We start from the raw sequence: 143,282 nt of genomic DNA, 5'->3' as shown, positions 1-143,282 counted from the left end.
CAAGATTGGGCAACTAGTTCAAAAGTTACAGCCCTTTGAATTTTCTTTCGAAAATTGGTTTCTAGTCCATAACTTTTGATTGAGAAGTCTGATCGAAAAAGTACGAATTGTTTTGGATTCTACGCACCAAAATTAATAAGAAAAAGCGTTTTCCCGAGAAATTTTGGTGCAGTCGATTTTTGGTAAAAAAGGAAGGTTATACACTGCCTTTTTTGAGGCCCGCAAAAAAAGTTGTCCCAGATCGACCCGGAAAAAAATTTTCTTATAGAATGTGGCCTGTAGAATCCACAATTTCAAACAGTTCCAAGATTGGGCTACTAGTTCAATAGTTACAGCCCTTTGAATTTTCTTTCGAAATTGGTTTCTAGTCTATAACATTTGATTGAGAAGTCTGATCGAAAAAGTACGAATTGTTTTGGATTCTGCGCACCAAGAATGTGGCCTGTAGAATCCACAATTTCAAACAGTTCCAAGATTGGGCTACTAGTTCAATAGTTACAGCCCTTTGAATTTTCTTTCGAAATTGGTTTCTAGTCTATAACATTTGATTGAGAAGTCTGATCGAAAAAGTACGAATTGTTTTGGATTCTGCGCACCAAAATTAGTAAGAAAAAGTGTTTTCCCGAGAACTTTTGGTGCAGTCGATTTTTGGAAAAAAAGGAAGGTTGAACTGTAGAATCCACAATTTCAAACAGTTCCAAGATTGGGCTACTAGTTCAAAAGTTACAGCCCTTTGAATTTTCTTTCGAAATTGGTTTGTTGCCCATAACTTTTTTCTATTAATTTGGCATCGTAGAATCCAAAACGTCTCGTATTTTTTCGCTTGTTGTAGTTATAGTTATAGGCTAACTTTTGATCTATTAGCCCAATCTTCAAACTGTATGAAGATTCGACAGGCCAAAAGCTATAAAATGTATTTTCCCGGTCGATTTCCGACAATTCATTTTCTACTACTTTTATTTAAATAAGTGTTTCTGGAAATTTGGCTGGGTCTTTGCGCAAAATACGGAAGTTTCTGTGTAAGAAACGAATTGTGGTTCTTCCAATACATTTGCGTGTTTTGCATAGGGGGCCGTAGTGGGATTTTTGTCATCACACTAGTGGAAATTCGATTTGTGAATTCTACCGACTGCGCGAATTAAGTTGTTCGATTATGGAAAACGATTTTTAAAAAACACCCTTTCAATTGTTCTGAGAACGTTAGGTATATTGGCAATACGAACTGGAACGCAACTAATTACAATAGTAGAAGTAGGTACATATCTATATAGGAAATTACTTATCGAAGGAATTTGCTGATGTCGAGTGAAGGGCCACCATAACTTCCGCACAATGATTTTAACTCAGTTGTGACAAGTGGAAAGTTACCTTTAAATGGCGAATACATGAAGTTAGTCTAAATGGTTCAGCGACCTTATTTCGAACAAATTGGAAGAGGACCTCTACGATGTAGCCGTAGCCAATTATGGTTTTCATCAGAAAAATTTGAGTTAAAATTTGGGTAGCTCTATTATTAATCAATTACCTTAATGTAGAAAATAACATTTTCAATATTCCAATTACTGTGGTGAAAATAATATCTATTTATTTATCAAGTGTCACTAGTCAAATACGAGATTTTATCCAAAACCGCTCTATGAACAAGCTATTAGTATTAAAAGCTGATATGTTTTCGGAAATATGGGTCCTGACTGTTAATGTGACAATTATAAATTCATTACCTACATGAAACAAATCGAAAGCTCATTATCCATTTTCCACTAAAATTATTTAACGGTTTTGGATAAAAAGTTAGTTTAGTGTCCATTTGCATTAGTTTGGTAAAAATAAAATTTTAATTTTTAATCCAAGTAACTTTGGCACTGTGCATCGGTACATACATAGATACATTTCGCCTATGGCGAAACTGGAAAATCTTGTGATATAGTGGTGTATTTTTTTACTTGCCCCAATTACCTCATTTCCCCGAACTTTGAACGTTAATATAACTTTTAAACTTCAATTCATTTTTTCCTCCCCCGTGCTCGTCTCGTTCCATAAAGCCGTAGGCAATAAAACGTGTACGTTTTTGCTTTCAACTTCGGTTTTGATATCACTCTATTGGAAAATAAAGTACGTCATTCAAAAGCCGAACTTTTCGTATTTATAAAATCGTCAACAAACAGCCGAATACAAAGCTAAAAGGAAATTTCACGAACGTAACTTTTGTAAATTTGGACATTTGCATTCTTAGTAGATTTGTAGGAAATTGAAAAATATTCTGCGGTTTTAAAAGCAAACCTTTCCGCGCATCTTGGACGAATTCTTGACAGAATTTCATTTTGTTCGCCTAGGGGTACAATAAGGCTCTCACGTTACAGTAGGGTGCAATGGGGATCACGGTGATGGTCCAATCGATCTCACCACCGACCGCGAGATTCGGGTCGCTCTTTACACAGTTTTGTTTAATTTAAGCGTAATCAATCACAATTAGATTCAATGATCTGCACTTTTATAAAATGACAAATGGCCCCCATTAACATTAAGCTTCTCGCATTTTTCAGTTAACTCTACACTTCGCGCACAAAATCAGTCAACCGTAAAAGTCCTTAAGTCCCCCCTTTATTTAAAATATTAAGAATTAATGGGCGCGTACCCAATTTCAACCTCAACCAAAAGTAATCACTTAAATACGAGCAATTAAAAATTATAATCAACTCGGTATTAATCATAATTACGTTTCCAAGGGTGTTTTCGCTAATTATTCGCTTTACATTTTTCATTCAATTGTGCAATATTAACCTTTCAGGCTTAAATATTAATCTTGATTTGTAGATCGCAAAAAAAGCTCATTTAATGTCAATCGTTATAAGTTAATTTTAATTAGTCCTCCTCTGTTAGTTAGTCTCTGAATGTACCTTTGTATTTTGTTTGTAATATTTTTTTTTCCAATGACGACCGTAAGTGTACCCACACGGATAACGGTATAATAAATATAAATATTAATTAATATTAATATTAATATTAATATTAGTAACGTGTACCACAACAGGCATTTATTTCTAAATTGTCCAATGGAGTCATTCATATCCAAAACTGCATTTACCTACTGAATTCCTGGTTGATTAAACGTTCATGGTGTTTTCCATGTAACTTTGTGTTATTACCGATTTACACTTGAAAACTGTATGGTTCTAGACTTGTTAAAAGTCCCAAAAAATAGTACATTTATTGTCATACAGAGTGGCCCAACGAGAAGTATACAGAGGGCTTTTAGGGTATTAAATTTAGAAATTTCGAAAAATCCTCGAACACCTCAATTTTCTATTCGAGGGGGATAACTTTTGGAATACAAATCACGAACCCAAGTCTTCACCCCTTACGTAGGGAGCTTAACCCCTAAAATTTTAAATGGAATCCTAAGAGAAATGGCACATTATTTGAAAACCAATTTAATGGTGATTACTAATCTGCTTTGCTTTTTAAATTCTATTGATTTGTTTCGGAGAACTGACAGGTTCACTTAAGTTTAACAAACAAATTAAAGCGTCAAAATAAAATTTTAATACAAGGTGACAGATCGCATTTGTTTTGGTTTTTTTAGAAAAAACCATTTCAAATGCGAATTATCTCCGAAACGAATCAATAGAATTTAAAAAGCAAAGCAGATTAGTAATCACGATTAAATTGGCTTTCAAATAATGTGCCATTTGCCATAGGATTCCATTTAACATTTTAGGGGTTAAGCTCCCTACGTAGAGAGGTGAAGACTTGGGTTCGTGATTTGTATTCCAAAAGTTGTCCCCCTCGAATACAAAATTGACGTGTTCGAGGATTTTTCAAAATTTCTAAATTTAATACCCTAAAAGCCCTCTGTATACTTCTTGTTGGGCCACTCTGTATATGAGTAGAATTTATTTTACGCTTCAAATTTAAAGTTCCATAACCGGAAAATGCTGAAAACCCTATAACTTAGTACTAGTTAAAGTTTCCTTGACTTGACGGATACAGGCCGAAGAAGAATAAAACTACAAATAAATTCGTACCACCCTACCTTATGTTTCCTCGATGTTGCCTCTCTCTATATCTAGGTGTAAAGCAGCGCACCCCTGCTCAGTGGAGACGGGGTGGTTCCATGTAGGCCGGGATTTTATCTGCTACAACTGCGCACGTAGCCTAGTACTCCATACGAAATTGAAAACTCTAATAAATATTTAATATCAAACTACAAAATGTTAGATGTTACAAAACTATGGGTATTCGCACAGCTTGAACTGCTGCAGCCACGAACTTATAAATTAAGATGCACTGCTAATGCTGAATTGACAAATGACACATGGGGGCAGCCATGATGTGCATTAACCTCACGCTTTCTAAATAAATTACAGTGACACATGTCATTTTCCAAGGCTGCAATAGTCTCAAAACTTGAGCACTAGGAAAATTCCCCTAGAAAATAACTAAAATGTGCACATCATGGCCGCGCCCATGCTAGGGTCATTTCTACCTTTATGCAACTGTTTGATCAGCAGTCCATCTTAATTTATAAGTTCGTGACTGCAGCAGACACAACACAAATGTATAAATAGATCGTAAACTCGACACGATAACAAAGAAAAGTTAATTCGATGATATCTTTCATTAATAGTTCTCCAGAACGGTGGTAATGACTTCTTTCTACGAATGCAGATACATGCAAATCCAGAACCCAGTGATTAAAATCTTCATCAGGTACGGTATAACAAAATAAATCCCTTCCGAAGAATTCTTCCGGAACAAGAACCGCTAAAAATAAACCTCACATGTAACATCGAAACAACCAAACACAGATTATGAATAATCCTTACCGCCAGCCGAATAATCCCCTATCTATTTCCTGCAAACCAACCAAATGAATGTTCCGATTTTTAACCAATTTAACATTACGCAACAACTTTTAAGTGCCAACCAGATTACAAAATCGCAAATTTCTAAAAGAAGGTCTCGAATTCACGAAGACAGGAAATCAATTATCATACTACGAGCACAAAAACCCACTACACTTTAAGCTTGTATCCAACCGCTACAAGGACACAATGCCAAAATAATTTTTTTGCTTACTATTCAATATCGTTCCATGTCTGCCAATAATTGGAATGCTACTGAAAATTATTAAACTTTATTAAAGATATACTAAGAAGGTAAACTAGCTTGTCACAATGCCACTACTAGATGGAATAACATATTCAAATAGATAATTATTTTTACAACGCGTTTTTCAGAACATTTACTTGCGACTTTGATTTTGTTTGTAGATATATGTTTAAGTTGAGGTCGGATTGAAAAGCAGACGTTGACCCGAATCCCCCCTTACGGTTTAAAACTGTAGTAGTTCACATTATGCATTTATTTTCTTTTCTTTTCTTTACATTATTTTCAATGTTTTATAATTCTCTTTAATTGCTTTTTTTTACACTGTTAGAGTAATGGCAATTGTCTCATTTGTTATTTGACTACTGCAGTTATTAAATAAAGGCATATTATTACCTATTATATTATTAAAACTATTACCTACATTTAGATTAATAATAGATTTCTTCAACTTTAATTCAATATTACACTTTGCTTCTAGAAAGCAGCACATTCTTTTTAAAAAAATCATAATAGTCACCTGGGGAAACGTATAGCTATTTAATTATTTTTTTCAGTTGCATTTGGGATTTTTCTCCGGTAAGCATTGTGGTAGGTTTCTACTGTAGTGAGACATTGATTATTATACCACTCCCATTCTCCCAAATTCTGACCTCCTATACTGTGGAAATTTAATATTTAAGCGAACTGTAGACAATAATATGAAGTAATCATTCCGTTGATTGACAGACAACTTGGTTTCTACTGACCACATGACAAAAGACAGTTACTAAAAATTAATACACATTATAAAAATAACAGTAGGCGCACATTGTATAATTTTTCATTTAATAGTTTGCACTAAATTCTAACATTTAAATCGTGTTTTAAACGGCGATTCTGATGCAGGTATAATAAATAATATAAAACAGCACCAAATTATTGTAAAGTAGAAATATACAGCACTGCGAACAGAAATACATCAAACTATTTCACGCTTGGATTTTTAACATTAACAGCTAATGACAGTTCGACAGTCTAGTTGGCACCAGAAACTACCAAAACAAAATTTCTTCAAAAGTAGACAATACACTTATTGTGGTGGGCCTACTAAGCATGCCCTAACCTAACGGCACCACCCCTACACCTACTCGGAGGCGCGAAACCGCCCGCAAGAGCATCACCGACCCAGATTTTATTGCCTTTGTATACCATTTTATGTTCCCCGGTTACCAAACCTGGAAACCCAGGAGTCGGTGACTGTGAGGCCAGATGTGACGGGATTTACTCACTTCTTTTTCGTTGACTGAGACCATTGATTTTCGATCTACTTACGAGCGAGTGCATAAATGGCAGTACTCGGTACCGATTGGCCACGGAAACGTGGACTGCTATGAAGGCACGGTTTTGATCGAGTCGCGGGCGGTCATCGTTAACGCCAAGCTAGCAAGGTTTCCTTGCTGGCCGTTAACAGGCGCGTTTGGCGTCTACGCCTCAGTAACTTCAGTTGTGTGCATCATGTCGAAGAAACTCATAGCGTATTTGTTCCTGGAAGAGGAGGAAGGCGAGGAAATTATTTGTTATTTAAAAGGAAGAAAACGTTCCAGACCCCATAATCTGTTCAGAAAAAAAGCCTACCGAAGGTTTCTTCAAAACACAACCGACGAAAAGAAATTCAAGGATTTTCTCGACTGAACAGTAAGCATGTTTCATTTCGCGCTGGACCTGGCGGCGGATAATTTAAAGAAAACGTCAAAAAATGCAGTTAAATGCTCGATAACTCCGAAAGAAAAGTTGGCTACAAGTATGTCATTTTGCGTGTTAGGATATGATTAAAGGGTTATATTTTCTAGTTTCAAAAACGGCTTGATAAACTCAATCCACTTTAAAATGAGTACACCACCTGCACTTAAAAACCTGCTGGAATATGTCTACAAAACGCTCCCAACTACACTCACCATTTGTAAATTACACCAACGCCTCTAGTGTTAATCTGAATCACGTATAGATGCGTATAGTGGTTCGTGCAGCAGTGGCGCCCCATCCGGGCAGTATTTAAACCGCGGCTATAATTACCAAACTGACGATTGAATTGAAGTATTAAAACACAACATAATTTCTTTGTATACTGCAATTGTCACGTGTGTTAATAAGTTTGGCAAGCATGTACTGCATGCCCATAAGCACCAGACTTCATCTGGAGGTGCAAACGCACTGTAGTGGTTTTTTCACTTATTCACTTCCTAATCAATTATCGCATTATCACCTCCAATAATTGATTAATTTGGTGAATTTCTTGTTCGTCAAATTGTCCTACTGAATTAGAGGTTTGTATTTAAATCGAGTAAATTTGTGTTGTCGAAATTCAAATTTGTTTCCTTTAGCAATTTGACGCGAAAAATCAGATCAGATTTTCATTATCTAAAGCTAAACAACCCAAATTTACTTGGTAAAATACAAATTTCTTGTGCAATGAGCGATAAAATTACGATGTTAGTCAATATAGGAGGAGCAATACAAGGAATTAATGAATCCTTTCAGCTAAGTTAATATTACTTACTAGCCCCTTGCTTAATTAGCCAACTTATGTAATTTACAAGTAATTGACAGCCGAACGCATACTTTTAACTAATCAAATCGAGTCCAATGCATAATTTCGACAACGTCAAATTTAATTAAGTCTGTTTTCGGACCATGCATTTGCGCACCCATTTCGAGAAATAACAAATAAACTTCGACCAAAGAAATCCCTTTTGCTTCGGGTGGTTTTCACTCGTGTTCAATGGTTTTTTGGAAAAAAAGCGAGAAATTAACGTCCGAAAAAATAGTAACTTCCGCTATGGTAAAACTTTGGAATTTTTAGACTGAATCCCTCCAAAACACATTCCAGGCTACCCCTATCCTATTTAGTGTTAATTAACCACATCTTTTTTTACATGACGTTTATTAATTAAGTTCACCATCTTTTCCGAAGGAACTTTATTGGAAGTCTCCCGAAATGAGCTTTGGGCCGTACTCATGCCTTGACTTTTGTTGACTTGCATCTTTTTTTAAAGGGTACGATAAACTGTTGGCTTGCGTAGTTTTTTAATCAGTTTTTCAACAACTAAACCCCACCAAGATAAGATTACTTATTTATCTACGGCTCTCCAGAGCCTAAGACTTCCTAAAGCTATTAAAAAACAAAACTCTATTGAATTAAAATAGTAGAATAAAGGCGATTGTTAATTTCCACCACGCCTTACATGTTCTACTTATCGTGCAAATTATCGGAAAAATTTAATCCTCTAATTTTGATACCCTGCAGACTTCTTACTTTACCTAATTCTACGAAAAAATTGAAATTCAAATTTAAAGCTACCGTTATACGCTAAATTTGCACCGTAACGTTAATGCTCGCGCTTACTATTCAATGCCAGTTTAAAATGCGACGAAACCTGCGGTGGCACCCATAATATTTTCATGTGAAAACATTGCTCAACAGGGGAACCAAATTGTGAGAAGCTGACCTTCTCCTGAGGTAGCCGCAAGTTTTCATTGTCCTCCTATGATATAGTGAAAAACATGTCAGCTGTTATTAACGATCAATGTTTCTCCTCGAATATATTAAATAATAGAATCTGCTGTTTCAGGTATAATTTACTAAATTGACGGGATGTACCCAACCGAAACATCGTTGGTGACGTGATATTGAAAAATAATGAGGCAATAATGAGATACTCCCCGAGCATGCTTCTCATTCACGATTTATACACTATGTTTAAATGAACAAGGCAAAAAAGCACTGAATTTGTAATAAAACATCTCATGAACTTGAATTAATATATCCGATTTACATAAATATTTAATGTTTCATCATATTCACAAGACATAGTGTGTAATTTGTTGGTTTGAATGAATAAGTTTAATTAGACCTAGTAGCACGATTATTATATTACCATTAATTTTTTCCCTCGTCGATTTTACAATAAAATAGTTTCAATAATGACTTTGCCTTTATTTTTAGTCTCCTTCCGATTAAAAAGCTGCTTTACCTTGTAGGTATCATTATGAATTCCTGGGTTAAAAAGAGTTGGGCAAATTATTTACTGATGTAAACCAAGACATAATTGACATACCGCTAAATAATTATTCGTTTTGTTCGAAACAAATATTTAATTGCCACCTTTTTTCTCAAAATGGTAGTAGTGTTGAATATAAAAAACAATCTCGTTTACCGTACGAGTTAGTTGTATCTAAATATACGTCATAATGTTACAGATGTACCACTTTAGTGTCAAGTTTAAATTAGTTCCCTCGTAATTGTAAAAGTTGGTAAGTAGATGTAATTTGGTTGGTTAAGTTAGCCGGATACTTTTGTAGTTGATATCGTCTCGCCATTGATCTCACTTTCAACAACCATCAACCCACGTGAGTAGTAAAATTAATCACTCATCCTGCTTTCATCAATTCGACAAATGGGCAAATCCATTCCGATAGAAAAGCGAAATGCTTCCGGGTAATAATATCAAACTGGCAACAAATCCCCCCCTATTCCATTTATATCCAGTACACATACAGAGTTTATAATTTTCCATTGATTTTTCTGATTGCTTACGTAAGGTCTGCCTGTTATTGCAAATACGGTTTATGCATACGTCGGTGAAATGAAAATCTGATTACGGTTTTAAAGATAAGTATCCCTACCTACCTACATATAAAGCTTCTTTTAAAAAAAAAACGGGCAGGGCTCAGTTAAGGCGATTAGAATTTTATTGCTTTTATTTTCCTCTCCACGACTAAACAATTTTCTTGACATTAAAATTAATTTTGAATAATACCAGTTTTATTGAATGCAGTTCGAGCAATAAAGCAATATTGGTCTAACTAAACGACACCTGCGACGTTTGGATGTTCCGCTTTATTGCGCATAAAATATTTTATTGCGTAAATGCAGCCATTATGGCTTTTCGAGTAAACTAGAATGAATAATAAATAACTTAAGTGTATCAGAATAACTGATACACAACCGTTGAATACGAGTTGGAAATTACGGTAGGTAGTAATATGCCATAAACAAAAATCATTTCTAAAATTTATAGGTTCCATTCGGGCGGCGGCCATCTTTTTCGCCTAGCGAAAAGTATCGGAGAGGTGTTTTACGATTTTGTACAGAGCGCGATTTGCAGTTAAACAAACGCAATTATCGCGAAAGTTTAAAAGTAACAAAATTTTTACAGTCTTCTAAAGAGTGCACGTTCACTATTCCGTTCGAGCTTCGAATTGATATCTAGCAATTTCTAATATAATGACGAAACTTTCAAGAGCACTCATGTTTACAAAGTAGCTTACTAGATTCCCATAATTACCGAAGTTGCTCGCGAGATCAATTTTTATCGCCAATGTTACTTTACCTTAGATAGAGACGATTCGCAACTTTTTCGGCACGATATGCAAAGTAGGTTTCAGATTGGATCACTGTAACGCAGATTATTGGAATTGTGCTATAGTCGTCATTATTTCAATTTTTAACATTTTTTAGAACAAATGCCGTTGAGTGGCCATTTACTCTGCACTTGAATAAGCTTTGTAAACATCGAAAACTAATGAATTATTATTATTTTCGTATGAACAACATAATGCACCAGGTTTTGTGAGTTTAAAGTTTTTTCCTCCCATATGAATTGCTCTAAATCAATCTGGGGCTCTTGTAGTTGTCATTTGATTGGGTGTATAATTAAAGAAAATGTTAATGCTGCTAAAAAGGTTAAAATGGAAGTCCAAGATTTCTTTGGCCGTGCATTGCAAAGTGCTAATACTGCTAATAATGAAAAAACAATGGATACTAATTACATACAATTTCCCTGTATGATGGGTAGTTCTTCGGAGATCTAACATTTTTGGCGACCGTGACAGGACCGAGGTGATGTGATATCTAAATACTAAACATTAGTGGTTAATACAGATAACAAATATGAATTACCCATCAACTCGTGATAAAGGAAGGTTCAACGACCAATATGGTTGTATCTATGGTTGTAAGCACAATGAAAATGCACTACGGAGGTCCCCAGTGCCGAAATGATATAGTCCCCTTCCGTCGACACCTCCACGAGATCTGGTGATACGCTTCCGTTGACGAGGTGTCACAAGACCTGGCGATCGATACAATTTGATAATACAGTCTCTATTCAGATTGTATTATATCTAGAAAGAAGAAATCTCTGTCTATAAAATAACAAATAGGAAAACTTAATTCCGGTAAATTGTTTCAATATAATAAACATGAATTTGATTCATACGTTTACCGTGTCTTAAATGTGTTCTATCACCCCGATCGCACAGTTCAAATTGCCGGGACGACCAAAGTCGAGATGTACATTATTGCCGAGATTGCCCATTGCCGGGATAATTGGAGCCGGGAAGTAAATCGGTGCCGGGATGGCCGCATTAAACAACCCATGACGATTTCCCACCAGGCGCACTAGACGCCTAGGGATTAATACAGTGCCATGTAAGAATTGTGAACAGTTTTACCATTTAATAATTGCAAACGATAATGTTATAATGTGTCATTTCCATTTTCTTGTTTTATTGTTAAGCGTTTCATGTTCTTAAATTGTTGTTTATGGTGTTTGTGTAGTTTAGCTTGATAATTAATCAAAATATACGATACCGAACAATCATGCCATGAAAAAGGAGTAGTTCGATTCAAATCCAAAGCTTTAAATAGAAAATAACAATGGACACACATAGGAGAAATTGTCATATTAGAGTCAAGGGGCCAACTAGCTCAGGGTTAAACAAGAAAATACACGCTTGAGATCTGTCACAGCGGTAGTCCGTTCTGGGCATTTAATCTTCGTTCTTCGTTGCGCTTACCAATGGTTGAGCGCCACTCAATTTCTAATTTAACTCTTCCCGTATGAAGTTGAGAAGTAACGAGGGTAATAATGAAAGTAAAAATCAATGTAGGTACCAAAAGAAATACTAACCTATTCAAACAAATGGCAAAAATAAAAATTCTCTCCACAATGGGATAGCGTAACACGAATATTCAAAATACTCCCTCAAATACTCAAAATTATAACTTACGTTACACAAATATCTTAGTAACTTCAATGTACAGGGTGGCCAACTAAGAATGCGAGGTACTGTATATGAGAATCTATTCATCGTAGAGGCTTGCTGTAAAAAAATTTATTACTAAAACGGCCACGAGAAAAACCTGGAACATATTTTTAAGTTTCTGAAATGATCGCTAGGGGGCGTAACTGCAATCTGGAATCTAAAAAAGTGATGTTTCTGTGAATTCCGCTATATTAACCTAACCCGGTCTTTGAAGTCGACGATAATCTGAACAATTTTTGTTTGACAATTTTTCCTGTATCTCTAAAAATGAAGTGGTGGGGGGTATTCAAAGGTTTCCGTAAAGAACACCTTGTATCTTCGAAACGGCTGAGCCGATTTAAACAAACTCGGGTTAGTTCAAAAGAGCTATTCTTCAGCTACAAATATTATACTATTTGAAGTTTTGTTAGTTTCACATATCACCGCTTGAGGGCTTTTTTCGACATTCCGACATAAATGGTTAATTTTCTCAAAAAAATTAAATGTATTGGTTCGATTTTTTTTTCATGAAAAAGTAGCTAAATGGTGCCTAAACAAACTCAAGCCATCCCACACGAGACACGAGATGAATCTTAGGACGCTGAAAGGGGGGGAATCGAGTATGAAAAACTTTTGACTTTGAACAAGTTGTGAATAATCCACGAGTAAAATGTTACTCGCAGTAAATAATAGACCTTCCACTTACATCTTAAATGATCCAAATGATTCTACAATGTCGACAATGAAACCAAAGCGTTGCTATCTTTTAGCGAAGAATATTGGCACTAAACTTCTTCTCTTTCACTCACTTTCATAACTCACTAAGCCCTTAACTATAGGACCAACCCGCTTTTAAAAATAACAAGTTCTAGCGCCAATTGTTTTCATATAAACCGCAATGATTTTAATTTTATACTGTACAGTTAACGTGACCGTGGTCAGAAAGCGAATGAATCCCTTTCATTCTCGCACATTCGTCACTTAATAAGTCATATAGTGTTGCGATATCATTCCGAATTTTTTGCTTCCCACGCTAAAATAATCTTACGTACCTACTTTAATACATGCACTGCTAACGAAATTTAATCTTTAAATTACCCTGTCAAATTCAAATTCATGTACCTTTACTCCCATATAAATTAAATAATTCGAGTAAAGAGGAGAAAGAGAGAGAAATTGCAAACCTAAGCTATTTTAATTTAATTTAGAATAGCTTCAATAGTTTTGAAAATGTCGCAAAAAACATCTTTAATCGATTTTAATAACAACGTTCCCCTTCATCGTTTGAACGCAATATGGTTTTAGCCGACTTTGATGACCTTCGTCAAAGAAGCACAAGATTAGAAGAAGGGATGGGCCAAGAGCCATAGCGAATCTTAGGCACTGTGCTTAGAATTCGGGGGTGGACAATTTGAACACATCTTGTGATGTTACATTCGTTAAATATCATTTATTCCTACGTATTTTGTTCTAATTTTAATTAAAATTTTCTTGCGAAAGTAAGGTTTCATTCCGTTCAGTTAAGAATAGAACCAAACAACTAGTTTCATGTCAATGCCGGCTACCAAATAGATGGATCAAACTGTTAAACTTTTATTCAGAACAAAAGAACGTTTTGTTTTTCCAAAGCATTCTTCACAAAAAATGAAAAACTAAGTAGGAAAAATATTGATACTGACCAGTGACCACCATGTGTGACACCTCGTTGGAATGACAAAAAACGACCTAATCTCAAAATGTCAAATTCAAAAAGGGCGTCCATAAGAAAAATTAAAATTGCTGTGTTTCTCCCTCAAATAAAAAACTGCCTGAATAATGTTTTGGATAAAAATGTCTAGTACTACATATTAGTTATAAAAAAAGTAAAAACGAAAATCAGAAATTTTTGTTTTTCTGCGATATTTTGAAAACTACTAAAGATATTTAAATTTTTTTCAGATTATAATTATTCAGCACGAAAATTAGCAACTTTGCCCTCATTTAACCAACTTTCTATCTCTTTAGGTAAGCGAGATCCTCATAGCGCCACTCGAAAAATCAGAAGAACCATTGTGATAGTGTCAAAATTACACATGTTAAATCTTTATGCGGACCACGCGGTTATCTTCTCAGTGTGATGTCAATCGAAAAGTCCTTAAGGACTATTGGGTGCCAAATATGCTTACCATACATACAAATTAAACCAAGGTTATGGCATACCATGGAGACTGGAAGAAAAGAGGTCTGGGGGTATTTGTGTTCAAAATTTGGTACGCCACTGGATATGATTTAGTGGGAACATTAATAATTCAAATGCGAGGGCGAAGGCTTGCAAGTGGATGCGCGTTATGGGTTTTTCTCAAGCAAGAGAGAGTAGGACGCGGGAGTTTTTTTTAGTCGAGAAATAAGGTAGCTTATTGGTGTGTGTGTGAGATCGTTCCGGACTCGATGAAAAGACAGATAGTACAAAATTAAATGTAGAACCCCTTTTCTTCTATAGCATTTTGCCACATATCTAACAGTAACCGAGATATCCGCTGTGAAAGCTAAAATCAAATAGACTGTATGTACTATGTATTCGTTCGTTGGCTGACGCTTATTACAAGCTAAAACGGAAAAGTGATATCGTTATAATGAAATTAGAAAAACCTAAGCCATTATAGAAACACATTTCGCGCGTTATGAATAATCAAGTAGTTAAATGAAGCAGTAGAGTAATTTAATTACCTGACGTGAAGTACTGTTCCATTTCCATTATCTCGTTTAACATTCAACTGGATATGCATTACTAATTTATTACCGCCGTCAATTGTGCAAACGTCTTCCAAAACAGTGATTTTACTCGAGAAAAAAACTCGACTCGAAAATGGAAATCTCTCCCGTCAACTTTTTATTGGTGTTCACCATCGATATGTGTGTGTATCCATTCCATTTCTCACATGTGCACATATCATGAAGCTCTAAGGTCGTAACTTTGCATTCCGGATCAAAAGCACTTACTCCAAACGAAAACAAGAATTTCCTTTCTGGGTCCACGACCGGGGTCATTTCTGTCTAATGCTCGACGTTAATACACAAATAAAACGAAACCTAATTACGGACTCGCCTGCAGTTTTCTCGCGATATAAAATTTTCATCGCGAACATGGAAATACTTTCAGCGTTCCATTTTCCATCATTTGACAGTTGAAATACAGCCGTCACGGGAAATAGATTATTAAACTCGTAATTGAAACAGTTTTTCAATATCCCATTTCCAGTCGTAGTGCCCGAAAACGGAAAAATCGATCGCAGATTAATTTTCCAAAATAGACTCCGATTCTAATTAGTTTAGTCTCCCAATTTAAGCTCAATTGTGAACATATCGACGTACTTGTTACGTTAATCGGGACGAATTTCCAAAGATGCAAGGGTGGGTGAGACCGCTCAAAAACGTACCTACATTAATTAAGCCGGTAATTGGCAAAGGCATTTTCCTATACTCGCACGACTTGGCTATTCACCATGTTAACCGATTTTTGCGTATGCGAATCGAAAATCATAATGAGAGAGGCGCGTTTGATGTTTAACTTTAGAAGTTTGTGCAGATAATCAAGCTAATTGTGTTTGTTTGTGGCCATTGCTGCTTCTAAAATTGAAATTTCAATTTGAGGGGCTGATACGTGTACGCTAACATTATTCGCTGGATTGTAATTCGGATTTAATTAATACAGTTTTTCATTTTGTCATTCTTTTATACATATTCCACAAGCCATTCCATCATTAGGCGCCCTCCCCATTTCAATTCAACGTACAGTGTTGCAAGTCCTGCAGCTGTGTACTGTTTGGAACAAAAATCTAGCACTTCCAAACGACGAGGAAACAATTCCCCAGTCTTCCTTAAGTAAAAACAGCGTTCTTTGATCTTGACATGATTGATCAATATGAATGCAATAGGCATCATAATGACTATTATGTAATTGTACAAGAGTCTGTAGTGACGGGGTATAACCGGGATCGATTTTGTTAGAATTTTAAAAGAATAAATTGATCAACTGTAATGCAAGGGGCGTGCACTTATTCCTGCGTTATTTATTTTCTATGAGGTCTTGTTTCTTAATAGGTTTCGGAAATTTTTTGGGTCGAGACGTCTGGAGTTTATATCATATTTCCCCTCTTTAATTAACGCAATTTAGTTACATCAAATGCAGCAAGAGATAATTTTTTGGATCATAAGAAGTAAGAATCATAATAAAATTGCCAAAAACATTATTAATTTCGGAGGGAGCTCCAATAAGATTTCTTCTTACCGATTACTACACTTAATAAAAAAAAGGAGGCAGTTAATTAACACAAACTAGAGGGGATTAGTCCAAGAAAAATATTAAGGAATTTACCATATAGCAATCAATCAATTGATATATGCCTTCTCACTGTCCGCTTATATAAAATAGGTCCAGTAGATTTTATGAGGAATGTAGATTGATATGAAGAATGCGAGGGTAACATTGTAACGACTTAGTTACATTTACAGTGGTTAGAAACCCCTCTTGGAGAGAATCAATGTTATTCTCTACGGCACTGGTAAAACTTTTACTGTAATAATTTTTTTGTAATGAAATAATTAATACCTTGTGGAAGATTGGTTCCTTATCTCCAGTTATAATCTGAAAATTTGAACTTTGAAATAAATACTTATATAAATTGACTTATTTGAATACATTGCTTATTCGCACTGAATTTTCAATTAAAAATAAATATAAACGTCATAAAAACGCCTCGTGTTATTGGTTTTGTTCAAAAGGAGACAATGAATCCGTCGAAAATGGTAGCACAATCTTTGGTTGCGAGGCTAACGATTCATATACTGCGGTTATACGGCTTTCGGTTTCGAGCACTTTAATTAACAATCCGCGATCTCATAAATGGCGTACACAACTCACAAAATTCACATTGAAAGCGAATAATTTCGTTTTACGCGATCTACATTTCCACACTTACATTAAGGAGGCTTGTTTCGAAGGCCTGGCGATCGAAAAATGCAAGGTTTGACTAAGAGTGTCTTTCTCCCACCCGATTTTTACTTAAGTACTCGTCGAATCCCAACTACGAAACGACCCCAACGCAACCGAAGCGTTCGCTCTACTTTTTACACATGCGAAGGTATAGCAGAAACGCCATCCCTCTTTCCCCTTACGGTTTTTAGAACCGGCAACACTGTGACGTTTCGACCCTTATCTGCTTGAATCTCTTGAATCTGCTTGAACTTTATTTTCTTAAATATTAGTTCTGTTCTCTTTCATTACGAAGCGGTAGACGTATAAAATTTTCTTTAATTAAATAAACTTTAAAGCCTAAAGCGACCACCCGTTACAATATCTAAATTATATATTTTTTGAATGCCCAAAAAATCAAAAGTTCACTTACACATTGCTGTCAGATTTAGTAAAGATTAATTGACATCTGCCTACTAAAATACTGAAACTGCTAATTAAAAAAGACCTTTTCACGCTATTAATATCGTTCCTCAAGGAAACTTTAAATAGGTACGTGATTGTGGAAAATTTTTGATCGCTTATAGGACTTAGTCCCTTGTGTTTTTATCCTACTTTACTCACAGAGTTCTATTATTTTTCGTACGTTCATCCTGGGTCTTATGTCCGGTTTAATTCGCGGAATTAATTTAATTCGCAGGGTCGATTAGTTTAGTGTCAATTAAATTGCGATGGTGATATCTTGGATTTTATTTCCCCGGGGCCAATCAAGTGTCGGACACGTGGCTCACGTTCAGTGGTGTCTTCCTAAAAATTATAGTGTGTGTTAAAATCACAGGGACTGAGAATGCAGAAAATGTAAAACCGGGGTGTCTGGGAAATATCAAATACGCCCCAGCCACATAAACCACCCCACTGCACGAAAACCTTATGATAGTTGTAAGAAAAGGAACGTGGGATCTTCGTTTTGCTGGGTGGTATTCCATATCCACCAGACCCCCCTCCCACTCGGCTTCTTCGTTTCTCACCTTATCCTCCTCTACTCTTTCTTCTGCGTCCATGTTTCGGACCTTTCCACATCCTTCTTTCACACCCTTAACTATTTCCTCTTTCTCAGATCTCCATTCTTCTGGCCGTACCTCTCACTTTCTTCTTCAGCTGTCACCTCCAATTTACATTTCAGCTTCCCCGTCGGGTCTTATTGACCGTTTCATTTCCCACCCCCTTTACTACCTTTTATCCCACGATTTACCTTCTTCTCCCAATTTCCATTTTTTTTCACCTTGCTCCTTCCCTACGCTCACATTTTTCACTTTTATGCTTCCATATTCCCCTTTATTTCTTACACTTTTCCCTTTTTTCTATTACTCTTCCCTTTCACCAACCCCATCGCTACTTTTTCTATATCTTCCACGCCTTATACCACTTTACCTTCGGTTTGTATTACTCATCTTACCCTTTCTTTAAGTCAGTGAGTAACTTTCTTCTAGACCTATCTTTTTCACCCCCTTAAACAATTCACCTCTTGTTAGAAAATTAGGAGCTATCAAATTCAGAAACATACTCCTTTCCCAGGAGCACAGATTTTTGGGATTCCTACATTAATTGGGAATAACATCACAGAAGTTAATTAAATGGTTACCGTTGTGTTCTGTCCTCCTGTTCGCTTGCTTGCTTGCATTAGGAGGGGGGGGGGGTCTATAGGTATCCATGTACTTAAACGAAAGATATTACAGGTTTACTTTTGAGGTTCAAGCAATTCGTACGAAATAATTCGATACCATGGAATACCGAACGATCTTCGAGATTTTCACGCATCCATCATTTTTACACTACACCTTAAGGGGTTGATTAGATCAGCAAAGCTTTCAAAAATTTTTTGAATAGGCATTCGTTTTACTCTTATTCACGGTGCCTACATACATTTCACTTAAATAACCTAACAAATAAAAAAATTCGATTGCGCATGCGCAAAACGAAATTTTTGTTCGGCATTACTTCTCCTTTTGCTCGAGGTGCCTACATACAAAATTCCATTGAAATATCTTAACAAATAAAAAAATTGGATTGTGCAAATACAATAGTTGTTTTTGTATCTGCATAGTTGCTTGAGGTTTAATGAATATTTACTGACACAGAAAACCGGGCATTTATATGTGCTTTGTAAGAAGAAGAATGATAAAAGATACCCTTTTTCGGAGGTTCCGGCAGGTTTTGGGGTGTTTTTTGGCCCGTTAGTCTACGTAATTGAAAAACAATAGCGACCTTTCTTATACCCTTAAGAACATGTGTACCAATTTTCAAAGCGATCGGACGTTTCTAAACAAAGTTATCGTGTACACGGACAGACGGATAGACAGGCGGATCATACAGCCTTCTAAAAATTGATAATTTTTTTTCCAAAAAACTGAAATTCGAAGATTTGGGCAACTTTTGAACCCAAATATCGATGAAAATACTCATTTTGCCGAGACAAATCATAGGGACAGATGTAGCAAAAAATAGCTTTAATTTAAGAGCAGAACGACGTCTGTAGGCTTACTCACAAATCTTAAAAATCCAAAAATTGGAACACTTTTTAGTTCTCACAATAAATTGAGGGTAGTTAATTATTAAACAATTATTTATGTATGTTATTATTCATATTTCTTGATATTTATTAAGCATATTTACCTAGGTATTACAAGTAAGTGAATTTTGGTTTGAGTAATTCATTTGAACGCTTCTTGGGCCTATTTGATTCTATTTTACTTGGGGCCGTTTTAAATTTGGCACTATAAACGTCATCGTCTCTGATGAGTAGGATTGATGATCCCTATTGTCTCATTACATCCTTTTCAAAGACTAATGCCTTCAACCGACCCCTCTCACATTTTACCAAATACATTCCATCTCATTAAAATAAACAATTAGGCTTTTAGAGAACTAAATAGAGAAAATTTGTGTTTCCTTTTTTTTTGAGTGCGTAAACTATGTGGCCTACAGGCGTCGTTATTGTAGCGATTCTTTACGGATAGGAAACGGGATTGGCTGGATAGTCAGGGAAGTCTCCCAGTGAAACAATCCTGAGCAAATGCAAACCCGTACAGGGTACAGGGTAGGTACGCTAAAGAAACGCTACAATTTTGATACTTCTTTTAAATTATGTTTATTGTATGAAATTTACCATCTTTCGTCACCCTCATTTCCTCTCAACGCCAACCTCTGCTTTCCTAAAGGTTTTGTGATATCTAATAAAACATTAATTACGTCATGATATTTCATTTTCCTCTTCTACCATAGCATTCCGTTTTTCTTCATTAACAAGCTCCTAGCGAGTCCATGACTTTGGACTTTCTGTCCGTTCGTCCGTCTGTAAATAACTTCCGAACGGTTTCGAATTTTACAATTCTGTTTTCAGTATTTTGTTTATCATCACCCAAGGAACAACTGATTAAATGTTAAGTGACCCAGGAGCTCGTTTGCTATATTTGTTACAAGTTCATTAACGAACGACAAAAAGCGGGTTTATGATTTTGTACGTTTGTCTGTTTTTAGCAATAGGTAGACAACTGTTAATCGAATAATTGATTAAATTTTGATCAAAATTTGTCAACTGGGAGTGACTTTGTGGCTCGTTGGTAGGTACAGTTTATTTTTAGTACAGTGGTGTATTGTATCCAGCAACAGCAGAAGAAAAACATAAAGATAGGTACCTCATTAGATTCTGTATTCATTTTCAGTCTTTTATTGGCACTGGCAGCACTAAAAGGGTCCTTTGGAGCACCTACAGTTTTAATCCTGACATATATTGTTCATCGTGGACTTTTCGTTCATGCAATTGCTTGTAATCATGATTTAAAATGCCCCCACACACTGTACACTGCACCTTGTATCGCTTTCCAACATGTGGTTTCATTTCCAAATAATGATAAGCTACAAACAAGCAAAAGATCGAGATTGGGTCACTATGAAAAGTAATGACTTCACTACTTATGTCTATGTGGTGGCATTGTTTGTTTAATCGTTCATTTATTACTCAATGAGATGCAGGTATGCATTTAGTGCGAAATGAAATAGTTCTGAATAAGAGCAATTAAATATGAATGGTCTACTCACGGGTCTACTGCCTGATTTATGAAAATAAACTTCTTTGTTTGGTTGTAAAAATGTGCTTAATATGGTAGGCGAAAAATTTAAATAGGCTTACTTCAGATTACTTCTCTTGCAATTAGATACAAATTTACCAACTCAGTTCCATATTATGCCAACTACCACAAAAGTGAGGGGCCTATCGGTTCGTCCCTGGGCGCCAGACAAGCACGAAATCCTGCCAAAATGAAACTAAAAATAAAACAAAAAAACAATTCAGTATCTTAGTAATATCAATACTATAGCACCAAATTATAAAACAATAATCCGAACAGTAACGTAATTAGCTTTGGAATATAATCGATAAATGCAATAGAAAATCTTTACCAAGTAATCAATACGGACAATAGGTTCATTATCGGAGTACCCGCTACAATAAAATGAAATTAAACATATGCTGGTACGATTCACCTAGCTTACACCAACAATTGGGTTCCCATATGAATAGAGAACATGTGATATAAACCACCCTATAGCAATGAATATTGTAAACAACGGCAACATGAAAAAAATACGCTTACCCTATGTTAAAGTTTAAAAAACCCATTCACGTGAATACGTTTATATAATTAATTTCGGAAATTTTAACTTTACCCACCGTATAAAATGTAAATGTAAACACATTGGCACGGTACGACACAAGTGACTTGACGCATATATCGATCGATATCAGGCTCAATTGTGAATCTAGACCACCATGGGACACACAGAGACACATAAAAATTTCATCAAAATCCGTCCAGCTGTTTAGGAGTTCAGTCACAAACACCCGTACATATGAATGTTATATGTAAAGATAAGTAATTCAGGGTCATGTTATAGGAAAAATGTGTTATATTTGAGTCATCTTGAGTGCTGGGGCACTCGAGTTACAGCGCCCATGGCACATTTTTTAATTCGGCGCTAGTTATAAGTAATGTTTTTGAATGGAAATTGCAATAAAAGAAGTGACTTCATTTTGTTTTTTTTTTCTTTATAAGATGTGCATGCCTGTAAGAAAAAAAACTTAGACGCTACCAACTTATACGATCCGGAAGAAAGTTAATAGTTTGGGATCGAGCAAGAAAAAAAAGAGTTCGGTTTAGGCCACACTATGAGGTTAGTTTTACGCGCCAAAAAAAGAAGCAAAACAAAACAAATTCACAAGCTACTTAAAAGTTCCGCAAGAATATAAAAGTTGGGTAGGATTTGAAGATGGAGAACGCCGGGTGGGATTCGAACTTGCCACTGTATTATCAGACTATAAGTTGCAGGAAGTTAGTTACAATCCCCGGTAGAGTTATTTAGCACGAGTTTCGGGATTATGAAACCTTACTGCATTGCCAACTGTCACGAAAAACCAAGCAAACTTGGGGCATAGACATTATAAAAACCATAAATTACCCACGTCAAGTATAGCCGTCTCGTTCCATCCCCCTGCTTTGAAACTTTCATCATAAATATTTGTTAGGTTATTTGTGTTATGAATTACAGAAGTTAAGTTTCGAACTTGACTAATCCATTATTAAAATATTCCATCTTAAGGGCAGGTGACATCGCTAATTTCTCGCGTTTGACTCCATTGTTGTTTATGCATTTGATATCCGGTTGGGAGTGCGCGCGGAATTTTAATAACGAAGCGCGTTTTTTGTAAATTCGATCGGGAATTTAAAGGGCGCGGATTTCAGTTGGTTATTTATTTAGAGGCGATCGCCAGAATCTGTAAATAATTCATCGGTTTGACCAGAGTAAAAAAAAGCGAAAATGCTGAAATAAATAGCTATCTCTGCAATTCGCGACAAGAGGAGGGGCCTACACTTGATTTACCATTTGCAATTCAACCCCAAATAAACTACAAGTGAACGCTATTTGATTTCAATGATTTATTAAGCCCCGAAACAACGCTACCCATAATTTATTCAAAGAGTGTCCTAAATTCGACCACATGTACATGCAGACTACCGACAGGAGTGTTTACGTTAATTACATACGCGACGCTATCACGCGTTTCGAAAATAAAATGCGATTTTTTCCATCCCCGTGACCCATCAATCCTGCTTCTCCCGCTTTAAATGTGACACGCGAAGATTTAGGTCGGAAAATCCTCACAGATCGAGAAATGCTGAATGGACAATGATATGCAATCTGACCATTCAACTTTCGGAATTCGAAATAAGCCGCCGCCGTCGTCGCCGAAAACAAAAATATTTTATCACGCACCCCGTTATTTATATGCATTAGTTATAAGAGCGGGGCCTTTAACACCCGTTTTGACAGTACAATTTCGAAAGGGCTCCAGGCCCTCTCTTGTATCTCCCATTAAAAGAGAGGGAAAAAAGAGGCTGTTAAGTACGAGATCCACATTTGGCGTCGACCGACATATGCGAGGGTGCAATTTGTTTTAATTGCAGACCGACACGGCAGCGCGATGCGGTGGCAGATTTTCGCATTAAACCGGGATTAAAATGCTCCACATCTCCCTTCGAAACCCGTTTCATTTTTAACAGCCCTGTAAACGGAAACGCGAAACACATTTGATTTATTTATCGCTTTACATACGCCGCAAATATGAAAAAGGCTAAACAGTAGGCGCACGTGCCAAATAATTAATAGTTACAAGTTTCGTTTTGGGATTTTAATTGTGCACGTGCGTGTTCATGTCTGGATTAATTTGAAAATTGGCGACACGACACGAGGAATTTTAACGTGAAAAATAGTTTTAACGTGGCCCACCATTCAACCCAAGGTTGAGCGCCACTCAATTTTTAGCTTACCTCTCCCCGTATGAAATTGAGAAGGGATCAAAAAGAGTACAAACTAATTTAAGTACCAAAACTGTCAAACAAATATTCAATCCAAAATAAACTCCCCCAATGGGATATCGTAAACAAATATTCAAAGTACTCCAAAAATGATAACTTCAGTTACACATAAATTTTATAATTGAAATCTCCCCGTTTTATTAACCCCCAATCAAGAATGATCGATTGAATTGACTACTGAATTTTAACACAACACTTTCCACAAATAAATTTACGTTCCGAACATAAACGCTTAAATATATGGCCAAATACAAGTAAAACATAAGAAAGGCAACGCTTACCTTTATTTAAAAGGAGATGTCATCCAGAGAAGTGAGCTCAGTTCCCGAATTTCCAAAAAAAAAATTTAAAAAAAAACCTAAAAAAAATCAAATGTAACCCTCGTTCTTGATTGCCTTAAATGTACATACCTCTTTAAATAAGAGAGCTAATTATCGATGAATGCAACAGTTCTCGATGGAAAATTACCAGCAGCAACCTAAATGAGATATACGTCAAGCAGATTAAATGCAAATGGCGTACTTACAATGAAGGAGAACAACGCAACTATATCCTCCTACTGGAGAGAAGGGGTGAAATTCCATTCTCGAATTGGTGCGAAATCCCCCAATTAACCGAATTTAATCGCCAAGTATTAATACATATGGGTGGCGGCCATTAAAATTCCATGCGTTTCCCTGTTTGATTAAAAATCAAGTGCACTCTGCCACAGCTGACGAACGAAAGAGGCAAATGAATTTTAACCATCGATAACGAGAAATCGCCGTCCCGGCGCCGTAGAATTTTGCGCTGGAAGTTGCGTGTTTGAAAGTTCCACGGTTAAAGCTGTTACAAGGATCATTCAACAAGTAAATATACTGGGAGCAATAATAATAATTCAAATGACGGAAATAAACGTTTCATGTACAGGGTGAGTCAACGATTGCGCGGTGTAACTTAATGCTTTGAAGATAAGATGTTTCGATAGAGTGCTTTTGTATTATGATATGGTTGAATATTCTCTACATTTTAAAAATATTTGGAATTATACAGGGTGCGTCCACCAAGTAGGGCGCCCAAATGGTACATTTTTTAAAATAGAACCTTCTGTGTGCATTTTGCATGCATTTTTGAATTCTACGTGTAATTGTATGTCTTGTTCCTTGTTGTTCTTAACTTTCAACGTATTCACCAACGACTGTGGGAAAATGGAAGTTTTAAAAAGTGGATAATGGGCGGCCTATGGTAGTTGCAAATCCTGAACTAGAAGAAGCTGTCCTCAACGAAATTGAACAAAATCCGACCACAAATACCAGAAAAATGTCTCACAACTTAAACATACCTCACTCGACGGTGTGAAGAATTTTGAAAAGACAACTTTTGTATCTCTACCATATCCAAAAACCTTATTGCCAATAGATTTTCCGCCAAGATAGGCTTTTTGGATGCACGACAAAATAGCTCAAAATCCTCAGTCTTGAGCCGAAGTTCTGTTTACCGATGAAGCATCTTTCTTGGGAGATGTGTAGTGTACTTATCCCCCAGGTTCTATGCTAACTTCACACTATAAGAACACGGAAATAAAGTCAACCCGGCAACGTTTAAAAATGACCACGCGAATGAAGATTCCCTCCAAAATAAAACAAGATCCCGCTTATATTTGAAAAGTGGCACGTGATAAAACATCTAAGGCAGGGTCCCCTTACGTTAGTTGTAAACAACACTTTGACCTGAAGCACAGTAGGGAAGGAACGTAAAATAAAACCCTGAAATTGTGAAAAGTTTATTTAATAAAGATCGTTATTATTAAGATTGTGAAAGCCCGCGGAAATTTAGTTGATGTACATTAATGTAAGCAAAGCAAGCAAAGCCAAAAGGTGTCGTACTCTCGCAAAAGTAACTGCCAAGGGTAAAAAGAGTACGACGTAGGAAATCCTCGCAGTTTGATTAATACAGTCCAAAAGTTAGTTAACAAAATAATTTGTAAAAGTTTAAGCAGTAGTTAACAAATATAGTAAATGCATATACACAATGTTGGTTACACTCAAGGATAAAAACAAATTTTTGGGAACAATGGGGCAGGCAAGCAAGTACCTAAATTCTGAGAGATGGTGAAGAGTATAGGATGTGACTCTTCTTTGGTGCAATAAAGCCCTTTTGTTAAAAGCAAGATGGAAAATTACATGCAGTCCCATGTGACCGTCTCTTCACGGCGAAAATGTTAGTTTACAAAAAAAAAGTCCGTACGCATACACACCTTAATACTGATCAAAACTGATATGCTTATTACTTCTCGGATAAGACCAAGTAATCAACACATAAACACAAATTAAGCAAATATTACATCAAAAACGTAAATGATTACAAACAAAAGGATAGCGGTATCAAACATGTAATTCTGCATTGAGGTTAAACCAAGTAAATTTCAAAAACAAAGATTGAAACACACACAAAATACAAAATGCGGCATACAAAACACAAATACGGTATAAAGATATAAAAGATGCTAAAGTATAGTAATCTACTAGACCGTTTTATTTTCTACCCTTTCGGTATAGAAACACTTGGCGCTTGGGGTCCTCTGCAAAAAAAATTACATCAGAAAGTAAAAAAATTTTTGAAAAAACACAAGAGAAACATTGTTTTGAATTTTAAAAACAAAGATTTAGTTTAGCTGTTCAGCAGGGAAATGCGGCTTGTATTTTAGGCACTTTACCGCAACAGACAGCATTTAATGAAATTGTTTATATTTTAAGTAAGTATACGGTAATTTTTTAAAAATGTTTTCTAACAATTTTATTTGTAATATTTTAATGTTGTAACCTTTTGTTAAATTCATAAATATAATATTTTGATATTAAAAAAAAAATATAAAGAAATGCAAAAATTACTTATCAAATAATATAAAATAATTATTATTTAATTATTATTAAATAACACAAAATAACAACAAACATTTATGGAGTGATGCGTTCTCGCCCGCCATTCAAGACAACATGCCCAACGTAACCAACGTTCGTGCTCTCCAGATGGCGCAAATCGCTTTCCTCTCCTAAAAATTGCGTGGTTGCCAACTCTAAAAAATGTGTGCATCGTCGTAAGTTGTATATACGGGGTGGAGCCTCTCAGATGGTACTTTCAATTTTCGCAATACCCACATATGGGCTGAAAAATCCACATGAAATTACAGAAGGCCATCATCAGCAACAATTTTCTTTAAATGTTTGGGCTGGCATCGTCGGTGATCATTTGATAGGCTCACATTTCTAGAAGAAGTACTGCCGGAACTGCTGGAAGAGGTACCGCTTCAAGTAAGACAAAACATGTACTTTAATAATAATAATAATTGTCATTTATTGAAGGATAACACTGTACATACTAATAAACAGAATTCATTACTATTGAATAGAAAATAAAAACGTCAGTCACCTTCAATAGGGCGAATTTCAGGTTTATGAATAGGAAGTTTCATAATCTGCTCTTCCACTTAACCCTAATACTTAATAATTTTTAATGAAAGAAAGAATACGTCCTGAGTACAAAATTGAAATTATATTAGTTGATTTAATATGAATTAGTTGATTTTTTGATTGATTAGTGGCGTGCCATTTGCAATAAATGGCAATAATAGTTCATAGATGAAGAATAGAGGAAGTTAATTTATAAAAAAAGAGAAAAATATAAACATAAATAAAAAAAAAAAAACAAAAAAAAGAAAGAAGAAGAAGTTGTATTGTATGTTCTAACGTTTAAATAAATTGTGTTTAATTAGTAAAAAAATGTTTCAAAAAGTTGGCCATTTTTCCAACATAAAAGTTGATTTTTACCGAAAACGGTCAACTTCAGAGCTTATGACAAAGAAATCATTTTTTATGGCGGTTCAAGTGGGCGTCTTAAAACCGTACTTTTTCCAGTGGTGTCGAAGTTGGGGAGAAACACCCACTACCCCTTCAAAATCTTCACCTACTATGGCTTTAAAAATTTTTTTCGTACAAAACATAGTTTGTTATGAGTAGAAAATGCTTACAAAAATTGTTTTCTGTACGATAAACGGTGCCGGAGATATTCGCAAAAAACGGATTCTCTTTTCAATTTCAACCCCCTGTATCTAAAAAATTTTGCATTTTAGAGGGTAGGTAGAAACTATTTTTCTAATTTTTGGACGAGCTATCGCTACATTTAATAATGACTTTTTGACAATATACTCATGAAAATTTGAAAGCTTTATGATAGCACTAAGTCAGCGTTTCACTCATAATCGTAAGGGACTATTATATTCGCAATACACAAGCGAATTGTGTGCTTGAAATAAAAAAAGGCAATTCAAATTTAGTACTGTTTTAAAAGCTGACGATACTTCGTGTATCACAGGTAGAATACTCAAAACGGAAGAAAGCTATTGAACTGAATTTCTAATGGAACGTACAACTGTTCATTGGAATATAAGGGCGAATCGGAAAAACAGGAAGGGAATAATACTAATATAAATAAGTCTAGTTGCTCCAACGAAAATTTATTAGACTCTCTCCCTCGTGTTTTCTATCAGTATTTAAATTAGTTCCAGCTTACGGGTTTAGAAATTTACGTAAATACGTAACCAATACATCGGCTCTACCTTTAAAAGGTTTCGAAAATTTATTATGGTTACGTTTTAAGTTTCCACATTAAGTTTATTTATTAGGCTTGGTGTAGAGAGAGCTTTTGTATATAATTTGATCGTTGTATACATTTTGGAGGTGAAGCTCCTTTGAAAGCTCAAGTGTGCAGTCACGTTTGCACTCGTAAAATGCACTCTCCCGCAGGTCTTACTTTAAAGTAGATATACATCAAGCCACAAGCTTTTCGCCTTTCTTTTTGCAACATAACGAAAAGAAACTTTTGTTAAACTCAATAAAGCTCTAAGCTTAGTCATCAGAGACAGGATGGGAAGGAAAGCTTTTTATTTTTATATCTGCCACCCTGTGAAAGTAGGTACACTTAAGTAGGTAGTTAGCGACGGATTATACACTGTTCCTTGTTATACGGTCTGGTTACTTTTTGAGAGACACTTCCGAAGTGGCGCTGCGTCAATTCCCTATTTTTATCGAAAGCGAACGCCACAGCGCTCATAAAACCGTCAATTAGAATTGGCACTGGAAAAAGCAACTGCACAAGCAAATAAAAACAATTTACGTTTCCGCCATCCACCCACCTTACGGCGAAACATTTGTTTTCGGCTTTTAGGTGGCGGTAATAAACAGAAGAGCATTCTTTTATCTGTAGTAATTCAAGGAGATAAAAATAAATTTAACAACACTAAAGTCAAAAATAAGGAAGTAAAATTGCCCATAAAAGGAAATTTCTTGCACTATCGTCAAGGACATTTAATCGTCCTTTACTACTTTAATCTAAAGTAAAACTGATTTACATTTAAGTGTATTTAAATTCTCGTTCTCCCAAAGCGATTTGCAGGAATTTCACGTAAAAGTTTGATGTTGAGGAATTCCGTTTAGGGGAAAACACGACGGTTACAGGCGGCATTATCCCATAATCGAACTCGATTCTCCAAATGAAGTCGACTCGTAAAAAAAAACGTTTGCCAATTTAATTTCATGTAAAATTCTAAAATGTAAACCGAAAATGTGAAATATTATACTGTCAATAACGTTTCGCTGATTGAATCCTATCGGTTTTCTGCGTATACGCATACCTGAAAATTGAAATGTTTTTAAAATTGGATCGCTATGATGTAAATCGGCGTTTCTTTCGCATCTCAACTGAAGCTGACAGGGAGATTGTCGAAGCAATAATTTTGAGAATATCTCGAGGATATTTTTGGTAAGGTACCAATGTCATAATGCGTTCCGGCACAGAATTTCCTTTCACTCTAGATCGAAACTACTTTATTTTGTACCTACTATCACGATTTTAGACAAGCATCCGAAACGAAGGCGTAGCAGGACTAATCACGCGCAAGGTTAGGAAACCGACGAAAACAACATGAATCTAGAATCGTTAAACGAATCTCAAACAAAGGTAGTAACTACAATTGAATCATATCGAAAACCAGTAAATAAACAAACGCTTTATCGAGGAGTCATCGAAAATTAAAAAAACTTACCACTGAACTTCGGATCGCAACCATGTGGGCTCAAAAGGGCGCGTTCGCATAATCTGTAACAGATATCAACATAAACACCGGTAGACATGAGGGGTAGTGAATAGCGCGGCACTTAAAATATTGCGAAAGCAATTCTAACGTATGACACGTATAACGGGAGGGTAGAGTTTCTAAGCTTTGTTGAACTTATCAAGGGTCGAGCGCCACTAATTTTCTAAGTTAACTCTCCCCGCGTGAAATTGAGAAGGTACGGGGTTATTACAAAGAGTACAAATCAATTTAAGAACTCAAATAAATGCTGGTTTATTGGCATTAAATGGCAAAATAAAAATGGTCCCCACAATGGGATAATGTAATACACAAATATCCACATGTTCAAAATTATGAGATACGTTACACAAAAATTTTAATAACTTGATTTTACAATTGAAAGATACCAGTTTAACAATGCTCCAATCAAGAATAAGCATTGATTACTTGAAACATAAAAAGGCAACGCTTACCTTAATGTAAGTTGGACGTCACCCAGAGAAGTGTACTCAGTTCCCGGATTCATAAACCTGCAAGCAAAAGAAAACTTTCAAGCCGCAGAGCTCGGAATGCAATTGAACAATGTCTCGGCCTCAAGGGTCTCGTCTTACTTGTAGTGAGCTTCTATCACAAGCACGATCATGATTGGGCCAACGGATTTAGAAGGAAGTGGAGCGCAGCCAGTAGCATACGCGAGTCTGATTCGATCATCACTAAACAGACATCTCAAGATAATAAATAGATAGATACTGACGTTAACAAAATTACCCCGTGATGTAATCTCAGCAAATGGCGGCTCCTTAGCAGATGCTAATTCTGTCAAAAATGGTTACTCAGATACTTATGTAAAACGTATCCGAAATTATACTTAAAATTGAATTGGAACTGTTCCTTAAACTGGTACCATAAATTAAAATAGACTTGAACTTGAAAATAGAATTTGAAATTAAACTTGAATCCAAAATTGAAATTGAAACGAGAAATTAAATCCCTAAAAGGAAATCAAAGGTAACCCTCTTCGTTGATAATGCCCATACCTCTAATTATAGATGAATGTACAATGTGTAAATGCAAATGGCGTACTTACATAGAAGAAGCAAAAAAACGCAAAGATATTCTGCTACTATTGGATTTAGGGCGAATCCGTTCATACAATGATGGGGAATCCTCAATTAAATTAATTTAATCGCCAAAAATTAATAACATATGGGTGGCGGCCATTAAAATCCCATGCGTTTTCAAAACTAACGCCTTAACTAACGTGCACTCGGTCACAGCTTGCAATCGAAAGAGGAAAATGAATGTTGACCATCACCGATAACGACTAATCGCAGCGCTGCAAAAAGTTCGCGCTAAAATTGCGTATTTAAAATTCCAAGGTTAAGACTGTTACGAGGATCATTCAAGAAGTAAATATTGCCTGCTTTGTAGTGAAGAAAATAAACCGTTACACACCAAGGAAAATCGGATACTAAGCCATAATTAATCCTAAATAAGATTCAATAATTCAACTTAAATTAATTAGATTTTGTCTTGACCATGGATTGCCCGTACAATCCGTAATTTAATTATGTACAAAAACATGAACCTGACGTTAACTTCAAGAAAACTACTTTACGATGCACAAATGACTAACTTTCTATACAGTCAATGCAATGCAGTCAATTCAAAATGTAAACAAGGTAATATGAACAAATCCTTGAAATAAAACAAGGACAGTAGAAAAGTAATGGCGTACCAAAGCAACAATTTAAGAAGGGGTAGAATTAGAAATACTACGAAAAACATCTGCCCGACTTCCATCGGCAAAACTAAGAACTATTGTAATAAGAACCTGCAGGATATGGCCTTTATCCCTCCTGTTTATATGCCCCAAATATCTTAGCTGCCTCACCTTCAGTCTCCTGATGATCGTCTTTCCCTCTATGGTCTTTGGTCTTTGTTCTCCAATGCCCCAAATCTCGCCCCCAATCTCTCAAGGTGCCTCATCTTCTGTCCCTTGGCGATCGTCTTTCTTTCTGCCTTATCTGCTTTCTTGTGAGGTTGATGTTCCATGTCCATTATGTATCCTTAGTGCCTTCCTTTCGCTCTCCTCAATGTTTGTCTGTTGCTCTTTGTTAGCGCTGAGGTGTTCAGGGAAGTGGTTATTGCTTCATGCTTCACTTGATCTGCCTTTTATGAAACCTGCGTGGTATCCTGGTGTCTTGGATGTATGGCCATTGGCCATCCAGGCACTGTCTGCTACCATTCTTTGGAGACCAAGTTCCTGATCCATAACTCCTGCATTAATTAATGTAGATCCTTTATTTCCATTTTAATGCGTATTGTACCAATTCGGTCCGGACCTTACCCTGCCCTGGCATTTTCTCCTTTTGCAGTCTTCCTCCATCATTTCATCTATCGTGGGGGGTGGCAGGAGTGGCCAGTAATCGTTCTCCTCTATTAGCTAAACCTGTGCTTCTTGTTGCTCCTTGAGGAGTTTCTCCCATGTGTCATTTGTACATATTTTTCAGTTCCCCCTTGTTTCCTCTTGCTGTAATTTTTTCATGTGCTTATACATTTTTTGCGCATTGCTCTCCATGGGGCTAAGCTTGGCGATATTCTCTGCAAACACGGCGATTTCCTTGATATCATGTTGTTCGAAGGCTCTATTTTTCTCCTCTCTGGCCTCCCTCAGCTATTTCTTTGCTTCAGGTTGTGTGGGATTGCTCTGCTGTGGTTATCCATCGCTTGGGTCCTGTTCGGTAACATGGGCGGTCTATGCCCTCCCCCACGTGTGTTTCCTGCTGCTTCCTTGATCTTTTCGGCGATCCTGTTCCAAGATGGTCTTCCTTTCCCCTTGTTGTTCCTGACCTCGTCTTGCTCCTTTATATACAACCAGAACTGGGCAGTATTCGATTTTGTAAATACTTTTTAGTATTCAAATCCTTTAAAGTATTCAAATACTTTTATGGAAGCAGTATTTGTTTTTGTAACTAAAATACTTTCACAAATATTTAGTATTCCAACCCTTCGCATAGTATTTGAATACTTAACCTTCCTTTTTTTTTTACCAAAAATCGACTACTCCAAAATTTCTCGGGAAAACACTTTTTCTTATTAATTTTGGTGCGTAGAATCCAAAACAATTCGTACTTTTTCGATCAGACTTCTCAATCAAAAGTTATAGACTAGAAACCAATTTCGAAAGAAAATTCAAAGGGCTGTAACTTTTGAACTAGTAGCCCAATCTTGGAACTGTTTGAAATTATGGATTCTACAGGCCACATTCTATAAGAAAATTTTTTTCCGGGTCGATCTGAGACAATTTTTTTTTCGGGCCTCAAAAAAAGGCAGTGTATAACCTTCCTTTTTTACCAAAAATCGACTGCACCAAAATTTCTCGGGAAAACACTTTTTCTTATTAATTTTGGTGCGTAGAATCCAAAACAATTCGTACTTTTTCGATCAGACTTCTCAATCAAAAGTTATAGACTAGAAACCAATTTCGAAAGAAAATTCAAAGGGCTGTAACTTTTGAACTAGTAGCCCAATCTTGGAACTGTTTGAAATTATGGATTCTACAGGTCACATTCTATAAGAAAATTTTTTTCCGGGTCGATCTGAGACAATTTTTTTTCGGGCCTCAAAAAAAGGCAGTGTATAACCTTCCTTTTTTACCAAAAATCGACTACACCAAAATTTCTCGGGAAAACACTTTTTCTTATTAATTTTGGTGCGTAGAATCCAAAACAATTCGTACTTTTTAGATCAGACTTCTCAATCAAAAGATATCGACTAGAAACCAATTTCGAAAGAAAATTCAAAGGGCTGTATCTTTCGAACTAGTAGCCCAATCTTGGAACTGTTTGAAATTATGGATTCTACAGGCCACATTCTATAAGAAAATTTTTTTTCGGGTCGATCTGAGACCATTTTTTTTTCGGACTCAAAAAAAGGCAGTGTATAACCTTCCTTTTTTTCCAAAAATCGACTGCACCAAAATTTCTCGGGAAAACACTTTTTCTTATTAATTTTGGTGCGTAGAATCCAAAACAATTCGTACTTTTTCGATCAGACTTCTCAATCAAAAGTTATAGACTAGAAACCAATTTCGAAAGAAAATTCAAAGGGCTGTAACTTTTGAACTAGTAGCCCAATCTTCAAACAGTTTGAAATTATGGACTCTCGATCGATCTCGATCTCAGACAATTTTTTTTCCGGCCTCAAAAAAAGGCAGTACTTTTAAGTTATTCAAATATTTGAGAACAATTTAGAAATGTTTAGGGAAAGTTTCCATTGTCACAAAATCAAATATAAAAATCCGATACATCTGAATACCGAACTCGATAGTCTACGTAACTTAAAAACAATAGGGACCTTTCTTATATCCTTAAGACCTAAGTTATCATGCACACGGACAAACGGATGGTCAAAAATGGATCTGTTGAAAGTATTCGAATACATTCTAAAGTATTTGAATAATTATTTTTTTAAGTATTTGAATACTTTTCAATGTATCTGTCTGTATCTAGTATTCGCTTGTGCTGGACGTAAAAGTATTTAGTATTCAAATACCTTTGATTTGTGTAAAGTATTTACTATTTAGTATTCAAATACTTTTTGAAAGTATTCTGCCCAGCTCTGTATACAACTCCATTTTCATCTTCCCTTTCACAAGTTTCACATCCCACCTTCCAGTTCTTTGTTCCCTGTCCTTTCCTTCTTTTTCGTCGCCCTCCCCCCTTATGATCCCACTGTTCGGACGCATACTCCTACTGTGTTCGTGAGGCTTATTTTCTTTGATTTGGTCCTCACTATGTGGTCGATCTGTGATTTAAAGTTTCCCCTCCTCCATGTTGTCAGCACCATTTTGGATTTGGTGAATGTGTTTTCCACCCTAAGTCTATGTTGTTCTTATCCTGGGTTCCTTTCCTTCCCTTCCATCTAGTCTACCTAGTGGCGCTTTGAAATCACCTAATATGATGCCCGGGTATCTTCCGCTCCTTTGCTCTTTGAGTTCCGCCTATCCTCTTTTGTCCGAGGGAATGCCTCGGTGTTTCCCGATTACGATTGCTGTCCCTCTGCTGGTTCTCTCCTTCTTCCCTCCTCCTATCCACCAGTCGTAGTTCCCGGTCGCGGCCATCCCACTTGCTAGTTTGGTTTCCTGTAGGCTGACTACATTTATTCCCTGTTTTCTTAATTCGTCGTCAATTATATCCCTTTCCTTTTGGTCGTATGCCTCTTGTACGTTCCACGTGGCTAACCTCACGCTGTTCCCTCCTTTTGTTATCCTGGTTATTCCCGCTCCTCCTCGGCGGGGCACTCCCTCCTGGATACCACAGTCAGACTATATTCGTACGGCAGCTCCTATCGCTTCCTCGTATTTCTCCAGCACCCTTGTTTTCCGGAGTTTCTCCTCTTTTTCTACCTCCCTATCATGTTTACCGCTCTTACCAGGCTGTCGTAGTGGTTCCGGACACTGTTACTCCTTAGTCTTTATGCTATGTAGTAGAGGTCACTACTACATCGTCGTCCCCGTTATAGCTCGCGGTTCTATGATATGTTTCTCGATTATTTAGAGACTATTTTGCAGTTTGTAAAACCCTTAAATTCTAATAAACTTTAGAACAAGCATTCTCAACGTTTTTAACGTTAATTGTCTCAGTTTTGAATAGTTACAAATGTATGTCAGTATTCGAATTTTCAATTAGTACAATTAATCTCGATTGAAGTGCTGTATTGACCAAATTAATAAATTGGGGGAAGAAATCAAATATGATTCAAGACATTTACATTAATTAACTTTTAACGTTTTATTTTCGCAATACGTTCGTAAAGCAGTATAAGTTGCGTCTCTCTCATTAAGGGAAAGTTGTCTCGAGGTGAATGAATGAATTAACATCAAATTTAATAAGACTTAAGTTGTCTGGAAACTCAGTTAAAATCCTTTTTTTAGGCGAGTATTATTGTGAAAGTCGAGCGCCCCTTAGAAGCTTCCCGTATTTTTAAACTTTTATCGGATTTCCTATCGGAAGCTGAAAACATTTAAGTGTGATTAAAGTACAGCCGAACTTCCCCACTTTACGTTGTTGTACAGGTGGACCGATCTTCGCTTTATGTACGCACGAATTCCAAACGCAAGGATCCAGATTTGCGTGGCCCGACTAAGTTTTACAAAGTCTTATGTACTTCTCATCAAGCAACTCGCATAAATTTCAAAACTAACTTCAGATTGTTGAGCTTCAATTAAAATTTTCCGCCGGAGTTGCTTCGTTCCCTGATTTAATTGAGTCCGACGTAAGAAAAGGCACTATATACGTTCGCGCTAAGTCTATTTTAATTGCGAAAGATTGTTTATTTCGTTATTATATTCATGGAATTAATCCGGTCATTGTTGCACCTGAAAATGCACCACCATTTGTTAGGTAAATATGGCCTTAGTCTTTGTGACGTGAGTTAAGATGGCACTACTATTTCTAAAAACCCGATGAATAAACGGTCATCGGGTGGTAAAAACTAGACAAATAATTAATAAGTAAACGAACGGACGTATCTTAATTTTAAACATAAATCTTACCTTTAATGTTATCGCCGACAACTTGTTATTGGGGTGGTGAAGAAAATGCTGCCAAAATTGAAAAAATTACATAAAAAGAGAACTAAGCGCTCAACAGACGTATGATATACGTTTACACGCTAGTTCTAACCTATGTAAAGAGAAAATTGCGCCCAGATGTCGCCGAGCCCCGTTCCTACAGAATTGTTAATTATGCGGCCCGATAGGTGAAAGTACACTCCTCATCTTTCTACAAGCGATCGTCCACGGGGTCTCATTTGCTGCCAGCAAGCTAGCCAGCCGGCCAAAATGAGACTAAAAGCTACCTTTTTACAAAGAAATTTGCAAAAAATGCGTTAAAAACAGATAATTACAAAAAAAGTTAAATCACTGTTTGCTGCTAAACAATGGCCTAGACTAGACCGTTCTAAAACTGTCGTCTAACTTTTGCGATAATAAAATCACTCTCTTTGGTTGATTTACATTTTTCAGTTGTTCCATATTTTGACACCTACGTGTAAAATAAATTTTATATTTTAAATATCTCCGAGGGAAAAAGTCCTTACGTGAAAGATCGAGAAACCTACCCCTACCAGGTCAGTTAATTATATAATTTTTTCTATTCGCTTTCAAAAAAAACAGAAATTCTGGCATACCTCTCATGACAGTTGTCATCACCCTGTATGTTATGTTTTTGATTATCATACTGACACGTCATTTTCAACTTCAGAAGGTACAGCTTTCACAAATAATTGCGAATTTATTATCAAGAGTGATTCACTTTCCATAAATAAACATTCAATCACATGTCTTAACATTGTTAGCTGGCAACATAGTTAAGTATGCCGGTCCGATAATCATTTTGAAATTAACAATTTTGTGGTTTTCCCTGTATTTCTTACACAGCGAAAATTTAGATTTTACCGTATTAAGTTTTAAAGTTTAAAAAGAGCACATGCCCAAAAATAAGTTCCTTTTGGAATTTTACATACTGTTTCATGTACAGGGTGTCCCATTTTCGACACTTTTATAGGCGTCATGGGCTGTTTTTGGGTCAAACTTGCAATGGTAAAATCAAAATTTGCAGATTTTTGCTTCAGAGATACGGAGATAAATCAGACAATTTTCAATTTCAGAATGACTCTATATATTCTTAGTAAAAACAGAACCAAAAAAATGTTTCTTGAAAATTATTGATAAATAATCTGCTGTTTTCAAAATAAATAATTATACAGTATCGGGTCAAAGAGTTATTGGATCTAACTTCATTTTATTTGTGTATTTCTATCTACAAAGAGCTTATTAAATCCTTTTCTTTAAAAATATAACACTGAAAAAATTCAATATCGCCTCAAAAAGGTTCAAAAAAGATTTCTTAAAAATTCAAAAACTCGTTTGTCAAAAAAAAGGGCGATAGTTCGTTGAAAACAGTTCCTTTTGTTGAAACCTTTGGTTTAGTTAAGTTTTACTTGCCATTAAAGGCATGAGCAACCAATTGGTTGTCGCATGTAAAAGTTTAGGACCATTCCCGTAAAAGTAGTTCAACACAACCGTGCTAGTACCGTTATCAAGTTGGTGTTATAGAACAAGAGTTGCATTGGACTGTGTCTCCGCTACAACCGTCGTCGGTGTTGCGAGACGCAAAAGTTTTAAAAGAGGGCCAGTGTAGCAAAATAAAAAAAAAAATAAAAATAAAATTGCGTTTCAGGACAGTTCTAATTTCAACGCCGAAGTAATAAATAGTTCCCACTTCGATGCGCTTGTGGTATGTAATAAACTGTGATAAAGAATAATGAATTACTGTTACAAATTAATACATAAGACTGTTATTTATTTATTTATTTATTATTATTATCCCTCTCTTGTTTTGGGCCCTCAACAGGCATGCGCCCAATTACAGAGTGACCCGCATAATGCTGTTTAGAGGTGCCTCTGCAGAAGGTCTGAAGTTGGTCTATACTACTCCGGTATTTACCTTACGAATTAGGAAAACTGCAGGAAAACCTAATAATAATTATTAGATAATTGTAATTAAATAAAACCACGGATTTATACGGATGGAATTATAATTGTTTCGTTTTAAATAAATATTTTTTTTAAATCTTTAGTATTAATTTAAACCTTAATTAAAGGAACACTTTAAATATTTGTCACAAAATTAAAAAAATTAGATTTTGTTTAAAACAAAATATGCAATTTCAATCTCGATTTCAATCTACTTTACTAATAGTATGAATTCGAGCTAGATGGGAATCCCTTTTGCGCCACACCACCCCCCAAACGCTCATGCGAGCTCTGTACTGTACAAAACTGGAACCTTGTGTGAGCCTAGATGAGCTAGCAATTTATATTACAGAATATACAGAATTTTATTAAAACTGTGCGGAATATTACTTGTCTCATATCATATGGTTCTTGACACGGTCGCCATTTTGTTTTTTGTAATGGCAACATAGGTCTTACAACACATTGTTGGAAAGCTACTTTTACGTTCATTACGAATATGCAATAGGAAAAATACGGTTATGCAAAACTAACTAATTTATTAGAGCGAAATTGTGAATAATACAACAAGAATTGTTATCTTTTTTTGAGTTCCGCTACATTTCTATCAATTTTAGTTTATTACAAATTGTATTACATCCTCTTTCTAGAATTTTTAATCTACAAAACGGTTTTCAAATTATTTGCATAATTACGTTTCAACTCAACCGTATTCGTAGTAGTTATTTAATAATTTTTGCGTAACCGTATGATCCTATTGCATATTGAAGGTAAAATGGCGGCCGTGTCAAAAAACCATACGGAACAAACATTTTCTTTTCATGCTAGAATATACACAAACACATCTTATTTAGGTCCTAAAAGTTTCAAACCGATATCTCCAACCGTTTTCACACCATATTTATTAGCCACTCTGTATATGTATTTATTCGGAAAGTTATAGATTTCGGTTTAAAAATAAATCAAAATTTGTTGTCCAAAATTAAATAATGTTTATTAGAAGCTAAGCAAATCGCACTGTTGTAATTAATTCGTTAATCTTATTAAATAAGTTCCGCAGTCAATCAAACGCTACAAGAGCTTATAGAGTGGCCGGTAAATTAATCGGAAAAAGTTTTTCCACATGTGCGAGACCGCCGCCCGCATTTTCTTCGAAGGTTTCCGCGTTTAACTTCGAAACTGTTACTAATCAAACTTTTCGGCGGGGAGACAGTACGAGAGACTTTTAGAAAGCGGAACGTGAAAACTAAAAAGTATCCAAAGACGCTCGGGGAGCAATGTAAGAGGAAGAACTAATTTGTACGGACGTCAGCGCAATTCTGTTTTTCCGTCGTCAGTTACAACTTTTAAAAGCACATCGATGTAATCTTTTTACTTGATTAATGCGATCGCAGTTTTAGATATTGTGCTCTTGTTCGATTTTATAAATTAGTTTTCCCCCTTACATGACAGTTGAGGAAAATGTATTTCTCCTGGAGGAAAATTCCGATCCATCCAATGTAGCTGGGAATTTGTGACACTTTAAATCAGTTATCGTATTGTGATGCTTTTCTAAACTTATATAACTCTCAGGATTTTCTTTTCAGCTTTGATCCGCCGCAAAGTGCGGGTTCGACCATTTTCGGCCGTCAATTATAAAATTGACAAATGCGCGGCTCGTACACCTCACGTGCTCTGGGTTCATCCAATATATTTAATGCGATCCCGATATTACTTCGACCTGCCATGATCTTGTTAAAAATTGAGGAAGCATTCAATGCATGTATCGTAAATAAGACAGCCACTTGAGCTTTCCTCTTCCTTTTCTTCGTAGCGAAGTCGATAAGGGCCATAACGGCAAATGATATGAAAAACTATAAAATTGATGCGCAGAGTGGTGAGTATAGGGATGGCAATTTTTTATATCTTTTTTAAATTGAATTTGTGTTTCGACCCTTAGGAGCCCCTCACTTATTTCATCCCGATACTTCGACATGTGCTCTAATTCTCTTTCGGAAATTTATTGCAGAAATTCGAGAGGGGCAAATTTGACCCTTGCGGCTCTTATGCCTTCGAATTTGGCCTATATTTACGTATGACTTCAAACTTGTGTACCGTCATTCCTATTCTGGATTACTACTTTCATTTCATTTAGGTATTTGAAGAAACGCAATAGTTTCACGATCGTTGTCTATTTAGATGCAACTAACTTGTACGGCTCGGCTGTGATTTTCCACAAAATTTTTACCTGTGCGCCTATTTTATGGAAAGTTGCTCCATACTGATTCCTAAATTAAATTAAATTAAATTCTTGGTTAATTAAAAAAATTGTATCTAGAACGCGTAGCAGTAATTACGTTCAATCTTTGTCACTAACTAATAATTAAGCTGTAATTTTACCAAAGCATGTCAACGTTAAAGTTCATTATGAAGCTTTACTTTCGAACAATGCTAATAAAGTGAAGTCGAAATTGAAACTAATTTAAGTTTCCGCGCAAACTTCAGGAGGCTCTTTGTCGGGAATGTGAATTTTTACAGTTGCTCGAATCACGAAACATTAACCCAATATTTACTTACAATAAAAGCGGTACAACCACTCGAGAAAGATTAGAGGAAGAATTCTTTAACCTTTTTATAGCCATTTGGGAGAGTCTTTGATCAAAATATGGTATTTATATTGTAGAGTAACGATCGTTTCGCTTGGAGAAGCTTAGTATAACGATTCCGTTCGTATATATCGTACGGTTTAGGGTATTAGGGACATCGTAGTGAACTGGACGAATAATTCTGAAATTCTCCTTGAGGGCCTTTTTGATTGAGTCTTCGGTATTGATTCGGTCGCGTAAAGGCAGTTAGTCGTGAAAAGGAGGTCGGTGCACATTTAACTAGGAAAATTACCAGTTATTTGCGAATAACAATGCAATTATTTCGCCAAAGGACGGCGAACATTTTTTACCCCCGCGAATAACATAAAGGGAAGTTTATTAAACTCGTATTACCATTTTCATGATGTAAACTCACTGCATACGTCGCTGCTCGATGATTAATATGCTAAAGTTTTACAACAACTGCCCCAAGTTTTTCGATGTAGCGTGTTATGTAGTTACAGTAGAGAATTTAAACATTCATTTATCATGATAATCGCATGCCGCATTGTATGTCTTGCCAATATTTCTCGCTATAGTTTCAAAATCATCTCCACTGTTTCTATTTTCACCGCACGAAAAAAACGTTGCAGTCGAATAACTACCGACAATTCCACATTTAGCTGTGTTAAAAGACCGCTTTCATGAAGTTCGCAAGGTTGTAAAACAGTTTTACCTCGCAATTAAATTCATGACCGAATCATACGAAAAGTGTCATCTAAATATACCGACCGTGCAGCACGCTTTCATTTCATATCTCCGTTTATGTAGTGTTATGAGGAACGGGTTTTAATTTTCAATTTACGGAAACTTACCCTGAACCTTCAATTGAAGGTCTAGTTTTAAACACACCAGCGAAAAGCTGATTGTTTACGACACTTGTTTAAAAGTGTAGTAAGACGTCAATAGTATATTAAGCTACAAGGGTGGTAAGTGAAGTTTTTAGGTCGAGGGCAACGTCTCGGTCTTCCAATTTCTCCAGACCTATAGAAGAACTTACCACCCGATGCGGGCGCTTATAGCATTATTTGCACTTTGGAGGACAATTAATCGCTAGGTATGCCAGAGAAAATAATCTCAAAGCACATTAATTTAAAATGGAATTTTTTGTATCAAGCAATTCATGCGGTAAAGTTGCTAAGAGGCGCGACGGTTGCTAAGGAAAAATGTCAACAAAACAATTTAATTTCTACCGAATTTTTCTCTTAAAGGTAGGAAAAGATTTCTTGTAGAGGATGCATTCATACGATCATATTGTCATTCTTATATAACTGTTGGTAGAATTGGCGCTGCGTTTCCTCAAACCCACAGCATAAACGGTCAACTAGCTCAGGATTAAATAAGAAATTACAAGTTTGAGATCTGTTACGGCGGTAGTTTTTTCTGAGCAATTGATCTTCGTCATTCGTTGCATTTACCAATGGTTGAACGCCACTTAATTTCTAACTGAATTCTCCCCGTATCAAATTGAGAAGATACGAGGGTAAATACTGGTTTATTCAAACAAATGGCAAAAATAAAAATTCCCTCCACAAATACTCAAAATTATAACTTACGTTACACAAAAATCTTAGTAACTTCAATGTAAACTGTGAAATTCCTCAGTTTAACAAATAACCCCCAATCAAAAATGATCGATTAAATTGGTTATTGAATCTTAAAACAAGTTTCCACAAATAAATTTATATGTCGGGCCAAGTACAAGTAAAACATATAAGGCAACTCTTACCTTGCATGAAGTTATACGTCGAGCTCAGTTCTCGGCAAGGGCGTCTGCACTCATAGGTATTGGTGAATTTAGCCCAATGTTACACACTCGTACGTCAACGGAAGTGTAGGTAGTGTCTCCGAAGCTTAAGCCGGTCCTTACAGTTGAATTAAATTTGAGTTTGAACTAAAATTAAAAACTAAAAGTCGAGCCGGAACTTGAACCCTAAAAGAAATCAAAGGTAACCCTCTGCGTTAATGTCATAAGATTTACATACCTCTTAAATATGAGGGTTAAGTATACATAGATGAAATAGCGGTATTTACAATCGTCGACGGAGTTGCCCCAGTCTGCGTCTATATAGCCCTTGATATCGCCGTCCTCTTTGTTATATGAGAGACCGTAATTCGGAGTTCTCTTCAGTGGCCTTTTCGCTGCTGGCCAGTGTGTTATCGAGACGTGTTCCCACAGCTAAGTACAATCAATGCTCCCATTGGTTGTCTATATGTTTAAGGGTTAAGGGTTCCTGTATAACCGCTCTGAGAAAGTTGAATTCATTTGCTGCTGGATTTCAATCTCTAGGCTGATAAAATGACAGCGGTAAAACTAGACACGTTCCATCGAGTTTGGGTGGGCAGCCCCCTGTAGACTAAACAAAGAGGCGGAGATAACAAAGTACAAAAAGTGCTGAGAGATAGAGGAGCAGGGCCACAAGTGCAGAAAAGTTGTGCACAGGGAGCCAAAATGAGAAAAGATGTTACATGTGTGACACAGAAAGCCACTCTCCTTGGAAGATGCGGTTTTATAAAATAACCTACGGCGAGAAGTTTACAGTTACGTACTTACAAGAAATGGCTCCTTTCCTAGATTTCTCTGAAACCTGATTTCAAACTTTGAATTTGTGGAGTGTGATTGCTTGCAAAATTAAACGCCAAACGACCATACAGTTTTGTATATATTGTACCATTTACCTTATAAATAGTCATGATGGATCAATGAAACTTTTCCTATAAATCGAATTGTCCATATGTTCATAAACGATAAAAGTACTTGCAAAATAAACGGCTTCAAATTTTCCTATCCGATATCCTAAGAAATCACAGATCCAAATTTGTTCTTTAACCACAACAACTTTAATCAACCACAAATTATGACTATGCCTCCTATAAATATCTAACTCATGCTTTGACATAATAAATAAATGGTCAGCACTATACCTCGTAAATAGAATCATGGGTAATGTATTTTCGACTACGGGCACCACAGATTTAATCCCCTTTTGTTCACTAACCGCCACACTAACTGAATCCTCTCACAGCGAAAATACTCAGCGCGTTTAAGTAATCTGTCCTTGACCGAAAACGACCACAATTTATGCGGCGGGAACATGCGTATTTCACGGTGAAGTTTTCTAACGTAGTCTTCTAACACAATAATTCCGTTTTTGGTGACACAGTTACCTAATCCCCTTCTTGACATTCAACTTTATGCTAGTAGAACTAGCGTACACTATTTTATCTGGAACACTGAACATATCTTCAAATAAAAATTTTTTTAAAAAGCTTTTTATGGTATCCAAAGTTATAAAAGGTTTTCTACCAATCTACGTACTTTGAATTTGTGGTTAGTGACGTACTTCTGATGATCAAAGGGGGCATATTTTTTTTAAATAGCAACCACTTTTTTTTATTATATATCTTAAAGAGTATGAATATAGCAGTAGAAAAAAAAACTAATTATATTACATAAACAAATTTAAGAGAAAAATTCAAATTAAGGAAAATAGTTTGTTAACTAATTTTCCTTAATTTAGGTTTTTCTCTTAAATTTGATTATGTAAAATTAGTTTTTGACGCTGATGTTTCAAAAAAAAGTGTACTCTAATGAAAACTAGTGGCTGCCATTAAAAGGAATAAGCCCTTCGTGACCATACAAAAGTATGCCACTGACCACAAATTTAAAGTACGCAGGAAATAGTTCATAAAGGAATCAAAGACCCTCATGGAAGAAGGGAAATTTGGTCTGAGAGGGTGGGAGTACACTGGTATTAGTCGGAATCGATGATACTGGGATTAGGTTGGGGTCCAATAGAAGATGTGTTGAGTACTGATCAATGTCTGAAAAAGGCGTATTTGTATGCGGACGAACGACCAATTACGAAGAGACTTATGCTGACAATAGCTCGATCCCATTGGATTCACTTCGCCGACGACTTTAAGGCCAAAGTTGATACTGCAGAGAACATGGAATGCACCAGTAGATGCTGTGACTGAAACTGATTTTCGCAGCTGGATGCAGGATCTTCCATTTTTGTTGTCTATAAGAATCTCGAGATTTTTCTTCGAGGTCTCCGAAAGGGTCAAGTTTTCTTATGATTGTGGGCTACCACAATTGAAGCAGATATCGAACCCAAGGTTTGAATTGTTAGCTGCTACCATTAGAGAAGAAAGATTGAATTTGGACCGTCGATTGTTGTCTCCGGAGTGGGGATGCTGAACTGCACCAAGAAAAAGAAGTTTTCCAAGAATCTACTACTCGGAGAACTCGTGCTCTACCAACAAGAGACGTTTCGACTGGCCGTTGGCACGCATTTTGGAGCTTCTTCTTGGAGCTGATAGACAGGTCCGTTTGGTGCGAGTACAGGCGGCAAAGGGGCCGTCACTGCGTCCTATTCAGAGAACGTTTCCTTTTGGAGATGGAGAAGGCTGGAGAGGTGCAAACGGAGCAGGGTACGGATAGAGAGTGAAAATACCAGAGAAGGTAGTGAAAGTGCGGGAAAGGCCAATAGCATTAGTTAAGCTTTACAAGATGGCGCTGAAAGATTTACAATGCAACGTTTCGTTTCGGAGAAATCGTCATCACCTATATTATAACAGCCCGTAGAAAAAGGACATACCTACTGTATTAGTAGCATTTTTAACACATACATCGATAAAAGAAAGTTGGAAGCTGTTAGTTTCAACAGAATGGTGCACCCGCGCACGACGATTCAGTCGTACGATAATACCTATATTTTGGCGGGGTTATTTTGTGTGCAGATTGTTTTGTTCGGGCTATTTTGACCGGACTGTAATGACATGGTACCGTTTTGTACATTTTTTCTAGATTTGAAGTGTGTTATGTCTTCATTGAGTATTAATTTGTGAACTGAAACGTTCCTCAGGTGGGTGGATGTCAGGTAATTAAGAGATTTTTAATGTTAATTGCGATAGCAGTCTCTGGAGAGTTTTTTTAGGGTTGCAGATTATTTTTTCGATTATGTGTCAATAGTGCAATAATAAAAGTACACTTTCAAGTTTGATTTAGCGACAATAAATTCCTTAGTGACTTGGTTCAAGACGGGTAGTCTTTTACGTGATCACAATAATTACCACTACACGGTGCTAAAATGACCTCATGCCGAATTCGCAGTTGTAATCAAATAGCACTAATAGTCCTTATAGGGCGTTGATGATTAAAGTAAGCCACTTTGCAGAATTGTATGTTGGACCAAAACAGACATATTTAGATGGGGAGGCATCCGCCCCCCTCTGACAGAGGATGATGAGCCATCCCTAAAGGTAATTTTTTTTAGTTTTCGGCATTTTACAGGAAAACTAAACCCTATCAAAAATCATAAAATTCTCTAAAAATTTAATTATACCTATTCATAGACCGCTTTGTTACGACTTAAAGCAACGACTTGAAACAGATGACCATTGGCCCAAACAGAAATTTTAGATACCCCCTATCAGAGGAGGGGGTGAGAAACTCTTAAACTGCGTTTTTTTTTGTTTTTTACTATTTTACAGGAAAACTACTCCATTTAGAAAAAAAGGCCAGGTTACTGTTTTGTAGAGTAAAAAATTCCCCATCAACTTTTGTTCTCTATCCCTACTATAACGGCTTAAACATAACCTCAAAGTCAACTAATCAGCTTAAATTTGACAACCAATTATATTTACAAAACACTAACAAATTAAAGTAAAAGTGAGAGTCTGTACATTACTCATGTTTCTTCATCAAAATTAATATGTTCATCTTCATTTTTCAAAATGTTTTTATTGCAATCGTTTGTTGGTGTTTGTTAGTTACATTTTACATTTTCACGTTTGTTGGTTTCGTTGTTTAATTACTCAAAAAAGCCGACCTGCGTACTTCAGATGAGCTTACGTTAGTAGCTCTAACTTTGGCTACAAGGGTCCTGGATTCGAATCCCAGGTAAGACATGAGTGTTTGTGATTGTATAGTGGGTTGAGTGGAAAGAGTAGCAAATTGCTAACACTCCGCCCACTGTAAAATAAAGGCAATTAAAAAAAATTCAAAATTTGGGCGTATAGTTAACCCCCCACTTTTGGGGTTTTCGGAATATTTTTATTGCAATCGTTTGTTGGTAGTTTGATGGTGTTTTTAGTTACATTTTGACGTTTGTTGGTTGACCGTTATTTAATTATTCAAAATTCAAAAATTTGGGCGTATAGTTAACCCCCCACTTTTTGAATTTTCAGAATATTTTTAATTTAATCGTTTGTTGGTCGTTTGTTGGTGTTTGTTAGTTACATTTTCACGTTTGTAGGTTGACCGTTATTTAATTATTCAAATTTCAAAATTTGGGCGTATGGTTAGCCCCCCCCCTTTTTTAATTATCAGAATAGTTTGATTTCAATTGTTTGTTGGTCGTTTGTTGGTGTTTGGTAGTTAAATTTTCACGTTTGTAAGTTGACCGTTATTTAATTATTCAAATTTCAAAATTTGGGCGTATGGTTAGCCCCCCCCCCCTTTTTTTTAATTATCAGAATAGTTTGATTTCAATTGTTTGTTGGTCGTTTGATGATGTGTTACATTTTGACGTTTGTTGGTTGACCGTTATTTAATTATTCAAAATTCAAAAATTTGGGCGTATAGTTAGCCCCCCACTTTTTGAATTCTCAGAATATTTTGATTTCAATTATTTGTTGGTCGTTTGTTGGTGTTTGTTAGTTACATTTTCACGTTTGTAGGTTGACCGTTATTTAATTATTCAAATTTCATAATTTGAGCGGATAGTTAGCCCCCCACTTTTTGAATTTTTCAGAATATTTTTATTGCAATTTTTTGTTGGTCGTTTGTTGGCGTTTGTTAGTTACATTTTCACGTTTGTAGGTTGACCGTTATTTAATTATTCAAATTTCATAATTTGAGCGGATAGTTAGCCCCCCACTTTTTGAATTTTTCAGAATATTTTTATTGCAATTTTTTGTTGGTCGTTTGTTGGCGTTTGTTAGTTACATTTTCACGTTTGTAGGTTGACCGTTATTTAATTATTCAAATTTCATAATTTGAGCGGATAGTTAGCCCCCCACTTTTTGAATTTTTCAGCAATTTTTTGTTGGTCGTTTGTTGGCGTTTGTTAGTTACATTTTCACGTTTGTAGGTTGACCGTTATTTAATTATTCAAATTTCATAATTTGAGCGGATAGTTAGCCCCCCACTTTTTGAATTTTTCAGAATATTTTTATTGCAATTTTTTGTTGGTCGTTTGTTGGCGTTTGTTAGTTATATTTTCACGTTTGTTGTTTGAACGTTATTTAATTATTAAAAAATTTGGTGTCCACGTCGATGTAACGTTTACGTTTTAACTTTAACTTTAACTAGGACTTTAACTAATGGAATTTTATGCTCTATAGAAAAGGTAACCACAGCTTTTTTGATAAAGGGTGTAGTTTACTTGTTAAATGCAGAAAACGAAAAAAATTTACATTTAGGGATGGCTCCCCATCTAAAAATGTTTGTATTGGTCCAATATAGGTGCAATTGAGCAAAATGGCTTGCTTCAATCATCAAACGCCCTATAATCGCATTTTTCGACTTGTAGGGCTAGGACTATAATTAAGATAACTCAATATGACCTAAATTCTCGACATATAGTCTCCGACCTCGAATCCATTAATAAAACTATTTTCTACAATCCTATAGAATTTCTATGATATAGGCAAACTTAGAAATCTCAAAATCCCTAGCTTCACAATGAAATTTCGAAAAAATATAAAGCTACCTACCGTTACAATGTACAGCGTGTTTCAAAATGAATAGAGGGGTTTCAACATGTTATAATATTTGATAGATGAAACTTACAGCCACAAGTGATATATCAAATGAAAGAGAAACTCAAACAGTTTTTGTTTGTTGGCATCAGTGCGTATGTTTCCGCTAGAAAGCGCTAATAGCAAAGATGGCGACTAAAGAACAGAAAGCGTTTTGTGTTTTACAGTTTGCAAAGACGGAATCTGTTGTTACTGTGCAACGTGCGTTCCGGATTAAGTTCGGTTGTGCTCCTCCAGGTGATAACAACATTCGTAGATGGTATCATCAGTTTCAAGACACTGGCTGCCTTTGTAAAGGCAAGAGTACGGGACGACCACGAACTAGTGAAGAGAGCGTTGAGCAAGTGCGTAATTCGTTGACGCGTAGCCCTATGAAATCCGTTCGGATGGCTAGTCGTGAATTAGCAATTCCTGTGACGACTGTTTGGAGAGTTTTACGGCGACGCTTACAGCTACGTCCTTATCGTTTGCAGTTGTTACAGGCTCTGAAGCCTACCGACCATCTTTTACGTGCCAACTTCACTAACGACATGTTGTTGCATGACAATGAAGATTTTCTGGATCTTGTCGTCTTCAGTGATGAATCGACCTTTCACCTTAGTGGTCGAGTTAACACCCATAATGTTAGGATTTGGGACTCAGAAAATCACCACATGATGGTACAAGTGCAACGAGACTCTCCTAAATTGAATGTTTTTTGTGCCATATCCCGGCAGAAAATTTATGGTCCTTTCTTTTTTGGTGAAGCAACTATCACTGGTACTTCTTATCTGGATACGTTACAGCAATGGCTCTTCCCTCAACTGACACATGATGAACCAGAAAACTTCATCTTTCAGCAAGATGGTGCGCCGCCTCACTGGCATAATGAGGTACGCGATTGGCTTAACCTAACTGTACCCTACCACTGGATTGGCCGTAACGGGCCTAATGACAGGGCTTGTTTCGCATGGCCTCCACGGTCACCCGACCTAACCCCGTGTGATTTTTATCTTTGGGGGTTTATTAAGGACCGTGTGTATGTGCCTCCACTGCCAGCCGACCTTCCCGATTTAAGAAACAGGATTGAAACAGCTGTTGCAGCAATTACTAATGAGACACTCATCAAAGTTTGGGAAGAACTAGCATACCGTCTTGACGTATGCCAAGTGACGAATGGTGCTCACATTGAACACTTGTAGGCTATTTTGTAAAACTGTTTGAGTTTCTCTTTCATTTGATATAACAATTGTGGCTGTAAGTTTGATGTATTAAATATTATAACATGTTAAAACCCCTCTATTCATTTTGAAACACGCTGTATATCAGATTCAAGAGTTCCTCAGGAGATTTTAAAAGTTAAAGGATCCACAAAGAAATTCTTCAATAGATTTTTCAAAACGTTGCGATTTTTAGAGATTATTTAAGAGTGTCCTTTAAAGAATCGTTCAAAGGGGTCTTAATGTAAATCGTGATCTATAGAACAAAAATTAGGTTTAATTTAACCATAGAGTCGTAATTTAAAATTTGCACCTAGATTTGCACTATTTTCTTTTTAAATTTACGGCAAGTAAGAATATTTGGGCCTAAATTGCAAGCCATCAATCCGAAAAACTTATTGAACTGGAACTAACTCGAAATTAAGCTAGATGATAGGGTAAATGTGCTATACAAAAATAGGCAAATGACACCTAGGCTTCTTTTAGTTGAATCGTATGTTGGATAATGATACATTCACGTTACAAGATGTCATAGTAAGCACAAAGTAACTTGATCAGAAAAATACTGTAAGGGATAGCTAAACTTGCTTAAAATCCCACGAAGGAACCACCTTTGATCTACCTAAATTGGGTAGAAATTTCGATGGGTTAAGATATTGGCTTGTTTGATATTCAAAGTAGTTATACACATCATTTACTCATCCAATTTGTCCAATCCCAAACTCTTAAAGGGTTTGTATTATTAATGCCACGTCAATTTCGGACACGCGATACTTACTCAACGATACCATTTCCCTTCTGCCACATTTTTCATTCTTAATAAGTAAAGGCGGACGATATTCAATATTTCTTCGCCGGCCACTGAAAAAGTAAAGAGCAACAATTTAAAATGTAACGTAAAAGCGATTGAAGTTAAAAATTAACCGTAAACGAAGCAAATTTCGGGTTTACACCATGTCGTTTCTTACGTGACGTAGAACTAACTAAATTAATTACTAGGGTATTCGATACGTGCGTTATTCGATAATCAAGATTAAAAATTATTCGACGTTTTACTCCAATTGACGTTGCGCTCGCGAGGTTTGTCTTTACAAGCTTAATGAAATAAAACGGAGAATCTCTCGAGACGTAACTAATTTCAAAACTACCCCCCCAAAAATTATGAACACAACCCCCAAATGAGATTCGTCCGCAATTTGGAGAGCTTCGAATTATTACAGTAGTTAATTGTTTGATCCTTGCCTGTGGGATTTCTAGAAAATGTTTGCGGCTGTTAAAATTGTAATTTCGAACTAAATATTTATGAGTTGATATGTTCGACTGTTGAAGTAAAATGCTATAAACACAAACGTACATAGAACGTCCGTGCAACGTACAGAGTAAACTGAATGTACATAAGCATATTGTTGTAAGTGTGCTTTAGTTTTCTGAATATCTTGCTGCGGCAATTCATGGGGAAAAAGCCTTCTAGATCTATTTTACGTTAGGAATATCAAATAAAGAACCGAAAGTTATATGATCGCAAATCAGGAATTCTACCCCGACGCTCCATAATGCAAACGTACAAAAAAGTTCTTCGGAAAAGTTAAGAACTGAAATAGTACGTTTGGCAAGTTCAACGTTATATCGTTAGTTATATAATTCTATGGACTCTACGCTTCAGTAACCGCGCCGACTTCCCTACATTTAAACCATAATATTGAACTTTGCGGGGCCGAAGAGCGCGAGGAAAGATTAGTTTAAAACTTCCCTTAAATGAATTCATCACGAACGACAAACTAAACCCAACCACCACCGGGCGAGGTAGAAGCGCAAATATTTATTTACCCCCGTTGATAAATTACTCTCGATTAGATATTTCGTCAAATAAAGATCTTCATAAACGTATGGCACTTTTCACCCTTCCTAATGGATTTCCTTTAGCTTACATTTGCCTGTCGCACAAATGTATGCAAATTTCGACTAATACACCACGCCTGAATTTGCCGAGCCGTGATAACCTCAAACTATTCATATAAGATTGCGTCATCTGTTTCTAAATTGTTATATTAGCAATTACATTCGCAAATAGCGTTTTATAATATGGTGCACCTACAAAATTAACATGCAAATTGCGAGGTTTAACGCGAAGACAAACACCTTCCCCTTGTCGTATATCAACGGCCAAAGGCAATAAATAGTTAGACGGCATGAACGATTATAATCTTTTTTGAGACCTTAAAACGCCTAATGCACCTGATCATAGTTATTATGTACATAAAAATCAGGAAAATGACACATTACTGGCGAGGAAATATTGAAGTACGAGGCCTCTTTAATTTCCGAGTCAAGTAATGCCATCTTACTGACGAGTTTTGTATTAAATTTTACCCGAAATCGTATTTTAATATACAACATTTCAATCGATTTGATTAATGTCAATCTGTCAGTGATGACAGGAGTCATTATAGACATTTAGCAATGTCACAGGTGCGGCCGGTGACAAGCGGCAGGAAACGTAGTCTGCTCTACAGTAATTGTATTAAATTACCTTTACACTATCATACTTCTCATGTGATTTGTCATATGAAAAGTAACAAGCATTTAGATTTGTGTTTACACTATACTATTTTTGGTATTATGGCTGTCATAAGACAAATCATAAGGAAATAATATGGAAATAATACGTAAATCGTGGAATAGGGATGTTTCTATTTCTGCATGACAAATGACATGACTTATTTTAAATATCCAAGTGATCCCACCCTTTTATGATTACTTTTCGCATTTTGCTGTTGTATTTATCTGAAAAAGCTGAATACTTGAGTAAACCAGTAAACTATTGATTATATCATTGATTATAGGTGTGTATAATCAATGATTATAGGTATATTAGTTACTAATGAAAGAATAAATTACATAAACAATAAATCGAGCAATAAATATTTACGAGTATATTGGTATTTGGTTGTCTGGTTGTAGTGGTGTTTTCAGACACACATTGTCAAATAGCGTCTTGATTGGTAATTAACCCTTCAAATGTTTGGGGTAATCTTTCAAATAAGGGTACACTCATCCTTAATGTCGACCAAGGGGACGACTCTGTTTGCTTTGTTAATGAAAAACATAACGGAGAAATTATTTTTAAAATAATTGTTAAACTTTTTTCGTTAAAAATGTACTATGATTTTTGAGGCACTTTAGAAGTTCACCTATTTGTGCTTTACAGGTGATTTTTTTGAGTTCTAAGTTAGCCTGAAGGTACTTTTTTGTTGAATACTTATTGTGATAATTAGCGATTTATTTTAATACAGAAGTTAACCGCACAAAGTTGCTTATTTGCCAATTTATTTAAAATTTTGCGGGATCCCGCAAATACCGGGATCCCGCGGGAATAACATCTAACGATCCTGCAAATACCGGGATTGAGATTTTGCTGGGGGATTGCATTCCCTAGCTGTAACTTTTGAACTAGTAGCCCAATCTTGGAACTGTTTGAAGTTATGGATTCTACAGGCCACGTTCTATAAGAAAATTTTTTTCCCAGGACGATCTGAGACAATTTTTTTTTCGGGGCAAAAAAAAGGCAGTGTATAACCTTTCTTTTTTCCAAAAATCGACTGCACCAAAATTTCTCGGGAAAACACTTTTTCTTATTAATTTTGGTGCGTAGAATCCAAAACAATTCGTACTTTTTCGATCAGACTTCTCAATCAAAAGTTATAAACTAGAAACCAATTTCGAAAGAAAATTCAAAGGGCTGTAACTTTTGAACTAGTAGCCCAATCTTGGAACTGTTTGAAATTATGGATTCTACAGGCCTCGTTCTATAAGAAAATTTTTTTCCCAGGACGATCTGAGACAATTTTTTTTCGGGGCAAAAAAAGGCAGTGTATAACCTTCCTTTTTTCCAAAAATCGACTGCACCAAAATTTCTCGGGAAAACACTTTTTCTTATTAATTTTGGTGCGTAGAATCCAAAACAATTCGTACTTTTTCGATCAGACTTCTCAATAGAAAGTTATAGACTAGAAACCAATTTCGAAAGAAAATTCAAAGGGCTGTAACTTTTGAACTAGTAGCCCAATCTTGGAACTGTTTGAGGTTATGGATTCTACAGGCCACGTTCTATAAGAAAATTTTTTTCCCAGGACGATCTGAGACAATTTTTTTTTCGGAGCAAAAAAAAGGCTTCCTTTTTTTCCGAAAACTGACTGCACGAAAATTTCTCGGGAAATCACTTTTTCTTATTAATTTTGGTGCGTAGATTCCAAAACAATTCGTACTTTTTCGATAAGACTTCTCAATAAAAAAGTTATAGACTAGAAACCAATTTTGAAAGAAAATTCAAAGGGCTGTAACTTTTGAACTAGTAGCCCAATCTTGGAACTTGGAACATTTTAATTTAGAGGAGTTATATAGGTTTCGTAACTTCTTGTATTAAAGTCATATGAAAAACCTGTCAAGTGTAAAGTAAAACATTAAAACTCATACGAAAAATATGTTGGTAGTAAATATCATATAACATATCATATAAAAAAATCATGTGAGATATATTATAGTGTAAAGGTACCTTTAGGATAGTGGCGACAACACGAACTTATAAATTAAAATGGACTGCTAATGCTGAATTCTTAATTTATATTTATAACTTCGTGGGCGACAACTTATCATGATCCGCCATATTGGAGCTAAAAAATTGATTGTAGGATCAATATACCTTGTCTTGTCAAATTGTGACTGTAGAATAATAAATGTCAGTTTCATTTAAAGATTCTCCTTCAAAACTAACGGCGCAGAAATGATCGTTTAAAACTTTGCAGGACAACTTATGCCTCCCAAATGCAAAAAGATATATGGAAAACGGTATAATAAGTGTAAAATATGGTGCAATATTCAAAATGTAATTATTAAATTGTGTTACACATTTCAGTGTGTTCTGTCACTCTTGTCCCTCGTCACGCGTTTCTCCTTCCGGGATAAAAGGTATCACGTTAGTCCCAGGCATAAGTACTAAAAAGGGGTCTAGCCCCTAATAACTGCTCGAGGCCTGGAAATCATTTTATCCCCTTTAAGAGGTCCTGAATAACGGGTATAGGAGTTTGCGACGGTTTCTAGGTTGTGTGTCAGATTTGAGATCCTAAAAAACCCAAAATTGTTGCACTTTTTTGAAAATTTCGCTTATAACTCGAAAAGTACTTATCCTACAGAAAATTTTGCTCTCCTCGTTTCTAAAGAGCATTAAATTATGCGTCGCATGCGCGATTTTTACAAACTTAGTTCAAAAGTTGACAACCCTCAACTTCTAACGTCTGTAGGTCGAAAAGGACCGCACCAATTGAAAAATACCATAGGGCCAAACTTGTAGATACTGTAATTGTGAATCAGATGCTTTTTGAAATTTGCAATTCGCTCACTCCAGTGCTGAGATATGAATTTTAAACCCAAAAAGTCCTTAGAGCCAAATTTCCGCTAAGGCAGTCCAACGCAGGAAACTCTCGTCTGAACTCAAAACTTCTCACTTTCTTGCACTTTCTTTCAAGTAGCAGTAAATTTAATCAACTCGTACAACAATTTGAAATCATCATATCAAGCTCTGATTATGAGGTAACCATTAATCATTAATGATTTACCAGACGCCCACAGAAAAATAGAACAGGAAAGTGAAAATAAAAGTTGCTCATTATAATTATGAGGGAATTGTGGCAGCCGTCTTCTTATTTTGGCTAGTACCTCGTCTCAGTAGATCAAGAAGGATCACAGAACAAGGGGTTAAAACGATTTCCAGCTCCCGAGCAATTTTTAGGGGCTAGACCACTAATTTGCCTGGACTATAAATGGAAGACACCACACGTTGATTTAGTCCGCGGAGTTTATATAAAACTGGAGCCGGAAAACGTAAACTAAAGCAAATACAAGGAGCAAAGTGTAAACTAGTAACGTTAAGCCGTGATGCGTGAACTGTCAAGACAGTATAATTAATAATTATAATACCGCGTCGTTTGGGAGGTTTCCTATTGGCCAGTTTAGAATTTAGCTCCAATATGGCGACCGGAGCCAACGACCAATCAAAAACGAGATACCATGTTGTCGCCACTGTTCTAAATTAAGTCAGTGTAGTCTGCTCTGCCTCTTGTCATGGAAACTAAAATTTCTTGACGGAAAGTAGGCATGAACATGAAGGTTTCAGGACGATTTTGGGTAAAAATTAGTTTTTGCACGATCAGGAGTTTTTGACATCTTGCAAGACATGACAGGAGGGTTGAAAGTTCGATCTAGGGTGTGTCGCCGTCGCCATTTCACCGTCGGCCATTTCGCCATCAATCCACATACTTATAAAAATAAGGACATTGTTGTTGTTGTTTGATATTGACAAGGTTTTCTACTATACAGGCCGATTCAAATTCGAGGGCCACCATGGGGATCTCGCGAACTGTAAGAGATAGGTAGGTAGTTTAAGTTTGACAAAGTTGCGTATTTTGATGTTTAACAAAATGCAGTTTTGAAACTAAAAAAATTCCGACTACTTTCGGAGATATCCGGAAAAAAATGAAATTTTGCAAAATCGATTTTATTTTTTAGTACTTTTAAATTTTAAGTTTGACGTTTGGTTTCCAGTCAACCATCATCAACTTTGTTTCTTCTTATGGAAGTATTTTTACTTTTTGTGTCATTTGACAGAGAAATTGCTCTAATTTCAAAAAAGTAAACAAAACTATCTTTTAATTGCTAAAAACGCAAGAAAGTACGTACGTACACTACCCAAGACAAAGTTTTCTAGGTAAAAAAGAAGATATTTTAACAACATTAAAAAAAGTGATGTTTACATTTTTGAAATCAGAAAAAATTCTCTTATCAAATAAAATCTAAAGTAAAACATTACTCCCATAAGAAAAAACAAAGTTGATGATGGTTAACCGGAGACGAAACGTCGGATTTAAAATTTAAAACTAGCATCTTGTAGAGGAAAAAAAGTGGCCATAATAATGTGTTATTGATGTTGAAAAATGTTGAATATATTTACCTTTGGTTTCTATCACGATCCATTAACGAATGGAAGACCTCAGATTTGTGGTGAAATTCAGTTTTTTTATATTGGTGCATTTTATTGCACTTTATTTTATTTCGGTACTTTATACATTTCTTCCCAAAAACGCATCGTTTTAGAGCTAGGTGAGCAAAACTCACTATTTAGATTGACCCTTTCCACTAGCTAATTACCTGTTCGCTTTTAACGTACAAGTGGATGTTGTAAGGAATTAAGTTTCTTTCAAGAACCATTGAAAGGTGCTTACACTTCGACAGTTCCACTGTACCTACAACAGAAAAGAAGTGAAATTTCGTGAGCGAAGATAATGCCCAATTCAGATGTACGTGGGCTCTCCTGCAACACCAATGTTGTGTAGGTTGTAGTTGACCGACCAGTGACCCGTACGGATACAGGTGATCTTACTAATATGGCTTAGAAGCTTAGAAGGCCCAGATTTGCCATGTTCTCAAAAGGTAATAAAGCCCTGCACTGTGTAAGTCCCTCCATGTTACCACAGAAGGTCCTCCGTGACCTTCCAGTATGGTTCTTATAACGGGAGATCAAAAATGAGTTGCTGTCGAGTCGCCTTTGGAAGTTCAAGTTAAATACGATTTCCCACGTAAACAAAAACTCCAAAGGTGACTCGAAAGCGACTCATTTTTGATCGCATAGTACCTGCGCTAAGCGATCTTGAGATCTTCCCAGTCAACATGAAGCTTAGTTCGCATGGCCCTATTAAAGAGACAAACCTTTTCAAGGTCTGAGTTCCACGAAGGTGTTCTCGCTTACTAATGCGACCGCTTCTTCCATCTGCCCTGCTTTCCGAGAGTGCAAAGGTGACCCATCCAATGACGGTTTTGCCGCATAGAAAGTCCCAGTCAGTGGATCCGGAAATTCCGAAACCTACAGGACCCGCAGCGGAACGCCAGATATAGTTGGAAAAGCTCAGTCCTCTATCATCTTTCAGCCGAAGCCTTAGAGCTACGAGATCCCTGAAACAGAAATCAGATAAGACTGGATTCGTCGATCGACATAAATTCAAGTCCTAGAATTCAGTTGACTCTCCACGTGTCCCAGATCTCATACGCGTCCCCTGTAAAACCTGTAACGAAGCAAAATTGCATTCTTACAATACAGAAGATCTATTCCTGATGCTGCGCGGTTTAGAGAGCGCAAAAGTTATTAAGCTGGGCATTATCTACTATTATCGTCGACAGGTTGGAGTCAACAATTTCCGGAACTCATTATGAGGTCAACGCGCTATAGAATTTAAATACGTAGACAGAAAATGATTGCTAAAGTTGAAATCACAGATTTAAATATTACATATGTGTTAAAATGTAAACTACGACTTCCACATAAATCTCAATTTACTAAAATTTTGACTTATACTACGACCACCCTGTATACTCCCCTCTATCAAACATAAATAATAATACGCCCGTCTAGCGAATCTGTAAAATCTCAACAAATAAAAATTCGAAAAAAATAATTCCAAATTAATAAGCTACCCTTACACCGATGAAAGATGAGAGAATCGTCATAAGTAAATTTTACATTGAACTTTTTTACATAGATTTTTGTAATCCATTGATCTGCAATAATACGAATGTGGGTGAGAGGATAATTTTGTCATAAGAATATAATAGTTTTCATAGCAAAAATGGGTTGCAAGCTACAAAAGCACTTGGGAATCGACAGGCTATATCCTGCCACCATCATATAAAACTACAAAATTGAAATGTTACCGAAAAAGGAAACAAATAAAAATAGTATAGGATTACCGAAGATCGACACGGCGTTCCTTGCCGCATCGGTACAGAAGCAAATAAGCAGATTGCAATTTTATCACGTTACCGCCGTAATAATTCAAAGTTTTCGAAATGGAAAAGTTAAAGTTAATTTGAGACGAAGGAAAGTTTTTCGTTATTATACATTTGTCAGCTACGTTGTTAAGGTGAGGTAAAAGAAACGGAAAAACCTAGAAAGTAGTAAGCTGAGAACTCGACCCAAACGTAACATTTTGCGTTATCTAATCAAGCGGTGAAGAGAAGTTGAGTACTTTACTTTTTACCACTCCATTGAGGGAAAAACGCTGTTGAATCTCATTTGTCTTAAGCACGCAATTCTTAACTTCATTTCTCCTTTGTAACTGTAAATTAAATTTATTCCACGTAATTAGATCGAAAGGAACCCGTACTAACTTTACTAATTATAATGTCCGTAAGCAAAACGCATTATCAACACTCGAAATAGACGCGAAAAACATGGACCTTTTTGTCTTGGGGCACTAAAGTTCGTGGTATACTCGTAGATAGTAGTAACGCAATTACCATGCAAATGATGAGATGAGTTTTTTAAACTTTTGAAAAAGACAAATGACATAAGTTGTTTATTGTAACAAAATTTGTATAAGTAACGCAAATGGGTGAGCTTTAAGCTCATTTCAGTCGTAGCTTTGATAGGCATATTACTTTCATTAAAAAAAACGGCATAAAAAATAATTCCTCAACTAATGGTAGGTAATTCTAATAAACTTTTTTTGAACGCGAGTAATTTTATCTTTTACGATATAAAAGCTTCTTGAGCACATAGTGAATAAATGATCAACAATTAGGCATAGTGAATATTTAACAACCTCCCGTTAAAGAGCTTTTCGCATAAAAACTTTTAACTTTTACGACAAAGTCCCATTTTGTCCATTACTCCTCTCCCACGGTTTTATCCGGAAGGAGCTTCGAAGGGGCGAATGTGTCGCCCTTAGGATCCGACTGAGGAGGATTAAAACTATATTGCCAGCCACTGACAGAATGGGAATCATAAAAATCGATCTAATTAAGGGACTTTATTACGTTACTTAAAGCGTTACATTGTTAGAAAATGTAATTACGTCGGTACCTTATTATCATTTTAGTTTCTCGAGTATGGGAGTTAAATGTGTATTTAATACCTTTAATACATCAAAGTAAGCACAAAGTGTAACAATTAATAATACACGTAGGAAGTAAAGTTGACAGTAGACGTCGACGGGGGAGAATTACCGCTTCAATGACAACGTATCGTGTAATTTCAGTTTGCATTACCCGCCCTTCCAATTTCAAACAATTACGTTTTAGACTATGTCAAATATTACCGCGCGTTCTAATTGTGTGAAAAGTCATTTCGAAGGTGGCAATTTAAGTGCTTAGGCAATACAAAATGGCGACGACCTGCCGAAGGTATTATTAAAAAGAACACAAAATATTTTCCATTGTTGTTAGCCAAGGATTGGGTGCGTGTTTCGTGATATGAACTCAATTATGCAGATTTAATAGGCTTGTTAATATGCCTGAAGCTACCACCCGTTCATATGCCTTAAATAATAGTCGACTAAACACGTGAAAGAGATGTAAAGTAGCACAGCAATCAAGTTTTATAAACAAATGCGGGATTCAATGATAAAACAAATTCAACTTAAGTTGCTCGCAAAACTGCGATAAAGAGTGAAACGTAAAACTTGGCTTGGAGTCGCAACTTTTAGCAGCTGCCATAATGGCACATGCCTTTTCCTCGCAGTTCTCATTTATTTATTGCCCCTCTCTTGTTCTGGGCTCTCAACAGGCTTTCGCCCAATTACATAGTGACCCGCATAATTCTTTTTACAAATAAGGAAATTCCCATTTCTACCACAGATTAAAAATTCTTACCCCAGCCCAGGTTCGAACACCCGACCTCCCGGATATGTAGCCCTACGCTCTACCACTCAGCTACACAGTCGGCTATATTCCTCATATTGTTCACGCGATGAAACGAAAGTGAAAAAGTTATAAAAGCAATTTCTCATAAATGATAATTGATTGGGGCATCAAGCAAGACAACTCGATCGTGCTGAAGTTTCATTGTAACCGATTCCATCTTCTTCTGACTTATAGAGCAATTTGTAGGGATATACTTTTTTCCCATTCCACGACAGTACCTTCTATTATTTTCCCTCTGAGTCGTCTTTAAAAAGAAGTTACGAGCATCCGTGTCACTCTCCGCCTTTGACGATTTGCCAGTTGCGTCTGTTACTTTATTTTTATTTTTGGGAAAGACAGGCAGGATAATTTGAAAAATAACATCACCCGCCAAATTTGATGAGGAGAATTTACTGGGTATTCTCGTGGAAATCAATGGCGGATTTTTTTGAAGATTTTAAGAAGTAAAAATTGAAAGCGGATTTTACGTGCACCTGAAGAGTTTCAGTTAAATACGCCACCATAAGAACTATAAAAATGTACTGGTTGAAGGGGAGAACCCCAAAAGAAACGCAATATTCAAGAATATTGTTATCAAATGTGGTAAGGGAAGATTTTTGCATTTTTTTGTTATAAAAATCACTACTGTGTTGGAAAGTGAAAAAATGACGTATGGGATAAGCACAAGGTAAAGATTGAGAAAAAGGTTTGCTCCAGATGTTTGAAAATTGGCCACCCTTTCAGTAAATGCAAGAAAAAAGTCCAATGTGAGTCATGCAACCGCTGTCATAATCGAATTATGTGCTCACCTATTAATAGGCAGAAGTCAGCAAAGGAAGAGGATGTCATAGTTGGAGAGAAAGTACAGCAGAATGTGTATCATCAATACATTCCCAGTATCCTCCTAAAGCAGTCTCATGTCCATGAACCTAGCAGAGCAAGGTCAGCAGAACACAATCAAACATATTGCATAATTAGGTGCTAATTAAGTGCCCTATTCCCAAATTAAATGCTCCCTTTTTTCTAAAAATTATGACATGTTCTGCCAGGTTCATATGAACTCAGCAGAACACAACCTTTAAAACCCAAGAAAATGAAAAGCGAACTAACTATAATTAGGTGTTAATTAAGTGAGGGCACTTATCCCAGAATTAAATGCTCCTTTTCTTTAAATTATTACACGTTCTGCCAGGTTCATAATTAAAAAAAAAAACGAGCTTTTAATTCGGGAATAGGACACTTAATTAGCACCTAATTATAGTTAGTTCACGTTTCATTTTCTTGGGTTCTCAAGGTAATGCTCTGCTGAGTTCATATGAACCTTCTGTCATAATTAAAAAAAAAGGAGCATTTAATTCGGGAATAGGGTTTGATTAATACAGTCCACAAATTAGTTCAAAATGATTTGTAAAATTATCAAATTTGAGCAGCAATTAACAAAGATAGTAAATGCATGTACACCAAGTTGGTTACACCCATGGTTAAAAACAAATCTTGGGAACAATGGGGCAGGTAAGCAGGTACCTAAATTCTGAGAAAGGGTGAAGAGTACCGGATGTGAGTTTTGATTAGCATAATCTCGCCCCCGCAAGATAGGTAGCGTCGCTCCTCGTTCGGGGTTTCGAGCCTACAATTGAATGTAGAAGACAATCACGGAATTAGGTGTCGTAACTCAATTTGAATACAGTTTTTACCACCCCCGTGACTGTTTCATTCACGGAGAAAATGTTAGTTACAAACAACAAGTCAGTACATAGATCAAACGAATCGGTAATTTCCACATATTAAAATAAAATGATTAAAACTTATATGAGTGTGGACTAGACCAAGTAATCAACATCAATAAACATAAATTAAGCAAGGATTACACCAAAAACGTAAACAATTACAAACAAAAGGATAACGGTATGAAACATGTCATTCTGTATTGCGATTAAACCAAGTAAATTTCAAAAACAAAGATTGAAACACAAAAAATATAAAATGCGGCATACAAAACACAAATACGATATAAAGAAATGCAAAGATTACTACCTGCATTAAAAAAACGACCGCCATTCAAGATCAGATCATCGGACAAGATGCCCAATGAATAAAGAATACCAGGAAGGAGAATATCAACAATATACGTGCGACCGCGATGGCTTTTGCAAATGGCGGACAGTAGTTTCCTGTTCCAGTGGCGTACCTACCTTACAGTTGTAGAAGGATACAATTATAAAAAATTTTCACGAAAACAATCTAAACCCCCATATGTGTCTAATCCGCCTATGACTTTTGTTTAACTAACCTCAAACTACATTCCGATAAAAAATTTGTAAATTTACATGTACTATATAAAAATAATAGTGGTATCAATACTTACACATGAAATGTAATTCCCAAACTTTTATTTTTTTCCGTTTTGGAGCAACCACAAGCACAACAATTAACCATTATTTTATGTCACTGCAAAAACCACAACAAAAATGAGTCATAAGTGGCTTTTGCAAATGGCCGACTTCCGTCGCACTCTCTCTTGTATACAACCTGAGTAATGCTTCTTCCTGGTATTCTTTATTCATTGAAGATGCCAAACGTAACCCCCGTTCGTGCTCTCCAGATGGCGCAAATCGTTTTCCCCTCCTAAAAATTGCATGGTTGCCAACTCTCAAAAATGTATGTATCGTCGTTGTATATACAGGGTGGAACCTTTCAGACATCGGATATCGATCCAGATCGATTTTGCACAGAAATGGTTATTGGGGTCATGTCATACCTGGAAAGGTGGTTAAGCGAGAATATGGACTGATAGTGACAGAGACAATCTGTGTATGGACTCTGGGAGGACTATTTTCAGTTAACACAATTATTTTATTGCTCACAATCCCATCACACAAGGAACACAAACAATTATTACAAATAGACTAAAATTAAAACTTAATTACTTACATTACATGTCCGGAAATTGTAATCCAAATAAACGGTATCCTTACACAAAACACAAAAACAATTTTCAATTAACCAATTACACTTGAACGACCGGGTAATCGCAGCATCTTCTTTTCGGGTAGACAAGGACGTTCTAATAAAAAAACTCAAACTTACAACTGAGTCAGGTTGACAACAAACGATGGGGGCGCCGACAGACACTTCTCCTTGCAAAACCTTTTTAGATGGCCAAAACTTCAAGCTTCACAACGTAGACAAATAATTAGCCGCGAATTCGGCTTCCGGATTCACCCACGAAACTTCTTCCAATTCACATAAGACCAAACTTTCAATACTGGCCGTGACTTCAGATGAAAATGAGTTGGCTGTGACTCATGGCAAACAGCTGATTTAAAATTTCAACGTAGACTGTCGCTAAACGCGATTTAAAACTACAACCGAACGTACTAGGCCAAAAGCTGATTTAATTTGGCCGCATTATGGCCCTAAACGTGGCATAAAGCTCCGCTCTCCCTTTTCCGAATGTTATCCACCAGAGGAAAACATAAAATTTCAACTTTCAAGCACTCCCACACTTTTTATGAAAAATCCCCTTATTATATGGGACGCAAGTTATATAACTTGCTTCCCAAAGATATATGTAGATATGAAATAAAACCATTCAAAAAAATAATTAAAGATATTTTACATCACAACTCATACTATTCGATTACGGAATTCATTCACAAGAACTTACCTTGATCTTCTAGCTAGCCATTATTTGACAATATAATATCAAACATACTTCACGTACCTATGTAGACTGTGATAATATCCAACTCACATGTTATTGCTATTTATGTTGTTTGTTATTGTTACTGACGTGTCCTATACATTTTTATATGTCTACAGGAAATAAAGATTATTATTATTATTATTATTATTATTATATAAAGCGAAACCCTTCTTCCGAAAATCAAAATTATAACAACCAATCATATACAGCTGACAACAGAAAATATCCCCTCAACTTACGTCAAAAGGGGTCGAATAATTTTACTAAACAAATTCTTATCAGACATTAATTAATTAAAACGCTAGGAAAAATAAAATTTCATCTCTTTAACTATACAGAAAAGGCAATAAATCACATCCACCTCTCAATTAAATTAAGCATTTACAATTGATAACAGATAAAGACCAATACAAAATTCTCAGAAATTTTTACGTTAAATAAAATAAAAAGTAAACAAAAACAACCTTGACCGCTTTCTCGTATGACAATAATTTCCGTGCCGTCACATAGATGAACGACAAATTAATAATTTAATTATGAACGTTAATTACAGAAAAGGAGACGGCCCTTGTCCATCTTAATTATGATGTCCGAAAATTTCATCTTGTCAGACGAAATAAACACAGCAATATATGTAAGCCGTAAATAAAAATTGTTTTGGGAAAGACAAGCACGATAATTTGAATCTCGTCAAATTTTTCAAATTGCGCCTGGTGTTGCCGCGAGACGAGACGAGACGAGACTTTCCAAGGTCTCGTCTCGTCTTGGTTCAGTCTCGTCTCGTCTCGTTTGGTCTTGCTTGGTCTCGCCATACTATCCAAAAACGGTGTAGAGCATATGAAAGGGGCACCACGAAGGAATGACAAATAATAATGACCTGCCTTATCTATCTGCTAATCACGAAACATGATTATGCATATTTTAAGGAGTTTCTTTATCGTTCTACAGCAAAAAACTATTAGCTTTCATAAAATGTATCTGGTAATGTAACTAGGTAGGAAAATCTCACTGAATTCTTTGTTACTTAAATATTTAAAGATAATCTGTCCAAGTTATTTTCTAAAATCTTACTTTTATAGACTTAACTACGCGGTAAATATGTAAGTACCTATACCTACAGTAACTGTATTTGAATATGTCGTGTGTCCACAATATACATTTTACCTTAAGCAGCGCTTTTATTCACAGAATTTCGCAAGAACACAAAGAAAAGTGTAAACTCATATTAAAGTACCTATAGCATTTTAGCCCCAATATGGCGACCAGAACGAACTACCAATCAAAAACGAGATACTTTGCTGTAACCTGCACTGTTCTAAATTGAGTTACTGTACCTATACCTAGAAACGATTGGATTTAATGCCATAAACTTGTGAAAATACCATGAGAGCACGATAGTTATGGGCGTCAACGCACCTTCCATTTGCCCTTCAAGTGTGTGAAAAGTGAAGACATAGGAATCCTGGCTCTCATACTCTAGGTTTATTTCCCCTCCGAAGCACCACCCTTCAAAGGCATCTCTTCAATATCTGAATTGCATCTGGCAAAAAAAGCTTGTGGGCGTGGTTTTTGTGTTTTAGGGTTGGAAAAAGAGAAGAGTTTTTCTGGTGTAAGTAATTTTGCAATCCAACCTCATTTTTGCCTTAATGTTTACCCATATTGCGTATATTTGAAATGGAGATTTATATTTCATCCTACGATTTTAGGTGCCTATCTTTCACCTCGGCGTTCGCTTCTATCGTTCCCGAAATCAATTCCACAAGGATTTTATAATTATCCCCTTCAAGTAGCTGAATAAAATAGAGACGTACTCTCTAATTCTCATTGGGAATATAAATATAATGATTCGATGCGCTCATTAGCTTCATATAATTATACCATTAACGCTAATAATTAATTTAGAAACGGTGAAAAAGCTCGGAATATAATCAAATTTCCATTAGGCATCGACAACGTCGATATCAAACCGATTACCTTCCGAATATGCACGCGACATTTAAATGAATTCGTTATGAACATAAATAAAGGACGGAAAAGGGGGTCGTTATTTCTCGAAATAATTGAATATAGATGCGATCGTTATGACGAGAACGTAATCAAAAAAACAAAAACTGAAATACATTAACGTCACCTAAATTGTGTCTTTTCATGTTTAAACGACATAATCTTTATGGGCCTTTTTTCAAAATGTCGCTTTAATGAATATCGTCGTAAAATGGAAGAGGCTCCGCGCATTTTTTTGCAAATGAAATTTCGAGCATATTTTACATCCTCAACGAAATCTAATACATACATCATATCCATAAAATACATTACGGGTATGTAAATGAAGTTTTATCAGTGGCAAAGTTATCCATAAAGTATCGTCTATAGGCGCAGAGGGCGTAAACGGGTGTGTTACAGTCATCCCTTGAGTAACATCAACCTAGAGGACTTCATCACTGCTCGTTAACTCGACAAGGTACAATCTCGCGCCGACAAAAAATAAAAAATGTAATTCCTTTCGTTAAAAATTGCAAAAATTAGATACGTTTCAGATCCCAACTCCATCGGGAACTAAATTTAAATGCAAGAACGCTACATAATGACGGCACATTTAATTGCATGTTTGTAAAAGATTAACGGAAATGGAGACGCAGAAAGACAAAAATAATACAATTTACGAAATGTATAACGAGCTCGTCTTTTCCTCCGTGAGCTTTTTCTTTTTGTTTTCAGTTCATCGGAATATTAGACAAAATGAAAGCTCGTCGGCGAATTCAATCCGACCTCTCTCATTTAATGTTATGTTTATTTTTGATTTTCTGAGTTGTTGCACAGAATCGATAAGGGCAAATGATCGCGTTAGGTGCCCGCTTCTTTTAATGAACTTTTCGAAAGAACGCGCATTCAATAAAATGTTATATTATCTTCGTGTTTTCCGGCGACAGTGCAGGGAGCTAATTCCTTTTTCACTTAAGCGCTGACGGTCGGAAATTTAATCCAAGAATCTTGATTTTTAATTTAAATGGAGTACAGTAAAAAAATTGTTTAAGATTGATTGCATTATTTCCACAATTATTAGGTAACTAAACTGCAAATGCAGTAGGTAGCTACTTTACATATATGTGAATTATAAATATCAATTTTTAATCAATGCTTGTACCCAAGTCTGTTAGAAAGCTGTTTCAGACTACGAAAAATTTGAAAAAATATTGATATTGTTGTGTCAACTAGCTCAAGCGGACGTTTTATGTGGTTATACCACCTTCAGTAATGTTGGGCCATCCTAAAATTGAAAAATTGCGACGAATTAGTATCTTTAAAACTTTTATCTGTGGATTAAGGGGCCAAATTCAGAATAAAGACTTAGGAATCCATAAAATTTGGGAAAAGCAATGTCGGTATTAATTGAAGAAGAAAACTACTACACCCAGAGCACCTATGCAATACACGCAAAATGTATTGGAAGCACAACAATTCGTTTCCTATACCGAAACTAACCACCAAAATCGACCTAATGCAAATCACCAACCAGAACCGATGGATACATCTTCAGGCAATACAAAAATTCAACCCCCTGGGAATTTCATATTTAACCAACTATTTGTAGGTACAAGATACTAAATAATTACGAAAATTCCAATTTCTATGACCAACACTCAAATTATCCTGATCAATATTCGATTTATGATCACCCCGAAAATTCATACAACGGTTTTTATGATTCCCAAGCAACAAATAGTTCTGTGGATGAAGATAATGATTTTCAATATCATGTTACTGCAGACGACAACAATAATTATAACAATCCACCCGCAAATCACATTACAGAAGAACTTTCACATGAAAATTTTTATCAAACCGGCCATGCAAATTTTCTCATAGATATAGGTAGTTCAAGAAGTATAGTAAACCCAAAATTAGCTTAGCCCTTTTATCGTATAGATTTTTTAAAACGAAGATTTCAATGTTTAAACCGCCCATAACATAACGTATCATAATGAAGTGATGGAAATACCGATCTTCAGATTTTCAATTTAAAAGAAACACATAAATTGTATTTGTTCAATTTTAGTAACAAATACGATGGTATAATTGGTATGGCTCATTTGAAACAACTTAAAGCGAATGTAGATATCAATGCAAAGTTGTAATGCCATGCGTTAAAGTACCTATCAAAACTATGAAAAAGAAATCCAATGAAAGTTATTATGACTATATTATTCCCAGTAGAATAAAACAAGTGGTTAATATATTAAACGCCGGAAACTATTCACTAAGGTTGCCTAAAACATGATGAATTTGATACTGCCTCCTGTAAGGGGGTCTTCGAAATCAACCCCTCCTCCCCAACTCTAAGCAGCCACCCCCACTCCAATCGTGGGTGTCTTGACTTTTCCGGCACCTCATCCTCCGTAGTCCGTTTAGCCGTATTTTGTCGCCGCTATCTATGCCATCTGATACATCTGGATATATGCGCTTAATTGAGCCACTTGAATTAAATCTTGCGCCATCACGGTTAAGCCATGACAAATTTTCAAAAAGGGGTGGGGGGCAACTTAACGTTTTTAAAAGTTAATTTTTCTATCATGTTTGTACAGGGTGGTGTTTTAAGTGCAACATTAGAAGTATCTCAGGAACGGTTTGGAATTTTAATTCGGGACCCATTGCCTTTTTTGAATAATCGATGAAAAGGAATCATTTAAGCATATTTTCAAGATGGCCGTTTTTCCGGTGGTATCAGAACGATACTAAAACTTTTTTATTGCAAATGGGACTATCTTCTCTGATGCCATTTTTGAATTCCTCATAAAAAATCAGTATGATTTTGTCAATATGATGCTATATGTCTAACTGACATGGTTTAGAAGTTTAACATCTTTGATATTTCACAGTTTCAGAGGTTCAGTACATTAGCCATATCACTGTTGTCTGACAACTTAGCAAAATGTTTTTTTTACGAATGGACAGCTAAAAATCCACGCTATGTGATTTTCAAATGTGATTCGAAAATAATACGAATAATCGTTCAAGGTTGACAATCGGTTTTTGGCAGGGTTTTTGGTCACAAAACTTGAAATTTTCAAATGGAAACCATATCTTTACTATGCATCAATGGAAATAGCATAAAAAAACTGACAAAAAATGCACTGGCAAAATTTTTCAAAAGTGGACAAGTTTTTTAAGTTTTTTTTTAGAAAAATTTTGCAAGTACAATTTTTTTATCCGAAAGGCAACTTTTGGGCGGCCGATCTCTTCGACGACGCCATCCAATTTGAAAACAATCGGGCCCAAACTATAGAAGAAGATGTTTAGACCCTTATAACAAAGTACCTTGCCAAATTTCAGCTTGTCTCTATGTTGAACGTTACTCATATAAAACCATGGATAGTCCCTGTCCTATAAGATACCTATGAATAAGTGCAATTCCCATTTAAAAAATCAAGTAGGTTATTTAGAGTACCAAAAATATCAAGATAGAGTAGAATCAATCATGCAATAATGTCTATAACAAATTCAAATAAACACCCCATTCAAATAAAAGTTAACCAGTGTCTAGGCATCGAATTTTTTAATATTAACGAACTTAATTTTGTGGAAAAAATGCAAACCGATACTGAATTAAATCAGTATATTGGCAATTTACAAAAATAAAATTAAAAAAACCTCCGTTTAAATCATTGCAACCGTGAAGAAAATGAAGCCATTCGAAAATTATGCTACGAGTACAGAGACTTTTTCGGGAGTAAATACACAAGAGCTTGATTTTTAATCCGATAATTTTATTTTTACACGAAAGTTTTGTTGCAACGGAAAAACTAGAGATCAGATCAAAAGCGTGATAAAATCGCGACAGCTTTAGAGCTTTAGCTTTAGAGTTTTTCCAGGAGAGGCAATAAAATTTGAGTGAATTAAAAATAAAATTATCCTGATTTAAAACCAAGATCGAGTGTATTTTAGGCAGATTAATACAAGACAGTAAATTTCACAACCACTATATTTTATTTCCTACAAGCATTTTTATCGCTGATAAAAAGCTACCTAGCGTTTAATCGCTGATAAAAAGCTAGAGCTACCTAGCTTTTAATCACCTAAAAAATAGTCTGATTGGTTAGAATTTGAAACAATCACCGAGCTGATTGGTCGATGGAATGTATTAATCAAGTCAAAACAGACACAACATTAATTTAACTGACGAATCTTCTATTATTTTATCAAAAGTTACCGATATCTCGAAGTTCACAAACCAAGTGAAATCTTAAAATAAAAAAATGTTTAATTAGGTGGCGTTTAAAGTTATAGAAGAATATGACTACGACAATTTAGACGAATTCCCCGCATCTCCTACTGTGGATGAACGACAACCAAGTACAAGTAAATTGACAATTAACGACCAACGACAAAGTCCTAAAATTCAAATTTCATCTGATACACAAATACAACCCCCTGTTCAATCTAATGATAATATCTCAACAACCCAACACCGTACCTTTAATGAACCAAAAAATCTTCGAATCAAAATTTTTTACAAAATTATTAATAACAAAGCATGTAACAAAATAAACCAAATTTTAGTATATCCAAATGTTCACTTTAAACTTGATGTCAAACTATCAAATTAGGCCATGTAACTGTTCATGTGTTAGTTATTAATTAAATATTAGTTAGTACTAACTTTTAATAATATTAGGCAAGCCTTACTCACTGCCAACAGTATTAACATTTTACTTGTGATTTTCATAATTTACGCTTACAAAAAAATAACATTTTGCCAATTAAGGCTTTTAAACCCAAAGACGAAACCCTAAAGTTTAGAAATCTTAGCCCTAGGATTTGTATTTAAGTTATGGTACCCCCTCACACATCAGAAAAATTTCTTCGACGAGGAAAACTTGTAATTATAATATGTACCTATGTGTCACTTTGAACTCTTTCAAATTTAACGTATAAAAGTTACGTGTGTTTATTTATGTCTTGCAACCAAATCAAATCGTTTAGAATTAGTTTCTGATCTATCTACTGCTACATTTTTATCAGCTTTATTTTTATTTATTTTTATTTTTATTTTTATATTATATTTATAAAATTAGGCGTTTCATATCACATCACATTGTCTGGAAATTCATTCATAGGTAGTCCTCATTTTGGTGGGATCTGGGAAGCAGGCATTATATGAAATCACATTTTTGATTTGAAAGAGAGTTCTATCTAACTCTGTCAGAGTTTATCATAATATATTTCAATCTACATGTGAATTATAAAACGTGTTCTAAGTACTTCTTGCAATTATTCACAAGAAGACACAACATGGCGCAGCAAAATTTTCAAGAAGTGTATGTTCCGAAACATCATTAAGTGTATTGTTGAAGAGCTTAACCCAAATATAAGAAGAAAAGCCGAAATGGAATCCAAATCTCCAGCTTCAGGGAAATTTAAGTGAAAACTGGCGTAAATTTAGACAAAATTTTGAAATTTATCTAAAAGCTTCCGATAAGTCAGCAAATGACGATGAAACTAAAGGCCATCCTATATTAAATATAATCGGTGCAGCAAGAAGGAGAAGGGTTTGATCAATTCTTAACTGATATCAAGAAGTTACCGACACTGAATTTGGATTATTAAGTGATGAAATGGTTCGGGAAGAATGGTTTTAGGGATTTATGACAAGGTCATACGGGAAAGATTGCTAAGGGTGGAGAATCTCGATTTGACGAAGGCCGTGAATCTGTGCCGAGCTGCTGAAATTTTAAATTTTCAGGCAAGGGGTTTCAGCCGAAGTTGTGTCCATTAACAAAAAGTCAAACCGAAATTATAAGTCTGTTTCCAAAACCGTTGGTGTGAAAAAAGAGCGTCAGCCTGGTGAAAAGTTTCAATGTAGACGGTGGCAGACTGTTCATGGAGTTTGTGAATGTCCTGCTTTTGGGAAAAATTGCAATAAATGTGGACACTGGACAGTTTCATGTCACGTGAAAAATGTGAAGGTGCTACAAGAGCAGGATGGGCAACCTGATGAGTAGGAGTTTGCCATCAACAGCATTGGGGTAATAAATCAGAATAAAAAGGTTTCGTCAATTAATGGCCGTTTGCACCGACAAATTTTAGTGGAGCTTAGCTTAAGCGTAGCTTAAAATCCATGGCAACGATTATTGAGACAATGGTTGCCATGGATTTTAAGTTACGCTTAAGCTAAGCTCCACCTAAATTTGTCGGTGCAAACGGGTATAAGTCATGGTTTCAGAATGTAAACGTTGGTAATCATCATGTGCCTTCAATTTAAACTAGACACTGGTGCAGATGATGTGAATCTTCTGCCACGTAAAATGTTAAGTGAAGTAGGTGTACCAGAGTTTCAATTACAAAATACAAACACAATTTTGGAGGCATTTGGTGGTAGTGTCTTAAAACCTCTAGGCACTGGTCCGCTCAAAGTTCAGTGTAACAACGTTGCATTTACTCATATCTTCATAATTGTTTCTCCGTTATTATACTTGAGTTGAGATGCCCTGGGTAAGTTTATGACAAGGATGAATTTGTTAAGAACAATCTAGAATTATTTGAAGATCCGGGTAAGTTTAGGGGTAACTGTGAAATCCAAATAAGTAATTTATTTATTTATTTATTATCCCTCTCTTATTCTGGGCCCTCAACAGGTTATTAATCCACCTAGAGGGGTTCCATTTGCTATTCGCGGCAAATTAAAGGAAACCTTGATATCCTTAAATAGAAAAATTATTTCAAATGTTGATCAACCCTCTGGTTGGGTTAATAATATCGGAATTGTTGAAAAGAAGAATGGCTCCTTAAGACTTTGTTCGGATCCCCGTGATTTAAATTTAGAAATTTACGCCGGGCATATCAAGTATCAAAAGGCGCCCATATGCCCTCATCCCAACTCTTGAAGAAATAATTGGAAACCTTAAAGGTAAAATTTTTTTTATAGTGCTCGAAGGTTTTTGACATGAAGAACTTACTGAAAAGTCTAGTGATCTTTGGTTGTTACAAATTTGTCTTCTCCCTTTTGGGCTTAATATGGCGCCAGAAGCCATTAACGAGAAAATCGATTCGATTCCTCCGAGTAACATGATCGAATTTTAAATTCGGTGATCCTAAAAGCTATTGGAGTCAAATTTAATCCTAGCAAGGTGCAATTTAAGCAACCCTCCGTTAATTATTTTGGTCATATCTTTTCGAAGGATGGAACGTTAATTGTTCCAAATGGAATAGCCGCAATTAAATGATTAAAAGATCCCACAAATGTAAAAAAACCGCAAAGTATTTTAGGAATCATAAATGATTTGCGACAGTTAGCCGATTTAACCTCTCAATTGCGAGAGTTATTAAAGAAAAGAGTTGGTTGGCAGGTTTCATACCTTCACTTATGGGCGCGAAACAAAAGTAAACGCAGATCACTAATTCTTAATGAATAAAAAATTGGAGATATCGTCTCATCGCGTTTGCAAAGAATGAGAATAAAATGACTTAAAGGGGTAGTAGTACCCAAAATCAAAAAAATTGTAGAAGAAAATCTAAGAACAAAATTTCAAACCGGAGTTTTCTACGATGAGTAGTTTTCAAATTATTAACGATGAAAGTTTGAAAAACAGAACATGTGACGTCATCCCGACATCGTAGGTGTGGCGGCACGGATCCAAGCAGTCCAAACGCGTCAGTTCTTTCATATTCTAGTTCGCTTTCCTTTGAAAAAAACAAGAAAACCTTACTGAAGGATTATCCGAACATATATCCTCATATAAATTTGAATATTTGTAATCAATTTCTATACCCAGCTGAGATTGGATACTTATGCTTTCAGTCAGCGGTATTGGTTCCATTTGATTCAGTTCTTCTGTTTGATGGTGGCATATGTTTGATGTTGAACTGGTTTCTCCACTACGAAGTTGATCGTTTACCCACAATAAGCAATCAGGCACAATTTTACTTTCTTAGATAAGTTGACTGACGTTTTGTAGCTTTATTAGGACCTTTGTTTCTTGTGAGATGTAAAGAAGGGATTGCAGTATTGTTAGCCTTCTCAAAACTTTATGCTGAGGCACAAGATCCTTTTCTTCTTGTATCTTCCACAAAAAATTATCATCTTTAAAGTGGGTACTGCAAACGACGTGACTATCTATCATTCAGCGGTTTTTTCTACTTTTCCAGACTTTATTTCGACACGGCTCCTTCTTTTCTCGGGGAAAATTTGCAATGTAACATTGGCATTATTGTTGCAGCGGAAAACACAAAGTTAAGCATTTTTGAAAATAATGCAGATCACTGACTACCAGTCTCAAATTAACATGTCAAACGTCATCGAATTCATATATTGCTATAGCGCGCCACCGACCGATTTGTCGGGATGACGTCACAACGACCGTTTTTTAAATTCGACACCTTGCCATTTAATAACGAAACGGCGTAGCGACTTGCGGTTTTCACCGTTATTCTTAGATATTTTTAATCTATCTTTAGACGAATCAAAAATAAACAATTATCACCAATGAGCTGGTTTACTGGCTGTGTGGTAAAACTCTGATGGTGTCACCCTAAAGACATCCACAGGTAGGTACACTTCGTCCAGTAGTCTCCAATATCTGTTCCCTTTCTATTGAAGAACAGTGAAATGTTTTTACTTTTGAAAGTTGCCCCTTTCAAAGCGGGGAGTAACTTTGAACTTTACATTATAAATTAATTCCTGATCAAGTACCTATAATTGAATTAATTTAAAAAAACGTTTTCACATTATTCATTCAGTAAAATAATATACAGTCCATTCAAGATTCCTACAGGAACTTTTAGGAAGATCTGAGTAAGAATCTTAAGGAAGCTTGAGAAGAACTTGGTTTGAGGAAAAATCAATCAGGTACGGAGCGCAAGCAAAGGGAGGGCGAGTTTGACATAAAATGAGCCCATTTCGAAAATAGCGTTTTTAGAAGTATCAGCCGAGTCGTTTACATTCAATTTCCAAAATCTTAGGTTACAACTACGCTAAAGTTTTATTTTCGTTTCGATATCGAACGCCCGATGCTCATCATTCCATTACGCTTTTATTGTCGGATAATTGATACCCCTGCGTGACTGCGGAAAACCATTTTGTGTATATCTTCACAATCGCGCGGCAAAGAAATATCGTAATCCTCGGGCATAAAGTGCGGGCGTATGACTCGATTTTATCATTTAATGGATGTTGTTATTAGTTAATGACTACGTGCTCAACATTAATGATCAACCCAGATCAATTTTGAAACAAAATTACAGGACAGCTACTTTACTAATGTTGTGTGCCGTAACTCTAATCTAGATTGAGCGGATAAAACGCCGGTGTTGTTATTAAAACTCGTGTACTTCAATTACGATGTATAAACATATGCCCCGTATCGAATAGCGTGGCGTTGCGGCGATTAATTTTCCTCGCGATGTCACACGTTGGAAAAAAAATTTGAAAGAAGCAGGTCAAAGTAATTTAGTTAAAGAGTAAATAAAGTAAGAGAAGGTGGTTTATGAAAGTAGTGTGAAGGGATGTGTAGACACGGTGTAAATCGATAAAGTTGCACGCCTGCTTACGGACCAAGGGGTTGTCTAAGAGCTTATAAAAACCTTTCAAATACCCATACTTTTCATCCTCCCCTTTAGATGCTTGACGCTGTGAATGTGTGTGTGACCTATCTCTTTTATGCCATGCCTGCTTTTGTACTCAAAATTGTAGTCGTGAGATGACTAGGTATTGTGTTTTTTAGAACCGCACTTCTTCTCATTCTCTTTGCTTATAAATTTATTTTCGGTAAATACGCGCGCGCCAAAATAAATCCAAAGGACACGTATCGTAGATACATGAAACAATTTAACTTTAGGTATTCATGCTTCCACTCTGTAAAGCTCATCGCTCATTCCACAAATGCACTCGAATATCATTCTAAAAATCCTTGTTGGTATTCTCGTACACTACAATTACCAGGTTTGTTTGCAACACATGAAATACCAGCAGTTACATGACGCATTCCTGTTGTATGTTGAGCAGTGTGGAAATCAAATTTACTATTAAACCATGTAAAAAATGATGTGTCTTAATCAGAGCTGGGCAGAATACTTTCAAAAAGTATTTGAATACTAAATAGTAAATACTTTACACAAATCAAAGGTATTTGAATACTAAATACTTTTACGTCCAGCACAAGCGAATACTAGATACAGATACATTATATATTTGATTTTGTGACAATGGAAACTTTCCCTAAACATTTCTAAATTGTTCTCAAATATTTGAATAACTTAAAAGTAGGTACTGCCTTTTTTTGAGGCCGGGAAAAAAATTGTCTGAGATCAACCGGGAAAAAACTTATAGAATTTGGCCCGTAGAATCCATAATTTCAAACAGTTTGAAGATTGGGCTACTAGATCAAAAGTTACAGCCCTTTGAATTTTCTTTCAAAATTGGTTTCTAGTCCATAACTTTTTATTGAGAAGTCTGATCGAAAAAGTACGAATTGTTTTAGATTCTACGCACCCAAATGATTAAGAAAAAGTGTTTTCCCGAGAAATTTTGGTGCAGTCGATTTTTGGTAAAAAAAGGAAGGTTATACACTGCCTTTTTTTGAGCCCCGAAAAAAAAATTGTCTCAGATCGACCCGGAAAAAAAATTTTCTTATAGAATGTGGCCTGTAGAATCCATAATTTCAAACAGTTCCAAGATTGGGCTACTGGTTCAAAAGTTACAGCCCTTTGAATTTTCTTTCGAAATTGGTTTCTAGTCTATAACTTTTTATTGAGAAGTCTGATCGAAAAAGTACGAATTTCTCGGAACGCTGTCTTTTCTGGCGTATCCTTGTATTAAGTTACAAGCAAACCACCATTTTATTAATACAATTGTTTGGGGTTAACGGGTTTGACCATGGACACACTTGATTAGATTATCACAAGTATAGGATAAAATTTAACAACGTAAAAATGCTCATTTTTATGTTTGTGGCGTACTTAACCCCGAAGTTCTATGCTAACACTACAATTACATGGACATAAAATCAACCTGGAATCGTTTAAAAATGGCCACCGAAACCGGATCCCGCTTAAATTTAAAATCGAAACGTAGCACGTGATAGTACACCTAAGTACGGTAGGAAAGAAACGCAAAATGAAACATTATGATACGTAATTTGAATAAATCTATAATCTCAAATGAGAAATAACGAAAATTTTCTCAATGTGTAAGCTAATTTCTTGCAATTGATTGATAATAAAGCATGACACATATAATGGCATACAGAATCATGGTATAGAACAACATGTGACCCACCTTTGATGCTATAAAACCCTTGTGTTAGAGCATGGAAAATTACATGACCTTGTAGGGAAAATTACATGACCTTGGAGGGAAAATTCAACGTTTAAAATAAATTCTAAACCAAAGAGTTTTGGTTAGCATGGTCTCCCCCCGGAGACAGGTAACAATAGGGCCTCGTGCCGAATTTCCCAGCAACTAATGTGGTTACAGCTATTTACCACCCATGTCGCTTTATTTGAAGCGAAAATGTTAGTTTACAACAACGCTGTAATTAAAACTGAAACAAAAATTGAGTAAACATTTACACCGAAAATGAAAACATTTTCAAACAATGAAAGCTAAAGGAATTTTCCATATACGCGATGCATTGAAAAATTATAAGAAAAGCGTTCCTGTTCGAGATAGCTTTTCCCATCGCGAGGTTACCAGCTTTCAAAAATGTGTGCGTTGTCGTAGGTTGTACGAGATACAGGGTTGAACTTCTCATATTCCTTACCGAATGAATGGTTTAATGCGTCACTAAGGGTGATTTTGCGACTACGAATAATTCCTTCTTAAGGTTCACAGCAGTAAACGTTTACACAGCAGTTTTCACAATGGTTCTTTGTGAAAACTAAATATATTAGCGTGTCTACTTAAATTCTTCCTGACGAAATAGAGCAGTTTCTTATTGCTTTTCTGAGTTTGACTGAAAGCACTGTTTTCGTTTTAAACTCTCAGGATTTTTCTTTAATTTTCCTTCTTAAGGTTCACAGCAGTAAACGTTTACACAGCAGTTTTCACAATGGTTCTTTGTGAAAACTAAATATATTAGCGTGTCTACTTAAATTCTTCCTGACGAAATAGAGCAGTTTCTTATTGCTTTTCTGAGTTTGACTGAAAGCACTGTTTTCGTTTTAAACTCTCAGGATTTTTCTTTAATTTTCTATACGCAAGATTTCTGTTTTAGTCTCTCACAAAGACTATAGCAATATGCCGGACATGTATGCGTGTTACATACGTAGGGTTTTAGTCTACAATAAACGCTTTTTATACGGAACTGTGTTGCTAGAGAGTGGTGGAATTACGAATGTATTCGAGTATAACGTCAATATGATTTTATTTTATTTCTCTTATTTTTTAAATTATATTGCAATAAGAAACACGTGCATAATTGGTGTTTAAAGCACTTGCTATGCGTCGTGCCATTAAACTCGTGCCCGTGCTTTAAATACTTGTCTCTTAATATACTATATTATGTACAGGGTGTCCCATTAATAATGGTCACAGGCCACATCTATGGAACCGTTAATTGCACAAAAAAATACAAAAGGAACCAAGAGAAATCGCTGGAAAATATTTTCGAGTTTCTAGCTTCGCTGCTAGAGAGTACGATTCATGGTTAAGTAGAAAAATGACTTTTTTCCTAAAATATACCCAACAAACATGCATAAAAAAAATGCATAGCAATCCTGTATCAATTTTGCATCATTTTGAAATAACAGTTTTATTTTCTCATGTATGTACAGGGTGTCCCGCTGGTACTTGAGAAAATAAAACTGTTATAATGTAACACAAAAATTGTCATTATAACAAGATGTGTCCAATTGAAGTAAGTCAATAGGTGAAGTAATTGACTCCAAATTTGTAAATTTCGAAGCACTAACACTACCTTCTACTGTATAAAGGCACAAGACATTAAAAATCAGAAATAGGAGACCAACTGGACCCCAAAAATCTAAATTGATGGTTTGTACAGTAGTAGAATGAATTTTTCTCGCTAAAAGGAAGAATGTATTGGACAATCGATATATCGACTTGAATCGGTAACGTGAAATTGGTTTACCTATCCGCTTTCAGTAATGGCTTGCTTGATAAAGGCACAAAGCTAGTAACTCTCGGCAATAAATAGCACCAAATGAGCACAAAATTATTTGTTACCAGTGCAACAAATAAGATCAATATATAGCAGCGTGATATTTGCTCTTAATGAAAGAAGAAAATTTGTAATAATTAGGAATACTCGTCAAAAGATATGGCATTATAAAAAAATCAGAGCAGCTTGAGGTTGGCTGCAGCATTTTCCTATTGTGATTTCCCGCTAAATAAATAGCACAAAATTATTTGCTATAATTCATTTGAAAATTTTACCTGATACGGTTTGGTAGCACAACATTTTTTATTTGCAGCGATCAATTGCACAAAATTAGCATCAGAATCATGACTAGGTATCGTATTTTCTTTGTTAACTTGAGGCACCTCCTTTCATTCATCTTCCAGCCCGAATTTGAAATAGGTTGGTAGGATAAATACTCATTATATTCATATAAGGCAGATGATAGTGTGCATACCAAAAAAGGGAAGAATTGTACATTTTTCATAATAAATGATGCGGGGTTTGCGTTTCCACTATAAAGTTACCACTGCGGAGAATAGTCAAATCCGTTCAAAGAACTTGAGCTTTTCTTGCATTATCCATTATTGGTGCTTTTTATATCACGCAGTAGTTCATTAGTAGAATCAGATGGCGCACTGAAACCTACATGCTCAGTTTTGAATTATCGGAGGTGTTCCGAATCCGAGCGCTATTTACGGTAAATCTTAGTGGTTTTAGATTGAGCTGATTGAGAAGTTATTTCCAAATGGAACTTCGTTATTAATTTAAAACTAAAATCTAGTCTGCGCCAGTTGGCACACAGCCGCCAGCAAGGCATTCCGGCATTATGCAAAGCACCTGACGGCGTAAAGGATTAGTTTTATTAAAATTGCAAGATGCACTCGAACTTTTCTAATAAACTAAGCGATTTTTGCAGTTATCACACGCTACCGGCAATAAATTGAGGAATTAATTTCCCTCCGATAAATAATATAATTCCCCCCGAACGATTTTATATTCATTCCTCGCATACTTCGCCTTCTAAGTAGCATACATATGTGCGCGAAATAAACATTGAAAATATGTACATAGCAAAATTTTGCTAGTTCAAAGCACGTCACGAGTATAAATAAACATCCGCGCTGAATAAAATATCATTAACGAGGGAAATGGCCATAAAAACTTCCTTATGTGAAAGCTTCACCATCCGTATTACTCCTCTTAATTGACCCCTTTATTAATAATTCATAAGGGCTGAAATGAGTTAAACGCTAAAAACGAAAATCTCACCGATAAAAAAAACAGGGACAGCGCTGCCACGAAAAACTATGTAAGAGATTTTCTTGTCTGGAAAATCGTTTAAAAAGCTCGCCCAACTTTATAAATTAAAAATAGTTTAAAAGTAAACTTTTCATTTTGTCATTAATTTTTTATGGCTTTGTTTTAATATATTACTTCGAGAACTTTTTCAATATTTGCCTTTAATTTATCAAATCTATATCCATTTTCGGAGCTTTCCACTATAATACATTTTTTATACGAAAATCTCCAATGTCCGAATGCGGGATTACCGAAACTTCTTTATTTGTAAAACCAAAACGAACCTTTTTCTTATATCGTCAATAATCTTTCTCAAAGATTTATGTTTATACGAAATTATTGATTATTATATAGGGACGGCCTTCCTTCTAATAATCCAAATTAATACCTTGGTGGTGGTGCCGCCTTGCAATTTCGAAATTGAAAGGCGAAGGAAAAGTTTGCGCATAAAATGTAATAACAATAATTTCTTAGACTTTAAAATCGTAAATAACACTTAAACTCTAAAACAGGAATTTAATTTAGAACCTCAAGACAAAATTAATCAAATTTGGAAATCCTCGTTCCTGGTCTTATAATCTACGGGGGGGGGGGTTGAGTTAAAGTTTGTGTGTCATTTTGCGTAATTAAGTTATTAATTTATAGTATGGGAGGTTACTTTTTAATTTAAACGGATTGTCTTCGAGCTTTAAAGTTCGTAATACTTTGCGACCTTCGCGAAAAGAGTGCAGTTCTCTTCGACCGCAAAAATCGATACTTTGTTAATGTTATACCTACTATACATGTATACAAACGGACTTCGCGCATCAGAATATTTATATCTTTTAGGGGGTTTGTTGCGCTTTGAAAGATGTTTCTCCCTTTATCCCTTCATGCTTTGTATTATACAAGCTGTAAAATGTAATTCTACAGTCAAAATGATCGGTTTTTATTAAGGGGATAAAGTTACAGTATTAGGCAGTTTTGTGTTGGCGAGGCGAAAGAATTTTTTTAATGTTACGAGTAGCTTGAAAAGGCAATTTTTGAAATCAACAAAGGCGACACCAAAAAAACAATGGCAAACTGTAAATGCCATCTTAGGTCAAAAAAATGAAAAAAAAAGAGCAATAAATGAAACTCCAAACATATTGATATATGGCAGACTAGAGATTGTAGAAGAATGTATACAGAGTGGCCCAACGAGAAGTATACAGAGGGCTTTTGGGGTATTAAATTTAGAAATTTCGAAAAATCCTCAAACATGTCAATTTTGTATTCGAGGGGGACAACTTTTGGAATACAAATCACGAACCCAAGTCTTCACCCCTCTACGTAGGGAGCTTAACCCCTAAAATTTTAAATGGGATCCTATGGCAAATGGCACATTATTTGAAAGTCAATTTAATCGTGATTACTAATCTGTTTTGCTTTTTAAATTCTATTGATTCGTTTCGGAGATATTCGCATTTGAAATGGTCCCGGACTATTATATTTGATTTCTAAAATTAACTTTAATTTGGTATACTCTCTAAAAAATCAACTCAGGAATAGGAAATCTTATTTAGTTACAACGTTTTTGAAACAAACTTATAAAATTAGGTATGTAGTTAATAGTTATTTACCTACATAAAAGTCCGGAAAATGACAAATTACTGGCGAGGAAATATTGAAGTGCAAGGAGTACTTTAATTCCCGAGTCAGGTAATGACATTTTACTGACGAGTTTTGTATTAAATTTTAGCCGAAATCGTATTTTAATATAAAATTTCAATTTTTATACGGAACTTTTGATTAATGTCAATCTGTCAGTAATGACGGGAGTCATTATAGACGTTTGGAAATGTCAAAAATGCGGCCGGTATACTGACGGTGCGGCTGGTAAAGTGACAGATGCGGCTAGTAAAGTGACAAGTAGCAGGAAATGTAGTCTGCTCTGCCTCTGTCATGGAACCTAACATTTCCTGACAGAAAGTAGGCATGAAAATAAAGGTTTTAGGACGATTTTGGGTAAAACATTTTTAGAACCTTACTGCAATGGCATCATATTATTGTATACGTTGAATCACGTGATTGTATTGCTCTTGTCAATATAATTTCGCACTATAACAATGTAGAATGTGTTAATGTGCATATTAACTAGGTAATCTACAGATTCCTACTAATTTAAAGGAAATTTCACAGTTTAACGGATCAGAACGGTTAATCTGACTCGTCAATGTGTACAGTAACGTTTTTCCAACGTTAGCGGTCACATATATATGAATAAAAATCGTATTTTAAACGTAGGTATATAATTAGTCTACAGAAAAACGTATAGCATACTACCAATACCGAATGTATCCTATCAAAGTGTGTTCGCTATGCTGCCATGGAAATGTCACTTGATCACCATCTTTGTAAATAAAATTACTTAAAAAAGATAATACACCGCCCATTCAATGGCTTGTTGCAAAAGCAGAAGAAAAGTTGGTAGGCCCAAGATCCAAATCCCCTAAAGCCTATTAAAAGAATATGAAAAGTTGTTTTCGTGGACGAATAGGAAGGATCTTACGAACAAAGTCTTAAATACGCATTCGCTAACATTACTTAGCGACCTTTGAAGCACTTGTGTTTTAAAGGCCAGATTTCGTCAAACCTCACTTTACAGCCACAACACAGTTGACCGCCACATCTACATCCACATCGGCTCACAAAAAATAACTTATGTTACCACCATTCATCTATATTTTAATATTTTAACTTTGACGCTAGGGCCAGATGATGACAATAAATGTCGAAATCGATCGCCAAAAAAGAAAAAATTTATTATAATAGGTAATCCACTATAAATCCTTCAACCTTCATTAGAGACCTATTAATGCATCAAGCGTATAAGTGCATATTGGGGGTCTGATTCTTTCTAATGCCGATTTCCAGTGGGTATTCCACTCTTCCCTTAATATTTCCTCTTTGAAAGAAGTCAAAAAGTGGTATTTTGTAATTATATGAGTGTTTTCCCGCCCTACTTCGATAGCTTCTTTGGCCACACGATCCACCTTCTCGTTCGGCTCAATTTGGATATGACCTTTAACCCAATACAGTTGAAACTCTAGTCCCTCTACCTTCCAGTTCATTAATTCTTAAAAGAATTTTAAGAATGAAGGGATCTGGTTTAACGGTTCGTGTGCTTGACTGAATTGCTTGAAGTACACTTTTGCTGTCTGACATAATAGTGACCTACGCACCACTCCCTTTAGACTGTTTGAACTGTCACAACTTTCCAAGCTCTTTAATATTGCTCACGCCGTCAAATGTCAAAATAAAGGACTTCGAAAGACCTTTCAAACAAGCTATTACTCGATACCACTTGTCTTTTAAAATGTTTAAGGGAATGGCCCTGTGGGCAGAGGGTGGTCGTCCTTGAAACATCTTTTGCCGTGTCTCTGCGTTGTTTCCTTTAATCAGTGGTTTTCTATAAATCCGTAGTGGGAAGTTTTCAAATGAACACCCGGTATTATTATGGGTTTATATATATCACTATAACTTTCGTAATTATCCAAACTTTAAGGGTTGGTGTACCTCATAAATATATCGTTCAAGTTCGTGGCCAATTCAGCCATATTGGAACAAAATGGCGGACACGATCGGCCGAGCCGAAAGGGATTTTTCAACTAGCGCCGCAAATATAGGTGCATTGGCGCTACTGTTACTTAGATGGGTACTTAAATATCTTATTGTTATTGTCAGCCATTATGGAAAAGCAATGAACTTAACGATTTACTCAATTCAATACGAGGAGATAATGTGAAAACGCTCACCTGATCCAGAAGTAGGGTTGGGGTCCTGTGCTAACTCCGGATATGGGATAAAATCCTCGACCTCTTCCATCAAATACAAGATACACATACACACACACGTACGCTCGACTGATCCGTACGGCGCGGAGTACCGATTGCGACTGTAGGTACATTCATTCCATGTTGTGTAACTATTATTTTCTCCATTACGTAGCATTATGATTGTGCACGATTTTATTATTTATCGCAGAACCACTGTAACATCTAAGCGGCATAATTGAGGTCTAACTAACGCCATCTTCCGGATTCCTTTGGTGTCAGAGCGCACAAGTCCGAAGTGATGAAACATTTTTTCGCGTTTTTTCGGAGGAGATTCTTTTTCAACACGGCGATAAAGCGGAAGTGTCGCTAATTTTCAGGGTTTAATTGCGCAAACTATTTAATAGTCTCTTTAATATTTGACCTTTTTCGCTGTGCTCAGGAAGCACTTACGGTTAAACTGTAAATTAATCATCTTTATTCGTTATTATTTGGGTTCTACACCTTCTCGTTCAATGGGAGAGGGTTACTTCGGATACTCCCGCTGAACAATACCAGCCCAGCTCGAGGGTGTAAAAGACTACCAGAGTGTTCCAGTGTGAAATTACCAACTTGTTTAGGCGCATAAGAGAATCTTGTTATGCCATTCGTGATTGCACCGTCCAGATGGACACTTGGGAGACTAATTAAGAATCCGAACAACTAGATTAAACCGATTCATTTAATCAGTCAGGGGATACCTTCCTTTTCTTCTCTTTATTGTAAAGCGTATCGTTAACTACCTCTTAAACGGATACATCTTTTTGAATCGTAATTGTAACTTGTAACTGGTAACGAAGTATGTTTTTGAGAACATTTTTGTTATAAATATAGTGAAATAATTATTAATCGATCACTCTCGAATGGGGAGTTCGTTGGAGTGTCTGGTAAATTGGGGAATTTGTGATTTATGGTGACTACCGGGATATTGTGTATTATTTTGGGGGAAATTTTTGATTTGAGTTTATTTACACGAGTTTGAACTTTGTTATTACGGGAAGATAAATCCACATTTTCTTAGCCAACTTCCCGCGTATCTTCTCATTTTCATACGGCGACCAGAACGGCCTACTGCGCTTTTATTTTCTAACCCTGCGCTAGTCGGCCGATTATGCGGCTGACATGAGGTAAAAGCAGCCCCATCTCAGCCTACTGTTATAGTTGGTCTAATTGTAAAATCTTTAAATATTATTTTTGTCGATTAACCAGTTGTGGTGTATTTGGCGAAGTTTCAATCGTTAATTCCTAAGCTCTAATTGTCAAAGATACATCCAACTTTAAAGTTTAGTTGCAGTTTTAATTGCCACCTGTCTAGCTATATCAATATTCAGGGAATGCAGTCGTGTGCACCAAATCAACACATTATCTAAGTGAACCCTGGAAGCGCTATGAGTAAAGATCATGAAAATTGGACCAAGGAGCCGCTTATTTACTTTCATTAGTCACTTAACAAAGTTTTAATTAGTGGTTAATTTCCCCTTCAAGGATTGATACTAAAGCGAACTTCCGGACTAGAATTCTTGTTTCTTTATAATCGTGGGTATCGAGACAAGATGAACAAAAGTCCGAGATGCCAGCTTTTATGGAGGGTTTATACAATTATTATCACTACTTGACTATTGTTAGGTCATTAAGAAATAGCCAATAGAAACAAAGGTATGATATCCTCGGTTGGAGATTCTTTTGGCTACTTCTTATTGATCTAATGATGCCCAAAATTAATTTCTTGCTTTTTGTCACAAGAAAAGTGCACATGACAGAAGATTAGCTTACATTCTAAATTATAATACTGTTAGGATATAATTTAAATGATTCTTACCTAAAGAAATTACCGCACTCGTGTTCATAGTAAAACTACTTTTGCACCGATGTTAAATGGCCCACATTTCAGCGAGAAAAGAAAGGAACACGCCAAAGCCACGCGATTATCAGGTACAAGTTTTTGTACCACCAAAGATACGTTTTGTTGTTTCTCAAACCAAATTGGATTTAATTTCATACGACGGAATGTTGTAAGAATCCTAAAAAACGATCTTTCACTACTAAACCATATTATCACATAGAGCAGATGAATGCTAAAAATGTTAGGTGACCGATATAACGGTTAGTTTACAAGGGTTAAAGACTCTCGTTAGTACTACATAAATTTGGTACTTACAGTACTAGTTTTTATATAGGCTTAATGCCACAATGGCCTTTCCTTGAAAAAAGCTCCCTTCAAGAAAAATTGAAAACTGGATCTTTCTTGGGATGGTACCTATTCTTGTACAAAATTGCCTCTCGTAGTTCGGAAATTTTCAGAATAACGAAGCTTGTATTTACCCCGACAGAGACCGTTTATGTCACCATTTCTTCACAATGAGGTCACCGAACGTTCGGTGAATTTGCCTTTCTAGACTAACTTATACGTTTGCACTTTACAATTAACTTTCCTCCTGTAACAACTGAATTAAATTAATCGTATTGATAACAGTGTTTACGCCGTGTACTAAAGCGAATGGATTTTATCGAAATTTCGTTAACACTAAAACTCTCTGTTCACACAATTACACAAATATATACGAGTTTAACTAGCACCTACTACAATTCAGACCCACAGACAACAATTGGCACGGCCCATTTTATATCCTCCGCTTTGTTTGCGACGATCCCTATTAAAATCGATCGTAAAAATTGCAGGAAGAACTCGGATGCATTGCGATAGCGCCCTTTTCTCTCTAATTTTTTATAATATGTAGGTGTCCAAGTAAAATAGACCACAGCAAGGCAAATGTCGCGACCAAGCCCGCCGTGATCCAATAATCTGCCCGTACTTCACTCCATCTAAAACGATTCTACGTAACCTTGCAGCTAGCCGGGGCCGCCGTAACTGCGGCAACAGCGCACGCATTTCTTGTCAATATACTTACTTGCGTTCACCTTTCGTATGAAGCGGTACCGACATAAGTAAATTTTCCTATATTTAAATGAAATACGAATTCGTAAAATTTAAAATGCAAAGCGCGTTACACCGACGATACTAAAATAAGCAATTCTGTCCAAATAAACAAAGTATCATAAATAGGAGTTTGTTGTTTAATTTTTTTTCTTTATCAAGAACGAACCATGAAACTAAAGGCTTCCTAAGTCAACATGATGCATCCCTAAACGAAGAAACTCGCAAATAGCCATAATAATTTAATGGAAAACAGATGCGCTATGTAACAGTCAATTGAAATTATTAATGGCCACCTTAAGATACCTAAATTCATTGCGATTAACAACAAATAATACATTAATCCAATGTTTTGCGGTACCTTCTAAATATTTCTCTCCGCGAGTGCCCCGACCCCCATAGAAATTGGTCTAAATTACTTATGTGTCTCCTTATTTTCGAGATTTCTTCCCTTGCTATTTATAAACTTGGCTAGTTCACCAGAAAGGGACCCAACGCAAATGGAAAATTCGCCTTAATACGCAAGTGCAAAAGCCGGATCGTAGCTGCCCGCAGGACCTCGATAGTTCCCGCAATTCAGATTCTCCAATCCCAAACGGTTATTGTTATCTACTACTCTTTAGCCGAGTACATTTTTTCAAATTGTTAAAAAGATTCTAATTCCCAAATATATATTAGTTTTTATTAATCTAGTGAATTTATCTGGACGATTGGAGTCAACGAAATATGTGTCCTTTTTACGCGGTGGTTGTCAATGCGTCTTCGTTTTTTATTTGACTCTGCCTCGAAGTCCGTTTTATGGAGCAAATTACATCCGTTTTAAAAGACATATGGCTCGTCATGAGGTAACTTTAACATGGAAAATACTGATCGCTTCGTTTTTGAGATAATTCCTATGAATGTGACTATTTGCACACCTTTTTTTGACTTATTACTCGACCGCTAAGTGTTAGGTTTTTGAAAACGGATCTTTCAGTCACTCCTGTGGTCTTAGAAATCTCTTTAAAAACAGTGTTTCAGGTACTCATAGGAGAATATACCTATACCTAGGGAAATCATTCTAAAACTTCTTTGAGACTTTTTAAATGTCTTTGCTAAAAACCTTCTCGAAGACTTTCTTAAAATTAGGCGATCGTGGAATAATGTACTTTTTAGGAAAATTCAAGCAAAACATTTTCTTACATGCGCGGAGTAGGATCCCCATGAATTATCCCCCGCCTCCTATCAGTAACAAGAATTTCCAAAATCTGAGAACTTAGCGGGAGTCTAATAGCAGACAATTTATTGTCAATTATATAAGCCAATCACATTTTTTTATTTACTTTCCCAAAAGCTTCAGTTCCACACGCATTCCGAAGTCATACGTAATAATTTTTGGCGCAATGAAACCACCCGAACTACTTTCACCCCTGTGATAGAGCCCCGCGCCCGCCAAGGGTACGGCAGTTTTCGGAACAACAGGCTGAGCATCCAAGAACGGCACAGTAGTCTGGGCGGCATCGCTCTCTAAATCCGTGTGTGTAAAGGTTACGTACTGCCCAGTTTTGGAATCGGGCCAACAAGCCGATCCGGCGCGAGCGGGTACTCCCGGTTTGTCCAACGTAACTTCGGTTCTGCAGAATACAACGCAATTTTAACTGGCGCTGGTCTGTGATACCGACCTGTTAGTTGTGGTACCGTTTACCCATCTGCCAAGTTGTGCTGGCTGAATTAACAACCCTTTTTCGTGGTCGAACGGGGTTACTAAAATTTGGAGGTTCAGATGTCCACGGACGATTTGGAAGTGAACGCCTGAAAGTGAAGGGAGACACTTGACCGAGAGTCCATTTGAGGTTTTTACCTGTAAGAACATGCTCGTCTTCGGCTATTAAATCGTCGAGATCAACGCTGCGTTGCTCCCAAGTGAGAGTGTGATAATCGCGGCCGTTGATCACATTACCATCGTTAATGTCGTAACCGTCGACTGGAACCCAGCGAAGAGTCTTGTTATCAATTTCGCCTTTTGGCAACAGTTGACCCTCCTGAATTTGTAGGTGGATGACGCGATTGACTTTGGTAAAACGTAGACCGGTCACCACCATGTTGTTCAATACATCAGCAAATACTGGGCGTAAATTAAAGTATCGATCTGAGTTAGCACCTTCTTCGTCGCATAAGCAGAAGCAGTAAGTGCAGTGAGAAATTAGCCACCACCAACTGGCCACGTTAAAGATACTATTGCGACACTCATGCTTTTGCCCAAGAAGACGACCATTTGCATACTCAACGTAGTCATACCGTCGGTTAGTGTCGTTCCCCTATATGTACAACGTTTACGATTACTCGAAAAATGGCGGCACACTTACTGCTGGACAGACTTGCATATCGGAATCAATAAATTTGCAACTCATGATATTTCCACGGCACTGATGCAGCTTACTACAAGAGCGATCATCTTGGCAGCCGTAGCTCTTTGTCAACGCGTAGCTGCCACAATTACCTAGACACGATCCCTTGCTATTTAAATCGACTATGTTCTGTATATGGCCCTGCAGCAATTGGGTAATCTCCAAGTACGTTCTGCCCGCGACGTGTTCGAGCGGATCGCATCTGCGAAATTCTCTCGAGAGGGTCGGCAGAAGTTTTTTGGCAACCTTGGCCAGTTCCAACGCTCGTTTCACCTGTAAATTTCTAACCTGCTCCGCTTTTTTTATGTACCTCTTGTCATCCTTGCCGTCGTTGTATAGTCTAAGCAACGTGTAGGAAAACTGTAGAATTAGGAATCCCTTTTGCTCGATCCTTTGGATGGCCGAGTAGATGCCGTATACGAGCTGTTGCGCCGACTGATTGGTCTTACACATCATGTCACCGTCAGTGTCCTGCACATAACGTAACCGTCTAAAATGAAGTGAAGATTACAAAAAATACCTGCAATATCGCTGCAATCGGATCGAAAACTGCATCTTGCATTTGCTCGCCATTTCGCGTAACAAACGACTCGTGAATCAGCTGCAAGATCATTTTGACCGACTGAATATTGTGCAATGTGATATTTCTGCTAAAATCCTCGACCGTGCGATAACTCAAATCGGTCCCGTTACTATACTGCATTCGAGTCTCTACATCCATCGAATTATCCTTCAAAGACGCCATAAATCCGGACGCAACGGACTCTGCGATTTTAGTAGCGCCCTGAATTAGATCTTGAACCAGTCCCATGTAGTCGCCATAATCGTCCTCGGAATCATCGTCGGAGCCTCCTCCCGTGATACCCCCGAGCACATCCATTAAATTGAATTGGGCACGGGCCGCCGTAACGGCCATTAGTAACAATGCAATGTACGGTGAGATCAACTGCATTTTTCTCTTGCAACTGAGCGCAGTTCCATTTGGTATGCTATTTGTAGGTGATTTTCCTTGTCACGGTCAGTGCAAAATAATTGGATTTCGATAAGTACCATTGATTTGCCTTGTTGTCAAATGTATACACTAGGTGAGTGCAAATTAGCTTGTAAACCTGTGAACCATATGAAAAGAGACGGTGGTGAGGCATTCGGACAACCTGCTCTAGCTGTTAGATACTCGGCTACGTGAAGGAGAAGTAGAAGAAGGTATTAATGGAATTTTTGAAATTCTGACGTTAAAAGATTGACCTCGACATGGTGTAACCCGGTGCACGAAATCGAAAATCTCACAAAGCCACTGTTCGACAGTCGGACTTTGCGGTTGGTCTAGTGGAAGTGTTTTCCAAAAGGCGAGTTGCCCCTAGCAAACCAGTAATACACAAAGACTAAGTCTTCTTGCAATACTACTCCGTTGCATTTTCCTAATTTGTGCTTTGCGTTTACAGAAACTACACTCCCTCCCAAAATTACTTCATATTCTTGGATTTCGTGTAGGTACAACAGTGAAGGTGAATACCTTTTATCATGATACGATTAAACAAGCGATTTCATGGTCAGTGGTGCTTCACCAAATATTTACTGCATATTAAATAAGTACAATATCGATTCGGCCCATTAGCAATGAGAATTACACATGAAGTGTTTATGACTAAATTAATTGCATGATATCAATTTCACCGTTGATCTGACATAGTGCACTGGATTAAAGTAAATAAGCATCACCAGTTAGTTCAAATATACCTATTAGAATTTATTAGTACGAAAGACTCTTTTTACATTTTTTTTAGTCCTTAGTTCATTACGAATGGTTCTATGCGTTTCCACTTCGTTCATGGTTTTGAGTGGACGAGTAGGGGTGGTTTGTATTCATAGTATAACCGCATATGTTTCCTTCAAAGAAGATGAGCAAAGTAACAAATCCCGAAATGCTCAAAGATGGTGGTTAAAAATTTAGGTATTTTCAAGAATTCATATAGGTACTGCTTTAGTCCCTAGGTAGATGGTTCAGGGCTGTTTTTACGGTAACATCAAGTTGAAGACAACTAACAGAAAGTCAATCAGTCCGATTCAAATGATAGCAGCTTTCTTGCCCTTTTAAAGTCGGCACTAAATATTCACCCAGGGAAAGTTCGTAAACAACCCAGGAAATTCACTATGTCATTGAATAATTTTTTATTGCAATGACTATGTCCAATACATAAGGATGGCTATCACCAGTCAGAGTCACTTGCCAGCGAAAGCTCTCCTTGCTCATGCAAGAAGTATTTTGTGTAATAATTGAGACGTGATTTCTCCCTTTCTCAACCCCGCTGAATCCGATTCTGCCTGTTGCCAAGGACCGGAAGGGACATATTCAAGATGGCGTCTAATATTGCAGTTTTTTGACCACCCCGGCGTATTCTCCGTCGAAAATGCCTGATTTTCGCCGTTCAAGCGTCTGGTCTCACGTTTTTAAAAATGAGACCGGAATAGAAAAACCTCGATTTCTGATATTTGGGTCAAAATGGTCCTAAAAATTTCGATTTTTCTACCTGTTTTCCAGATTGCTTATTAATTTTGGTGCGTAGAATCCAAAACAATTCGTACTTTTTCGATCAGACTTCTCAATAAAAAGTTATAGACTAGAAAAGAAACCAATTTCGAAAGAAAATTCTAAGGGCTGTAACTTTTGAACTAGTAGCCCAATCTGGGAACTATTTGAAATTATGGATTCTACAGGCTACGTTCTATAAGAAAAATTCTTTTCTGGGTCGATCTGAGACAATTTTTTCTGCGGGCCTCAAAAAAAGGCATTGTTTAACCTTCCTTTTTTTACCAAAAATCGACTGCACCAAAATTTCTCGGGAAAACACTTTTTCTTATTAATTTTGGTGCGTAGAATCCAAAACAATTCATACTTTTTCGATCAGACTTCTCAATCAAAAGTTATAGACTAGAAACCAATTTCGAAAGAAAATTCAAAGGGCTGTAACTTTTGAACTAGTACCCCAATCTTGGAACTGTTTGAAATTATGGATTCTACAGGCCACATTCTATAAGAAAATTTTTTTTCCGGGTCGATCTGAGAAAATTTTTTTTTCGGGGCTCAAAAAAAGGCAGTGTATAACCTTCCTTTTTTACCAAAAATCGACTACACCAAAATTTCTCGGGAAAACACTTTTTCTTACTAATTTTGGTGCGTAGAATCCAAAACAATTCGTACTTTTTCGATCAGACTTCTCAATCAAAAGTTATAGACTAGAAATCAATTTCGAAAGAAAATTCAAAGGGCTGTAACTTTTGAACTAGTAGCCCAATCTTGGAACTGTTTGAAATTATGGATTCTACAAACCACATTCTATAAGAAAAATTTTTTTCCGGGTCGATCTGAGACAATTTTTTTTGAGGGCTTCAAAAAAAGGCAGTGTATAACCTTCCTTTTTTACCAAAAATCGACTGCACCAAAATTTCTCGGGAAAACACTTTTCTTATTAATTTTGGTGCGTAGAATCCAAAACAATTCGTACTTTTTCGATCAGACTTCTCAATCAAAAGTTATAGACTAGAAACTAGGGAATGCAATACCGGGATTGCGGGATCCCGAAATACCGGGATCCCGCAGCATTTTTGCGAGATTAATTCCGCACATAAATGGAGCGGGATCCCGCGGGATTTGCGGGACTGAGGAATTTGTCGACCAAGGGGACGACTCTGTTTACTTTGTTAATGAAACTGATAACGGCGAATTATTTTTTAAATAATTGTTAAACTTTTTTCGTTAAAAATGTACTATGATTTTTGAGGCACTTTAGAAGCTTTTTTGCAAATTTATTTAAAGTTTTCCGAGATCCCGCAAATACCGGGATTGAGATTTTGCTGCGGGATTGCATTCCCTACGAACAACTATAGAAGCTTAACTTCCGTAAGTCTCCCTGCGATATTCTACGCCAAAAGTTGTATAACCCAAAAATACCATCGGTTCACCAAGAAAAAGTAATTTCCTTCAATTCCATACGGTATAGTTTATTCGTAGTACCTAATACGTTCAGAGCGTAAATATTTGTTATTTCAGAAACAAACGCTCAAAACAGTAAGCTGCTGATGGGATGGCATTGGAAAATGGATAAGAAGAACTTTGCAATTTTAAAAAGGGCAGTACGGTTAGTAATTCCTTCAATAAGTAATAGGTACGATTTATAGTCAGTGAAGGGTATTTTATCTTGAAGTACTTACTGCATTTGGGTCTAATCTGAAATCATCCCGCACTTGGCGATACCTGAACTTGATTTTTTAAAATCATATAGATCACATCTTCCGCGTTAATGTTGTAGTTATCTCAAACCGAAGGGATTAGTTCCCTATCGCCGTCATCCGCAATGGGAAAAATCCGGTCGATCCATCTACTAGAAGTTCCTCTTTAAGATTATAAGGCCGTAGCGAGCGAGCAAACAGTGGAAACGCGGCAATTAAAGGAGGAATCTTGTCAAACATTATGTGCCTAAATGGACCGCAACGGAGTTGAATGAAAAGATAAAATTTGTCAATTCGTCGAGTAATCGCATAAACAATCGTGTCGTTTGCATTTATGACAAAACCCAAATGGGCCGCTTAATATTCTAGGCATGCGAATGTACACATTTGATAGAGGCAAAAGAGGGAATCTGAACATTAAACGAACGATACCATAGTAGGGGTCAAATATGCAGCTACTTGGTATGCGAGGAATGTTCGGCAAACTTGCGTGCCGCTGCTAATGAGTCAGTCCAGTTACGAATGCCTGAAAGTGCCCCCCACTCCTTACACCCTCATCTACCCACCACCATACAATTTACAAACTTCAACCATTTCGAACAGTGAACTGTGGTCAGTTTTAAATAAATGTAGAAAGCCGACCCAACGTCATCCGTACACTTCAATTGAATTGCAAATTTCGCTCAAATACATTAAGCTTTTGACTTAAAACGTGCCGTGCCGTTCATGTAGAATCGATATAATTCCAATAAATAATTGAATAATATTCGCATGAGGATTGTCCCTTCGGATCGTAGGAAATTTCCAATAAACTGTACCTAATTTCCTAGTTAAGTTAATGTAGTAAAGCTCGAAGTTGTGGTCAAACTATCGAGGGAGGAAAACGTTACCCCCACAGGTGGTTAAATTCGGATGGGCGAGGAGCTTAGATCAAAGTGGAAACCTGCTGCTTATAAATATAAACGGTTTGAAAGCGATTCCCCCTTTATTAGAGATAATTGACACGGATGAGTGCCATTCAAACTTAAACGGGATGTTGACGACATCGAATTACAGTAGGTAGACACTCACCGAATGAGTACGTGAGCAATCAATGTGTATCTTAAAGGTGAAAAATGAATTGCTTTCAGAATGAACCATGATGCCCGAATGCAGGGAAATTTTGGCACAATTGGGAGACGTATGAGAGCATATTACCTATACCGAGTGCCCAAACAAGGGTGGCAGGTGCCTATGTCTGAGAAAGAGCTTTTAGGTAAAGTTATGGAAAATTACTTTTAGTTACATTCAGTTATCGCAGGGCGCTCTAAAATACAATAATGGAACTTTCTTACTAAGTTGTGGTAATGTGGTAACTATTTGAAAAAGCAATTTAGAAAAGTACTGGGAAGGTGGAAAGTTAGATGTTCCGATTTTTTCAGTTCAAAATGTTAGTTTTGCTTCAAAGCCAATACCTAGAGCGCCTGGGGAAGAGTTCATTTGGCACTTTGAAATTATTAATAATTCGTAATTAGCAAAAGGCTTGCCACAAAGATAGAAGGGAACTCTGAATTATCTTCCTGGCAGTTACTTCATTCGGAAAATACCATCAGAATACATATTGGTACAGCTCCTTTTTTATATAGTTCTATTTCTATTCAGTTTAAAATATTAAGATTAAGTTTTATTTGTATGTTTATTCTTTGATTATTTTTAATTTTGTCATTGCTTGTTAAATGTATTTTGTTTTGTCCAATTAGTGGATGTTTATCTGTTGGGAAAATAAATATTATGATGATTATTATCAGAAATATTTCCCTTAGTATAATTCCCGAAAGTGTTTGTGTCGTTCCTGCTAAGAAAATTTTCCATGTGCGATGATTACGAAAGGGGGGCGAGTTTTCTTAGCAACTATAATACTTAGATGGGGAGAATTTTCTGGGGGAAATTTACAGGCATTTACAGGAGAGAATTTCCCCTCTCTCATGACTATAAAGGTTACAGTGTAGCAAAAATAGCAACTGGAAACTACAAAAATATACAACCGTGGTCGCCATTTCAGTAATAGTAACTTCATTTGCGCCAGCCCGAACATGGAGGGTTGAATGAGTTCATCTGCGTTGAAATGCTACTTTTTCATAAAATTTTATACAGTGTTTTCTAAACAATGGCAGTACAATTAAGCCAACAACAAATGAATGCATTATTATCAATTTTTACCATCCGTACGTTAGTAAGGGAGGTAAAAAATGACACCACACTTTCTTTTACGGAAGTACACAGAGCAGATTTTTTATATTTCTTTCCATAATGCTAATAAACGAAGTATCCCACACGAACTACTTAAATATCTAAAAGTATTTTTAAAAGGTATTGCATCGCATTGCACTCAACCATTGAATATTAGTATATGGACCAACTGGCTAAATTTAAGGAAATAGTATAATTTGGGGGTGCCAATTTTCCTTTTTACCACGGTTAGACACATATATTAGTATGTAAAAAAATCAGGATTGCCATTTCAAAGTGGTAGCTAATAGAAACGGCAGCCAATCCATAATGGCGAATTTGATTTCTAGAACTATTAATCCGACTTCATCATTTTCTTAAATAGAAGCTTTTGTGCCTGCTTTTGTGTGTGCTACAATACTGTCATAACTACTTTTTCGATAAAATCAACGATTAGTAACTAGGGAATGCAATCCCGCAGCAAAATCTCAATCCCGGTATTTGCAGGATTGTTAGATGTTAATCCCGCGGGATCCCGCAAAACTTTAAATAAATTTGCAAATAAGCAATTCTGTGCGGTTAACTTCTGTATTAAAATAAATCGCTAATTATCACAATATTTAACAAAAAAGTACCTTCAGCCTAACTTAGGGATTAATCCCGCAAAAATGCTGCGGGTATTTCGGGATCCCGCGATCCCGGTATTGCATTCACTATTAGTAACTAATGCATGAAGTAAACTAACAGACATTTTTTTAACTCGTAACATTTAATGAAACCTAAATCAACCCCTTCGTTACTTTCAAAAGTTTCATATACACTAAAACTGCTACTTTTTCCACTTCTTCAGCGACGTTTTCACAAGTTGGTAGTTTGCATGCGCTTGTACACTTTAAGATATTAGCATTACATAATGGTAGTTGTCAAGAGCCGGCTTTGTAATTCTACGTGAGGTGATACGGAAGCCAAACTTAGCGATGTCTTTCATATTCTTTGCTGCTTCCGGAATAGCATCTCTTTGATTTTGACGCACAATTTTCGAATGTATTTTTTGTTTTCAAATAATCTATGTCAAATTATCTAGCGCAATATACACCTTTCCATCAATATTAATATATTGTTTACGTTATAGCTAAAAGCTGTATTTGATCGTATTTATTGCAAGACAGTCAGTCTTGTCAGTTGCAAAGTTCTTGTTTAAAGTTAAGCGTAAGCGTGTTGCACGTTTTACAAAGAAGTTAGTAGAAGTGATGTGTTTATCGAGCGGGCGCCCCCTTTCTTTAAGGTTTTCCCAGTACTCGTTAAAGGGAGTTTTTCCACCATTAAAGAGCCAATTTTACATCTATAATTATAACGAATCCAGTGTCGTTCAAATCGATGTACAAGTTCAATTAAAGTAGAGAAGTGAAGTTATAGAAACATAATCCGCACATACCAATTTCATCATCATTTGGGAGGCTGAATCCCAATTAGGCTTGACTCGAAGACAGAACGACGATAATGATTAGAATGGCCCCCGGAAATAAAAAAGAAGACGAGCACGCACTGAAGGACGAAATTTGGGGAAAAATCAAAAAGTAACGGACACTAAGCGGAAATAACAAAAAGGCGGAAAAATTAATACAACAAACAAACGATAGAGGACGCTACAGAGAAAACCAAAGAAGCGACACAGAACGTAGAAAGCAGAGTGAAAGATAAATGAGAATAAAACCATAGGGGAAAGATTAAAGAAGCAAAAGAAATAGGAAGAGGGTATAAACGGAACAATGGATATAAGGAAAATAAAGGCGAATTTCAAATATAATCACAAATGAAATAAAAGTATTCTAGTGAATGATACGCGACTGGTATAGAAACCACCAACAAAACCCAAAAGAAAATCCCTAATTATAAAACTAAATATTAACTCTAACCTAAAATAACAACAAAAGAAAACAAAACAAAACTTTTCGAAGGGTTTTGAAGGCGACAAAACTAAATAACAACTAAAGGGGAAAAAGGAACGTAACAAAGTCTTAAGGCAAAATTGTACACAATTACCGTCGCCATATTTCTAAAATATTGTTGATCACCAGGGCCGTGCTGTATTCCACTGGCGTATCAAACTTGTATTTTTTAAAATAGAACACCCTATATTTTATTACTGATTTGGAATCTACTTAAAAAATACTTATTTTGTTATGTAACATGTTATATCCCTAACTTTAACGATTTCGCTGTTAACCTTTTTTCGGCAAAATTTGACAGTTTTTTTGGAGAGAAACTACATCGCGTAGGCGGCTAAGTTTTGGACTGAGGCATAGGTTAACACCTTTCCTACAGTCATATAATTTTTTTTAGGTACTTTATCGAAGAAATAAAATTTTTGATTGACCTTCGCCAAATGTCATATTTTTTAAAAATTTCAAATCGCACCCCCCTAAACAAATTATACCTCTGGGTAGCCAAAACTATAAATTTTCCACTAATATAAACAAAACCACACATTCCATAGGTAAATTTAAGAGAAAAACCAAGTCGAAACGTCAACTTGTAAAAAAAAAGTTCTTTCCCGAACCCAAGTGTGGCATGATGAAACAAAAGATGTTCAATTGTTACAATTATCAGTAAAGTACCAGCAGTGTAACATTATTTTTTAATAAACAATGCGAAAAATGTTTCAAACTCAAGGAGAAATGGTACGCCTCCGGTGATCAAAAATATTTTAGAAACATGCAGGCGGTAATTGTGTAGCATTTTGCTCTAAGACTTTTTTCGGTATCTTTTATGGTAAAGGAGTTATGATCCGAGAGATCTTAGGTGCTACCCCCTGTATAATCAATGACTCAACCCTTTAAATTTGGGGACTGTTTTCATCGCTTAAACTTTTTTTAATCAATCGTAGTGTGAGTAGGTGTAAGAAAGCATTTTGTAACGAGAGCGTTTAGGTTTGGATGAGATTTTTCCCGCAGCAGTAGGTAAATTAGAATTTTTACAGTTCTAGAAAATGTCAGTGTCTTTCCAAATAAATTTTGGTCGCGATGATGTAAAGAATTTATCTGGATGATTGCAGTCAACGAAATATGTGTATCCATTCGCTTTGTATTAGTTGCTTGGGGCGTCAAGAGTGTGGCAATCGGGTGCAAAGTCAGTCTTTTTTAATGGGGACATACCTTAGTAGTATAATGAGATAAACTCGCATGGTGGAAACTGATGATCGTGTTGTTTTTGAAATTGAGTAAAGACCATTAAAACCATCTGAGCTTGGTAGACATTAACCAATGAAAATTTAGACATCGCCATTTTGAGTGATAATCGAAGTTCGTATCCTGTAAAAAAATAAACGCATCATAAATATTCTGTATAACAAACTAAAAATACACGCATAGTCCTTGTGAAGGATTATTTACTTAGTATACGGTGTGAAAATGAAAACTTTATCTTTCCAGTAAAGTGTGTAACTTAAAGAAAGTTTACCGATCATTAACAACACGACGACAACCCCCATCGTTTCGCTGTTTTCTAAATTTTACCCGGAGTCTACAATTTGAAGGCGATTTTAAGACGCAACCGTTCTCAACATTCAGTTCGTCCAACATCTAATAAAAATACAAAACTACGTGCGAAATTTTCTTTCACAAGTGGAGGTTTTAGGTTCAGTAGGAAATTTTAGCATAAGAAAAATTCGTATTAATGGCGAATTCAACCAAATTGGCGTCAAAATTCGAGATACTAATACTCGAGACCGTGGTTATTTATGCACAGAGATAATTTTCCACTTTTCCACTGTATTGATATTACATTTTACCTAGTTTATTACTAGAGCAAGATGCACAAATCAATTTGCTTTATAAATCGTTACCATAAATTTCTAGTTCCCGAGGTGTAAAAATTGATTTTTACTTTCGGTTAGGTATATTAATATGCACCAAGTTCAAACGACCTCGCTACAATTAGGGCGCTAAAAAAGATTTTCTTCGCCCCACAATCTACTGCAACTGCACACGTTTAAAATTACGGGTAACTAGAAATTTGTCACGAACCCGAAGCTGTCGCTATCTGATGTTTTCACCCGAAGTTAGAGTGCTAATTATTTTATTACTCTCCCTATAAAGTTCACGTTCCAGTTCTTGAAATCGCACCAATAATTTTCCCACATACGCGGAATAAAATCTCTCGTTCACAAAATTGCACACACCTGCTCTTATAACTTCAATTTTAATGCATTAAAAATGGTGCACAATCGTTCGCGAAAAATAGTTTGCAATAAATCCTTAACAATAGAAAAACTCACGCACAAACAGTGTACGCGATCACTCGCAAATTCCTCTACGAAACTAACGCCGCGATATGTTACTCGATATGGCTTGTTATCGCCAGACATATCTTTGTTCACGCTCGCTATGAAGCGGTACATGTGTAAATTTTCGTATACTTACCAAAACTTAACATTGTAAATGTTTATGTTTTTCCATATGTGCGAATTTTAGCGAATATCTAAAGAAGAGCGAATATATAAAAACCTCATGTCCCGTTAAGTATTTTTTTTTATGTCTCCGTTCCCCTCTAACACAATCTAATCCCAAACAGAGTGTACGATGCGGATGAAGCCCAGGATGATTTTATATGACCCTAATAAACAATATTAATAGGAAACAGAGGAAGTCCATTGTAATTTTCTGTACCTTACTCAATACAGAATGAATGCATACGTTACCAGAGATACAACCAAACCCAACAAACAGAATGAATACCTCTTTAGAAGGCATTTTTGTCAAGCAACAGATAAAGAGGCACACCGTTTCACATATCCGAAGGTTCAAACGCATCAATCAGCTTTGACTTGTCAATCGTGACAGATCATTTCCAACGTGTCGACGGATAACAGATGCATGTAAATTCCTATTAACGGTAAGTCGAATGGTTTATACAACCATTAGCATTAATTCACTATCGTTAGAGCATTCAGAAGTAGCCAATAAAATCGAAGGTTGCTAACCAACGACACCATACCTTTTGTTTCCATTGGCTATTTCTTAATGATCTAATGATAGTGAACGAATGATAATGAATGTATAAAACCACAATTATTAGATCAAGTTGTACAAACTAATCGAAAACATTGAGTAACGACAACGGTATTTTTCAGATATAGCTTGTTTTACGTTCATTACATAAAAGCTGGTTCAAAAGAAGTAATTAAAGCCAAAGTAACATATTTTTTCCAAAACAACACGCAGAATTATTCACCTGGTACGAATTATCTAAACCGTGCTACAGCAATCGAGCCACGAAATGAATCAACGAAAGATAATGCTTATATACAAAATGCAAAATGGAAACACGCAACAATAAATTCGGCTTCCCGTTTCGACGGCCCATCCCACGAAATTTTCCCTATGATATCGATATTGCCGCCATCTCTTTTTAATTGTATGCATATAGGAGACCTTCGCAAACATGGGAGAATAATGTGGCCGAGGTCCAAAGGACAATCGGAGAAGTGAATTAAGGGGACCCTCCCGCATTCGAGCTCTAAACCGACCGAAGTTTCGTTTATCTTTTGTTTAACAAAAACAACGTAATCGGGGTACACCGAAACGGGCAGAGCTAACTATGTTATTAATCAAGTATCCCCTTGGGAAATGGGAAAAACCACTAACACTCGGCATTGGTTCGTATCTGAGTTTCATGCAAACAGCCTTAATTAGATATTAGTTGTATAGTTTGTATAGGGTGCGCACATATATATTGTAATTTACTTGTCCTTCGGGTTATCCCGCATAAACTGTACAAATAGAAATAGATTGCATAAGTTTAGATAGGGAAAGACACAAATAACGCGTACACGTAACGAACTCGCAAAGGGATTTCGAACTCTAATCTGATATTAATTTTCAGAGATTTGTTTATTTATTCGGTTTTCCTTTTCGGTGAAAGGGTCGCAAAAGCCTCGTGCCCTTCACGATAACGCCTCGTAAACAGTACCGAATGAAATTAATATTTAAATGCGCGTTATAAATAATCAACTGCTCGAATTTTTCATTTCGTGCCATACTCCAAGGGGATGAATGTAAATTTAGATTTATTTAATATGTTAAATCCGCCGATTTAATCGATGTTTCGGTTGTCCTTCGCATTACAACGTAATCCCGCATATGTGTTCTCCACTCAGAAACAAATTCTATTCCAGATCTAATTTGCCGTATCACCCCCTCCTTCGCGCTAGAAGCAATTAGAGATCCCCGAATCCTGTTAAACAGGAAAAAAAACCTTTAATTATACGCAAATACTTGTTACAATGTGAGGTCTCAAAACAAGCATAAATACTTGATATCTCCCTCTTTGCCCAAGATAGTAAAACATTACTAATACATATTCATTATTCCACTTTTACACAAAATGGAAGTTTCAGCGAAAATGAAAATTTGTGTTTCAGTCCTTGACGGCTACGTCGGCCATGAAAGTAGAAAGAATCAGTAAAATTCGTCGTTTAAAAAACTCACCTCCTCCCAGTTACTCTACATCACTTCAAAAATTTGACAAAATCAGAACTTGGTATGGTTAGCGGTATGCTCGGAGGTATGGTACCGTAGTCGATTTGGTTTTGTTTTTATTTTCAAGGGGGGATGGATGTAATTTCGATTTTGTGCTCAATTTCTTAGGGGAAATATGTAAACAATTACATGTAGGCGCTCTTTCGGTCTAAACATCGAAAATCATGACGGGACATCCTGTATATGGCAATATATCAATATATTAGGTGTAAATGTAGGTAATTATTTATGAATAAACAGAGTTCAGTTATTTCGTAGCATTTGAATCTGTGTTTCAGTGTTATTTTTCGTTTTGGAATTGTTTGTAATCGAGTATCTATTACTTTTTTTAATTTAAAGTTTACCTATCGCTTTTGTAAATTGTTTAATATTTAAATATGCAAAAAAGTTCATTAAAAATGCAAGTGCGTGCGATGTGCAGTGTTTTTCAGTCTGTCAAAAAAATACATTAAATTTTTATAAATTCAGATGATTTGTCAGAGACATTAAAATAAATCTTGTCATTATTATTGTTATATACAACTGTCTTTGTTATAAATGTCATAACACTTGTATGTTGATCTGACAATACACGATTTATTTTAAAAAAACGCTATTTTTATTCCGTCCGACTGGAAGAACGTAGTTTGTCTTATTGTAATAATTTTGTGCAGCAGCAGGTTACTCAAAAGTATAAAGGGGTTTGTCCGTTTTTGTCAAGTATCATTATCGTTTTTTTGACAACGTATGTAAGAATGCCTTCATATTTTTCCTATTTTTGTAATATAATTATTGCTTAATTCAACAAAAAGTTTACGTCTTTACGTGTGTTTGTAAATAAGATAACATACGCTTTGAATGAAACGCATTGTTTTCCCCAAATATTTAGGCTAAAGTGTCATTTTCACTTTATTGTTAAATACACGGATAATTGATTCACTATACAGGCTGATTCAAATTCGAGCGCCACCATGGTGATCTCGGAAATAGTAAAAGATAGGTAAGTAGCTTACATTTGGCAAAGTTGTGTATGGAAAAGCACTTGTGGAATAATATTTGGCACTTTTACCACTAACTATAACTAATTTAAACGCACATATAAATATACTTCGAGTTCTTGTTGCGTCCTTTTTAAAATATCTTCTTTTTGCCAGGCAAACTTTGTCTTTGGTAGTGTATGTTCGTAATTACTTGCCTTTTTACGAATTAATTAATTGTTAAGAATTAAGATATTTTTTTAAATAACTTCAGAAAAAAATAAATTGTTTTTTAAGGTAGTGCTCTGCTGAGTATTCATATGAACCCGACAGAACATGTCATAATTTAAAAAAAAAGGAGCATTTAATACGGAAATAGGGCACTTAATTAGTACCTAATTAGCAACTAATTATTAGAAGCTCACTTTTCATTTTCTTGTATTTTTTAAGGTTACTGAGTACATATGAACTTGTCAGAACATATCATAATTTAAAAAAAGAGTATTTAATTCGGGAATAGGGCACTCAATTAGCACCTAATTGTTATAGTTAGTTCACTTTTCATTTTGTTGGTTTTTTAAGGTAGTGCTCTGCCGAGTTCATATGAACCCGGCAGAACATGTCATAATTAAAAAAAAGGAGCATTTAAATCGGAAATAGGGCACTTAATTAGCACCTAATTATTAGTTAGTTCACTTTTCATTTTCTTGGGTTTTTAAGGTAGTGCCCTGCCGAGTTCATAAAAATATGAACCTGGCAGAAGATATAATAACTTTAAAAAAAGGAGCATTTAATTCGGGAATAGGGCACTTAATTAGCACCTAATTATGCAATATGTTTGATTGTGTTCTGCTGACCTTGCTCTGCTAGGTTCATGGACAATTTTTCCGACGACACCAACTTGAAATCAATCTGACCAAAACTGTAGAAGAAAAGCCAGAAGCTGAAAAATCACCACGTTAGTAAACTCATCGGGGATGGCGCTCAGATGTCACAGGCCCTACATCATGTAACCCTGCTCCTAATATTGTTAATTACATTGCGCATCCGTTACATTTCTTCACCGTTTACTTAATAACCAACTTGATTGCCCTCCTTGATTAGCACAGATCAAATTTCTCACTCCACGTTTGCACACCCGAAACCCTGTTACCCTCTATCTCCCTACTGCTAGAACAGACATTATGCGCAAATCCCCCATTTATACCATGTGCAGTAATTACAATAGCATCTCGCATAGTTGCGATATTAACAATTCCTCATTTCCCTCTATCTCTCGTCTCATACTTCATCATTTCAACTAGTTTTGTTAAAAAATACAATTTTTAGTTTGTCTTAATAATTGCAAAATATTAATTTCTAATTCTATATGAAAGACACATGTCAAATAATTGTTATTTTTTGTGTATTTTTCTTTTTTGTATACGTATGATTTATGCTGTCTTTGTTATTTGTCTTGTAATTGACTTTTTCAAAGCTGTTAGACAATAAATCTATTATTATTATTATTACACGGCCCTATAGGTACACGTACATTCCTCGCCTTTGTACATGTGTTCTTCTACGGGCCCTCATTTACTGGCAGCCAGCCAGCCAGCCAGCCAAATTGAGATTAGAAGCTACCTTTTTTCAAATAAATTTGCAAAATTGCGCTAAAAATGAGGTGTTAAATTTTCACTGCACCTCTTTTTTAGACACTAAATTTTTCTTGCTAATTACTTGCTAAATACACGCAATTTTCCACATTAAAAAGTTTTCATCGGTACCGAAACTTAAACCTGTTGATCCCGGGAAGACAGCTACAAGTGTGGGCGCATCATCCTTCTACGTCCAGACTGCTAAACTGTGGAACCAGTTGCCAGTAGAACTACGTATTTCATCGTCTGATTTGTTTGTTTCCCGTGGATGACTACGATTTTTAACTACCCTGGATATTGACAAATAAATATACATTTAATTTGTTAATAATGATAGTTAATAAGTTTATTTCTTAAATATAATTGGCGTATCCCAACCGTTGATAAAGATTATTATTATTAGACAAATTGGCAACGTTTTATAATTACATCAAATTATAATTGCAATTTTACACCAACTAAATTCTTTTCTTATAATTTAGATTATTAAGTGGATCCAAACATTCAATTTGTACAATAAGAGGGAGAAAATTGAATAATACCTTACTTAAGCCGGTGGCAGAGCTGGGCAGTATTCGATTTTGTAAATACTTTTTAGTACTCAAATCCTTTAAAGTATTCAAATACTTTGTAATTAAATACTTTTATTTTTCATTTGCCTATTATATGTCAATTATATCTGTCATATGTGATATATGAAGCAGTCTATTACGCCCAAGGGCATAATGAGAGGGCATAATGGATTGTCATATCATTAAGCCCTCAAATGGCCTGTCAAATTGATTTACGGGGTTATATTATGTAATAAAAAAGATGCAACTTGATTCGTATGAAGCACTTTAATGTTGGGCAAACAATAATCATGATATTTGTATATTGGAAATGCATTCTTTGGAACGATGAAAAATAAAATGTTGTATGCACCTCAGGCATTACTCAATATTTAACCCTCGGGCTTCGGCATAAATATCGCCTTAATGCCCTTGATGCATAAATAACTATTATGGAAGCAGTATTTGTTTTTGTAACTCAAATACTTTCACAAATATCTAGTATTCGAATACTTCGCAAAGTATTTGGATACTTCGTAAAGTATTCGAATACTTCGCATAGTATTTGAATACTTAACCTTCCTTTTTTTACCAAAAATCGACTACTCCAAAATTTCTCGGGATAACAGTTTTTCTTATTAATTTTGGTGCCTAGAATCCAAAACAAATCGTACTTTTTCGATTAGACCTCTCAATAAAAAGTTATGGACAAAAAACCAATTTCGAAAAAAAATTCAAAGGGCCGTAACTTTTGATCTAGCACCCCAATCTCCAAACTGTTCGAAATTATGGATTCTACGGGCCAAATTCTATAAGAAAATTTTTTTCCGGGTCAATCTGAGACAATTTTTTTTTCGAGCCTCATAAAAAGGCAGTGTATAACCTTCCTTTTTTTACCATAAATCGACTACACCAAAATTTCTCGGGAAAACACTTTTTCTTATTAATTTTGGTGCGTAGAATCCAAAACAATTCGTACTTTTTCGATCAGATTTCTCAATCAAAAGTTATAGACTAGAAACCAATTTCGAAAGAAAATTCAAAGGGCTGTAACTTTTGAACTAGTAGCCCAATCTTGGAACTGTTTGAAATTATGGATTCTAAAGGCCACATTCTATAAGAAAATTTTTTTCCGTGTCGATCTGAGACCATTTTTTCTTCAGGCCTCAAAAAAAGGCAGTGTATAACCTTCCTTTTTCATCAAAAATCGACTACACCAAAATTTCTCGGGAAAACACTTTTTTTTATTAATTTTGGTGCGTAGAATTCAAAACAATTCGTACTTTTTCGATTAGACTTCTCAATCAAAAGTTATGGACTAGAAACGAATTTCGAAAACAAATTTAAAGGGCTGTAACTTTTGAACTAGTAGCCCAATCTTCAAACTGTTTGAAATTATGGATTCTACGGGCCAAATTCTATAAGAAAATGTTTTTTCCCGGTCGATCTCAGACAATTTTTTTTCCGGTTTCAAAAAAAGGCAGTACTTTTGAGTTATTCAAATATTTGAGAACAATTTAGAAATGTTTAGGGAAAGTTTCCATTGTCACAAAATCAAATATAAAAATCCGATACAACTGAATACCGAACGATCCTGGAGTGAAACTTTTTGACTCGATAGTCTACGTAACTTAAAAACAATAGGGACCTTTTTTATATCCGTAAGACCATATGTACCAATTTTCAAGGCGATCGCACGTTTCTAAACAAACTATCATGCACACGGACAAACGGATGGTCAAAAATGGATCTGTTCAAAAATCGCTAGGATTAATTTCAAAAAGGCGTACGTATCATGTGCACGACGTATTGAAAACTGGTACACGTATTCTTAGATATAACTGGTATAAGAAAGGTCCTGGTAGGTACCTCCTATATAATAATATAATAATAATAATACGCTTTTACTCCCCTTAAATTTGTATATAACAATAGAAATATAAAAAAAAAACTAACCCCATGCAAAGTATAACTTGATTTTTTAAGTAGTCTTAAGACTTTTATCTAGTATACCATTTTAAATTTTTAATGTATTTGAGTGACAAGTATTTGAATACTTTTCAAAGTAATACCTGAATACTTATTTTTTTAAGTATTTGAATACTTTTCATTGTATCTGTATCTAGTATTCGCTTGTGCTGGACGTAAAAGTATTTAGTATTCAAATACCTTTGATTTGTGTAAAGTATTTATTATTTAGTATTCAATTACTTTTTGAAAGTATTCTGCCCAGCTCTGGCCGGTGGTCTCTGTTGCATACATAATTGGATCGGTTTTCTCTGTGAAATGAATACTTCTTATACTACCCTAGCTTGAATAGAATGTGGGGCTAATTCATTGTTTTTTTGTCTCTCAATCTAATCGCGTTTTCCCTGGATATCATTCTCGAAATGACCCAATTCCTTATCTAATCCCAAGCATCAAGGTGAGGTAGATTGTTGGTTTCAAACGCCAAATTATAGTGCTCGTATAAATCGGCCCATTTCCTTAATAATCGATATATTTAAAATGTATAGTTCCTTAAAGAATGCGTCGATAGGACATTAACGACAATAATCGTGTTGATACCATATTAATATATGTATTAATTAAAAAAAAAAGGGGGTTTGTGTCCCCTGAAACAGATTCAGACAAAATCACAGAATTTTAACACCAAAATTTCAATGCTTCATTCCACGACTGTTCATAATGAAGCTGTTTGTGTTGACATAGCTAGTGAGAAGTAGCAACTATTAGGTATATTCAAAGGTGCGGCAGTTAAAAAGTTGTAAACATATTGAGCAGAAGAATCCTTGACATTAACATTAAAATGTTTAGAACTTCTTAAGAAGGGTTTATTCCGAAGCTATCGACTATAATTATTCATAGAACAGAAGAATAAACGACAACCTATCTGGAAAGTTCGCAAACTCACAATTTGCACCTGAAATAGTCTTTTAGTCCATTTACTTTGAGAAATGGGTCTCTCCATATGGATGAACGTTTCTTAGAAAGGTCTCTAAATAGCGTCAGAAATTTGTATACCTGCCCATTTTCACATCTAATAAATAGAGTGGAATTACAGTTCTCCGATAGGAACAGGAGCCCTGAACCGATGTTCCACAATTTCCAGATGTCATTCTAAATTAGACTCGGAAAGCTTTACTGCAGGCTAACATGCCAAAGAGCGATCGAAATTTTTTAACCAATCTTGGAATGCTCCAGCAGCTAACCAGATTATAGTTCACATTCGAATTTGAGTTCAGCAATCGCATTAGACAGACGAATAGTAAATTTAATGAAACTCAATTCTAAGAAGCGGCAACCGGATATATCAATGGCGTTCAGTTTGCAACATTTCAACAGCTTCCATCCGTAATTGGATTCAAACAATTTACAACGCACCGTTATCATCTAGTAAGTAAATTCTTGTTAGTTCCTCCGAAACAATGCACATTAAAGTGGAGAAAGTTGGCGAGTTCCGAGCTTAATCTTCCGTCGAATGGGAAACCGCAAACATACTAATAACCGTTAGAAATGTCCAACACAATATCAAGAACGATCATCGGTTATGTTTCCGATCGGCGGCGGTGCTAATGGAAACGTCACGTTGACGAAGTCAATATTTGCAGATGCTGCAAATCGTGCATCTGTCAGATACGGCGGTTTAACGTCTCTACTTTCCTAAATTGTGGCTTGCGGTTTATATCGATTTAAGGCCTTCCCAATTAGCGTCTTATCCCCCGAAATTTGTATACAGTTAGCGTAATTGTATTAGGACAAACTCGAAGGTAGGGCTGGTTAGATTTTTCAAAGGGCAAGATGGCGTTTCGCTTTGTTAACTAGCTAAACTAAACTTTGTGTTTAATTAAACCGTTACACATGCTGCGCTATTATGCATATATAGCTTTTCATTAGATACTTTGCTATATTAATATATACCATTTGCTAGACACTTCGTGCAACTTACGTTAATATTATTTAGAAAGGGCTGTGGAATTGAAAGAAAGTCTGGCTGAAGGATTAAAAACAGTTTGACTTTTGCAATTTGGTAAGGCTTCATAACGTAACAACGTGAATGAAGCATATATTTTCTGATCTCGATTATTAAAGAATCTGGTACAAGGGCGTTATGTTAGAACCTTCGAATGAATGTTGCAGTGTGCCCCACGTTGGGCGCCAAATAATAATGTTGTGTCCAATGGCAATCGGACTCTAATGGCCAATTGCACCGTCAAAATTAAGTATCACTTAAAATTAAGCATAACTTAAATACCATAGCAATGATTGTCTTAATAATCGTGTTTTGTTTTTCCCTATGTCTACTTTTAAAAGACCGAATATCTTTTGAAGGGTGCCTAATTTTATGCATCCAAAATAACTTTTGATATATTTTGATATGAAAACAAATATACATTAAGCTGTCATACCTACTAATTAGTTTGAAAATTGATGCTTTGGTTTTACAGAAAGTAAATCCCTTATGCTCCTTAAACAAAGGAGGTACCGCAATTCGAGAAGTTCTTGCGCTTCCTAGAGGCAAAGTTTCACTCATTGAAGCTCGCCAAGAGCAACAGATCTATAGAACCCACCAACAACAGAGGCCAGGCGGGAAAACTTTGGGCGCGAGTATACCACATCAACTTTATAGGATGCCCAATCTGCATGGAAGATCACCTTCTGCCAGTCCTCAAGAAGCTTTGTGAACTGTCCATAAGGGAATACTATATTCTTGTAAAAGTTGCAGATGGCAACACCACATGCTTCATATCGAAAGCAACGACCACAACCGCCGAAAAGAAGAAGTGGGAAGGTTGCTCTCCATAAGCTGAGATAACCCCACCGAAACACTACTAGCCACGACCATTATCGCAGTACAAAATCAGCAAAACTAATGGGAGTGTGTTAGGGCACTATTAGACGGCGACTTTCAAATGTCCTTCGTCTCCGAAGAGACTGCGGAACACTTGGGTCGTCGTAGAAAAAGGGTTTTCGTGGAGGTACCCGGCGTAGGGCCGACTGGTGCGAGAAAAAATCGAGGTTGAGATCAAACCCAGGTTCTCCAGGAGAGAATCAAAAGCCAGCTGCTGATCTTAAAGAAGCCCACTGTATCGTTACCGGTCCATTCATCCCGGGACCCGGGAACCAAGTGTTGACGCTCACTACAACGTTTCTGGTGCAATCAACATGATACTTGATCCTGATGTACTACCGTTTCTGGTCAAGCAAGACCTTAAGAAACCGCAAAAAGGGTGTATCTTCCGAAATGCGGTAGTGGGTTGAATTGCTTCGGGAAGACCAAGGTCGCCAGGAAAGAAGGTGAACCGATACAAAGCTTGGGCTCCCACGGACGAACACGCGCTGACGCTGAAGCCCAAACCCAAGACGAAGCTCTATCGCAGGAAGACGGCCAATGCGAGGAAATGTATCAAGAATATAGACAACACCTATACCGTAAGCCTGACGCTGAAAGGAGAAACCGAGGAACCGGAAAAGGCAACCGTTCGCCTTCTCCAAACGGAATTCAGATACAAGTCTACCGCGGTTGGCGCTTTGTGTAGCGGCCAAGGAACCGAAGAAGCCCTCAATCTCAAGACACACAGTCCCTTCCTAGATGTAATGGGACTACTAAGAGCCTGATCACTTCATGGTGGGAAGCAACCCATATTCCCGTTGGTGCGACGAAAATACGGGATACTCCGAGTAAGAAATCTGTTCCACCCTGAAGGCGGAAGCTGAACACGCAGTCTGGGATTCCACCACAGCAAAGCATAACAGTTTATGGGACTCTCCCACCAGTACGGGTAAATGCGACACGCCCTTTCGCAACGGCGGGACTGGACTACGCAGGGAGTTCCAATTTTCGATTCCATTTCCGAAGTTAAAATACGCAAAGTCTCTTATCTAAAGCGCGCATATGCGATTGCATCTGTTTACAAAATTAATTAAACGATAGACACAACTCTTATCTACGACCGGAGAAAAACATGAGATAAACTTTTTAAATATTACGCAAATAATTTCGAGACTTCTAACACGAAGTATTTTTACAATTAAATAAACAAATTATAATGTTACTATAAACAAAAATCATCCAAACTACGTAAATTAACACACCAGTGTATGTGTGTATCTGTCCCTGAATTTGCTTTAAGCAGTATGTGCTTCATCTAATTGCATCCCACGACTGCATGAATCGAAACATCGGAACAACTGGACTGGTGTTATTTTTTAGTCATAGTGATGAAAGTAGTACTAGGACACCACCTCCACCACTTTTTTGTAAGCTCGTGCCAAGGGATTTTAAATTAATTACAAACTGGATGATTTCTTTAGATTCAGGGGGATATTTGAAATACGTTTCAGTAGCTGACACCTGAAAGATCAGCCAAAGAGAAATAAAAACACCCGTCGCAGGGTGGTTTTTGAGCTGACGGGGACCCCGTAAAAGCATCAACGGCTAGCTGCATAATTTAACACTTTTCATAGACGTATTTTATTTACATCAAGAAAAAATGGAATGGAAGGTATATCGTATGAGAAATATATGAGAGCTTACTACTTTATTATCAAGCAACTATAAATAGAGAAACATGCGGCAGAATTATAAAATGTAAGCGGACTATGAGCGGAGCTGCCTTTTCTATCATACGACTTACTGAACGATTGAACAAACTAACTGCTGTAAAGTGGAACAAATCCCGATGGTTTTTAAAGCTAACTTCAAAGGAATAGCTAACATATGTATAAGTACGCAATTGTTCGTAGGTACATTCCTAGTAAAGAATTTATTTATTTCCAGAAACGCATTTTTGCCATACGTACTAGGTAATACCTACATTAACAATTTTGAAATTAATTATTTCCAAAGTAAACGTTCGTACAGTTCTCCGAAAATTCATGGCATCAGGCACAAATATTGATCTACCCAATACACGTACTCGAAAATTGTCCTTTCCGGCGCCAAATGGCGCACAACGAAAAGATACTATAATTGTCTACGTTGTGTTAAAGTGTATTAGACGTAATCTAATATAACGGCCGTAATAAATTAGCTGCAATTTACGAGGTTATATTAAATCTACGGGGCGAAACTGCTCGACCACGTTTGCGGCTGTTAGTAGCTTACCAGTGACCACGTACAGCATATATTATTGCTAGTGCATGTTAAACGATGCGTTCCTAACAATGATTAAGAAAAGCACCATCGTTCCTATTATACGACGCGAACATTGTTGCAATTTTACAGACTTCTAAACGAATCTAAGTTCACAAAAGTATGACCTGTAATATTTACAAGTTGACTAAGTACATGTCTTTGTTTCTTTCTACCAAACTATGGCAATTGCTATTTTGTCATTTGAGGCAAAGTTACAGTCAGCCAAACGAGCTATTCACTCGCCCTGTATGATTTTGATTCGTTTACATTGTATACAACAATTCTTACTCCATTACTCCCTTTCTAGTTTCGGTATTATACACCATCAGGCGCTCGGGGATAAATTAATAGTTATTTAGTTATTATGTAAGACGATAAAATTTCTCTTGGTATTTAATTTAGACTTCGAAAATAGAAAGCTCGCCCCTTCGATTCTATGGAGACAATATTTTATTCTGAACTTCATTTTATTTAGCGCTCCGCGTCACATTTTTAATTAGAATGACATGTCATTAGATTTTGAAACTGGTCCGTCTACTGCAGACTTAAGATCATATTTGAAGAATATATCCACAAATTTTCTTACTGCGATTACAACACCTGATACCCTGTTTTAGAAGAAGGAAACTTAATATATAAAAAATAAATATATAAGTAAAGTAAATGCTTCTTCTAACAATAGCATTGAAGCTTTCGATGATACAGGGATAAGTTCTTTATATTTGAAAAGTTATCGCAAGGAACATAGAAGAAATCATAAGGAAGTTAGGTAAATTTAAGACAGTGATAGATGTACAGGTAATATTGTTACAAAGTCAAATTTAAAAAAATTTACTTTAAAAAAGTATTAGTTTTGGCGAGTTTTATAACCCCTATTGCCTAGCCTATTGCTTTGTCCAGTAGAAACACCATGTATATTTTTGTAACGTTCCACAACAATAGTGTAAAAGTAGCAATCGGCGGCGGAAATCCATTAAGAATTTGTGGATAACTTGCTATTATTTGGGGGATGGTTGGTTTGTATCAAAAAATAAAGTTTATCTTCAGTATCAATTGTATCATCTTCATGAAATTTTTTGAATTGGCCCCAGAAAGGTAGCAAATCTTTGAGATCACCATCGATTATTCTTGGTTCAATTTTAGGGCACACATTTCAAATTAGATTTTGAGTCGTTGGGTGCGGATTTTACAATTTAAATTATAACTTTTGATTGAGAAGTCTGATCGAAAAAGTACGAATTGTTTTGGATTCTACGCACCAAAATTAATAAGAAAAAGTGTTTTCCCGACCAATTTTGGTGCAGTCGATTTTTGGTAAAAAAGGGAGGTAATACACTGCCTTTTTTTGAGTCCCAAAAAAAATTGACTCAGATCGATCAGGAAAAATAATTTTCTAACAGAATGTGGCCTGTAGAATCCATAATTTCAAACAGTTCCAAGATTGGGCTACTAGTTCAAAAGTTACAGCCCTTTGAATTTTATTTCAAATTGGTTTCTAGTCTATAACTTTTGATTGGGAAGTCTAATCGAAAAAGTACGAATTGTTTTGGATTCTACGCCCCAAAATTAATAAGAAAAATTGTTTTCCCGAGAAATTTTGGTGCAGTCAATTTTTGGTAAAAAAGGAAGGTTGTACACTGCCTTTTTTTGAGGCCCGAGAAAAAAAATGTCTAAAATCGATCCGAAAAAAAATGTTCTTATAGACTGTGGCCTGTAGAATCCACAATTTCAAACAGTTCCAAGATTGGGCTACTAGTTCCAAAGTTACAGCCCTTTGAATTTTATTTCGAAATTGGTTTCTAGTCTATAATTAATAGCATCATTAACAACTAAATTATCATTAATAATGCATATAGTGCATACCAAATTGTTGATAATTTTGTCAAAATTAGAATCAATTTGGCATGCAAGAGGAATGTTTTGCAGACATCTTCAGCATTTCCGTAATTTCTCGTACGAAATTTACAAAAACAATGTTTTCTTTGTGGGAAATACAAAGAAATGAAAACCAACTTTTTGATTTAAACAAATTAGAAATAATAAATAAACAAAATGTGGGTGCGTTTCGTTCAAAGTTCCACTTTGGAATTACTAAAATTTAATCAGTTAGTCCCTCGACGATATCATACTCGAAACAAGTAGGTACCTATAATTTACTAAATAATAAAAGATAGGTATATATTTCATATACAGTGATAGTTATTAAGAAGTAGACATAGGGATTTATGTGCATTGCTTTTCCCTATGTCTACGTTTAAAATACAAAATATTTTCTGAAGGGCGGTTAATTTTATGCATCCAAAATAACGACCGAAAATGAAAATACGGAAGCCAAATCAACAATATTCAAATTAATTAATATGGCAGCCATATCCTTGTTTTAAAAAATTATTTTGGTTGTATAAAATTAGGCGCCCTTCAGAAGAATTTTGTCTTTAGAAAGTAGACATAGGGGAAAAACAATACACATAAATCCTTATATCTACTTCTTAATAAATAGCACGGTATACATAAGTAGAATAACACCGTTATGGAAAGCTTTTATCACCCGTAAAATTTAATTTAAACTTGTCTTGTCTCTTGCCATTTACATTTAATTTAATTACGTTTTATTAACACCTGAAAAAATCTTGGGCACAAATGGAAAAATCTGACATGAAGACTCTATCTGAGTAACAAAAAGGATTCCAATAGACACACCATTAATTAATTGACAAGGCCAAAAATTTATTCTGAAACTCATACAACAATTAAAACAAAATCCCTGCAAGAAAGAAAAGCTTATAAAGCTTGTTTGGACATAATACCCCGCACGCAGGCGGTAGATAATTAGAAGTAATGTTACCGTTTTTTTTAATACTCCAAATAATCTGGTCGTAAAAGGTTTTCGATATTCAGGTGCACTTATCCAAGACACAAATTCTGTCTTCAATTAAACAAATAGGACCAAATTGCTCGACGTTTAGCGTATACAAATTTACACCCTCTTTAACCATCCCAAAAACTAACACCTAGAAGCTGGAGCCTCGTCCGTACGTTGATTTCCCGTATGTAGGGAAACACCACTTTCACCGTAAAATATTTTCCCACTTCCGGATTTTCAAAATCACAATTAGATTTTATAAGGCCAGCTTTGAAGGAAAGCGCCAAACGTCCCCACTTACGCCTATATACCAGGCAGTGCATCTTTTCGTTATCTCCATAACAGCGATAAAAAAGTGCATTAATTACCTTTCATCCGATAAAAACTCCTTACGCAAACGACCGATGTCTACATTTTAACACGCTTTATAATTCAATACACAAATCTAAATACTTAAACAGTTTACAAAAGTGATCAAATTTAAATAAGAAAATAATACGCAATTTCAAAAAACAATTCTAAAAGAAAGAATGGATACTGAGATAACAAATTGAAGTACAATAAGCCAACGTTGTGCTTATTCGTAGATAATCCACCAGATTTACACTTAATAAATTTTTCATATACAGAGTGTCTCGTCATTATTTTCCGTGTTTAGACCGAACCACAATATAAGGTGTGTTCATTTAAGTTTTTTTATTATTACCATTACGAAAAATTTAAAGAAATATTCTACATGGTCTGCCATGTAAACTAAACTGGAATACATGACTGAAAAAATCGATTACTGATGCTGCATTTTAGGTTTCAGACCATGCAAGTAAAATTTCCCATATGCTGCGGACACACTGTATATTCATGAAGGGAAATCAACTTCTTTAAATAGAATTTCTACTTCTGGTAAAGAGTTTAGGCGATATAAAAAGGTGTTTGACATGACTTTTTGAGAATGGGTAGCAGTAAACGGTTCGGAATTCGAAAAAAGTGCTAAGAATAAAAGTTGTATAGAATGTAATGAAATTTCATACTTTTTTACTTTACTAGGTATGAAGTACTGTAACGAGAACATTTTTATTTGAATTTTTTCCCGTCCAATTACGCGAAAGTAAAATTTCTAAGTTGTAAAAGAGTCAAGGTTCTGAGAACATTCCCCCAAACAAATATTGTTCATGGTAGTTTCAAGTATTTATTTTGACGATTGCAATAAAAGTGAGCGTTCGTCATCTTCCCACATTTATCAATGGGAAAATTGATGAAAATCGTAGTTGTCGCCTTATTGTCTGGAAATGGTTTTGAATTACGTACTGTAAATTAGCCGTATATTGTTACTTCTGCGACGCAGCTAATTGAAATGCTGATTTTGCAAAAATTGAAAGCCAGACAAAGCCCTAAAAACCGTTTGGTGGTGATGGAAAGAAAATAACTAGCTAATAGGAAGTAGATATAGCCAAAATTCTAGGACGTGCTCAATGGTCTTCTGTAAATAAACCTCCCTTGAAAGTGCAAGGTAAAGAAGGTACATACTTTAACATTGTGTACAATAATCCATACTCCTTTTACTGCCTTCTTCCGTATAATCCAATAGGTACATACGTCAAAGATTTTTGAACAAAAAATGGTGCATTTTCAACAAACGAGCGACTTCGTTACGGCACAAACAGCAAGAGCAAAGATAGAGCTCGCACTTGAAAAGGCGCAAATAAAAATGACAAGTCCCTTTAAAACAGAAGAGATCATTAAAATCAACCTGACAATCAGCGAATTAAAATTAGATTAAAATCCAGCAAACGCATAGCCTGAAACTGTATAATTTTGTCGACATTGCATTATTTCGAACAAATCTACGATGAATATTCGCGTTGATGAGAATCAAGAGGGCGTAGACACTCGCTAGGGGCGACGTACGCTTTCGAGCGGTAAAACAGAAAGAGATCAAAAATAAGAAGACAACATTGCGAACACACCGAGCGCCGTGATATAATGAGAACAAAACTCGAAATCACATTTTCGTGCTTTTCGCATCGATTTCGCGATTATTTTTCTGCGAAAGTACCTCGATTAATTCTCGTCCCGCGGGTTCGTCAAAATTAGTGCTTATTACACGCGAAAAAGGTGAACTTAACGAAATCGTGGAGGCAAAAGGGTGTGACAACAGCAAACTTGCCTTTAATTAATGACTTTCTTAGATAGCCTCAATTAAGTAGTCGACGTGACTCGTGCTGACTTATGGCTTAATTACTTGCTCGAACCGCAGAACCTACGAGCTGCTTCGGTCAGGGTATGAAAAATTGGATCCTGGGAATATTATTGCTCCCGTTAATTTTCCCTCCCGATTTCGAAATTATTAATAACGATCACTTTCGGAAATCTGGCGACGCTTATGTGCCACTTTGTATGCAAAGTGCTCGTTTTTAATTTTCAATATAAATTTAAATTTTCAGTTGCATAAAGTGCACTTTATACACGCTTTAAATCGATGGAGAAATCAGAAGAATCACACTTTAAATAACAAATTCCTCGCCAGCTCGTAACAATAACTGCACCATTCTCTTTATCGTTTAAAATGTGGGAAAGTTATAAAGCAAAAACCCTTCTCATATTCGTTTTGAGACCATCAATCTGGTGTTTTATGTAAAGTAAAGATATATCGCGTTTTTGTCCGATGCATAAAAGGAAATGCAGTTTCGGGTACTCAGCGAACATTCAGGGTTATGTGCAAATATGGTGCAAATAAAATTTAAAACAAAGTGCAAGACTCGTTAAGCTACATACAGCTTTATTTTTAAAAAATCCAACGCTTTTATTTATCACTCGATTTATTGATTTGGTGTTTATGATATTCTGAACTGTTCTTTGTCTAGAGATGCAATTGTTAATGGTGGACTGAGAAAGCAAGATTTAAGATCCTGTTTGGGTTGGGCAGAACTGTAGTTCTTTTGAGTGTTCATTAAAGCGAATGGCTACATTGCGGATAGTGAGACCTATTGTAACGGTAATTTCGAATTTAAATTTTCTCGAAATTTCGTTGTAAATGTAATATATTGAGTTCAAGGGTAGATCAGTTTGGGTTTTGAACATTATTGGAAGTTGTAGGGTGTCGAATTTCAATAACAAACACTTTAAGCAATACCGGTGTTCACGGTTTCGAAGCCCTAAATTCTTTTAACGCATATAATTCATGAGTAGATATACAAAGAACTTGGTTGTGCAACGAAAACACCAACAGAAATAAAAACTTACTTATTAATCGCTTAATATATGCGGTCGAAAGAAGTGGTTAATTTTGAACTTGAAAAGAAAGCGTTCGGGTGGTAGTCCAAAGATACCGTTGTTAGTTGTAGAACAAAGTAAATTCTTTTCAATTAACATTAATTAATTGAATTAGTCATATAATATTTGCACGTAGTCTTTATAATTATAATAAAAACGCGGTGGGGCGTGATTCAGAGACAGACATAATTAATCCGTTGCAATGTTTTTGGGATTAATTAAAATTAAATCGTTCGGAATTATACATCCAGATGTCAATTACTTGTCATGTAATTTGTCAAAACACGCGAACTGCCAACGTAATGTATTATAAATTTAACGGAAGGGATTAGTTATCTCCTTTTGCTTGCTTCTTTTGTAATTAACTTTATTTCGTGATTCAAAGAGTTCTTTTAATTAATTTTGAACTGCATTAGGGGAGTTAACTTCAGCTGACAGTGACGCTAGAAAAGGGCATCGACTTCGGTTCCGTGAATCATAGGACATTTTACTGAAACGGTTAGTGTGGCCAAAAATGAGCCTTTTGGTTCTGTCAAATGCAGGACATTACATCCCCTAATACCGGTCCGCGCCCGCCCTCGGCTTCATCATTTATCGGATAACATAAAATAGCATCCCTACAAAGTTAATAAAATCTGGCCCAACTGTATGTCCACGAACCTAGCAGAGCAAGGTCATCAGAACGCACGTGTCCTATTCCCGAATTAAATGCTCCTTTTTTTTTAAATTATGAAATGTTCTGCCAGGGTCATATGAACTCAGCAGAACACTACCTTTAAAACCCGAGAAAATGAAAAGTGAACTAACTATAATTAGGTGCTAATTACGTGCTAATTAAGTACTCTATTCCCGAACTAATTGCCCCCTTTTTTTTTAAATTATTACATGTTCTCCCAGGTACATTATGAACTCATCAGAGCACTACCTCAAAAAACCAAGAAAATGAAAAGTGAACTAATTATAATTAGAGATCTCTATGGAACAGGCAGACAAACAGACCCACAGACAGACAGACGACGGAAAATCGAGCACATAAGCGTTACATCAACTTCGTTGTGTTACGCTAAAGATACCGAATGCAAAAAGACGAACTAAATATCTTATAAACTGTAGGGGTAGGCCTTACCTCCAACGGACGGAGAAAGTGGGCATATAATTGCGCCTTCCAACATGAGAAGGAAAATGCGCTAAAAACTAGACCCTCAGATACAAGTCAAAAATGGCAATCAAGTCAGACAAAATGTTTAATTCCAAAGAAGAAACTTCAAGAGGAAATGTTTGTATCGCCCATTTCCAAAAGCTACAGCTGGAAAAAAAAATCAAGACGAAGTGGAAGAATAATGATAGCAACACATACTCTGGAGAAGCAAATGAAAACGAACAAAAATTAAATAATTTAATGTCCAAGCGTCTCATACCTTGGAACATGTTGCATCTTAGAGTTAAGATTGTTTTTGATTGATTTCAATTAAGGATAAGTTAAAGAGATAAATCTTGTTACACTCAGCCTATACAAATCTTAAAAAATTAGTTTGTGTTTAATAAAAAACAAGTTGTAAATCAGCATATGCATGATTAAAGCGCATTTTTGGTAATAGTTTAAAATTATCAATCTCACGAGTAATTTATGGCTGCGTTAAATAATTAATTTTATTTAATTTCAATTGAGGGTACGTCTTTATTTTGTAAAACAAAACACAAAGTAAGTAATTAAGTTTGTATACTGGTAGCGCTATCTAACGGTAATAATAATAATAATAATATTTATTTTACATGCTACTACGCAAAAGCGCTTACATTCGTCTAAAAATATATAGTAGAGATTACAAACAACGTATATCAACTAACAACAAGCAAATAAATAAATAAACAAATCACTAACAATTAGAGATTACTAAACCCATCGTGAATACATTCAGTGGTGGAATAATATGCTTTATTAATAAGGTGTCTTTTAAGAATTTTTTTGATTTGCACTTTGTCAAGATTTTGAATATGCCTTGGGAGCATATTAAAAAATTTTTGTGCCTGATACGAATGGTGGTTTTGCGATTTGGTTAGTCTGCAGTAGCGTTGGGCAAAAAAATCGATTAATCGATTATAATCAAACGATAATCGATAATCAGATTTGATTATTCTATTAAATTAATCGATTAATCGATTATTTGATTAATCGGTTATTTGATTAATCGATTGTTTGATTAATCGATTATTTGATTAATCGGTTATTTGATTAATCGATTGTTTGATTAATCAATTATTAAGTAAAAATTAATTGATTATTATTAGCTGGATCATCAGTTTACGCAAAAAGGAGCACTCACAGCTCACAAGTATTATTTTATTTTATAGCGGATGTTAAAACGTCACTTTAAGCAGCTAAAATGAATTAAGATTGTATCATCAAGACTAAAGTACACCTCACCGGAGAGTAAGCTGCCTAATCATTTATTTTTATTTATTTATTTTTATTTTTGACCTTCATTTTCAAATGGGCAGGGTTTCAGCCAAGGCTGTTCTACCAACCAACCCACTATGCATTTGTAAATATCCATGCCCGAACCCGGATTCGAACCAGGGACACTTTGTTGATTATTGATTAATCGATCTGCCTAGTAATGAACGATTTGATGAAAAGAATAATGGAATTTTTTTTTTTAATTATTAAATAATTAACGTATTAATGCATACAAACAGATATTTATCACTCCTTGTATGTGACAATCGACTTTTGATTAAACGATTAGGTGAGTAATCGATTATTTGATTAATCGATGATTTGATTAATCGATTATTTGATTAAACGATTATTTGATTAATCGATTATTTGATTAATCGATTATTTGATTAAGCGATTATTTGATTAATCGATTAATCAGTGTAATCGATTATTTTCCATAATCGATTATCGATTATTCAAACCCGTAATCGCCCAGCCCTAGTCTGCAGTATTGCGTTCGAATGTTGTCTTTATGCCTCGTATTATGATTATGATAGGTCGAGTGCGTTTGGAAATCCGCTTGGTTGGATTTAGCGTATAGAACACATTCTAGAATATAAATTGATGGCAGTGTTAGTATACGCAATGCGCGGAATGAGTTTCTGCAGTCAGCTCTATAAGGTACTGAATCCAGTATGCGAATAGATCGCCTCTGTAGAGCAAAGACGTCGATGGATGAGGCGCAGTTTCCCCAAACTAAAATTCCATAATAGATTATTGCGTGGACTAAGGCATAATATGCAGTTACAAGCGTGTTCTTTGAGACATTATTTGCCAATCGCCGTAAGACATAGATGTTACTGCTTATTTTTTTACAAGTATTTCTAGTATGCATTTTTAATGTTAACGTAGCGTCGATATGTAATCCGAGAAACTTAATAGATTCGGGGTAAAATTATAGCACCTCCGAAAACCATATCGTAATTATTTTCTTTAATTACCGATCTAACAAGTAATCTAACTAAAAATAAACTACAGCCAGCACATCTACACTACATAAGAAAAATTTTACTGAAAATTTGAAGTCTCTAGCTATTGTAGTTGCTGAGATCTCACCCGGACAGCCGGCCAGCCAGCCATAACGAATATAATAGCGTATTTTTTCAAAAATGCGCTAAAAATTAAAAAAAAAACCGTTCTTAGGTCAAAAGTATCTAAAATAACCATATACCTGTATTTTTCTCCAGAGCTCTCTATAGTGCTGGCAAATGCCATAACAATACTACTACAGCTTGCTTGGAATTACGTAAATCCACATTCTAGTTAAATTAATTATTGAAGATCTATAATTATTCATCAAATTCTCAAGTACAAAAACAAAACATACGAAAATAAATGTGAAGGGAATCCTTTTTTGATCTTACACATGCATCTCATTTACTATTGTAGATAATAAATGTTGAACCAGAAGCAGTCCAATTTCTTTTGCATACTCTTATCTGAAAAAGAGGTATAACCAATTAAGACAAACCCAAACATTGCTCTGCACTGGGTTATTTAATAAAGGGGATGATAAAGGTAAAGGATTGGGGTTGCAATAGCAACTCGAGTTCCTGTACAGAATGAGCGAATTTTACTCTTCTAGAGAAAATAGAGTTGATAGAACGTATAAAGAGGTAGATGGCAAGCACAATATTCACATGTAACAACTCAATTAATTCAATCAGCACCATTTGTTCCACTTATTTTAATACTGCACTATAGAAAACAACTAGAAGAAAGACTATTCCACCCACACAGTAATCTAGAGAGTTGATTTGAACCAAGATATTCACCTGATGCAGTTTAATAATATAGTATTCTGATGGATAAAAAGTAATCCTTCTAAGTTTTGAGCTTTTTTGTACAGAATTGTCCATGTGAAGAATATTTCTCTGTGCATCAATTGCTTCAAGCCCAACCATGTAGCAAAGGATTGCCCAAGTCGAAAATCGCCAGTTCTGCAAGAGGAAACATAACTCCTGACTCCATAAGTCAGAAATGTCCATTAACCTAGCAGAGCAAGGTCAGCAGAACACAATCAAACATATTGCATAATTAGGTGCCAATTGAGTGCCCTATTCCCGAATTAAATGCTCCTTTTTTTAAAAAAATTATTACATGTTTTGCCAGGTTCATATGAACTCAGCAGAACACTACCTCAAAAAACCAAGAAAATGAAAAGTGAACTATAATTAGGTGCTAATGAAGTGTCCTATTGCCGAATTAAATGCTCCTTTTTTTAAATTACGAACCTGGCAGAACATGTAATAATTTAAAAAAAAGGAGTATTTAATTCGAGATTAGGGCACTAATTAGCACCTAATTATACTTAGTTCACTTTTCATTTTCTGGGTTTTTTAAAGTAGTGCTCTGCCGAGTTCATATGAACCTGGCAGAACACGTAATAATTTAAAAAAAGAGGAGCATTTAATTCGGGGATAGGGCACTTAATTAGCACCTAATTATATTTAGATCACTTTTCATTTTCTTGGTTTTTTGAGGTAGTATTCTGCTGAGTTCATATGAACCTGGCAAAACATGTAATAATTTTTTATAAAAAGGAGCATTTAATTCGGGAATAGGGCACTTAATTAGCATCTGATTACGTATTATACGTAATTATGCAATATGTTTGATTGTGTTCTGCTGACCTTGCTCTGCTAGGTTCATGGACATAAGTCAGAATCTGCTTCGGAATCACCAGCAGTTGAGTCTCCAACTCTAAGTGAGTAGCAATCAGAGCTGGGCAGAATACTTTCAAAAAGTATTTGAGTACTAAATAGTAAATACTTTAGACAAATCAAAGGTGTTGAATACTAAATACTTTTACGTCCGCACAAGCGAATACTAGATACAGATACATTGAAAAGTATTCAAATACTTTAAAATGTATTCGAATACTATGAAAAGTATTTCATTATCTTACTTTGAAAAGTATTCGAATACAGTAAAAAGTATTCAAATACTTGTCACTCAAATACATTAAAAATTTAAAATAGTATACTAGATAAAAGTCTGAATACTACTTAAAAAATCAAGTTATACTTTGTATGGGGTTAGCTTTTTTTATATTTCTATTGTTATATACAAATTTAAGGGGAGTAAAAGCGTATTGTTATTATTATATTATTATATAGGAGGTACCTACCAGGACCTTTCTTATACCAGTTATATCCTTAAGAATACGTGTACCAGTTTTCAAAGCGATCGTACGTCGTGCACATGATACGTACGCCTTTCTGAAATTAATCCTAGCGATTTTGGAACAGATCCATTTTTGACCATCCGTTTGTCCGTGTGCATGATAACTTGTTTAGAAACGTGCGATCGCTTTGAAAATTGGTACACATGGTCTTAAGGATATAAGAAAGGTCCCTATTGTTTTTAAGTTACGTAGACTATCGAGTTCGGTATTCAGATGTATCGGATTTTTATATTTGATTTTGTGACAATGGAAACTTTCCCTAAACATTTCTAAATTGTTCTCAAATATTTGAATAACTTAAAAGTACTGCCTATTTTTGAGGCCGGAAAAAAAAATTGTCTGAGATCGACCGGGAAAACATTTTCTTATAGAATTTGGCCCGTAGAATCCATAATTTCAAACAGTTTGAAGATTGGGCTACTAGTTCAAAAGTTACAGCCCTTTGAATTTTCTTTCGAAATTGGTTTCTAGTCTATAACTTTTGATTGAGAAGTCTGATCGAAAAAGTACGAATTGTTTTGGATTCTACGCACCAAAATTAATAAGAAAAAGTGTTTTCCCGAGAAATTTTGGTGTAGTCGATTTTTGGTAAAAAAGGAAGGTTAAGTATTCAAATACTTTGCGAAGTATTCGAATACTGCATATTTGTGAAAGTATTTGAGTTACAAATACAAATACTGCTTCCATAAAAGTATTTAATTACAAAGTATTTGAATACTTTAAAGGATTTGAATACTAAAAAGTATTTAAAAAATCGAATACTGTCCAGCTCTGGTAGCAATATAGCTTGTAACATCAGCAAAGTCATCCTTAGTACTGTAGCTGTTGAACCAAAGAACAAACATAGAACTGCCAACTGCAAAGCTCTGTTAGATTCGGGAAGCCAAGAAGATGCCCAATTGCAAGGGTCTATATCAGCGGTAAATATTTCTCTGGTTGGCACCTCCGGAAATGCTACAATGAAAGCCACGAAAAAGTAGCTTACGGAATTTTCTAATTTTTTTTAATTAAAATCTTTTTACTCCTAACAAGCTAATTTGGCATCCTTCCCAAAACTGTATTAAATTATCCTGAAGAGCAACTATCACCACAAACTTCATAGAGCCTTGAAGGTTTTATATAAAAAGTCATATCTACGATATGGATTTTTAGATAATCTATGTGCCGCTTTTGTTTCGCGCAGGTTTTATCGTGATTCCGAAACGTTCTCGAAATATCCTAATGGGATGTCGAGAGGGGTTCTTTTTCACCCTTGGCATCGCGCTTAATCTCAGAAAGTCATAAAGTATCTGCAACCAGCTTTGAATTCGCACTCGAATAACGCGCACCTGTACAAATAGTACAATATTCAAAACAGTCTTTGAGAGTTTCCCATTTTTAAATAACTCGCAGTCCCTTCTGTCGTTCTTGAATGAGTTGAAATTTAATTGGCAATTAGAGGAACGGAATTATGGCGGACCCTTCCCCTTTCAGTTACTCACATAAACGTTGTTAAATATAGAACCGCACTTCGAATCCATAATTTCGAACCGTTTTACATTTCTTGTGCGGGCAAGACTTGTTTAAGTCGTAACAATAACATTTTTAGTATAAACATTATTTTACTTAATGCCTTTGTTAATCAGTTACTAACTTCTAGTCGCGCGAAATTTCTCTCCAGGGGAAGTACTTGTATGCGCGCGGTTTTCAGAGAAAAAGAGAAAAAAGGGTAATAATTTATACTTCCTTGCAGCTCCTTTGTTACATATCACGAATCTTCGCCTTCATTATCCTTACTGGCATTTGGTCTAATCTAAACGACGCCTTTCCCTTCCAACAAAAGTAGTTAACACTTAGTATGATGAAGTTATTAAGTGGCGAAGCGGAAACTATGTTAGAAAATCGTTTAGCATACCTTTGGTGGAGTGGTGGTCAGTCGTGAGGTTGAAAAGAAATATTTATGCAGTAGCGAGTATTATAAATCAGATATGCCGAAGGGTCGCGAGCTTTGGTACGCACACTCGTGTTGCTTGAAAGCTTCAAGCTTCAAATTTCTGGTCCAACAATAGTCAGTTCGCATCTTGCAGGTGCTGGGGGCGAGCTTTCCACTTTTTTTCGCAATGACGTTTTAGGACGCGCGACTGTTTTATGGTCCATGGACGAGAATGCATCGACTGAGCTGGAAGCTTTTATCGGCTAGTTAAATATGACCGCATTGCACTAAAGTACAATATTTATGCAGCTCGCCTTTTCGAGTGGAAAAGTGGTTGTGCGCGTGTGATCCTTTTTGAGCGGAATTATGCGTTTGTGAATATCGTTACAATGATCCGTGACGCTCAGGTGTTTGCGTTTTTAGTTGTGTTAGTTCTTCTGCAATTCGCGCTCGGAAGTCCTCCTCCCAGAAAAAGTAAGTCTCTATAATTTGGGGAAAATGTTTTTCGCCATTCCGACTAAATACAATAGCAAAGTTTCCGGAATTTAAAGCTTAATTTTGGCGTTAAATGCGTGTGAGTGTGCGCGGGTAATATTTTCCCTTTCGAGTTTATGTATTTTAATTCATTTTCGCGTATGTAACTGTTTTTTCATGGCATTACATAATATTTACCCCTTGCTTTAATGGATTTCCTCTTAATTACTACGTTACATTTTAAAACGCCCCAAAACATGTTTAATTAAACTCCGCTCTGCGAATTTTTGACTTTTAGTGTTGATTAAATAACTTTCGACTTCAGTTTTGCGATGCGATTCAGAGTCAAGAGTCTGTAATATCTGCTTTAAATGCCACTTAGGGCAACAAGCTAGTAAAACTCTATTGTCTATAGGCGGGCTTTGTTACTAAACAGGTTGCTATTTCTCAGTTTTCGCATTGAATTGGAGTTTACGCCTGTTTGGTTCGGGGCCCTGTTTGCTTTCTCTAGTATATTTCCTTTCTGGTGTGTTTTGAAAGGAGACCAAACGTATGGACCAAGTTGTATATTTTCTCTTGCAGTGCACACACCAAAACCTGCATCTATATTTAAGGAACACAAAATTTGAACACGATTGCTTTTTCTGTGGATACGGAACATCGTTATGAAATTGCTGATTAGCATTTCAAGGATCTTTGAAACCAGGAACTCCACAAATGTATGAACCTTGGAAAAGTGAACATGGAAAGAGTGCGACAAGGGGTGGAAGCTAACCGTACGTAATGTACGCGCTCTTGACATGTGAAGTCTTTTCAATAAAATCATACCTCTTTTTATGAAAATGCATCAGCGTAAGGAGTGAAGTGCAAAAAGTAACGAATTACCGGCAAACACTAGATCCTGGACCAATTGTCAATATGGTGACAAAGAACAACACCGAACTGCAGAATTATGCCTTCAGTCTGTAAGAATTGGTATGTCTGACTAGAAATATCCATACTACACCATAGTTCAAACCCGAAATAACTATGGTTGTGCCCCTCGGGGGTATCGACTGCGAAAAAACACGAGTTTTACTGTGCCAATTTTCGGAAAGATGAAATTCTTACCATTAAAGTACTATATTGCCTTATTACTGTTATACTTTTGACTTTTTATAACCAAGTCAAGTATATAATTGAAAGGAATCGTTGAAATCACTTGTAATAGCACAGGGCCTATCCATCGTTTTATATGGGTAACGTTCAACAAATTAGAGACAAGCTGAAATTTGGCAAGGTACTTTGTTATAAGGGTCTAAACACCCTCTGAAACCCCAGCGTCGAGGCGTTGAGCCCGTCACCCTAAAACCATCCCTTACGTGGGATAAAATCAACCTTTTTTGAAATGTTTCTCTAAAACTAAGGATTTTAAGAAAAATCAGTCCAGGAGGCAGCGACATTTTTTGTGCACTCATTTCTACAAAGCTGATATTGTGCCATTTTATTGTTTTGATAGTACAACTAAACAAAACGGTAGTCTACCGCGTCGGCGGTGTTGCCTAAATTTACAACAATGTTCTAAGCATGTTAATAAATAATATGTACATGCCTCATTTCTACAAGAATGAAAGTTTGTACAGTAATTAAGTATATCTAAAAATTTTCCGAGAGCAGCCGCTGCACTGCTCTGCTAAAAGTACCTCTAAATTATTATATACACGGGCATAAAATAAAAATATTTCAAAAACGAACATAGGAAATAAACATGGGAAAAAGGTTCTTTGCAGATCGTTGCTCCCCAAGATAATTTAGGTCTTAGCGGGTTTGTAATGACACCAATCGAAAGAAGACTTTTTTTTATCTAATGATATACGAATTAGTTCATTTTCAGTTGTATTTCTTATTATTAAGAGATTGTTTATAATTTTGTATTGCTGTGTGTCTGTCCGTCTGCCTGTTCGTCTGTCCGTGTGCACGATAACTCATAACTGAATAATCTAATTGACATTCCCCATTATGTGTCAAAATTTAATGCTACTGTTCATAGAAAATCGTGAACAAAAGTACCAGTTTCCATACGATTTTTTGACAAAAAAAGCCCGGTAATTTGATAACTACGCAAAAAATTTAATTGACTAACCTGTTGAGAAGCGAGATGTTTTAGTTTTCAGTCTATGAATTTGAACGTTTTTCGTATTTAGGTTTTTGCCCAAAGTTTTCAACTTGTAATATTATTTCTAGGTAATTTTTGTGGTGATGGCATTTTCAAAATTGCTGTACATAAAGTCGAATTTGTGGTTGAATTGGAGTTTTCGCAAAAAATGTTTGAATGGGGTTGGAATACTTCTCGTTTCTTTGAACGTTTGATTGCAGTACGAGGTAGAAGGGCCATCTTCTTTGTAATTTAAATCTTGAAAAAATGTATCAGTCATTTTAACGACAAAAAATAACCTGGTTACCTTGTTTTGAGTAACGCAAAGGAACTGAATTGATTCTTAATTACTTTCGATTGCCGCTTTTGTAAATATCACATGAATTAAAGAGCCAAACGATTTTATATTTTAATTCTTCATCGTCTAGCCCGGCAATAACAGAATTTCCACAATTAATTTTCCTTGCCGTCATTCGAGGTTTGTTTTTTATAGGAAATTTAAAATAACTTATGTTTTTAGATTTCATTATTTTATCAAAAATTCGGCAATAACTCCAATTACCAAAATCATGTTAAGCCATGAAAATTTTCTAACGAATTGGCACAGAGGGGGGGGGGGGGCGCTCATTAAAATGCATGGAAAACAAATATCGCGTACAGTAACTATTTACGCGCGATCGGTAGACCATTTTTTTTTGTTTCTTATGACATCCACTTTTTCCAACAAATAAAAATAAAATAAGTTCAATCGGATAATTTTTTATGCATCTTGCGTGGGTGGTAGACTTGTGATAGCAACGCTTCCAGCTCGGTAGACTATTACCATACTTCATTTTTAGGTATATCTAATTACTGTACAAACTTTCATTCTTGTAGAAATGAGGCATGTACATATTATTTATTAACATGCTTAGAAAATTGTTGCAAATTTAGGCAACACCGCCGACGCGGTAGACTACCGATTTGTTTACTTGTACTATCAAAACAATAAAATGGCACAATATCAGCTTTGTATAAATGAGTGCACAACAAATGTCGCTGCCTCCTGGACAAAATCGTTTTGAGTTTCTATGTATGGCGCTGGGTGTATCGCACCCCGAAAAAGCGTGTATGAAGAGAATGGATCTACTGTAGGGGAGTTCTTGTAGTTATGTGGTAGAAGACCCCTATTCTTGAACCGCTCGAGAATCGGCGAGTGTGTGACTTTTTCATCGGCGACTCCCTCGCTCACCAAATTTCGTATCATCCCCTAATTTTACGAAAAAAAAAGGCAGGTACGGCTACTTTGAATAGCACCGGAGATTGGAAACATTGGCGCAAAGTGTCAAGAATCTACGAAATTATGAAAATCGCTCGACATGACGTCACTCACTCACACGGAAGTCACGTTCAAGAATAGGGGTTGAGAATAACTTCATCTCAGGCTTGATAAAAAAATTGTTTTGCTTGGGGGAGTAAGTGCAATTAGCAGAACGACGAGATCTACATCCTCACCAATCACTACCTGGCTATTCTTCCATCCACATCTCCTGTAACTCAAAAACTTAAAAACTGTGATTTTTTTAAGAAAGTTTATAGAATCAAAGTTGTAGCAAACTTAATGATCTTTTATTTAGATGCAAAGAATTGTTTTCTATGGCGTACTGTTTTCGAATTGTAAATAAAATGTGTCCATCAAAGCCACGGTCTCCCCCCTCGCCCCTCTAACACAGGGGTATAGTCGGGAAGGCTTTATTATATGTTGATCAGGAGACCTTCTGCTACACATTCCAGAAGGAATTGGTAATACATTATTTAATTCCCCTGTTTGTCATTTTTTGATCTATTCTTACTGGATTATTAAGGAGGATCGGAATAACTATGGTTATGCCTAGGGAATGCAATACCGGGATCGCGGGATCCCGAAATACCGGGATCCCGCAGCATTTTTGCGAGATTAATATTTAATCTTTAAATGTTCTAGCTATCATAGTATATAAACTATATCAGTGTCGTCAATTAATCCCGCACATAAATGAAGCGGGATCCCGCGGGATTTGCGGGACTAAGGAATTTGGCGATCAAGGGGACCACTCTGTGTCCTTTGTTAATGAAACGCATAACTGAGGTGTTAATTTTTAAATAATTGTTAAACTTTTTTCGTTAAAAATATACTATGATTTTTGAGGCACTTTAGAAGTTCACCTTTTTTTTTTGAGTTCTAAGTTGGGCTGAAGGAACTGTTTTGTTAAATATTGTGATAATTAGCGATTTATTTTAATACAGAAGTTAACCGCACATAATTGCTTATTTGCAAATTTATTTAAAGTTTTGCGGGATCCCGCAAATACCGGGATCCCGCGGGATGAACATCTAACAATCCTGCAAATACCGGGATTGAGATTTTGCTGCGGGATTGCATTCCCTAGCTGTAACTTTTGAACTAGTAGCCCAATCTTGGAACTGTTTGAAATTATGGATTCTACAGGCCACATTCTATAAGAAAAATTTTTTCCCGGGTCGATCTGAGACAATTTTTTTTTCGGGGCTCAAAAAAAGGCAGTGTATAACCTTCCTTTTTTACCAAAAATCGACTACACCAAAATTTCTCGGGAAAATACTTTTTCTTATTAATTTTGGTGCGTAGAATCCAAAACAATTCGTACTTTTTCGATCAGACTTCTCAATCAAAAGTTATAGACTAGAAACCAATTTCGAAAGAAAATTCAAAGGGCTGTAACTAGGGAATGCAATACCGGGATCGTGGGATCTCGAAATACCGGGATCCCGCAGCATTTTTAATCCCGCACATAAATGGAGCGGGATCCCGCGGGATTTGCGGGACTGAGGAATTTGTCGACCAAGGGGACGACGCTGTTTGCTTTGTTAATGAAACTAATGAAACGCATAACGGAGAAATTATTTTTAAAATAATTGTTAAACTTTTTTCGTTAAAAATGTACTATGATTTTTGAGGCACTTTAGAAGTTCACCTTTTTGTGCTTTACAGGTGAGGTTTTTTTGAGTTCTAAGTTAGGCCGAAGGTACTTTTTTGTTAAATATTGTGATAATTAGCGATTTATTTTAATACAGAAGTTAACCGCACAGAATTCCTTATTTGCAAATTTATTTAAAGTTTTGCGGGATCCCGCGGGATTAACATCTAACAATCCAGCAAATACCGGGATTAAGATTTTGCTGCGGGATTGCATTCCCTAGTTATGCCCCTTGGCTTACTATACCTTTGTTTGATTTTCATTTAACGATTATATCTCCGTTATTTTCTGCGGAAGCCTGTTTTGATATTAATACTTTCTCTGACTACGTGTTGATCCCCCTTTTACTAAAAATTAATTAAAATTCGAGTTTAAATTTAAATGTTGACATTGCAGATCTATAATATGTACATCTTTACAGTGTCCTGTTGAGATCATTTACGAAATTACCCTCAATTGTGACGTCAATTACCTATTGTTTATGTTGTATCCCAATCAAGTGTTTTATTTCTTTAGCTGATCAAGACCAGAACAGGAAACTCTTATTAGTTGGCCTTGTTTCCCCGTTTTTGGTAAGTAGGTAATCTCCCCTTCGTTAAAAAACGGCACCCCTGTGGGCGGATGGTTATAAGCCGATGCGGTTAGTGGCGTTTTGAAAATCAAAGCATTTACTTCACATTTTAATCAAAAAAGAAAAAAAAAGAGAAATATATATGCTAGACGCAAAAGGGATTGCTCCAAAGAAAAATGTTTCACTTCTTTTAAAATTCATAAAAAGTATAGCATTTGCTTTAAAACTGAAGGATTTACTTCAGAAAATGTGCATCTACTCCGAAGAAGCTTTTGTAGATTTTATTCGTATACGTGCCAAAGATGCCTATCATTTTTGCAAATTCATTTGTAAAATGTTAGCTCTTTATCTCACTTAAACTGGTTGTCTGGCTACCTAGCAGTAAATGAGGTACCGTAGAAGAACGCTTGTAGAAAGAAGAGGAGTGTACATGCACCTACGGATCCGTATAAGTACCTATAATTAACAACTTTAGGGACGGGGCTACATGATGTAGGGTTGGCAACATCTGGGCGCGCGCCGTCCCGAGCGTGGTTTACTAACGTGGTGATTTTTCAGTTTTTTTCCTATCTTAATTCTACAGTTTTAGTCCGATTGCTTTCAAACTGGTGTCGTCAGAAATACCCTGTAAATGCGCACAACCCCTGTGTGACGGAGATTTCTTTTTTTCTTAGGAAGAAATCGGCCCCTTTTTCAAGACGCGCGTCTTCGATGGGTAGTCGACTTCGGGCACCCAAAAGTTACCTTCTGCTTCGAATTTTATCACGGGGTTTAAATTTTCTTAAAGCTCGAATCGCGGTCACTGTTTCTCGTGTCGCCAATAGAAGCTCGGGCTATAGAAGTGCCCAAAAAATGAGTGCGGTTGTTAGCGAAATCCAAAGAAAAGAACGGGGAAGTAAGAAGTGGGTACCGACAGAGGTACCGACAGAAGAAATGTGGTACCTTTTGACAAGATCTTATTGATCAAGTTAAAACTGGTTAACAGAATATTGATCTGCCACACAAAAATGCGCTGAAGTACCCTCGATCTCACACGAGGACTTTGATAATTTTTTAAAATCCTAACTGTCCATCTCCATGGTGGATGGCTCACTGCCCACAGTGCAAAGAGTGCTAAAAAACAAGGAAAAACATCTAATTTAAAATGGGAAAGTGAAAAAACGAGGGACTTTTAATGAGCTTCTTATTGATTGTCGCACCGTGTGTCTGAAACATTTAATTTAAAAACATGGAGTTCATAGTTGACCGAGCCGCAGTGACATCAGATCAAACAAATTGAAAATGTCTGCCATAATTAACCGGAACATTAAAAATTGTTTGATATTTAGCTTGAATTGAAAACTTGTATATAGCTTTGACTCTATTTCAATGTAGTTCATTAAGCTACATAAACAAACAAAAAGTTATTTCATCGTTTATAATTATGTAGAGGAAATGGAAGTAAACATGGTACGGGCACTCATCGAAATTAATTGTACGGTCGTCGTCTATTTAATTTTGTATCTAAATAAAGCGAAAAATGTTGCTTTGTGTTTTATAATCGAGTCGAATACCGGAACTAATATTGATTTTCATCTCGGGCGCTTACCTATATGAGAAAATAAAGTTGCCACGTTATGAAAAATGGCTGTCAGTCGCTGCATTATTGAAAGGCAGTCGAAATTAACTGTTCAATAGACTCTCATATTAATAACATAAAATTAAACTTTGACTATAAAACGCTGCGAAATTTAATAACCATACCCCCTCCCCAAGGGCGAAATTTTAAACTTGCCACGTCGCAATTTAATTAAATTGACAGTAAATCTTCAAAAAGGGATCAATTTGCAAGTTTATCAGATACAAGTCGGGCAGCTTTCATGAAGGATTATGAATAGAAAACCCTTTCGGTTATCTACTAGCTCTTAGACCATAGCAAATAATTAAAGGAAGACGAAAGTAAACTGTTTAAGCGCGTGTCCAGATACGGATAAATTAATAGGGTAACCGAGGAAACATTTTTCACTTCCACCGAGATAGTGGCGCAAAATTTATAATGAAGCGAAGGCTTAGTATCGGAAACTAATGTACAGCAGAATATGAAATCTCTTTCAGCAAGATAAGTGAACTAAAAAACAAGGTGGAACGAGTGGGAGAGATAAAGCTTCCACCGAAAACTAATATCGTGTTTCAATTTCAATGCATTCAAACAACGGCTCTGGAACAAAGTCTTTAGTCGAGGTAGTCGAAATCAATCTATTGAGAGTACGATACACGGATGCATTGTTCTCGAAATAATTGTTTTATTATCAAAATTTCAGCAGGGAACGTACGCTTCCATATAGACGATTGTTATCGCATGTAGGAGGTATGTACTAGCGATGGTTTCGTCTTCAGGCCAATTATATTGGCTTAGAACTGAGGAATTGTTACAGCTTTTCGAGTATTATACGAAAACCGTATTTGTTACGTAGTACGCTGTACTTTTGCTCATTTTCCGTTACTTTCCTTGTAATTTAATCTACGCTAATTTTAAATGAATACTTCGTGAATTAGAAATCTAAACTATTTGCTTTAGACGATTTCCAGTTCCAGCACAACATTTTTTTAAATCAAAATCAATTATGTGCACGGCAAGGAGTTCCATTTTTATTTGACATGCGATGGAAGCAAATAGTTACATTCAGAAGAAATACAAGAAGACGAAAGTAGCAAGCAAACCATACAATAACGCCTTATGAAACAAATAAAGCAGAAGCCGATCAATTTCTTGAAGAGACCACTCCTTAACGTTCGGTATGACTGAACGTTTTGCACGGGAGTAAATTCATCTTATCAGTCACGAGACGCTTTAAGTATACTACTTGTATTAGGTACTCATCATCTCTGAAATTGACTAATATACACATTTTATTGAGCGTAGTTAATGGTTTCGAAGCGTATAAAATGAATTTAAAATTGTTGTTAACTTGACGCAATAATTCGTCGCGATTATAACAGTATAAGTGATGAAAAATCAAGCGGACCGATAACTAGGTTGTATTAATTATTAACGATCCTCGAGGTCGTTTATAATTTTGTATTGCTGTTCGTCTGTCCGTCTGTCCGTGTGCACGATAACTTTGTGTAGAAACGTCCGATCGCTTTGAAAATCGACACACATTTTCTTCAGGATATAAGACAGGTATAGAAAGGAATTTTAGAAACAGTAAAGGAAGGTATGAACTTTCAATGCAAATTACCATAAAAATTGCTGGCAAATGTATTGGGATCATACCCACAATTTTGGGTAGTTTATAGGACGTAATTTTAAATTTCTTTATTATGATAACTAATGAAACATGGAAACGATGATTTCTAACTGTAGATGCAATAAATTCTTAGCTAAAAACTCAAAAAGGTATTCATTCTAAGCAATAAATACCCAATATCACAGAAATATGACCACACCTAGCTTAGGGTCGGTCGGTTTATCAAATAGATTTTATACAGGGGGTTCCTAAATAGTATGTAAATACGGAAGGGGATATTTCTGGGCTTATTTAATGACTAAAAGTTCATATAAACATAAGTCCACAAATGCTTTCGTCACCGATTTACAGGGTGTTAAAATTTGAAGATTTTCCTGCAGTTTTTGAGATATTTCGTTCAAATTTGAAATGTAAGTTACGCTGAAGGGCTTAAATGTGTTGTGTTTTCAGGGGATATGTTGCATTTTTTTTTACTTCTGAACTTTTTTCGATACCAAAATTATTACTACCAAGTACAAGGGCAACTTCACATAACAAATCGCAACTCGATCGTATACACCACAGGCGGCATAACAAATCGAGGTATAATAATAATCCGCAGGCTTTTCTATGAAAAGATACGTTAATTTTTTTTGTAGAGATGGCGATTTTTGGACTACTAAAATAGCGGAGAAGTTATCTCAGTTTTATTACAATTCGTTGATCCCAGAATTGGTCGATCTACAAAGAAACAGAGGGCAAGATCCTCGAAGAACTATATCACTTGACGGCGATGCATTAATATTATGTAATAAGGTTTTGTTTTTTAATTGCATTTAAAAGATATTAACATTGTTTGTAATTTTTTTAAAAATAACATTTACCTAATGCCTATGAGTTCATTCACTGTTATTTTTATGTTTTACATTCATTAAAAATTCATCGCAATAAATTCATCCATATTTATTATTATCATTACGGATCATTATTGGTCAATTTACCTGTTTCTGATTTACGGTCCTAAAATGAGTTTTATTTTCACAGAATGTATAAAAAGTGTTTAAAGTGGCGCCTCTATTAATTAATGGAGCTAGGAAAGTGATTAAATCGAAAAGATTCCTTCAACATTGTCCCGCAAATATACAGGGTGATTCCTATAGTACCTGCCACCGTTTGGGAGCGTATAGGGGGTGCCTAGGGGAGTATTTTGATATAGGACACTTGGGGTCGGAAATCTAAAACAAGGGCGCCAGAACCAAATTTATCTTCTGGAATTTCACGCCTGTATGTAGGCAACCCAACCGACCGACGTTTCGCGCGGAGCGATGCAGAGCGAGTTAGCGCGAGGAAGCGACATGGGAGGGAAGGAGGGAAACGACAGTCAAAAGCAACAACGTTTACAAGCGTTCAACGTGGCCACCGTTGTTCTCAATGCACTTCCTACATCTAGCCAACTATTATTATACTATTGCCATAGTGTTTATTCACTTGATACGCGTCGTTGCAGACGGGATTTCGTGGGTTTAAACAAAATTCTGATCAAGTGTCAGCCACACATCGCCTCCTGAGATCGCTCTGTGTGCACCGCCGGCCGGTTGGGTTGCCTACCTACAGGCGCGAAATTCCAGAAGGTACATTTGGCTCTGGCACCCTTATTTTAGATTTCCGACCCCAAGTGTCCTATATCAAAATACTCCCCTACGCACCACCTACACGCTCCCAAACGGTGGCAGGTACTATAGGAATCACCCTGTATACTTAGTAGGCTTAAAAAACAGCGGAAAATATAAAAAGTTACATGTATACTCCCAATGAAAGTATAATCCTCAATTAGACAACATGGCAAAAAGGTACGTACCAATAATATTTAAAGGAATATAACAGATAATTAGCAGAGATACAAAGGCGACCTTCAATTTATCTCTATATATAAAAATGAACCCCTGTTTTTTCTGGTCACGCAATAACTTTAGAACGACTTTACCGATTTCATTCATCTTTTTTTTAAAAGTTTTCTAATGCTGTGTAGAATACGGCAAGAAAAACTAAGAAAATCGCGCAGAAAATTGGAAAATTGGAGAAAACTTAACGACTATTTAAACATCGCGCGTTTGACGGTGCGGCAGCAATTGTTTTAACAGCTACATCGATCGGCATATATCCGCCAAAAAATTAATTTGTGTTCTGTCAATTCGGTCGGAAAGTTTATCCAGATTTCAGTGAGTTTTTTGAGAAATGTTGATGTTATTTCACTTCAATCACGCCTTTTATACGAGTATTAAAAGTTTAATATACCTAATATCCATTTTTGGTAAGTGTTGAATGTTGATAGCCTAAACACGTGGTATACATAGTCATACAGAAACACTAGGGAATTAATTTCTATTTTCAGTTGAATTTTAGTTTTTTCAAGATGGTACTAATCAGACGTACAAACATGGCACCAACTTAGGTCGCAGAATTTGTAATCCTATACAAGTCAAACATACCGGATGGTGCACGGTAAGTAGGAATAGGGATTTAAGATGGGAAATTAGTTTTATGCAATATCCTGCCCTCCTGTACATTTTACAGAAAAAACTGTAGAGTTTAAAGTTATTCAGAATTAAAAGGTGCATACAAAACTGTTTTGACATGTTTTATTAAGCTTTTGGTATACCCGCAAAGCTTTTGGTATACCCGCAAATTTAAAAATAAATTTCAACATTTCTAGCCCTGGATCGCCAAAAGCAACGTAGAAGTGAGTGCGTTTATTTTTTATTATTTTGGGGAGAGATGGGGAGATTTTGGGGCAAGTGTATCAAAATCTCTTTTCCGGCTAAACGGTTGAACCGATTGGAACCAAATTTGGTACACATATTCTTAGACATAAAAGGGCAGAATCGCGCATGCGCAGGTGGGGCGGGTGATACCTGCGCTAGGCACAGCGAATTTCTTGAAATAATTTTTTGTTATTATTTATTCCAGTTCAAATTGATTAGGAGTGCATAGCTAGGAAAGAGGACAACGTCCGTCGGGTCAGCTAGTTTATTATAAAATATTTTCTCATTTTATACGTAATTTCAGATTCAGTTCATAGGCGCCATGAGATCTAAATCTATATATTTACCTTATTTGTGGCAACAGAAATGTGTGGTTTTATGACTTTTTCCTTATTTGGGCACTAGATTATTGAAAGTTTTATTGTAACTCGGAAAAAACTGGAAGATTTTTAATTTTTCTATATGGCACCCGACTAGGGCCAATAGACCATCGTATGTTTTTAGTTGGGTTTTGTACTGTACCGGATACCATTTGCTGTAACTTACTTTTCTCGCATTGCATCGGTTTTCGTTTTGTCTAACCTTTCATAAATATTGTTTCAAGTTCTTTTATATTTACGATTTTTCGTATTATTCCAACCAATTAGCTCCAAAAGTAGTCTAAACTACATATTGTTGTCATTTCACTCAACGAGATCAAGTGTAGAAACGGCATTTTGCCAGTTTTTCTTCGTTTTTTGTTTATAACAAATGTTCCGGGAGTTTCCGGTCAGGGGGACTACGATTTTCGGATTCAGCGGATTTTTTTTTACATAGCACTTGGTTTCGTTAAGTGAACACAACAACCAGCTCAAATCATCATTTGACTTTGTAAATTTGACTGGACTGTAAATTTGGCCGTGATACTATGTGCCGTTCTCTAGATAATATACGGGGGTGAGTTTTTCAACGCCTTGGACGGCCGTGCAAAGGGGTGTTTTTCTTGAATATTAATTGTGGAATTGTTATCAAGCTCTCACGTAAATATCATCGTGATACTATGTGCCGTTCTCGAGATAATATACGGGGGTGAGTTTTTCAACCCCTTGGACGGCCGTGCACGGGAATGTTTTTTTTAAATATTAATTGTAGAATTGTTATCAAGCTCTCACGTAAATTTGGTCGTGATACTATGTGCCGTTCTCGCGATAATATACGGGGGTGTGTTTTTCAACCCCTTGAATAGCGGTGCAACGGGATCATATGTATTCTAAATTATTATTATTGATTATTATTTTTAATTCTGTAACAATGTATTGACATTGACATTTGTATTGTAAAGACAATTTATACTTCGGGCGTCTTCGGAAATTTGGTCTGCTGGAAATGGCCCGCTCTTTTCACAACGGTCTCTTTTATTAGGCGGGATTCGTAAAAAGGGGCAAATATAAGTTTGTATGCGACATCGCGATCATTCCCATCGCATATTCCGGTATAACGTCTGGTTAAGCCGGAAATCGAGGCAATTTTTGTTTTCCAAATACAATGGCTATGTCTTTTTAAGATCCTTGAAATCAATCTGCAGTACGATACGACACATCATATACGCCGTGTGCGGACATTTCGCTCCCGGATAATTCGCAGCCGGACCATTCGCACTCGAAAAATTCGCTCCCGAATAATTCACACCCGGATAATTCTGTAAATCCTTGGTTTATTAAAATTAAATATTTTTAAGAGGCTACTAGACGATTGCCTTTACAGAATTTGAAAAGACACCGATAACACAGATTGCACTTCATAAAGAAACAATAAGAGAAATATCGTAATGACATCCTTTCTATTATTTCTGGAAGATGAATAGGGTTTATTACAAGGTAAAAGTAATTAGGTCCGAAAACTCAGGTTTAAGTACGTATGACCACAACTAATTAGAACTTTAACGCCTGTATAGTATCTTCATTCTTGAACGTTTGACAGAGTGGTATTTTAAAATTTATCTGAGCACGGGTTTTGATTTTGCGTATACTTTTTTTTAATTTTAAATAATTTTATTTCTGGTGGTAGTGCTGTGGTGGTGTTCAGAAAAGGTAAGTTTCCAGTTTTCTTAGAACCAGTTTTACGTTTCTTTGATCACATATGGCTATATGTTGATTATTGGTGACTGAGTAAAATTACACTAACTGCTTATTTTTTTGCGTTATCTTTGCTACAATTGTGGTAGTGAATGAACTTAAAAGTTTTTTTTTGATTTTCTTACTGTTATTTATTTTATAGTTTGAAGAGATACATGGAAAAATTCTGGCATTTTTTTAAGAGATTGTTAATAATCAAAACAGTAAGGGTTTTGAAAATCTTGAAACGTTTTAGGAACAGGTCGATATTGATGATTTTTTCTTTTAAATGTTTGTAAATATTAAGTACCTATATACTTCCTTTTTAATTTTTGTATGGCATATACCTAGTACTGAAGCAAAACCCTTAGCATTGGCAATTGCGCAACAAGGAAGATAGGACATCATTGGAAAGGCTTTCCTTCTCTGAATTTGGTGAGACTATAATTTTTTAGATTTGATATTTTCGAAATATTTGAAAAGTAAGTTGAGGGTGCGCTGTTGTTTATGTCATTGGAAGGATGTTGGGCCGATCACTATGTAATAGAAGCTAATGCGATCGTGCGTCAAAATTATGCAGTTACAAGTGGTATAAAAAAGAGAAAACTTGTACCTGCAACGTCGAATGCGCTGGAAATGAAACAACTAAACCAAAATAATTACATATCCGAATTCAGAGATGGGCGATTTTACCAACAATGCATCATTTAAGATTTTAAGGGTTGCACTGTTAGCGATGCGAGACAAAGACATCAGTGAGCAAGTTTTATTTTAGACACTGTTTCCATCCATGATCAATTTGACGTGCCAAAGCGTTTTTTGAAAATTATTTTAATTTACAGAAATAGCTATGTATGGTTTCTAATGCACCACCGTATATTATTTAGCTTCGAAGAAATAACACCAAAATCTCCCCATTAAAATTGTTATAATAATAAATGGGTAGATTTTGGTGTTATTTCTCTTCACAATTTCAGTATATTATTTAAATAATAGCCATATAATTTATAGCAAGATCAATTTTTTTCACGATATTTATCAACATTTTTTGCTTGTTTCGTTACTTTACAGTTCTTATCTCTTTAATTTTACTCTCAAGAATCTATTTGTTTTACGTTCAAATATGATTATAATTTACTTGAGATTCTTTTAAGACAATAAATACGTATTTCGTTATGTGTCCTTTAAATGGACGACATCGAAGGTTAGAGAACTAGGAAACTTAACTTGCAGCTATTAACAAATAATAATTGTTAAAATTTTATTTAGACTTTTATATTCCTATTGAAATATTATTTGTACGTGCTAAAAGGTTTCCTTTCCAAATGAAAAAAACCTTGATTGTGAATGGGTACAATAAAACTGGGTAAATAGGTTTCAGAAATGTCAGGTGTCAGTTTTGCTGATAGACAGATATCAACGTTTAGCAGCATCCGTCTACTTGTGAACATGAGTGCATGGACAATTTACATCACGGATGAGTGTCTTTTTACCTTTCTTTTTGTTTTTTTTTAAAATAAATTTTCATTCATGGTACCTTTAGCAAGTGTTCTCATGTTTAATAATAATAATAATAATAATAATCACGAAGATGGAAACGGACAGGACAGCATACAGAGGTAAACTATATCACGCGTTCATTACACAATACCCACATTTAGCACACTTGACAGAACAACGCATTGCAGACCAACGTAGAGTTATCATTAAAAATACACTCCTTACATTAGACACACAGGAACAAATCAGGCAC

At 35.9% G+C, this 143,282-nt stretch overlaps 2 protein-coding genes and 4 long non-coding RNA genes across 7 annotated transcripts in view; 1 reads left to right on the top strand and 5 right to left on the bottom strand.

Annotated features, from left to right (window-relative positions):
- Positions 1-4,463: 4,463 nt before the first annotated feature.
- On the bottom strand, positions 4,464-12,092 carry LOC116179300. Of its 2 annotated transcripts, XR_004146989.1 has the most exons (4): positions 11,370-12,092; positions 11,051-11,274; positions 10,925-11,002; positions 4,464-4,764 (listed from the first exon to the last, which is right to left on the bottom strand). It is a non-coding gene; the product is annotated as an uncharacterized LOC116179300 (long non-coding RNA). The 2 variants fall into 2 exon arrangements; XR_004146988.1 differs by lacking the exon at positions 4,464-4,764 and having other exon boundaries at positions 9,442-11,002.
- A 12,241-nt stretch (positions 12,093-24,333) lies between these two features.
- On the bottom strand, positions 24,334-24,830 carry LOC116179301. Its single transcript, XR_004146990.1, has 3 exons — positions 24,587-24,830; positions 24,471-24,538; positions 24,334-24,418 (listed from the first exon to the last, which is right to left on the bottom strand). It is a non-coding gene; the product is annotated as an uncharacterized LOC116179301 (long non-coding RNA).
- Positions 24,831-27,018: 2,188 nt separating this feature from the next.
- On the bottom strand, positions 27,019-44,753 carry LOC116178832. The gene is made up of 5 exons (XR_004146901.1): positions 43,321-44,753; positions 43,065-43,268; positions 30,643-30,699; positions 30,140-30,192; positions 27,019-27,329 (listed from the first exon to the last, which is right to left on the bottom strand). It is a non-coding gene; the product is annotated as an uncharacterized LOC116178832 (long non-coding RNA).
- Positions 44,754-50,413: 5,660 nt separating this feature from the next.
- LOC116178956 lies at positions 50,414-87,530 on the bottom strand. The gene is made up of 6 exons (XR_004146924.1): positions 87,160-87,530; positions 86,821-87,022; positions 58,103-58,305; positions 57,505-58,045; positions 51,083-51,165; positions 50,414-51,028 (listed from the first exon to the last, which is right to left on the bottom strand). It is a non-coding gene; the product is annotated as an uncharacterized LOC116178956 (long non-coding RNA).
- Positions 87,531-89,191: 1,661 nt separating this feature from the next.
- On the bottom strand, positions 89,192-91,483 carry LOC116178955. The gene is made up of 6 exons (XM_031498620.1): positions 91,374-91,483; positions 90,844-91,312; positions 90,282-90,794; positions 89,777-90,233; positions 89,598-89,727; positions 89,192-89,549 (listed from the first exon to the last, which is right to left on the bottom strand). Exons 1-6 carry the CDS (start codon positions 91,466-91,468, stop codon positions 89,255-89,257), a joined length of 1,959 nt encoding a protein of 652 aa, XP_031354480.1. The 5' UTR covers positions 91,469-91,483; the 3' UTR covers positions 89,192-89,254.
- Positions 91,484-127,700: 36,217 nt separating this feature from the next.
- Positions 127,701-143,282, top strand: part of LOC116179437 — a 16,257-nt gene continuing 675 nt past the window's right edge. The window contains exon 1 of the mRNA XM_031499229.1: positions 127,701-127,785. Coding sequence (XP_031355089.1) covers positions 127,701-127,785 — 85 coding nt within the window. The remainder of the gene's footprint in view (positions 127,786-143,282) is intronic.

This window comes from Photinus pyralis, unplaced genomic scaffold (assembly GCF_008802855.1).
Source record: "Photinus pyralis isolate 1611_PpyrPB1 unplaced genomic scaffold, Ppyr1.3 Ppyr1.4_LG8, whole genome shotgun sequence".
Taxonomy (NCBI): Eukaryota; Metazoa; Arthropoda; class Insecta; order Coleoptera; family Lampyridae; genus Photinus; species Photinus pyralis.
This window is presented reverse-complemented; position numbering and strand designations above follow the sequence as displayed.

What these genes read in the sequence shown, in the direction of transcription:
- LOC116178955 (XM_031498620.1), bottom strand. Translation starts at nt 91,468, where the DNA reads ATGCCTCACCACCGTCTCTTTTCATATGGTTCACAGGTTTACAAGCTA. An exon ending in GACAACAAGGCAAATCAATG is followed by an intron (nt 91,313 to 91,373) that starts GTACTTATCGAA and finishes ACCTACAAATAG; the next exon opens with CATACCAAATGGAACTGCGC. An exon ending in CGATTGCAGCGATATTGCAG is followed by an intron (nt 90,795 to 90,843) that starts GTATTTTTTGTA and finishes CGTTATGTGCAG; the next exon opens with GACACTGACGGTGACATGAT.